Below are 139,507 nucleotides of genomic sequence, written 5' to 3'. Positions count from 1 at the left end.
GGATGTGTTTCTCTCCTCTGCGGAGTCCTGAGGGAAAGAGGCATCTTCTCTTGAACTGTCTCACAGGACATGAGGAGGTTTGGTCTGGGAGGACAAAAAGTAGCTGCCTCTCTCCAGTCCCTCCTCATTTCTCTCCAAGAGGAGGGGCTGCTACTCCAAATGAATCTGATTCCAGAATAGTGACTGAGTTGAGTTTATTGGTGGTCAGTCATTTTTAGAAGATACTTCTCGCACGCACCTCTCTCTGTCTCTCCACATAGATACATACCACATGCATGCATACAACCACACATGCATAAGCCTGTGCACACACTGTCATACGCACGTGCATACCACACAGTGCATGTGTGTGTCACATGCACGAACATGTCACATACATGAACGCACACCACACACTCTCCTTTTAGGCTTTCTGCCCCTGAGCGAACACATGATTCATTTTTTTCTTTTTTTTTAATATTTATTTATTTTTGAGAGAGGGAGGAGCGGCAGAGAGAGAAAGAGACAGAGGATTGAATCAGGCTCTGTGTTGACAGTAGAGAGCCTGATGTGGGGCTTGAACTCATGAACCGTGAGATCATGACCTGAGCTGAAATTGGACACTTAACCGACTGGGCCACCCAGCCACCCCCACTTTTTTTCCATAAATATTTATTGAGCACGTATTTTATGCCTGGCATGGTGCTGGGTTCAAGGGATAAGGGATATGGCATTAAAAACAGACATGGTTTCTCCTAATGCAATGGGACAAGAAAGAAAGTAAAAGGTATACAGAGTGGGAGGGAAGAAATAAGACTCTCTTTGTTTACTGATGACATGATCATCTATGTAAAAAATTTTTTAAACTTGACCAAAAAAACAAAAACCTCCCAGAAATAATAAGTGATTATAGCAAGGTTGCAGGATATAAGATTAATATACAAAAGTTAATCACTTTTCTATATACCAGAAATGAACAAGTGGAATTTGAAATTTTTAAAAAAATACCATTTGGGGCACTTGGGTGGCTCAGTCAGTTGGGCGTCCGACTTCAGCCCAGGTCATGATCTCACAATTCATGAGTTCAAGCCTCGCATCGGGCTGTCAGCACAGCTCAGAGCCTAGAGCCTGCTTCAGATTCTGGGTCTCCCTCTCTCTCTGCCCCTTCCTCACGCATGCTCTGTCTCTCTCTCTCTCCCCCAAATTAATAAACATTTAAAAAAATTCTGTGAATTGGACAAACTGACTCTTAAGTTTATAGAGTGGCAAAAGACCCAGAATCACCAATACAATATTGAAGAAAGAAGAATGGAGAACTAACACTATCCAATTTCAAGATTTACTATAAAACTACAGTAATCAATACAGTGTGGTATTGGTGAAAGAATAGACAAGTAGATCAATGGAACAGACTAGAGGGCCCAGAAATAGACCCCCATAAATATAGTAAACTGATTTTTGACAGAGGAGCAAATGCAATACAATGGAGCAAAGATGATCTTTTCAACAAATGGTGCTGGAACAACTGGACATCCACATTAAAAAATCTAGACACAGGTCTTACATCCTTCACAAAAATTAACTCAAAATGGATCACAGATCTAAATATAAAGTGAAAAACTATAAAGCTACTAGAAGATAACTTAGGAGAAAATCTATATAACCTTGTGTATGGTGATGATTGTTTTAGATACAACAACAACAAAGACACAATGAAAGAAATCACTGATAAGCTGGACTTCATTAAAATTAAGAACTTCTGGGGCACCTGACTGGCTCAGTTGGTGGAACAAGTAACTCTTGATCTCAGGGTTGTGAATTTGAGTCCCATGTTGGATGTAGAGATTACTTAAAATCTTCAGGGGTCCCTGGGGGGCCCCATCAGTTAAGCTTCTGACTCTTGACTTTGGCTCAGGACATGATCTCACAGTTCGTGAGTTTGAGTCCTGCATTGGGCTCTGTGCTATCAGAACAGAGCCTGCTTGGGATTCTGTCTCCCTCTCTCTCTCCCCCTCCCCCACTTGCTCTCTCTCTCTCAAAATAAATAAAAATAAACTTAAAAATAAAAATAGAATCTTTTAAAAAATTAAAAACTTTTGCTCTGTGGAGCTCCTGAGTGGCTCAGTAGGTTAAGTGTCCAACTCTTGATTTTGGCTCAGGTCATGATCTCACAGTTGGTGAGATTAAGCCCTGCATTGGGTTCTGTGCTGCCAGCACAGAGCCTACTTGGGATTCTCTTTCTCTCTCTGCCCCTCCCCCATTCTCTCTCTCTCTCTCTTTCTCTCTTTCTCTCTCTCTCTTTCTCTTTCTCTCTTTCTCTCTCTCTCAAAATAAATAAGTAAACATTAAAAGAATTTCTGCTCTGCAAAGGTAATGTCAAGAGGATGAGAAGACAAGCTACAGACTAGGAAAAGTATTTGCAAAAGACATATTTGATAAAGGACTGTTATCTAAAATATGAAAACAAACAATCTGATTTTTTAATGGCCCAAAGATCTTAGCATACACCTCACCAAAGATATGCAAATTGCAAATAAGCATTTGAACAGATGCTCCATATCATATGTCCTCAGAGAAATGCAAATTAAAACAACCATGAGAGGGGCGCCTGGGTGGCTCAGTCGGCTAAGCATCCGACTTCAGCTCAGGTCATGATCTCGTGGTCTGTGAGTTTGAGCCCCGCGTCGGGCTCTGGGCTGATGGCTCAGAGCCTGAGGCCTGCTTCCAATTCTGTGTCTCCCTCTCTCTCTGCCCCTCCCCTGTTCATGCTCTGTCTCTGTCTCAAAAATAAATAAACGTTAAAAAAAAATTTATAAAAAAAAAAAAAAAAACAACCATGAGATACCACTACATACCTATTAGAATGACCCAAACCTGGAACACTGACAACACCAAATTCTGGTGAGGATATGGAGCAATAGGAACTCTCTTTCATTGCAGTGGGAATACAAAATAGTACAACCACTTTGAAAGACAGTTCGGTGGTTTCTTACAAAATTAAACATACTCTTACTGTACGATATAGCAATCATTCTTGTTGGTATTTACCAAAAGGAGTTGGTATATATCCACACAAACCTCTGAACACAGATAATTACAGAAGCTTTATTCATAATTGTCAAAATTTGGACACAACCAAGATCCTTCAGTAGATGAACAGATAAATAAACTGTGATACATCCAGACAATGGAATATTATTCAGCACTAAAAACTAATTAGCTATCAAGTCATGAAAAGATGTGGAGGTAACTAAAATGCACATTAATAAGTGAAAGAAACCAATCTGAAAAGGCTACATACTGTACGATTCCAACATTCTGGAAAAGGCAAAACTATGGAGACAGCAAAAAGTTCAGTGGTTGCCAGGGGCCTCGGGGGAGAGAGGAATGAATAGGCAGAGCAGACAGAACAATAAAATACTCTGTATGATACTATGATGATGGATATATGTCATTCTACATTTGCCCAAACCCACAGAATGTACAACACCAAGAGTGAGCCCTAATGTAAACTATGGACTTTGGGTAATAATGATGTGTCAATATAGGTTCATCAGCTGTAACAAATGTCCCACTCTGGTGCAGGATTGTTGATGGGGAAGGCTATGCATGTGTGGGGCAGGGGGTATATGGGAAATCTCTGCATCTTCCTCTTAGTTTGCCATGAACCTAAAACCACACTTTACTGTCATGAAGCCTGTGGTCATGTACCCCAAGTGGAACTGGCCTTCTGGGTGTCCCTGCTCCTCCTATCACATCTGCTGCACTCACTCACCCCTTCCATTCAGCATTGGGTGCAGGCATGGGAAAGGCCGCCCTAGACCTGGAGCCTGAGCCTTGGACTCTGCCCGGTTTTCCAGAGGTCCACAGTATGGAATTGATCATTAGCTTAATTAACGATAACGTGTATTGTAGAACCTGCCAAAGTTATAGATGCACAGCCTCTCTTGACTTTTTGATTCACAGTAAGACGGAACTTTCCAGAAATCAAGAGACCAAGATCAAAGGGTTTTTACTGTTCTTTCCTCTTCTGCCCCAACTGTGCTAAGCAGCTTGTAGATATGACTCGTTTCTGCTTTCTGCCTTTTGCCAGTGGTAGGATTTCTTTGCCCAGGCAATGCAGGACTCTGCAGTGATGAAACTCAGCATGCCCTAGTTCTGTGGGCACAACTGGTGGTAACTTCAAAGGACAGAGAGGACATCTTCATTACCCCTCCTCAGATAGAAACGGTGGGCTCAGCACAACTGTCTGACTTGCTTGAGGCAGGTCACAACTTTCTTAGCTCATATGGGACCCCTGGAGGTGACTCCCCCTTTCCTCTCTCATCAAAACAGCACACAGCAAGCTGCAAATTCTGGGGCGGAAGGAAGGAGTTCCCACAGGAATTCAGCCCTGGTTGCAATATGTTTTATCATCTGGAAGGCCACATAGAGCCTTGTGTGGCTTCCTCAGGATCAGTGGTCACAGTTGTTTAATTCCAAAGAAGAGCTTGTCACCCAGTGATGTCAAAGTGCAGTGCAGGCTTTTCTAAGAGTGTCCCAGAACCAAGTTGCATATTGATTTCCTTTTTGTCAATGTCTTTGTGCATTTAACAAGCGGGGGACCTCCCTGGAAACAGGATTAGAGCATTCCTGGAGCTCCCAGTCAGACACCAGCTCTGAGAACTACAACCACAGGTCTTTGGGCAGTATGAGCTCCCAGCAGAAGACAAGGATGGTGGGCGATGCCAGGTGGAGAGTGCATTTGGTGGGTGAGCCCATAAGTGCATGTGAGAGAGCCTTGGGATCCTCAGCACATTGGGACCACCCCATCTATAGACCAGGCCTACCTAAGTTACCTCTGGTTCCAGATGTAAATGCCAAGGCCAAGTGACTTAAAGTCACAATCCGGAAAGTCTGCCCATCAGAGCTGGAGATCAACTGCAGACACCTCTGAAGCATCTGGGCAAATGGCCCTCTACCCCCGCTTGTACCCTCCTAGGGGGAGAAGCTCATACCTCTCCAGGCAGCTGGTCCTGCATTCAACAGATAGGACACTTGTCTGTCCAGACCTTGGACTCCTGTTGGCTCAGGAATATGGGCTTTGTCCTGACCAGTCTCTCAATCCCATCTATTACCCTTTATCCCTCTGCCACCACTGAGGTCGTGCCATAATCAACCCTTGCTGAGTGACCATAACAGCATCCTCAATGGTCTTTCTCCTCCCACCCATTCTCCACCGTCCCACAGGGGTTCCTTCCTGAACATAGGGCTTACCAGCTCTTTCCTACCTAAAACCTTCCCTGGTTCTGCAGTGCTCCCAGGATAACAGGGCTTCCACGGCTTTCATGAACTGGCCTCAACTGACCACTTCAACCTCAATGATGATGATGATGATGATGATAATAATAATAATATGATGATGATGATAATGATTGTCAACACTTACATGGCACCTATCAAACTCCAGTTTAATAGGAGTTTAAATGTCCTGAATACACCGACTCGCTTCATCTTCTCAACAGCTACAAGGATAGGGTCTCCAGCATCCCTAACTTATGCCCAGCATCAGTCCTTGTACAGTCCATACTCTTTCTCCTCTGGCCCTCAGACACACTTTTCCCTTAGCCCTGAACAAACCTCCATGTCCTCTTTGCCACACTAAGGCCATCCCTCCCTCAGTCCCCAGTAAGGCCACCCCTGGGCATGTATCTATCCCAGTTGGAGCCCCAGGAACAGCTACATAATCTGCAGGGCTAAGTATGAAATGAAAATAAGGGGCCCTTATTCAAAAACCATGGAGAGTTTCAAAACAGTGACAGCAGAGCATTAAACCAGAGCATTAAGCAGGGCCCTTCTGAGCTTGGGGTCCTGTGTGACTATGCAGGTCACACACCTATGACATCTGCCCTGTGGGTCCCTGCAACACTTTGGTAAGAGCCTTGCATTAAATCCTGTGCAGTTAGCCCTTTTGAGTCTGGCTTTGACTGATACCAGCATCCAATCTATGCTACCAAGGTCCCCAGGCTAAGCCCCTGGATGGAGATGTTGCTGGCTTAGCTCTCCAGGAGAGCAAGGTCCCTTGATCCCCAGGCCTGTGCCAATGCTGGGTACACATTAGAGGCACTATGGTACTGGCTGGGGACATGGATGAGTCCACACAGAGACTTCAGGGGTCATGAGCAGACCCACTTTGGGTCCTTGCATGGAGTGTGGTGCGCAATGCCAGTGGCAGGGGCCAGCCCTCCTGAGATACCGCACTACCCCACACCCTGGACTCCTTAAGCCAGCAAGAGAGACTCAAGGCAGGGCTTCAGGGTGGACTGGATGAACTAGGGGATGAGAAGGAGTGGTCTGGCAAGTGTGGAGAGGAACAGGCCAGAAGAGGAGGCCCCTCCCAGAGAGTAGGTAGTGAGGGATGAAGGAGAAAGAGTGGGCATAGGGGTCTGCAGAAATCTCAGAGGTCCAGGCAGCAGAAGCTTTAGAAACAGACATGCATGTGACAGATACATCCAATTTGAGGAGAAATGCCTTCAGTTATCCAAGGAGAACCCTCTGGGGACACCCGGGACCCCAGAGAATATTTTGCTAAGTCCAAAAGGGAGGACATGAGACTGGCTGCAAGAATCCACCCAACCCTGTGGGTGTGTCTCTACATGTGGCCTCCTCAGGGTTGTGTCCCATGGCTGCATCCCCTTGGCTGTATCCCTGTGACCCTGTGACAGACACCCTTCTGGAAATGGAGAAACCAGGACACAAATATACAGTGCCTGTACTCCACCTAAGCAGGCACAGAATCCAGTGTGACTGTCTGTGTGGCCAGAGGTTCTGTAGCAGCCTGGTCACCATGTCAAGACCTGGGACCCTCAGGAGGGTGGGAAATTGAAAGTGGAGCACCAGCCCAGCCCAGTAGAGACAACCTATGAGGGGGGCACTCAGGGAGCAGCCATGGGGGCCACAATATAGACAGGGCCAGGGCCAAGATGACATTGAACCTGTACCTCCCTCCTGGACCTCTCCTTGCCATAGCCACATGTTTGCCCAAGGCCCTGGACAGACCATCCCTGCCCAGACTTAGCCTTCTCCATGGCTGGGAAATACTCCTGCAACTTCTGTAACAATCCCTGACCTTCCCTTCATTGCCTGGAGTGACTCAGGGTTTCTCCACATTCAACCTAATTGGCATTTACATAACTCCCTACCTAACAAAAGCAGAATGCATATCTCTCTAAGTGTGCATGGAACATTTACTAAGATAGACATATTCTGGGCCATAAAACAAGCCTCAGTGAATTTAAAAGAACTGAAGTGAGCTTCCACCTTAAGAAACTAGGGGGAAAAGGAGGAGAAGGAGGAGAAGGAGGAGGAGGAGGGGGAGGAGGGGGGGGGAAACGAAGAGGAAGAGCAAGAAGAAGGAGATGGAGAAGGAAGAGAAAGAGAAGAAGGAGGAGGAGGACAAGGAGGAGGAGATGATTAGTGAGACCCAAAGTAAGTAGAAAAAAATGCATAAAAATCAACGTGGAAATCAAATAAATGGAAAACAGAAAAACAATAGAGAAAAATCACTGAACCAGATCTGGTTCTTGAAGAATAACAATAAAATTGGTTAACCTCTAGCCAGATTGACCAGTAAAAAAAAAGAAAGAAGACACACTACAGAAGTGACATCTCTATGGATTCTATAGATATTTAAAAGACAAAAGGGGAATATTTTGAACAACTTCATGCCAATTAAATTGGCAATTTAGATGAAATGGACAAATTCCTTGGAAGACATGATTTACCAAAGCTCATTCAAGTACCAAGAATAACCAGAATACCTTTCTATATTTTAAAGAGTTGGAATTTATAGTTAGACATCTTCCCACAAACAAAACTTTAGGTCTAGATAGCTTCTGGGCCTGGAACTCTACCAAATGTTTAAGGAAGAAATAATACCAATTCCATATAAACTCTCAGAAAATTGAAAAGGAAGCCATATTTCCCAATTCATTCTATGAGGCCATTATATCCCTGACACCAAACTGGACAAGAGTATTATAAGAATAGAGAAACTATAGTCCAATATCACTCATGAATATAGAAACAAAAACTCTTAACACAATTTTGGCAAACTGAATCCACTAATATATAGCAAATTCTCTCAGTTCTTGTTTTTCTGGGAATGTCTTTATTCTTCCTTCAGTTTTGAAAGATAGTTTTTGTTGAAGATATGATTCTTGGTTGACTTATTTTTTCCCTTCATCACTTTGCCTTCTAGCATTGTTTCTGATGAGAAGTCAGCTGCTAATCTTATTGAGGTTCTCTTGTAGGTGATGACTCGTTTCTCTTTCTGCTTTCAAGAATTTCTCTGTCTTTGAACACTTTTACTCTGATGTATTTGGGTGTGGATCTGTTCATATTTTTCCTACTTGGAGTCCATTAAGCTTTTTGGATATGTACATTTTAGGTTTTCATCAAATTTAGGGAAGTTTTGGGGCGCCTGGGTGGCTCAGTCAGTTGAGCACCTGACTTCGGCTCAGGTCATGATCTCGCAGTCTGTGAGTTCAAGCCCCACGTTGGGCTCTATGCTGACAGCTCAGAGCCTGGAGCCTCCTTCAGATTCTGTGTCTCCTTCTCTCTCTGCCCCCACCCCTCCTCTCTCTCTCTCTCTCTCTCAAAAATAAATAAACATTAAAAAAAAAAAAGAAAACATAACATAACATAAAAAAAATTGGGGGAAGTTTTCAGCCATTATCTCTTCAAAAAGTTTTTCTTCTCCTTTCCCGCTCTCCTCTCCTCTGGGGCTTCCATTATGCGTGTGTTGGTATGCTTAATGGTGTTTCACATTTCTCTAATCTCTGTTTATTTTTCTGCATTCTTTTCTCTCTGTGTCCTTAAAATTGCATAACCTCTACCAGTCTATCCAAAAGTTTGCTGATTCTTTATGAACTGTTGTGGATAGGGGAGGGAGGGAATAGGCCATGGCTCAAATGCTACAGACTCTTGTGTTCTGAGATTTAGTAGATTTTCTTGAATAAATGTTTCTTTGCTGTATGCCCTTAGGGACATTTTCAGAGGCTTTAAATGGTTGGGTTTTTTTTTTCAAACAAATTTTACCAGTTATAGTTGTTTCTCTGGGGAGAGGAACCACAGAGCTCCTCATACCACTATTCCAGAAGCCATCTCTGAATATAATATCTATAAAAAGAGTAATACATCACAACCAAGTGGAATTTTCCTGAAGAATGCAAAGTCACTTTAACATTGGAAAATCAATCAGTGTAATTTACCATACTAACAGACTTAAAAATAAAAACTATATGGGGCGCCTGGGTGGCGCAGTCGGTTGGGCCTCCGACTTCAGCCAGGTCACGATCTCGCGGTCCGTGAGTTCGAGCCCCGCGTCGGGCTCTGGGCTGATGGCTCTGGGCTGATGGCTCGGAGCCTGGAGCCTGTTTCCGATTCTGTGTCTCCCTCTCTCTCTGCCCCTCCCCCGTTCATGCTCTGTCTCTCTCTGTCCCAAAAATAAATAAAAAACATTGAAAAAAAAATTTTTTTTAATAAAAACTATAGATCATTTTAATAAATGCAGAAAAACACCCATTCCTGATTTAAAAAGAATTTTAAGCAAACCAGGAATAGAAGGGAACTTTCTTACCTAATAAAAGACAACTACCAAAACAAAAACAAAAACCAACAAAAAATACAGAGCTAACATCATCTTTGATGGGGAAAAACTGAATGTTTCCCCCTAAGATCATGATCAAGACAGGCCTATCTACTCCTACCTTCTATTCAGCATTGTGCTGGAGGTTCTAGCCGATATAATCAGGCAAGAAAAAGAAATAAAAGGCATCCGTATTTGAGAGAAAGAAGAAAAACTTCCTGTATTTGCAAATAACATGTACATCTCTGTTGGAAATCTGATGGAATTTACAAAAAAGCTACTGGAACTAGTGAGTATTATAAAGATGCAAGATACAAAATCAACATACAAAAATTAATACTATTACTAGCAACAAAAAATTGGAAATTAAAAAAATTTTTTTTTTAATTTTTTTTAACGTTTATTTATTTTTGAGACAGAGAGAGACAGAGCATGAACGGGGGAGGGTCAGAGAGAGGGAGACACAGAATCTGAAACAGGGTCCAGGCTCTGAGCTGTCAGCACAGAGCCCGACGCGGGGCTCGAACTCACGGACCGTGAGATCATGACCTGAGCCGAAGTCAGCCGCTTAACCGACTGAGCCACCCAGGCGCCCCGGAAATTAAAAAAAATTTTAAACACTATTTACAATAGCATAAAAATATGAAATATTTAGGGATAAACACAATACAAAGTATTAAACATTGCACAGAATATTGTTGAGAGAAAATTTAAAAGTCTAAATAAGTGGAGAGGTATACAATGTCCATGGATTGAAAGACTCAATATTGTCAACTTTCCCTAAAACAATCTATAGATTTCAACATAAACCGTAGTCAAAATCCCAGCAGTCTGGTTTTGTTGTTGTTTTTGTTTTAGAAATGGAAAAACTGATTCTAAAATTTATATGGAAATGCAAAGGACTTAGAATGGTCAAAACAACTTTAAAAAAAAAGTTGGAGGACTTAAATACCTGCTTTCAAGACTTGTTTTAGGGGCTCCTGGGTGGCTCAGCTGGTTAAGCGTCCAACTTCAGCTCAGGTCACGATCTCACAGATTGTGAGTTCGAACTCCGCATCAGGCTCTGTGCTAACAGCTCAGAGCCTAGAGCCTCTTCAGATTCTGTGTCTTTCTCTCTCTGCCCCTCCCCTGCTCACACTCTGTCTCTCTCTCTCAAAAATAAATAAACATTAAAAAAAAAGACTTGTTTTAAATTTACAGCAATTAAAACGATGTGGCATTAGTATAAAAATAGACAAGTAGCTTAATGGAAGAGAACAAAAGTCCAGAAAAAGACCCATATATGCATATGGTCAATTGACTTTTTAAAAGTTGCAAAGGTGTTTTTGTAGAGAAAGAGTAATATTTTCAACAATTATAGTGTGCTGAATGGTATCCCCTCTCCAAAAATATGTCCACATCTTAATTCCTGGAACCTATGAATGTTACCTTATTTGGAAAAAAAAATGGTCTTTGCAGATGTAATTAAGTGAAGGAGAAGTGAAGGAGAAGTGAAAGGAGATTATCCTGGATTGTCTGGGTGACAAGTATTTTTTTTAATTTTTTTTTTTATTAAATTTTTTTTAATGTTTTTTATTTATTTTTGAGACAGAGAGAGACAGAGCATGAACAGGGGAGGGGCAGAGAGAGAGGGAGACACAGAATCGGAAGCAGGATCCAGGCTCTGAGCCATCAGCCCAGAGCCCGACGTGGGGCTCAAACTCACGGACCGCGAGATCGTGACCTGAGCCGAAGTCAGACGCTTAACCGACTGAGCCACCCAGGCGCCCCTTAAATTTTTTTTTAATGTTTATTTTTTTGAGATAGAGAGAGACACAGAATGTGAGTGGGGGAGGGGCAAAGAGAGAGGGAGACAAAATCCGAAGTAGGCTCCAGGCTCCGAGCTGTCAGTACAGAGCCTGATATGAGGCTCGAACCCACAAACCATGAGATCATGACCTGAGCCAAAGTCAGCCGCCTAACCGACTGAGGCACCCAGGCACCCCGACAAGTATTTTTTATAAGAGACACACAGAGGAAAGACACATAAGGGGAAGGTGGTGTGAACTCAGAGGCACAGTTGTGATGTGACCACAAGCCAAAGAATGCTGAGCAGCCACCAGTAGCTAGAATACATGAGGAATGGATTTTCCTATAGACTTTCCAGAAGGAACATAGCTCTGCCAACACCTTGATTTCAGACTTCTAACCTCTAGAACTGTTACACAATAAATTTCTATTGTTTTTATTTTTTTTTTAAGATTTTTTCAAGGTTTATTTATTTGAGAGAGAGAGAGAGAGAGTGGGGGAGGGGCAGAGAGGGTGGGGACACAGGATCTGAAGCAGGCTCTGTGCTGACAGCAGAGAGCCCGATGCAGGGCTTGAACTCACAAACCTTGAGATCACGACCTGAGCTGAAGTTGGACGCTTAACTGACTGAGCCACCCAGGTGCCCCAAGCATCCAACTCTTGATTTTGGCTCAGGTCATGATCCCAGGGTGGTAGTATTGAGTCCTGCCTTGGTCTCCAAGCTGAGCATGGAACCTGCTTAAGATTCTCTCTCTCTACCTCTGCCCCCTTCCCCTCTCATGCACGTGCTCTTGTCTCTCTAAAAAAAAAAAAATTTTTTTAATGATCTCCATATCATCGGTTATTAGAAAAATGCAAATTAAAACTACAGTGAGGTTCCTTGCACATATTTTAGAATGGCTAAATTTTTTTTTAAGTAACCTCTACACCCAACATGGGGTTCGAACCCACAACTACGACATCAAGAGTCACGTGCTGTACTGACTGAGCCATCCAAGCGCCCCTACAATGGCTAAAATTAATGACTGACAATACTAGCTGTTGGTGACACTGAGGAGCAAACGTAGCTCTCGTGCACTGTTTTATAACCACTCTGGAAAACAGTTCGGCAGCTTCTTTAAATTTTTTTTTTTTAACATTTATTTATTTTTGAGACAGAGAGAGACACAGCACGAACGGGGGAGGGGGAAAGAGAGAGGGAGACACAGAATCGGAAGCAGACTCCAGGCTCTGAGCCATCAGCCCAGAGGCCGACGCGGGGCTCGAACTCACGGACCGCGAGATCGTGACCTGAGCTGAAGTCGGACGCTTAACCAACTGAGCCACCCAGGCGCCCCTCGGCAGCTTCTTTAAAAGTCATCCTCCTTGCCCATGACCCAGCAATTCTACTCCTGGGTCTCTCTGCCCAAGAGAAATGAAAATATATGTCCACACAAACAGTTGTATGCAAACGTTCATGGCAGCTTTATTCATGAGAGCCCAAAAGTGGAAACCACCATCTATGTCATCAACAGGCTGAGGATAAACAAGCTGTGAACCACTTTAGCAGTAAGAGGGAATGAACTATCGGTACACGTCACAATGGAGAGCACCATAATAACTATGTAGAGTGAAAGATGCCAGACCAAAAAAAAAACAAACAAACATACAAAGACTATGATTCTATGTATATAAAATCCTAGAAAATACAAAATAATCTATAGTGACAGAAAGCTGATCAGTGGTTGCCTGAGGATTGGGGAAGGGGCTGGAGGAAGGGAATACAGCACACAAGGAAAAGCACAAGGAAGCTTTGGGGGCCATGGGTGGATAGGTTCGTTATCTTGATTGCAAAGAGGGTTTTCCAGATATAGACATACGTCAAACCTGATCAAATTGTACCCTCTAAGTGTGTACGTTGATTGTAGTCAATTTTACCCTCATTAAAACTGCTTAAAATAATGTCTTATGGGGGCACCTGGGTGGCTCAGTTGGTTAGACATCCGACTTTGGCTCAGGTCATGATCTCACGGTTTGTGGGTTCGGGCCCCATGTTGGGCTCGCGCTGGTAGCTCAGAGCCTGGAGCCTGCTTCGGGTTCTGTGACTCCCTCTCTCTGTGTCCCTCCCCCACTCACGGTCTCTCTCTTGAAGATAAACATTTTTGAAAAATTAAAAAACAATAATGTCATATGATATATGACATAATATAATGTAATTTTTTAAATAAAGGGGCTTTTGTGCTGAGGGTTGAGGCCTTCTCTTCCTTTTTTTTTCCTTAAGAATGTTTATTTACTTTGAGAGAGAGAGAGAGCACAAGCGGGGAAGGGCAGAAAAAGGGAGAGAGAGAATCCCAAGCAGGCTCTGCACTGTCAGCACAAAGCAGGGCTCGAACCCACAAACCATGAGATCGTGACCTGAGCCAAAACCAAGAGTCAGACACTTAACTGAGCCACCCAGGTGCCTGGCCCTCTCTTCCATCTTAAAAGGGGCATCGGGAAGTAGTCAGGTCATCTGACCCAGAGTCTGTGCCCTCAACTGTCTCCTGCCTCTCGTTATTCACCAAAAATGATCCTTTCTGAGGCCAAAATGGAGATCAGATTCCCCTGAATAGCACAACACCCAGAGCCTATGTGAAGCATTTATGATACTTCACTTTCATCTATGACGATGATGGTGAGGATCATGATTTTGCTTTTCTTGTCCCAGGTGCCTCAGACCTCTTGAAAATAGCTCCTAGCTCCCATAACAGCATATTCCTACCTCAGGGCCTTTGCACAGGGTGTCTCCTCACCCAGTGGCGCCAGTCTCTTTACTCTCCACCAGTTAATTCCCCTCATCCTTCAGCTGTCAACTTACAAAGATTTTCTTTGACCTGCACCCCCACTCCCTAGCCCTGCCATCTAAATTGGGTCCTTGTTACTCTCTTGCACGTGCCTTGCCTCATTCCCTACCATCATTTCCTATCACGATATGCAATCACAGTTATCTGACTATCGGTTTCTCTACGGCCTGTCCTCTCGGCTGGTCGTGCCTGCTCCTGCATGGCCAACACCAAACCTGAGCTTGGGCTCTGAGTGGCGCTCAGCAAACGTGTGTGGGGCTAGTGAGGACATTCCCCGCACAGTGCCTGGTATGCTCGAGCCACAGAGCCGGCATTGAATCTCCCAGGGATCCAGTCCGCCACGTTCCACCCAGCAGGCGAATTTCAGAGCTGACATTAATTCAGACCCCACATACATGATTCTTACTGAGTAAGACATCAGGACAATCTCGCCCTTTGTCGGAACTGTGGGGGTTTCACTTACGCGTAGAGAGAAGCCAGTCTAAAATCAGTCGCTTTTTGAAAATCATCAGCTCAAGAAATTAAGGATTCTGTCAGCGTGCCCTGAATTTCTGGGCCCGGCAATTAATTCCTCCTAGATTAAAGGATTGTTGTGTTGCTGATACATTATTATGCAGAGTGGGCTTGCTGTGAATTTTAAAACTTTAACCAGAATCCTCATTAACTGGGACCTTTTATCTGTGTGCAACTTCTAGAAGAGGCCAGTGGCCAGAAAGTGAACTGACACATCCAAAAAAGAAAAAAAAAGAAAGAAAGAAAGAAAAACATTCCAGGGGGTGTCCCAGTGCACATTCAGTCTGGACAGCTGTCCTCCCTCCTAATGGTCACAGGGCCTTTTACTCACAGTGCGCTGGGCACGGCCTGTACATCACCCCACTGAATCCTCTCCCGCCCTATCAGGTGGCAACACTTATTATCTCCAGTCTATCAGTGAGGAGACTGTGGCTGGTGAAGGGGAGTGAGATGCCCTGCTCAGGCCCGCAAGGGCCTCAAGTCTATTTGACTTCCAGACCCCAGGCTTGGCCCCATCGTCCATCACATCCCTTCTCCCTGGACGCTAAAGATCACTATGCAGAAGGATGACCCCAAGGCCTTTTGAGTACATCAACCATCCAAGGACCATTCCATCTCAGAGTGGTGCCCAGGGCCACTTGTGTGCTGGGAGGAAGGCTCTGCTGAGCAATGGGAGCCGGGGGGCCGGAAGGAGCAGTGGAAGCAGCTAGTCATGTGTGAGGCTGAGGGTGACCCAGGGGCCAGGGGCTCCATCCTGTCGGGGAATTTCGAGGTCCTCTCTGGCAGGGTCCAGCCTGGCTGCACGTATGACAGAACATAAGCTCAGAGGCAGCTCTGGAGGGGAGATTTCCAGGATCCCCATCAGATGCTGGCTGAGACACCCCAAGTTAGACTGGGTCCTCTCAGTATTTGCCACTCCCCTTTTCAGTTGACGTAAATTTATACACATAACCTTGGTGCACACAGCCATTTCTTCACCCCACCCCTGGGCAGGCTAGGAACCAGCACCCCACTCCTGCTCCAGCCCAGTGTGGGTTCCCAGAGGCCTGGGACCTTCTTTTAAAGTTTTTTTTTTCTTTTTTTTTGTTAAATGTTTGTATTTATTTATTTATTTATTTATTTAAAAAAGATTCTTCTAACGTTTTATTTATTTTTGAGACAGTGAGACACAGAGCATGAACAGGGGAGGGAGACACAAAATCTGAAACAGGCTCCAGGCTCTGAGCTGTCAGCACAGAACCCGATGCGGGGCTCCAACTCACGGACCGTGAGATCATGACCTGAGTCGAAATCGGCCGCTTAACCGACTGAGCCACCCAGGCGCCCCTGTTTTTATTTATTTTTGAGACAGAGAGAGGCAGAGCATGAGCAGGGGAGGGAGGGAGGGAGAGGGAGAGAGAGAGAGAGAGAGATAGAGAGAGAGAGAGAGATACAGAATCCAAAGCAGGCTCTAGGCTCTGAGCTATTTGTTAGCACAGAGCCTGACACGGGGCTCGAACTCACAGACTGCAAGATCATGACCTGAGCCGAAGTCAGACGCCCAACCGACAGAGCCACCCAGGTGCCCCAAAAAAGTTTTTTTTTTCTAGAGAGAGAGAGTATGTGAGCGGGGCAGAGGGGCAGAAGGAAAGAGAGAGAGAATCCCAAGCAGGCTCCACACTCAGCATGGAGCATGATGCAGAGCTTGACCCCACGACCCTGGAATCACGACGTGAGCCGAAATCAAGAGTTGGATACTCAACCAACTGGGCCACCCAGGCGCCCCTAGGATCTCCTTTTAGAAACTTTAGAAACTCAAAAGGAAACGGCTCAGGAGCTCCAGCATCCCTAAGAAAACACCCCCTTCTGCCTCCCCAAACAAGAGGTAGACAAGGCAGTCTGCCCTGAGAGCAGACACTGTCCCAGGGCTTGCTTCCTCCAGGACCAGGGCACCTGCTTGTCGCTCAGTCACACAAACGACTTCTCAGCGCCTTCACCCGAGGTGACCAGGAGCCTGCCACAGCACGAAGCACTAATATTTTTCCTCATTAAAAAAACCACACACACACACACAAAATGGGGTGCCTGGATGGCTCAGTCATTTAAACATCCAACTCTTGAACTCAGCTCGGGTCACGATGTCGTGGTTCATGGGTTCAAGCCCCACATCAGACTCTGCACTGATGGTGAGGAGTCTGCTTGGGATTCTGTCTCTCCTTCTCTCTGCTCCTTCCCTGCTTGTGCTTCTCTCTCTCTCAAAAGAAATGAATCAACATAAAAAAATTTGAAAAAAAAAAAAAAACACTAAAGGAAATTCTGACACATGTTACGACGTGGATGAAACTTGCGGACATTCTAAGTGAAATCAGCCACAAAAGGATTGTGTGTTTGCGGTATCCTATATGATTTCACTTATGTGAGATACCTCGAAAGGTCAAATTCATAGGCAGAAAGAAGGATGGGTGCCAGGGGCTGGGGGTGGTGGGGGGAGGGGGAGAATGGGGAGTTCGGGTTTAATGGGGACACAGTTTCAATTCTTGCAAGACGAAGAGTTCCAGACACAGATGGTGGTGGTGGCCGCACCACGGTGGGAACGTCCTTAATGCCATCGAAGCACTTACAAAAGGTTAAAATGGTAAATATTCTATTATGTATATTTACCACATTTTTATTTAAAGAAAAAAAAAATCTGAAGTTTCCCTTCGTCAAGCATCTCGCTGTTCGAATTATCCCATTGAATCCTGGTGGCAACATCTGGAGGTAAAGTCTACTATTGTCCTTATTTTATAAGCGAGAAAACCGAGGCCAGGGCGGTGCCGTCAGTGGCCTGAGGTCACCCGGGGCCTGGGTGGCAGGGCCAGGGTTCGGCCCAGGGCCTGTCTACAAGGCCTGCCGTCTCCCCACCCGGGGCCCTGGCCACAAAGGGAGCCACCCCCTTCCTGACCACGTTCCACAATTCTGCTCAGATTCCCCTGCCAGGGGACAGCAAACAGGATCCAGATGGCAGATCCCCCGCTGACCGGGATGGGGCGAACTTGAAACCCCTTTGCCAGGGTTTCCAAATGCATCCCAGACTTCTGTCCTGGAAGCGTCTGGTGCCCTCCTGCTGGGGTGGTGGGGAGCCGAGAGGCAGGCGAGCCTGACCACAGGCCTCGTCGGTGACCGTTGGGGGGCCGGGGGATGGCACTAGCCCCCCGTATTCCCACAGCCCCTGGAGGGCCCAGTTTCCCCAGACAACGAGACTCATCTTATTCCACTGGCATTAGTTCCCCGGAGCTGCCATGACAAAGTGCCACAAATTGGGTGCTTAAACAACGTAATTCTTTGTCTCGTAGCTCAGGAGGCCGGAAGACTGAATTGACGTGCTGCCCGGTTGGCTCCTTCTGAGGGCCGTGAGGGAGAATCAGTTCCACTGCTCTCTCCTGGCTTCAGGAGGCCTCAGGCGTTCCCTGGCTTGTAGATGGCCTCCCTGGGTCTCCACATCATCTTCCAGCCACGCATGCATGCCTGTCTGTGTCCAAATTTCCCCTTTGATAAGGACACAGTCATGTTGGATTAGGGCCACCCTAGTGACCTCATCTTAACTTGGTCTTCTGCAAAGACGATCTCTACATAAGGTCACATCCACAGCTTCCAACATCTTTGAGGGGGATGCAGTTCAACCCATAACTCTGTCCCAAGATGCCATTACTCCACTCAGCACCCAGGAGGCCAGAGGGGAAGGTTCTGCGGGCCAGAGAAACTGGCCAAGCAAAATGCTATCTCGCCTCCTCTCTGTGGTTTCAGGACTTCAGAACCTTCGCCATCGTGAACTGAATGCTTGTGGTGGGCCGGGCGCTACTGTCTACACGGTCCCCAGGCCTGAGCAGCTGGGTGGCTGTTGCCACCTATCTGATTTTACAGGTGAGCAACACAACTCTCAGCTGGAGAAGTGAGGCTCAAATTATTGCCTCGTTGGAGTAAAAAGCTATGCCTGGGGATTCGGGAGAGGAGCTATGTGAAAAGAGGTCATTTCGACCTCCTAAAAATCTCTCGAGACTCCGGTGACTTTTCTCCATCCCTGCTGTGACCTCCTATACGTATTAGCGTCCAGAGGCTGCCGTAACAAATTACCTCAAACTGGGTAAGACTTAAGACATCAGAAATGTGTTCTCACAGTTCTGGAGGCCAGAAGTCTGAAGTCGAGATGTCGGTAAGGCCTCACTCCCTCCGAAGACTCTGGGCTCGGGGGAGGGGAGGGGGGGAACGGAGCTGGGGGAGGAACCCCCTTCGGGCCTCTTGCAGCTTCTGGTGGCTCCTGGCATTCATCGCCCGGTGGCTGTGTCCCCCTGTCTTCCTGAGGCCTTCTCGTCTTCTCTGCCTCTCTCTCCTCTGGGTGTTTCGCACTAGAACATTTGTTATTGGGTTTCGGGCCCACCCAGGTGACCTAGGATGAGCTGATCTCAAAATCCTTAATTTCATCATAACTGCAAAGACCTTTCGTCTCCCAAAAGGGACACATTCACAGGTTCTAGGATCTGGACAATACATTTTGGGGGCACCATTCAACGCTCGTGTACCGCACTGGACACCATCGTCCGAGCTGGACTGCTGAGCAACAGCCCCCATCTCCCGGCCTGCAGCCCTTGCAGCCGGAGGGATCTTGCAAAATCAGGGAGCAGCCTCGCATCCTTCCCTACTTAAATCTCACAGCGGCTCGAAGGGCCTCAGCAAGCGGCCCAGATCCCAGGCTCGGCCCTGCTGGCCTCTCAGGCGTGGGCTCTCTCTGCTGCCCTCCCCCAACCCTGTTCCCACTGCACTGCCCTGCCTTTGGTTCCCACAGGGGTCTAAGCCTGCTCTGGCCTTCAGGCCTCGCTTCCACCACTTTCCCAGCACCTGGGACTCCTCCCCGGGCTCCACCCGATGACTTGCTCATCTACCACGTCTCTTCTCAGTGTAGACGCCCCTCCCTCGCCAACCCTGGCTGGGTCACGGCCTCCTCTGAGCTCCCACAGTCCCTGGGCTGTCGCCGTCATGAGCTACGACAGTGGGGTATAGCGTGGGTTCACCTGATTCGCTCCCTGGAGGGGGAGCTCGGCGAGGGAAGGCGAAGGTTGCCCACATCCATCTTACTCACCCCGGATGGTCACCACCCACCCCAGGGCAGTGTCCTAAGGTGTTTCTGGGGGCCTGAATGACAGGCATGGCTGGACCATTCCCTCTACCTCCCACCCCTGCCCATCTTCCTTCCTCAGAGTCTTGAGGAACACTTTTCTCTCACTGTTAAAGTCTTAAGTTCTGGGGCGCCTGGATTTCTCCATCGGTTGAACACCCAACTTCGGCTCAGGTCATGATCTCATGGTTCGCGAGTTCGAGCCCCACATCGGGCTCTCTGCTGGCAGTGTGGAGCCCACTTCAGATCCTCTGTCACCCTCTCTCTCTCTGCCCCTCCTCCGTTTGCACTCTCTCCCTCTCTCTCAAAAATAAACATTAAAAACAATTTATAGGGGCGCCTGGCTGGCTCAGTTGGTTAAGCCTTCGACTTCAGCTCAGGTTATGATTTCTTGATCCATGGGCTCAAGCCCCGCGTCGGGCTCTGTGCTGACAGCTCAGAGCCAGGAGGAACCTGCTTTGCAGCTTCCATGTCTCTCTCTCTCAAAAATAAATAAACATTAAAAAATTTTCTTAATTTATAAAATCTGAAGTTATGTTTGAGTGTGTGTTTTATATATAACAGCTGTATTGTGATATACTTCACGTATCATACAATTCACCTATTTAAAGTGTACAAGCCAGTGGTTTTTAGTATATTCAGAGTTGTTCAACCATCACTGCAATCAAATTTAGAACATTTTTATCGTCTCCCAAAGAAATCCTGTGCGTATTAGCGGTCACTCCCCATTTCCCTCCAATTGCTCTCCTTCCCCAGCCCTTGGCAGCTGCTAACCTGCTTTCTGTCTCTATAGATTTCCCTCCTCTGGTCCTCTGGACATTGCATAGCAATGGAATGGTACAATATATTGCCTTTTGTAACTGGCTTCTTTGACTTCGCATAATGTTTTTGAGGTATTGTAAGCCTGTGTCAGTATTCATTCCTTTTTATCGTCTGAATAATATTCCATTGTATGGACACATCACCACCGTTTATCCATTCATCAGCGATGGGCATTGGGTTGTTTCCACTTTTTGATTATGAACAAGGCTGTGTGCAAGTTTTTGTGTGGTTGTATGCTTTCATTTTTCTTGAGTATACACCTAGGAGTGGTGAATGTGGGTTTTTTCTTTTTTTGTTTTGTTTTTTTTTTCATTTGGCTCTGTGACCAACATGGGGCTCGAACTTACAAACCCTGAGATCATGAGCTGCTTGCTGTACTGACTGAGCTAGCCAGGCGCCCCTGGAAATGTTTTTTAAATTAAAAATAGCTTTTATTTAAATTTTTTTTTAATGTTTGGTTTATTTTCAAGAGTGAGAGTGCAAGCAAGGGAGGGACGGGGTGAGGGGGAGAGATCTAAAGTGGGTTCTGCACTGCCAGCAGCAAGCCTGATGTGGGGCTCAAAATCACAAACCGAGAGATCATGACCTGAGTCAATATTGGACGCTCAACCACCTGAGCCACCCAGGCACCCCAGATAACTTCTATTTTAGATTACAAATGTGGGGTGCCTGGGTGGCTCAGTCGGTTAAGCATCCAGCTTCGGCTCAGGTCATGGTCTCGCAGTCCGTGAGTTCAAACCCCGCGTCGGGCTCTGTGCTGACAGCTCAGAGCCTGGAGCCTGTTTCAGATTCTGTGTCTCCCTCTCTCTCTGACCCTCCCCCGTTCATGCTCTGCTTCTCTCTGTCTCAAAAAATAAATAAATGTTTAAAAAAATTTAAATTACAAATGCGATACATTGGAGATCACCCAAATCACAAATTAGAAGAAAATATAGACACAGTCCATAATCCCCCCAAACAAAGATATCTTGTGTCCGGCCCTGCACACAACCCTTTGCTACTGTTTACTTATATGGTGGGTGGACAGGAGGCCGTGTATGTGGAAACTGACTACTTTCCATCCATGGAAAAGACAGCCTACATCTGGCACCCCCTGACTCCTCCTGTGACTATCAATAAAGCGCCATTCAGTGCAGATTAGAAAAGAAACCAGATTTTACTTCAAAGGACAAACAGCTAAGAGAATGGAGAATTTTCAGGTGTCTAGAGACAGATTTTCAAGGGGCTAAAACTTCTCTTTGGAAAAAAAAAAGGGGGGCACTAAGAAAACAAAGGAGGTAACAGCCAAGCAAAAACCTGGGGAATCATTATATCAAGGTGGATGGCTTACAAGTGATTTATTTTCTTTTAAGAAATGTTAATGATACAATATTGTGATTATAATGTTTTACCACTAAAAAAGATTCTAAGAAGCCTTTGAGGGCTTACTGATGAAAAAGAATGATTTTATAAAACTCAGCCATTCTTAAGAAGGGTGCGGCCAAAAAGGCTTTCTTGCTCCTTTATAGTTTCTTCCAAGAACTGGCTCACTGAGACAGAGGCTGAGCAAGCAGACAGCCGCAGACCTGCGGGAAGCTGTGAAGATCTCAGCTCCAAGACAGAGCTGCTTATGAGCATGGAGGAAAAAGCAGGTAAGAAAAGGCATTAAAGCTTTTCCCCTTTAAAACTACTGTGGGGGGAGAAATTGGAGATTCTTAACCATTCACGACCAGTAAGAAAGGCTATGCCTACATATTTGTCTTTGTAAATACCTTCCTGTGTAAGTATCCATTGCCAAACTGTATGTTCTTATTATAATAATAATTTATTTTTTAATTTTTTATTTTTGAGAATATTTTGAGAGAGAACACAAGTGGGGGAGAGGGGCAGAGGGAAAGAGAGAGAGAAAGAGAGAGAGAGAGAGAGAGAGAGAGAGAATCTTAAGCAGGCTCCACACTCCTTGCTGAGTGTGGAGCCTGACACAGGGCTCAATCCTATGACCCTGAGATCACGATATGAGCCGAAATCAAGAGTCGGATGTTCAACATGCTAAGCCACCCGGACGCCCCTATAATAATAATTTTTATAAGCATCCCTTCTTAAACAGTGATGAATGTTTCTAATATTTATGCTCAAGTGTTTTAAAAAGAGTCCCACTTATTCTAAAAAGTACCATTAAATAGAAAAACATGCTTGTCTACTCAACATCACAGTCTAGAGGTGGCAGGATGCCTGGCAGGGAACCGGCTACTTCCCCACCTTCACGCAGGACAGACATTGCTAAATGATAACAGCACTCTTTCCCACCAATCTCAGGACAGTCTCCGTAGCCCTGTCTACTCTTCTCAAAAGGCAGCTTCTAGGAGTGGATAGGTGTGGGTACAAACCCAAGACGCCACCTACTGGCAAAGCTTTCTAATTGCAGGCAGAGTACACAGGACGTGTTCTGAGCCAGCAAAGCCAGACAAAATGATGGCACATGAACTATTCAGCCTAGTCTTGCATAAATACAATAGCTCTCCTAGACAAGAGCTTTGAATTTCAATATGACTTTTCCTTGCTTTAGCCCAACAGATTGGCCAGTAGAAGCATTTCAAGCAACAATTAGTGGTAAAGAGACTTTAGGTAACCCTAGATTCTTCCCCAACATTCTCTTTGCCAAAGGCTGACCCTTCTGTCTGTCCCAGGCCTCAGGTCCCCAGGCTGCCCAGATGTCTTATTTCATAAACTACATGTCACATGCTTCAGATTCAACACGGGTACTTTTTCCTGGGCAGACGTGCCGGTCACTGGGCAAGGAGCTCATTTAAAGGCTCCTCATAGCAGTCTACCCTGAGACACCTGCTGCTATCCCCATTTTCCAAGCAAGAACACTGAGGCTCAGGAAGGGGAAGCAACTTGGCCAAGGTCACACAGTGAGGAAGACAGAGGCAGGATTGAAACATCCTCCTGGTCAACGGGGGCTATAGGCCCCACAACATTAGCCACGTGCTGGGCCCCTTTCTGAAAACAGGCTGCTCTTGTTGGTGGAGGAGTCCAAAGCAGGTCAGCTGTGCTCCCGGGAGCATCCCACTGGGACAGGGCACAAGCAGCCCCAGAGGGGCCAATGGGCCCCTTCCGGCAGGGAGATGTCCACGGGGCAGGGTCCCAGGGCCAATTCTGGACCTGGACAATCCTGACCACGGGCCAGTCCTGACCACTGGCTCCAGGGTTCTGCAGCCAGACGTTGGGTCCCACTCTGCCATTGCCTGCGTGCAGTGTATCGACCTCCCTGGCCTCCCTTTCTTGGGCAAAATACCTCCGCGTGGGCAGCTGTGATAACGCACGCAGTCTGCAGTCACACAGGCCTGGGGCTGACCCAGTAGGAAGCAGGTCAATGCTGGCCCCCTTCTCCCCGCCCCCACACCCCTCTCCACCACCGTGTCCTCCTTCAGACTCTCTGTTCTCTTAGTATCTATCTCTGTCTCTGCCTGTATGACTACTCTGACCTGCCTTCTCTCCACGCCAGGCTCAAGTTCTGCCTTGCTGACATTAGAGTTCAGTCTCTCTCCATCTCTCACATGGCCTCTCTTATCCTTCACCTCTCTGTCTCCCACCCTTCTCTTCTCTGTTTCCATCTTCCCTCCTCCTCTCTTACTCTTCCTCCCTCCATGGGATCAGGGGATGACACCCAATTTCAGCTTCTGGTGGCTCCAGCCTGCAGACATGGAGGCTGTCTGTCAGCTCAATTCCTGGGACAGGCCCTTCCCACTTCTCTGTCACCTCCCTGAACAGCCTCCATGCAGGTGTGTCATGAGCCCAGGAAGCCCTGGGCCAGGCCTGCTCAGGCCAGGAGCTTGGGGTCCTCCCGGGGAGAGCAGGTTCAGAGGTACGGTTCCTGATGCGGCCTTGGTACTAGCCGATCTCTGCCTGCCCAGTGGCGGAAATCTGTGTTGCTACCTCACCCCAGCACCCAGGGGCCCTCCCAAGCTGCAGGCAATGGCCACCAGAGCTGGAGGCGTAAGAACTGCCATCTTATACATGTATACACACACATAGTTAATTCTTAGAGCAAAGAGTGACTGTGCGTGTGTACTTTTGGGTATTCATTTTTTTCAAATTACGTAAAAGGATTCACAATGAAAACAAACACCCTCAGTCTAGCGGTTCACCTTCCCAAAGGCAATTACCAATTGCCTGGTTACCAATTTCTTGTGAATCCTTCTAGAGACAGTGATTGCACGATGCACGTATGGGTATATATCCATCCCTGCAATTTCCCCCCTAAATGGCGGCAGCCTTTATACACAGAGGTACTTACTTTTTTCACTTAACATCCAATCTTGGAAATTGTTCCATAATCTGCCTCATTTCACGTTCCACAAAATTCATCTTTGAACGTGCACGATTCAGTGGCTTTTAGTGTATTCAGGGCTGTGCAACCATTATTATCTAATTTTAGAACATTTTCATCACCTTAAAAAGAAACCCCGTACCCATGAGCGGTCCCTCCCCATCCCCCATCCCCAGCTCCTGGCAAACATTAATCTGTTTTCTGTCTCTGTGGATTTGTCTGCTCTGGACATTTCATATGAATACAATATGTGGCCCTTGGTGTCTGGCTTCTTTCATTCGGTGTAATGTTTTCAAGGTTTATCCATGTAGTAGCGGGTGTCATATTAATGGCTCATATTCCACTGTAAGAGTATACCATAGTTTGTTTATCTCCTTTTTAAAAAATGTTTATTTTTGAGAGAGAGAGAGAGAGAGAGAGAGAGACAGAGAGACAGAGGCAGAGAGAGAGGAAGAGAACCCCAAGCAGGCTCTGAACTGTCGGCGCAGAGCCCAACACGGGACTCAAACTCACGAACTGTGAGATCATGACCTGAGCTAAAATCAAGAGTTGGACCCTCAGTCAACTGAGCTCTAGGTGCCCCAACCCCCTCATTCTTTTTAACAGCAACGTAGCATTCCACTGATGCGTGCACCTTAATTTACCCGTCTCCTGCAATGGGCACTTAAGTTGTTTCTAGTCTCTTACTTCCACAAATGGTGCTGCAGCTGATTTCCTTGTGTTCTTTGCAAACGTATGTGTAAGAGACTTGCTCGGTGTGGAATTGCTAGGTCAAAGGAGTATACGTTTTACCTTTCATTACGTATTACAAACGGCACTTCAAAGCGGGCGTATGTGAAGTGACATTTTTCCCACACCCTTGCCAACCCATTTTATCAAAAATGGTTTAAATCCTTAGCATTCGTTTTGGAGGGTGCTATCTTATTGTAGTTTTCATTTGCATTGCTTCTCTTTTGAGTGAAGGTGAATGCCTTTTCATTCCACGTTGTCTGTTCATACCTTTTGTTCATTTCTCTATTGGGCCATTGGTGTCATTGATTTGTAAGGGCTCTTTATATATGGAGGGAATCAACCTTTTTATCTGACTGATACTTTGCACATTTTCCCATAGCTAACCACGTTACTTTTTTCTATGCAGAAATTTTAAAGTACCCAAATGTATCTTTGATGATGCCTGGGGTATGTATCTTTCCTAGAATTCTTAGAAAAAATTACAGAACAGTCCCAGCATCTATGCCTATTTACGATCTACCAAGAGAACCAGACAAATCAACAGGTGGCTCCAATACAGAATGCTGTGAGTGGGGAAGCCCAGTGGACACATGACCCAGTCTTGGGGGGTATCTTTCTAGGACATCTTCCAAGAGGCAAAGGGGGTGATAGCTGAGCTAGACTGAAGGATGAGTGAGCATTGGCAGGCAGAGGGGACAGGATAGGAAAGCTATATGGCCAGCTGCAGAGCACAGAGTGGTCAGGAGAACTGAGACACATTTGATGTCCCAGGGTCAGGGGCAGAGGGAAGATGAGCAGGCTGGACCATATTCAGTTCTCGACCTGAGGGCCACAGAGAGGCTAACGTATTCCTCACAGGGTGAATTGGCTTCATTTGCCTTTGGAAAGATCCCGAAGAACTGGAAGGGTCAGAGAGGATGTAAGGCCACCAAGGAGACTGAGGCCATATCCTGTGAAGGGGGGAGGCTAGAGGGGACAAAGCCAAGGGGTGGGCAGATGGAGATGGGATCCAGGCTCAGTGCCACAGGGCCAGACCAGAGGGCAGGGCGAGAAGAGCCTGGAGTCCAGGTGCTGAAGGAACACACATTCCCCCATATGGCTGTCCATCCACTTAAGACTCTCCAGGCCAAGCAGGAAGCTAGGGATCCAATCCTTTTAGGCTCAGAGACTCTGTTACACAATTTATACCAGCCCAGGTCAGCCAGTGCCAGGCATGGGTGGGAGACTGGCTCCCCACGCTTGAGGCATAGGGGTGCGGTTCTGAGGGAGGCCAGAGCCTGTAGGGTGCAGAGAAAGGGGCGAGGCTCAGGAGTGGTGCTGGGCTGGCACCCTGGTCCTGCCCGCTCTGCCCGGCTCCGGAAGGACCTGAGGTCCTCTGCCCAAAGGACCCTTCTCCCTGTCTTTTCTTCTGTCTCTCCATCCATTTACTTTCTCCATCTCTCTAGTTTATTTGTCTTCCTCTGTCTTGGCTTGCTGGCCCTCTTTCTCTCTCTGAGTACCTCTCTCTGGCTCTTTCCCCTTCCTCTTGTTCTTCTCTTCCCCCTCAGAATCACTTCCTCAGAGGTAGAAACGATTCATCTTAAGGGTGTCACGTGCTCATGGCCAGCAGGCACCACCTGGGACTGGCAGGGGCCCAGGGTCTCTGCTCTGAGTCACTCCTCTTGCTTGCCCTTCTTGCCTGCCAGATCCATATAACCACAGGGACTTATGGCGAGCACCCCAAATGCATCCAGCAGAGGGTGGGCTTCATTTCACTGGAGCTGGGAGATAGACACCTTAGCACACAGAAGGCCCTCTCACTTGGCAGACCTTTGTTCCTAGACCATTGGTCACCAAATATCCCCCTTATCAGCCTCGAGGTTCCACTACCAGTGATTCAGGGCTTAAATGAGGAAGAATCTCTGTTAACCGCCCTCCAACATTTAACATTCAACATATTAGTCATTGACATGCTAGTGCAAATGAGCCAACAGTTCCTCTCTCTGACCCCCAGCTAGGCGGACGCTGCCTAAGGAGACCCCATTAACCCATTTTTGCAGGAGGACAGGTGTAAAAAGAGAAGCAGAATAAAGGACCCCACAGAAGGCAGATGGGACAGAGGTGGAAGGCAGAAAGGAGGGGATTTGGGGGAAGGTAACAGAGGATGGGAGGTGGAACAAAAAGTTGTTAAGCAGAAGGCCTCTTATTTGTCTATCCCTTCATAGTTCACAAAGCACAGTCACAGGAAAGCCCCCAAGTCTTGTCATCACCCCCACTTTCCAGATGGGAAACTGAGGCCCACAGAGAAGGGACCCGCTGTAGATCACACAGAACATCCAGGACTCCTGACTCCAAATCCAAGTACCTTGTCCTGCCTGCCATGCTAGTTTGTGCCCTGTCTTATCACTCTGTTGTCTTCCTCCTACTCCCTAAGGTGCAGGCCTCTCCTCCCAAGGATTCCTGAGGAGGGCAGAAGTCCCTCTTGCAGCCCTAATTTATGATTTTCTGACAGCTTCCTTCCTACCTTTCTCTTCCAGACTCAGACCCAGCTCTGTGAGGAAGGAATGAGCTGGGTAGAAGGCAGCTCCATGGAGCATAAATAATTTGTCCAGGCAGCTGCAGGCTCTCGGGAGGCCCCCAGCACCCCCGCCCTGGCCCAGCAGGGTGTCCCCTGCTCTGGGACTGAGGGGCAACAGGGCCAGGCCTCCAGATCAAAGGCACAGAAAGCGGGCATTGTTCCCCAACCTGGAAACGCTTGGGGAAGGCCTAGTCCTCCGGCCTGCCCTTTGTCTGGGCAGAAGCTTTGAAGGCCACTGACATTTACTCAGCCCCCTCCCTTTTATAACATCCAGGCACTGCCTGGGCCATTAGGCCTGGGGCCCTGGGGGCTGCTGCCATGGTTCTGTGGGAAACCCTGGGCCCCCAGCCCACTTGAGCTGCTTCCTCACCGATAGAATCGGGGTGATATGGACAGATGAGGTGGGGCTCCTGGGCTCACACAAGCTGGTATGCAAACAAGGCCGATAATGACAGCACCCCTGAGCCAGGGAGGCTGTCCTGTGGGACATAGGCAGGGGAAAGGCCCTTAGCACAGGCTCCAGTGGGAGTTCATAAGGAAGGGAGGCTGTGACCCAGATTTGTTTGCTATGAGAACACTATTTCCTGTTTGGACTAGGCCTGGTGGACATGTCAGTGAATCCACAGCAGAAGGGTTGTTTCCCCAGACCCCACGGCCTGCTCCAGGAGGATGTGTGTGTGTGTGTGTGTGTGTGGACATGTGTGTCTGAGTCCGTGTGCCTGTGTGGCCGACACACACGTGCGTGTGCCCGTGTGTTTTCTCTCACCTCATCGGCTCCCAGACGGGAGCCTAAATCTGAGCCAAGTTCTCTTTTTCCCTAAAGCAGCCCCACTGCGGGGCTCGGCCAAAGGGCGCCAGTGTGGCCTGGTGGGTATGTCGGCACCCATCACTCACCAGCCGGGCCTCGGGCGAGCCCCACACCTGGGGGGATGATAAAGCGGCCTCCCTGGGGACGGAGAGGAGGGCAGGAGACAATGCAAGCAAAATGCTTAGCACAGCACCTGGCACAGGGTCAGCTCTGGGGAACGGAAGCTGCTGTCTTACTGGCCGTTGTGGTCTCGGGTCTTGGCAGTAGATAGGACCAGGCCCCGAGGGAGGAGGCCCCGCCCACAGGGACAGCCCCCAATCCCTGAGAGCTGGAGCCAGCGGCCCCTCTCCTCTCTGCCTCAGCAAACACTGAAACCTCAGATGACCAAGACCCAGGTCCCCGCAGCATTTCCTGCCCTTCCTGCTTAGGGAGGAAAGAGGACCAGAAAACAGGATGACATTTACCAGGAAAGTGTGTGCTTAAAAGGGGGCTTCAGGCTGTGCGCCAGGACCACCACACGGAGACTCAGAGCTTTCACACTTCCCCAGAAGCACACTCCTGAGCCAGAGGGATCTTTAAAAGGTCCTACGGCTTGTTCTTTCGGGCAAGGAGATGAGACTCAGAGAGGGGAGGTGACTTGTCCTAGGTCACACAGCTCCCAGCGCTTGCTCCGGAATTGACACCTAGGTTTTTGGGAAACTGAGACCATGCAGTAACCAGCAGGCTGCACTACCAGAAGGTGTGGCTGTAGTTATAGGAGATCCCAGGAGATCCCAGTCTCCGCAAGGACAAGGACCCCTTCTGATGTCCAAATGTCGATAACACCTATTACTGAGAGTGTCCCTGGCTGAGAGGTCCCTTTTTTGACAGGGTTCGCTGCCTGGAAAAATTCCGCAGTAGCCTGAAGCTCCCACAAGTTTGGTGGCATTGACAAAGGAATGTGTGTGCCAGTAATCACAGGAGCATCTTGGACACGTTGCACATGGACCTGGCAGTGTCTCCTCTTTTCTGTGGCCCCAGAGGGGGTCTAGGACATCTTGCAGCCCCTTCCAGGCACTCTGCAGGACAGAAGCCACTGCCTGGCACTTCTCCTTCCTCAAGAGATGCATGCCCTTCAAAGTGCCCTTTGTGGGGGTGCCTGGGTGGCTGAGTCGGTTGAGTGTCCGACTCCTGATTTCGGCTCAGGTCATGATCCCAAGATCATGGGATCGAGTCCCTCATCAGGCTCCATGCTGTTTAAGATTTTCTCTCTCTCCCCTTCTGCCCCTGCCCCCAGCTCACTCTCTCTCTCTCTCTCTCTCTCTCTCTCTCTCTCTCAACCTGATAGATAGATAGATAGATAGATAGATAGATAGATAAAATGAAGTGCCCTTTGGGGAGACGGTTTTTTATCCCAGCCGTTTAACCAGGATTTGATGGGTCTGGGATCCTTTCATGAGATGGCCCCTTGGAAGTGACCAGTCATCCAGGGGATGAAGTCACTGATCTAGTTGTGTCAAAACAAGGGCTAACCACAGAGGTGCAAAGCTGCATTTTGGGAGGTCAGACAGATGGCATAAAGTAGGTGGCCCAAAATGGCACATGGAAGGGAGGGAGGCAGCTCCCCAAGGGGGCAAAGTTGGCACTATGACGATGTCTTTGGAGGAAGTGGTGCATGCTTGGGGGACCATATGAAGCAAGGGACGGTGGATGCCAGGGCAGGGCCAGACATCTCATGGTCACACCCACATAGTGAACGTGCAGATGTCCTTACACAGAGAAACTGAGGCTGGAGAGGGGCAGGACTTGCCCAAGCTAACTTGGGCAAAGGCAGCAGAGGCAAGGTTTGAACCTGGCTCTCACTACTTGCCCCCTCGCAGGTATTGGCATACCCTCCCCCATCCTGACTTAGGCCCAGGACCCGGTGCTGGCCCAGCCCTGGTGAGTCCAGGAGAGACAGTCCCTGGGAATCAGAGTTAGGGGCTGGCAGATCCTTCCTGCTGGAATGTTTCTAGCAGAGATCCTGGGTTTGGGTCTGGACAAGCCACAGCAGGATCCTGAGAAGCAGGCCCCTGGTGCACTGCCAAGCTGGGCAGGGGGCTCCCCAGCCCAGGACTGCCTGCCGCATGTCAATCCAGGCAGAAGAGGGAGTTGAGGCTGTCCTGAGGTTCTGGAGGGGTCCCCTCTGATGACAGCTGTGGTTCCTCCTCATAAACACACACACCCATCACACCTGCACACACACATATCACACACATGCATCACAAGCATCATCATACACATACACATTCATCCATCGTGCACACACACACACAAACACACACTTGCATACACCTTTGAGGGATTCACAGCTCTCTCCCCAGAAGTTTATCCACGTACTTCAGATACTCTAAGCCAATCCTTACCTTGTTACAGATGAGAAAACTGAGGTCCAGACCAATATGCTGTCTGCTCTCTTCCCTAATTGTGCTTAAGAGGTAATCCCTTCCTTGGGTGGCTCAGCCCATCAAGCATCGGACTTAGGATTTTGGCTCAGGTCATGATCTCACGGTACCTGGGATTGGGCCCTGTATCACGCTCCCTGTGCAAACAAGTGTGGAGCCTGCTTGGGATTCTCTCTCTCTCTCTGCCTCTCCCTGCTTGCACGTCCTCTCTCTCAAAATAAACGAATAAACATTAAAAAAAAGGGGGGGGGTGGAGCTGACCCCTCTGAAGTCAGAAGATATGGGTTCAAATCCTGGCTCTTCCAACCACTGACAGACAGCCCCTCTCTGTGCCTCAGTTTCTTGATCTGTAAGATGACAGCAAAGGAAGACACTGATCTTATGACCAGCTCAGGTCTTCTCCTTGCAGGAGCGGCTACAAGGACCTGGGCCTCAGGCTTCTTCTCTGTATAATAGGAATAATCATGCCCACCTTGCCCAGAGTGGTTGGAGGAATAAACAGAGACAGGATGTGAAGTGGAGGCCAGGTGCCCTGCACACAGTGGTGCTCACTGCTCAGGAAGCCTTTGTTGCATGGATGGATGGATCCCGCGTGCCTTGGGAACTAGATCTCTCACAAATGTTGGGAAGGGATGAGGGCCCTGGCATCGCTAGTCCAGGCGTGGCGGCTCTGGTTGGGTCCGGGCTGCGTCTGAGATGGTGGCCCCGGCCACAGGTCCCGGGTCTGCAGCACGTGAGAGTGCACCTCCGAACTGGCAGCCTGGTCCCAAAAGGGCCACGCGGCGAAAGGCGCCAGGCTCAGGTGGGCACCTGGCGGGCCTCCCGGCGGGGGCGCCCGACCCCCCGGGGCTCCTTCCGGGTTGGCAACGGCTGCGCAGGGGGCGGGGGGCCGCGCCGAGGGGCCGGGCGAGGCCGGGAACGCGCGCCCCCGCCCCGCGCCCGCCTCCCGCCCGCCCTCCGGTCGCTGCGCTGGGAACCGGGAGCCGCGCGTCCGGGGAGGCTGGCGGCGCGGGCGGGCGGGGACTGCAGGCTGGGGGCGGCGACGGCGAGGGGCCGCGCGCGGAGGGCGCCGGGCGCAGCATGGGCGGCCCGCGGGCCTGGGCGCTGCTCTGCCTCGGGCTCCTGCTCCCGGGAGGCAGCGCCGCGTGGAACGTCGGGGGAGCCCAGTTCTCCGGACGCAGGTAAGGGCTGCCTCCCACCACCTCTGTGCCCTGCCAGCCCTGGGGCCAGGACTCCAGGCACCCCCCCTTCCCTCCCCCAACCTCCGTGCAAGCCAGGGATTGGGGAGGGGACCTGGTCCCCCACCTTAGTGCCGGCCGGGATGGGAGTAAGGGACCCGGGCAGCCCAGCTATCTGGCCCAAGCTCCCGGCAGTACGGGGGTCTCCTACTGCAAGTGTCCTGAGCCGGCGTTCCCCTACAGCCTCCTCCACCCCTCCACCACCGCTTCACCTCCAGAGCCCCAAAGGAGGGGGAAGGGGAACAGCCAGGGAGAAGCCCGCCTCTCAGCACTTCCGTGGCCCTAGCTCAAGGGACCCCCTCCCTGCACACAGGAAAAGCCCAGCACATCCCCTAGCTGACCCCCCTTCGGGAACCTCCACCCTTTCCCCTCTGCTCTTGGCTTTTTTTAGTACCCTGGCTATTTATTTCCCTCCGAGGGAGAAGACAGGGGTGGAATTTCACAGTCCGTGGGTCAGTGGTCACCCCCAGGGACCTGGCATTTTGAACAGAGATGGGAGAGAGTATTCTGTGTTCCTGCTGCTTTTCTGGAGCTGGGACCATTCTCTCTGTTGGTGTTTGTGGAGCATCTCCCCAGTGGGGAGTTGAGCCCCTTTATTTGCCGTGTGGTCATTAATCCTTCAAATGAGGGATTTGAATGAGGTAGGAAGCACTATCCCCATTTAGCAGATGAGCAAACTGAGGTCCCAGAGAATTAACATAATGTTCTAGGCTCTTGGGCCATTAGTAGAAGTGCTGGGATTTGAATCTGTCTTTCTGGCTTTGATAAGTGTTTGAACCTGTCCTGGCCCCTGTCCCGGCTGCAGCCCCCACCCCTGCTGGGGTCCTCTCTCCCGAGGGCCAGCCCTTGTCTGAGGCAGACAACACAGAGTAGCCAGGCCTCTTCAGGCCTTTTCATCCCATTCAAAGGCCTTCCCCGGCCCCCACCCCCTAGGGCCTCAATTCTTTAATTCTTTTCAGAGATTCCCTTTCTCAGTGGTCAGGGGCCAGCATGCCCCTGCTGGGCTAGCAAGAGCAGGTGACATGGCTGGGGCTGGAGGGCAGAGGTGGTCAAGGCATCATAGGCCAGAATAGCAGTTATCTGAGACAGGGACAGGCAGGTGGCAGATATCACAGCCGCCACCACCTATTACATGCTGAACACAGCTGACTTGGGCTGGGCATTTTACCCGCATCTACCACCTCCAGAATCTTCCCAACTGCCATGGAAGGCATCCATTTTGATGGTTCCCATTCCATAGAGGAGGAAGCTGAGGCTCTAAGGGAGGATAACACCTACCCAGGGCATGAATGTGAACCCCCAGGATCCTAGGTGCTAAGGTGACCAAGACCCTAAACTCGAATTCCCAGTGTCAGGCTCAGGATGATGGTTGAGGGGACTGAAGGTCCAGACTGCCCTCCGGCCAGTCCAGGGCAGGGCCTTCCAGCCTGGGCTTCTCACCTCCTCACAGCTTCCTGCGTGGGAGCAGGATAGTGGCTCTGGGCAGGTATCTGTTGTCACTGGGGACTGTCACCCCATCTGTTCTCAGAAGGCTCCCAGTGGCCTGAGCATCACAAAAGCCCTGTGGGGGGTGCTGTTGCTCCCATTTTACAGATAAGACTGGGGCCCAAAGAGGAAAAGTGGCACCTGGATCCAGGCCAGCCAGTTTCCCAATCCAGTGTCCTTTGCGTTGTAGCAGTGGTCAGCTGTGGGTCTGAGAAAGGTGTGCAGCTTATGGTTAGGAGGTGGGGGCTCTGGCCCTGGCTCTGGCACTCACTCAGTGTGTGACCTCAGGCAGGTCACTTCATAGCTCCGGGTCTCTGTTTCCTCAATGTTTCCCTCTTTCCTCCCCTTGTCCCCTGCCTGTTCTGAGGGTGGATGGTTCCCCATAAGAAGAATGAACAGTGGTTCCTCCTATCACTGACATTAGGTGGAGGAAGGGACCCCTAACTCGAGGAATCTGTGGTCCTCGGCTGCCAGGACCTCCCCTTGTGGCCACGTCCCAGCATTGTTGGAGACAGCATGGGGACGTCACACCCCATCAGCGCTCCCTCCACCCCCAGCCCAGCACCCCAGGCGCCCCTTGGCAGCCAAAGGATCAGAGGCAGAAAAGAGGCTTTGTGCTTGGGGAGGGGGAGGCCCCGGGAAGGCATCCAAGGGGCCGCCCCAGCCCCAGGAATGTGGCAAGACTTTGAGACCCCCAGAACCAGGGTGCCCGGGGGCTGTGCAGAGCTGCCTTGGCTCACCCCTGCCCCTGTCTACCCCCCCCCGCCAATCCCTGCTGGGGCTGCTTCCTGGCCCCCATGAGATCCCTTCCCACCTGAATCCTTATTTCCTTTAACAACCCATCTCAGCACTATGGCTCTAGAGTAGAAGCCATCACCGCGGCCTGGCCTAGGCCACTTCCCTCTGCAAGATGGGCTTCCTTGGGCAAATCCTAGAATCAAGAGGAGTGGAGAATTTTCCTCCCCAGCCCCTCCCTGGGGAGTTCAAATCCCAGCTCTCTGCCCACATGGGTGACCTGGCCAGGTGACTTCTCTCAGAACCTCAGTGTCCCCCTCTTTAAAATGAAGAGCCTGAGGCGCCTGGGTGGCTTGGTCGGTGAAGCATCCGACTCTGGATTTTGGCTCAGGTCATGATCTCAGAGTCCTGAGATTGAGCTCAACCAGGAGCTCCATGCTCAGCGTGGAGCCTGCTTAGGATTCTCTTTCTCTCTCTCTCTCCCTCTGCCCCTCTCCCCTGCTCACATGCACATGCTCTCTCTCAAAAACAAAACAAAACAAAACAAAACAAAATAAAATAAAATAAAATAAAATAAAATAAAATAAAATAAAATAAAAAATAAAATGCAGAGCCTGGCAATTCCTATCCCAAAGTCAAAGGAAGGACCTGTGGAAGGTACTGTGCTGGTGTCTCTCAGCGAAGCCACTCTACCACAGCAGTGGGGTGTGGAGCCAGTGTCACAGTTCGAGAACAATAGCTATTAGCACCGTGCTTTACAGTTTGCGTGAGAGGAGATTCTGCTGTCCCCATTTGCAGATGGACAAAGTGAGGCGCAGAGAGGGTCAGGGTCCAAGGTCACTGAGTTAGGAAGCAGCAGGGCCAGGACTGGAACTTCGCCTCCAGAGCGGGGCTCTGGCTCTGATCACCCTGCCCCCACCGTGTACATCTCCTTTCTTTCCTCTCCTTTTCATAACGGCCCTTGGCCCCTGGCCCGCTTGGCTGCCTCCTGCAATTAGCCCTATCACTGTTCCGGATCGCAGCCCTGGGCCCTGCAGAGACAAAGTCCCCTGGGCCCACATGGCAGGGGGTGGAGGGCAAGTGGGGGGACCCTGGTAGGGGCAGCTGGTGCCACACCGAGCTGGTCTGGCCTGTTTTCTCTCCTCCAGCAGCCTCTGGGGGCCCAGGAAGTGCTGAGTGGGCAGCAGTGGCAAGCCCGGAAGAGAAGGGCTGCCCCCTCCCAGCTCCTGCCCTCGCCCCATCCCACAGGCTCAGCCTCACTGGGTTCTTGGGCAACTTATCACTGACCCGCATCTCAGAAAAGAACCCCCCCGCCCAGAGGTGCCTGGGTGGCTCAGTCGGTTAAGTGGCCGACTTCGGCTCCGGTCATGATCTCGCAGTCCGTGAGTTCGAGCCCCGCGTCGGGCTCTGTGCCTGGATCCTGTTTCAGATTCTGTGTCTCCCTCTCTCTGACCCTCCCCTGTTCATGCTCTGTCTCTCCCTGTCTCAAAAATAAATAAAATGTTAAAAAAATTAAAAAAAAAAAAAAAAAGAAAGAAAAGAAAACCCCCAGGGACAGTGGGATGTAGGCAGTCTTCCAAGTACAGCGCCTATCTCTGGGAACCTGGGTCCTGGCTCCTCTGCCCAGGGCCATTGCCTGTTCTTGGTCATTCAGTCATTCAGCAAACCTCCCTGGGCACCCTCAGGCTGAGCCCCATTCTAGTGTGGCCCCTGCCAGTGCCTTCCCTCAGCATCTGCAAGGAAGGGAAAAGCTCAAGGCTGCCTTGAGTGGCTGAAGGTGACCCCTGGAGGTGCCCCACCTCTCCTGGGATCTTAGGACTGAGACCTAAAGGACAAATAGGAGTTTGCTGGAGCAGGGGAGAGTGGGTGCTTTCCAGGCAGAGGGAATTCGAATGCAAGGACAGGGCTGGCAGGGCTCACAGGGCGATGGGGAGCCTTGGTGGCTGTGGACTCACAGCAGGCAGTGGCAACATTAGGTCTGTGCTTTAGAAGGAGGTCCTGCTGCCCCTGGAAAGTAGACAGAGGGGCCAGGCCAGGACTCTTCAGAGGAACTTGGGTTTATCCTGGGAGCAGTGGGGCTGGCGTCGTCAAGGCCGGGGGCGGGGGGGGGGGGGGGAAGGGTGGGCGTGGTTATTGGTGACTCCCCGCCCCATCCCAGGGGAGTGGCCAGGGGCTGACCTTGAACCCCACATGGCCTAAGTATCCCCTCCTGTTTAGTCAGCCATCAGCTCCACATCTTTTAAGCAGGGGATTCAAGCAAACTCCAGCTCGTGGGAAATAAACCAGGGACCCACATGGGGGCAATTTTAATTAAGGAAGAAGAAAATTGTTTTCTTTCGCTGCCCCCTGGTATAAAGAAAAAGGGGCAGGTCAAGCAATTGTGGGCAGTCACAGGCCCACCTCCCCCAGCCCGGTCCAGGGCCTGGGCATGGAGGGAGGCGTGTGTGCACAGGGCCATTTGCCTGACAGGATGGTCATTCTGTGGCTGTGTGTCCTGTTGGATTTGCCTAGGTCTGATTGTGTGCTTGAGTGTGTATGTGTGTGTGTGTGTGTGCTTATGTGGGTCTGTGTGTGTGCACATGGGTACACGTGTGTCCAGGAGTTGTAGGCACTCATAAATACGTGCGTGTGTGTCCGTGTGTGTGTGTGTGTTTGTGTGTGTGCTCACTGCATTGATGGATGTGCATGCCTTTGCGTGTGTGTATACATCCATACACTGGGACGGAGTCTTCATTCCTGGCGCAGGAGCCCCTCCAGTATCTGGAGCTTCTGACTGTCCTCTGCCCGGGTTGCTCCCTCCCTCCCTCCCTCCTTCCTTCACTCCCAGAGCCCTAGGGCCAGCCTGAGGAACATCACACAGGCTGTAGGGAATCCCCAGCACCCCTCAGGAAGTGCCTTCCAAAACTTGCACCCCAAGTTTTATGCATTTTTCTGGATAGGAACCACAACTGACATCACTTTCTCAAAGGGGCTTATGCCCCCCCCCCCCACACCAAACAAAACTCAAAGAGCTCTAGGGACCCAGAGGATCTAAAGAGTGGGGCCTTTTTGAAGAGGTGTATTTTTTTTTTTTAACTTCTAAAATCACCCACCTGCTCATTGGGAGAAAATTTCCAGCCTGAGGTTAAGAGTGCCAACTCTAGGGTCAGATGGACCTGAATCCCAACCTTTACTGTGTTGTTCATCTTGGGTGCCTGGGGCTCATCCCAGACCTGAGAGCCTCAGTCTTCCCATCTGTAAAGTGGCACTCATAGTTGGTATGTGAAAGGCTTTGGACCCAAGCTCCTGGTGTGCAGCATGCATGATTATTGGAGGCTGCTGTTAGTGCAGGAGACAGAGCAGATGGAAAGCTCCTCCCTGCCCCCATGGGTGGCAATTTGATGTGAGCGTGTGATTTTTCCTAACTTTGCACACATAGCTATATATGTGCATATACATATAAATAGTCTTTGAGCTTTCTCTTTTTTAAATTTCTTTAAGTTTATCTATGTTGAAAGAGAGCATGAGCTTGAGCCCAGGAGAGTCAGAGAGAAAGGCAGAGAGAGAATCCCAAGCAGGCTCCCCCACTGTCAGCACAGAGCCCAATGTGGAGCTTGAACCCATAAACAGTGAGATCATGACCTGAGCAGAAATCAAGAGTTGGACAGTTAACCAACTGAGCCACCCAGGCACCCCTGAGCTTTTTTTTTTTCATGTAATGTTTATTTATTTTTGAGAGAGAGAGACAGAGGGTGAGCAAGGGAGGAGCAGAGAGAGAGGGAGACACAGAACCCACAGGCTGAGATGTCAGCACAGAGCCTGACACACTGTGAGATCATGACCTGAGCCAAAGTCAGACACTTAACCACTTAACTGACAGAGCCACCCAGGGCCCCCCACCCCCACCCTGAGCTTTCTTATTTTAATAGAAATCCAATCCTTCTCTATCAGTTGGTCTGCACTTGCATTTCTCAATTAGCCAGACGTGGTGGTCTACACGTGGAGAACTTGGGCTCTATCTCGCATCTGGTTTTCCACGTCCAGTGGTCCTGTAGCTGTTTAGGCTGTTCCCAGTGTCGCGTGGTTCCCAGCAGTGCTGCCACAAGCCCCTGTCACCTCTTCCATGTGGTGTCTGGCCAAGGGCTATGTTGAGCCTCTGCCAGGTCATTGGTCTAAACAGAGCCATCCCTTCTCCCCACTTTGCCTTTGGCTAAGGCTGTTTCTTCCTCCTGGACTTATCCCAGGGTGACAAAAGAGCGAAGGGACTTCCCCAGCGTCCCACAGTGAGATAGCCGGCAGGTCCCAGCCAAGGACATTCTCTGATGGGTGACCAGGGTCGGGGGTGGGACGGCAGCTGGGAGACTGGATGTCGGTGGTGGCAGACATCTCTGTGATGGCTGAGACATTCCAGCGGCTCAGCAGCCCTCAGCCCTGCACAGGGTCACAGGCCCTGCATTTTTTGCTGGGATTGGGAAAGGAGGGACTGTTTCAGGTGACCCTTTTCAGCCAGAGCCTGTCACCCCACCAGACTTTCCTTTGTGGTCTTGAGCCTGGGGTCAGCAGGTTCCCAGGCTAGGGCCTTCACAGAACCATGGACCGTGGCTCAGGAGATGGGGAGGAGACAGGAGTTGAGATCTCTGGGATGAAGTCAGGGGCCAGGCTGGGCCATCCACATTCCTGGGTGCAAATCTGACTCTACCATACACCAACTCTGGTACATGAGCAGTTGTCCTCCCCTCCCCAAGCCTCAGTTTACACCTTTGTAAAATGTAGGGAGGTGCCTTCCTGACTTACTAGGAAGATAATGTAAATACCCTTAGCATACAGTGGGTGCTCAATAAATGCAATGCAATATGTTTTTTGTTTTGTTTTTTGTTTTTTTAGAGAGAGAACACACGAGCAGGGGAGAGAGGGACAGAGGGAGAGACAGAGAGAATCCTCTCTGCTGAGTGTGGAGCCCAATGTAGGGCTCGATCCCACAACCTTGGGATCATGACCTGAGCTGAAATCAAGAGTCAGCTGCTGAAATGACTGAGCTACCCAGGCGCCCCGCAAAGCAATATGATTATTAATGGGCATTTGAAGAATCCAGTCCCCCATGCTTGGGACGTCTGGCTATCACACAGAGGGGACACAAGGATAAGTGAGACAGGGCCTCTCTTCTGTCATGCCAGGGGAGGGAGAGGGCAGACATGAGCCCTCAGCCTAATTCAGCGAGACAGGTATACAAAGTGCTGCAGGGGATCCCTGGCAGGGAACCATCAATTCTGTTCAGGTAGGGGTGGAGGTGGGAAAGGACTCGGGGAGAGGTGACAGCACAGTAGGGCTTTGAAGGTCGGAGGTGCCAAGTGGAGAAGTGGGGGCAGGGTGGGCCCAGCGTGTGGCAGTGGGCCCAGGCAGTGGGCCCAGCGTGAGTGTGTGTGAAGGCCTGGAGGTGAGGGTTCACAGCAGATGTGAGCACAGGAGATCTGGAGGGCTCCGAATGAGGATGAGCACGGGAAGAACATGGCTAGGTTTCCATTTTATGACACTCTCCCTAGGGAGCGACTGAGGGGCAAGACGGGGGCTGCTGCTGTTGTCCGGGTGGGAGGTAGGAGGCCCTGGTGACCCGGATGGGTAAGGGTTGGAGAGAAGTAATATCGAGAAAGGAGAGCGCAGGCAAGGATGCCTTGCTCCCGTCTTGTCCCCCGCAGCTCAGTCCCCACGACCTTCCGAGAGCCCCCAGCACAGCTGCCCCTCCAGAGCTATGGGAGTCACTCCTCAGCCACAGTAGCCCAGAGACTCCTGACTGGGGCCCAAAGGACTCAGAGCTCAGGGGTCTCTCTCCCTAGAGACTCAGGGCTCCTGGAGAGAACCCGGACCTCCTCACTCATCCTCCCCGGGGTCCTGGGCAGAGGCTGCGCATGGCACCTGAGCTTCCTCACTGTGGGTCTGTTTCAGGAACTGGTGCTCCTATGTGGTGACCCGTACCATCTCATGCCACGTGCAAAATGGCACCTACCTTCAGCGAGTGCTGCAGAATTGCCCCTGGCCCATGAGCTGCCCAGGGAACAGGTAAGTGAGACCATGCTGGTGGCATTCTAAGTGGAGGCCAGCAGGAGCAAAGGCCTGGTTGTGACACTGCATCGAAAGTGCAGGGAAATGCAGGGGCCCCGAGGGTGGGAAGAGCAAAGGGAATATTGGCCCCCTCCCCATCCTCAGCACCTCCCCTTAGGCTCCTGGGGCACTTGGAGGGCCTCCTGGGGGAAGGATTCCACCATTTACCCACACGCATTCACTTGGTGAGGCTTCACTGCTTGGCAGGACAGGCCAACCCAGCTTGCAGGGACTTCCTGTCCACTTAATATCTAGATCCCCCCACCTGGGGAGTTACAAGGGATTAGAAGGGCTGAATCCCTGTATAGAGGAGGAGAGAGGCTCCAGAGGGGCTCAGAGGTAGCAGAGGACCCTGGAGCTTGTCCCCACGGACATCCAGGTCGGTGGGAAAGGTGGCAGAAAACTCTGTCTGAGTTCGGCCCCCTGGACACTCTTTCAGCTACAGAACCGTGGTGAGACCCACATACAAGGTGATGTACAAGACAGTGACCACGCGTGAGTGGAGGTGCTGCCCCGGGCACTCAGGGGTGAACTGCGAGGAAGGTAGGACTACCCCGAGGTACAGGCCAGGTGCCTTCCCTCGGGCGCGTGGGTGGGAGTAGTCAACCCTTGCTAAGTCGGTAGATGCTACAGTGGCCAGCACTGGGCACACCCGGGCCCACTAGTGAGGCTTGGCTGGTATGCACACAGTCAAGGCCTGCTGTCCCATGGATGTTGACCGCCTAACTCTCAGGACCCCTGAAAGAATGTCATACATGCTGCATAGCTCATGTCTTGAGGCACACCATCCCAAGCCTTTCCTCCAAACTTGGGGAGAACCCGTGTGGACATTTCCATTGGATATGGTAACAGCACACGGAAACAAAGCACCCCTTAAGTCTGTGAATCGGCCCGGTTGGGATGGTTGTATCCATCTTGTGGGTGAAGAAACTGAGGCTCAGGAAAGTGATGGGTATACAGCTCCTGAGTGGCGGTCAGGATTTGAAGCCTGGTCTGCCTGGCCTCTCCCAGGGCCTTAGAGATGGGCCACCACATGTGGAGTGTGTCGCAGGCAGAGGGAGCCCTTTCACCCCACCCCCCTTATCTGCGTGCAACACGGGTGGCTCAGGGCCCAACACCCACCAGTGGTACAGAGGACACAGCCCAGGCCTCCCTGCACCCTGGACACATGGTTACCTGGAGAGCCCTCTCTCAAGGGCACCTGCCTCTCTGCTAAGCAGTCTGGGTGGCTCCCACCCTCACTACCTATCTGAACTCAGCAAGAGAAGCTGTCAGAACCAGCCCAAGAAGCACGCCTGTAGGCACATCAGTGGAAAGAGGCATTCAGGGACCCCAGAGCAGCACGTTAATGTGAGCATCAGTCACAAGACATACTCTGATTCCAGAAACACAAACGTGTGAGACATGGCCTCTGAATCAAGAGAGCGTGATGCTAACAGAAGTCACCATTCATAGGTGCTTCTTGAAAGATTTACATGCTTCGCCTCCCTGGGACCCCACAAGAGTCCTGCTTCATAGGATGGGCAACAGAGACCCAGAGAGGTGGAGTCACATGCCCAGAATCACACAGCGTGGGGGGTAGAGCTCACGACAGAGTGGGGCAGGGAGGGGCCTGGCAGATTTCCCTGTGGGGTTGGGGAGTCTCCAGTTCCGGTAGGGGTGGCCAGAGGGAGTGGAGGAGCTGCCTGATACCCAGCAGGGGTCCTGTACAGAGAGGCAGCTGCCGGTGCCGGTGTGGGAGGGCAGACATCAAGGGGAACCAGGAGTGGGACCCTCCCCTCCCTGGTGGGAGGAAGAGGGGCCCAGGGGGCAGAAGGAGAGCCAACAAGGAGGGGCTGCTGCCAAAGAGGACACAGAGTAGCTGGTCGGGGGGAAGTAAGTCCCCAGAGTGTGGGGGCCACGTGGGCCTAGCGGGCCTGAGCCAGGCAGGGCCTGCCCAGACAAAGGCCACTCTGTCAGTGGCTTCCCTCCCAAGGGCAGACCTTCTCAGGTCTGTGGGGCCATCATGGAGCCAGTGAGGGCGGAGGACAGGTGGGGGCAGCTCCCATGCCCTTGAGTCCCACAGCTGGAGGCTGTGTGTCCAGAAACCAGGATCAAGGCTAAGGTCTCTGCCAATGGCAAGGTTGGCGTGCAAGACGGGGGCTGGGCTAGGCCAACCCTGACATCTGCCATCTCCTGTTTCAGGGCCTCCAGGTCCCAGCCTGGGATGGACGTCTCCAGGGCTTCATGGGCCAGGCCAGATCTGCCACACACCAGCTGTGTGGCCTTGGGCCAGGGACTCCCCATACATTGTGCAAGTCATTGTTCAAGGGCACCGGGCAGAGGGGGCAGGGTGGGGACTGCAGTGCAGGTGGCCCGTATCTCGTGCCCATTCAGAGGGAGGAATACCTTCTCTAAAGAGCACCAAGCTGCTGTGTGCTCTTGCAGAGCCTGGGCTCTCCCACACTAAACTTCTGTGTTCTCACTTGTGAAATGGGCAGGGTACTAGAGTCTGCTTCCCAGGGATGTTTCAAGGATGAAATGAAGCCGTAAAGACCCTGCAGTGGCACGGCAGCCTGTGGTGGGCACTATGTGATAACCAGAGACAGGAAGGGCCTCTCCCACACACAGGCAGAGCAGACTAAAGAGATGCCCAGGCCTGGATGTTCTGGAACACTGCTCTTCTGGGGTCCTGGGAATGAGGGTGGGGAAGCATGAGGACATTGCAAGCCCAACCCAGGCCGTGCCCTTCCTCTGACAGCTTGGTTGAGGCTGAGCCCCACCCCCCCAGCAGTTTCCCCGGCTGGTAACTGCCCTCATAGTCTGCCCAGCCCTGTGACATGGCCCTGGGGCCACAGAGCAGTGTCACCAGAGCAGTGTGGGGTGACATGAAGGAGGAGAGGGAGCACCCATCATTCCAGAATTCAGATCTAGATCAGCTGTGCTCTGCTGTGTGATCTGGGGCAGGTCACCCTACCTCTCTGAATCTTGTCTCTATCTGGAAGTCACCTGGGATTGAAAAGTGCCCACCTTGTACTTTATTATGAGCGTCTGAGACTCATGCCTCAAACACAGTGGATATTCATAAATTTATATCTTCCTCTCCCCCTTGGCCCCTGTGCTGGGGATTCTGCGATGGCTCTCTGGGACTGTCCTGCCTCCCACTTCTGAGATTAGTTTCTCAGTCAGCTCCTCAGCAAACAGGCCTCAAGCCTGCAGGTTCTTCGTTCACTCGTAGCTCTTAGCCCTGGCTTTCTCATCTTCAGAATGGCAATGTTCACTCTGTGATGATGAGTGAGGATGTTCCCTGATGTTTATGACAACCTATGAGGAAAAGACTGGAATAGGCCCCGTTTTACAGATGGGGTAACTGAGGCTCAGAAGGGTATTCACCTGGACCTGGAGTCACTCAGCACGGGACCTGTCTGATCAAGCCTCTACTAATGCCTCTCGGCCTTGGGAGGTGGGACTAGACGGAGGAAGGGAGCCTGGCTGAGTCTCACCTGGCTGCCCACTCCCACTGGAAAACGTTGAGGAAGGGCCAAGGCCGGATGCACTGTGTCTGCTGGTCCTGAGCCCCTGGTGGGCTCTGCTGAGGGCAGGGCTGCTGTGGCCTCCGTGTTATTCTGCCTCTGGGAGGAGGGAGTCCTTGCGGACAGATTGTTCACCCATCAGCCCCATTGTTCAGGCGATGTAAGTGAGGCTCAGAGAGGGTGTAGATCTCATCCAGAGTCACACAGCAAATAAGCTTTATAGCTGGGATTCTCAGAGCTAGGGCTCTGACCTGGGGTCTGCAGCTTCCCCCTGGCTCAGACCCTCCCGTAATAATAATGATGAGGGGAAGGAAAGCGTCCGCTGTCTTCCATGCCGGGTACCATGACTCACACCCACCGGTGTCATGCTACCTATCATGCCATGATGCAGAAGGTCCAGGTGTGGAAATTGAGGCTGGGAGAGGGAAATGCCTTGTTCAAGGTCACATCCCGATTCAAAGTCCATCAGTATGACCTGGGGCCAGGATTTTTCCTCTCCAGCAGCATCAGCTGAGGATTTCCAGTAGGGGAGTATTCAGACAGTTGGGGCACCATGAGACTGGTGGAAGCCAATCTCAGCCCCAATTGCTCCCTGATAGAAAAATCGAGAAGCTCCCTCACCCTTCTCTCCCATGAGATCCCCTGCAGCTAGGTGACCTCTGTTTGCCCCTCACTGTTCCACTGTCCTTAGCACACATGTCCCTTCCCCATCTGTGGACTCCCACAGCCCTTCTATGATGGGGTACCAGAGAGGGAAGAAGTTTGCCCCAGGTCACACAGCAAAAAAGCTTAAGAACAGACCAGAGGTTCTGCCCCAGGTGTCGCCTGGGCCCTGGGCTTCTCCACCATCCAGGGTCAGGCCCTTCCTGCACCTATCTTTCCAGCCCTAACTAGATGCCAGTTACAGTGCCAAGTTTGTGCTTTACTCTGAAGATTCAGGATCCTGTGGGCTCAGTGCTGCCCGAGTCTGCCACCTGTCTACTCCACTCCTGTCTGGAAGGTCCAGCAGCCCCTATCTCCTGACTCCCTGCCTGTCCGTCCTTCACCCCTAGCTGGGTGGTTCCCCTCTCCACCCTCCTGGCCACCCCAGTGATGTGCTCCAGCCTTGCCCTCACTCCATCTTACCCTTGGCCTACACTGGCCTTCTCTCCCACCCCACAGCCTGGGCAGCAGCTGTCCCCTCTGCCTGTGACCCTCCTGGAGCTGCCACCTGGCTATGGTGGCCCCCGCCTTCCCATCACTACTCATGTCTCTCCAGTGCCTGACATACAGTGGGTACATGGGAAATGAATGGGAACCTCCTTTTACCCTAAAGAGAGGGCCAGGCTGGACACAGACTGAGGCTTCCCAGAAGCCAGCTGGAAGGTTCTTGGAGCTCCTGGCCCCATCCCTGACCCCATCTTTGGTTCAGGCCAACAGCAGCAAATATTTACATTTGCAAAGTAAATTCCCAGGACGACACCTGGACTGAGGCTGGGGAGACTGCATCTCTGTGGCTGTGGTCACTGGACCCAGCAGACCTGTGGGTGGCTCATGAATGAGGAAGCCCCTCTGCTGGCCCCTGTCCTGAAAGAGAAAGCCAGAGATGAAGCCCAGGGACACTCGCAACTTCTCACACCCACATTCCCACTGTAGGGTGGCATCTGAATCCCCACATCCCTACCTCTCTGTGTGGGCAGGCAGCCTCTCCTTTCTGGGCCTCATGTTCTCATGAAGACCCAATGAGAATGGGCTTCTTAGCTTAGCCCTAGTGGTGGGCAGGGGGAAGGGGAGCTGCTTACGGGGACACAGGGCTTGAAACTGTACCTGATGCTGTCCTTGTGCAGATCAAGGCAGGGAGTGATGAGAGTGTCATGGGGGGAGCTTTGGTGGGTACCCTGGTCTGTCTGGGAAGGCTTCCTGGAGGAGGTGATATAGGACTGGCAGCTGTGGGGAAGAGGGTAGGGAGGCAGTGTGTGTGGTACTGGTAGAGACCTCCCAGGTGGTGGGAAGTAGCCCACAGTCAGGTTTCCCAAAGTGAAGCTGGGGTTTGTGGTCCTGGAACCCAGCCTGGAGCCCCTGAGAGGGCAAGGTTAGGGCTGAGGGGTGGAACTTTAGGACAGACCACCAGGCTGGGGTCTGGGGGACTTTCAGCCCGCTGGGGTCTGCTCCAGAGGTCCTGGCCCAACACCAGTGGGAAGGATATGATATTTTTGGATGACAGGGGACCTTGTCCCAACCCTGGGCTTTTTCCCTACTGGGATTTGCTGTGCTAAAGGGCCATTTTACAACCTGATTTGCCCCTTAAAGTAGTTCTGTCCACTTACCAGCATTTGAAGTTTTAGGGATTGTTTTTGTGAATCCTGAAACCAAACCAATATTTTCTGGGGTTTTTTTTTTTTAGCAGTTTTGTTATTTCTTTAACTATCTTCCTTCTTTCCTTCCTTCCTTGCTTCCATCTTTCTTTCTTTTAAAATTTTCACTTGCCATCACTTTGAACCAGTTACATCTATGCTGATGGTCAGACCATGTTTTCATTAGTTTTTCTAGTTCTCTCTGGCGTCCAGTGAAATGTACGAAAGCAAATTGGTTGAAAAAGAATTTCCAACCACAAGTGCATAGATTAGCAACTCAGGGAAGCCCTCGTGTGACGTTAGAACATTTATGCTCATTTTCAAGACCATTGTGTCTGCCGTCCACATTATTTTGCCTTTTGTTTTGTTTGTTTTACGTTCATTTTGGGCCGGTGATTCATGCATTTGTTAACAGAAGGTCTGTTGAGGCCACTGAGGCCCTACTATGCAACAGGCACTTTTCCAGGCCATTCATGGGACAGACTAGGTCCCTGCCCTGGTGGGGCTCATGTTCCAGCCAGTGGGGTGGGTGACTGGCCGTGAACTGGGGAACTGACACAGTACATGTTAGAGGGTGGGAATGCCATGAAAAAAGGGGGAAACAGCAGGGTAAGTGAGGAGGCCGGGCCGGGCAGATGCTCTGCCAGACTTCATCCCAGAGAAAACCCAAACTTCCATGAGGTTGGAGAGACAGCAGCTTCCTTTGGTTGACTTCCTGCAAAGAGTAATAAAATGGCCTTTTACATCTTCACCTGGGAGCAAAGAGGACGAGGAAGGCTTGGCGAGCCCATTCTCCTCCAGAGCCAGCATTCCTACAGGTGCCAGGCCTCCCTGCCTCCACCCAGTGGGCTGACTCGAGGTGCCAGGTGGCCCAGAGGTCGAGCCCTGGAGTTAGGCTAACCTGAGTTCAAGTCCAGGCTCCAGCCGTCTTGGTTTCCCCCCAGAGAGATACTCATATTCACTCGTCCATTCATCTGAGCACAGGAGACAGAGGAGCTCTGTGCCTCAGTTTCCCATCTGTAAAGTGGAGGTGGTACTAGCTACCCATTTATAGGGTTCCGTGAGGATAATGAGTTAAAAATCTGTATGTGAAGTGCTTACTAGAATGTGCCAGGCCCAGAGTAAGTGCTAGCTGTTAAGTGTTAGCTGTTACAACCTACCATGTGAGATTGAGCTGGGATGTGTAGAACACTTAGCATTGGCCTTGGCTCACGTGGCATTCCCCCCACCTTGCCCTGATCCCTTGCCCCCGGTCCTGGGCTGCCACCCCACCTTCCTCTGTCCTGGGCCGGATTTATTCCCTGCGATGGGGCAAGTCCCAGGTCCCCAGGGAGGGTGAGCGGGAGATGCAAGGCCAGTCTAAGCAGAGGCCCCATAGTGGAGCAGGGTCTGGCCGCCTCCCTGCTGGGGGCTGGCCAGAGACACCCGTCTGGTTTGAGTTCCCGGCGCCGCACTCCCTGCACCAACCCGCAGCCTGGCTCAGAGCTGCCAGGTCTGTGCCTTATTTGGGTCTTTTCTCCCCGCCCCCCCCCCCACCAGATGGCACTCTGTGGCCTTAAAAGGCAGGCCTGGGGGGCGGCCGGGGGGGGGTGCAGAGAAGGGCAGTTGCTACTGCTGGCTCCAGAGCCCCTCCAGCTGTACCCCTGCCCCTGGCTCAGCCAGCCCATCCCTCTGGCTGTGGGGAAAACCAGGCCCCCAGAGCCAGACCAGCCAGGGTGGCCACTCTTCATAGGGGTGGTGGCAGAGTAGAGCACAGCCCCCCTTGCCCTCCCCAGGCAGCCAGCCTCCCTCTGGTTTTCATTTAAAACCAGGGCGGGTTCCACTTCAGTGTCTTCTTACCAATTGGGGCAGGGAGAAGGGGAACAGCCATGTCCCAGCTGCCTGCTGTGTGCCTATGTGTGCCCAGGGGGCCCTTTGTATACATTGCCTTCCTCAGGATCACACCAGCCTGGGGGGCGTAGTAGCCTTATGACTCCACTTTACAGATGGGAATATAGGCGGGTCCAGAGAGGACAAGTCATACAGGTCAGCAAGTAGCAGGGCTGGGACCCAACCTTGCATCTGTTACCTCTAAGCTCTTAACCCATGCAGCTTGCTGGGGTCATTGGCCCCTACCCGCTGCCAGCCCGCTCCCCAGTCCCATCAAGTTGGCAGTCTTGTTCCAGTTCAGCCCAACTCTTGCTGTGTGACCCAGGAAAACTGTCCCACCTCTCTGGGCCTCTGTCTCCCTCTTCACCAGGAGGGGTAGGGATCCTGGCCAGGGCCACAGTGGCACATGGGGAATAGTGCAGGCCAGCGGGGCTCTCATCAGTATCATCCCTCAGTTTCAGGTTCCGCTGGCTTCTTGGAGCCTGGCTGGTCAGGCAACACCATGCGACGGATGGCACTTAGGCCCACAGCCTTCGCAGGTGGGTCCTGGGGCAGCTGCTTGGGGTCCCCCTGGTTTAGGAGAGGCCGGGCGGGGGCACAGGCAATGTGGTGATGATCCTAAAGCCAGCTGAGTCCAGCAATGGAGGGTCAGGGAGAGCACCCACCCTTGCCCACCCCAGCCTGGAAAGAAAAGTGGGGGGTGGAGAGAAAGGGCCTAGAAGGAGTCTGACCTGGGCCCAGCACCCCAAGACCCATGACCCCCAAACTCTTTTGTGTGTGTGTGTGTGATCCCCAGACTCTTGCAGACGTGGGCCCAAGCCGCCAGTCCTCTTTTTATTTAAACTATGCTTTTCTCCGCATCTGCAATGAGTGAGGCACTGCGCCAGGTGCTTTCCATTGTCAACCCATTTCAATCTCACAGCCCCAGGAAGGCATCATTGTCCCCATTCTAAAGAGGAGGAAGCTGAGGGTCAGAGAGGAGACGCGCCCTTCCCAAGGCCCCATAACCAGGAAGGGGCAGCTCTGGGACTCGACCCCAGACTTTGTGCTTGTCAAGAACTCACTGCACCCTTGCTCTGAACTCAGTGTCCTCAGATGTGAACTGGGGTGACACTCGTCGTAACACATGGGATCCTGGCGTGGACTGGAGAGATGAGCCCTTAAAGCATTAGTCCCCGTGCACTGCAGCTGGCAGGTTCTGGAATGGGCCAGAGCTGCTACCGATAATTTAGGGGTATCCCTGGGGAGGCCCGAGGAGCTGGACGGTGGTTGCGGAGGCAGAATCAGAGGGTAGCGCCTCTGAGCCAGCTCAGTCCAGATTGTGATGTGTCAGTCCCCAAAGCTGGCAAGCCCAGGCTAGCCCTGCCCAAGGGGAAGCAACAGGATTTCCTGACCTGGCTTCCAGGGAAGGAGTCATCTTGGATGTAAAGGTTGCAGGAGGTGGGTCCCTGATTCTGCTCTGGAGGATCTGGAGCCAAAGGAAACCCTCAGGACATGGCCTACCTTGAACAGGCTGTAGCCCCTTCTCCTACACTGGGCTATCTCATGGTTTGGGGTCATCAGGTGTCCCATTGCCTCCATCCTGCCCCCAGGCGTTGAGGGGCTCCATGGGGAACGTGTGGCGCCTTGCCCCAGCCCCAGCCTCGTCCCTCCCTGCAGGTTGCCTCAACTGCAGCAAAGTATCAGAGCTGACCGAGCGGCTGAAGGTGCTGGAAGCCAAGGTGGGTGAGCAGCTGCCCCTCCCCTGGCCTCCCCACCCCCTCCCTGCACCCCTACGCCCCATCCACTCATGATTCCCATTGCATCTCTGAGCTGAGCTTCAACACCCAAGAGCATGTGACCTCCCTACCAGACACCCACCATCCTCCAGAACAAGCTGGCTTCCCCTCTGTGCCCTTCCCCAGGAAGCCTGCTCACAGTCAGATCGCCTGGCCTGCTCTTCCTCCGGGAGGCCTATGAAGCTCCCTGTGCACCCCCATCTCCATGCCAGCCAGATATTTGTAGACACCACGCCCCCAGAGCCCGTGGCTGAGTCTCTTATTTGCCCTGTCGCCTTTGCCTTTTATTCCCCTCCACCACCATAATACTATCTTCCCAGTTTCCAAAGCAAAACATCTGCACATCCCAAATTATCTCAAGATACAAAGGTTTCAGCAATTAAAAAGCAAGATATTCTAAGTTTAGAAACATGAATAGCTCAGAACTGTGAAAAACCTACCAGAAAACCATCTGCAGCAGTCACCTATACCCCGAGAGAGAACAACGGTCAATATTTAAGCATCTTTTCTTCCAGATTTTCTTTTCTTTTTTTTAAGTTTACTTATTTATTTTGAGAGAGAAAGAGAGAGAGCGTGCACAAGCATGAGGGGGCAGAGAGAGAGAATCCTAAGCAGGCTCTGCACTGTCAGCAGGGCTCAGTCCCACGGACCATGAGATCATGACCTGAGCAGAAATCGAGAGTCAGACGCTTAACCAACTGAGCCATCCAGGAGCCCCCCCCCCCCCCCAGATTTTCTAAGCACACATAAAGACATACATGTTTTGTCTGCATATCCTTTCCTCCATCATTCTCTCCTTTGGGAATTTATCTTAAGGAGAGTAAATAGTTGCAAAGGTGGTTACCAAAATGTTAATGATTAATAGGGAAGGGGCGCCTGGGTGGCTCAGTTGGTTAAGCATCCGACTTCGGCTCCGGTCATGATCTCATAGTTTGTGAATTCGAGCCCCCGCAGTGGGCTTTGTGCGGACAGCTCAGAACCTGGAGCCTGCTTCAGATTCTGTGTCTCCCTTTCTCTCTGCCCCTCCCCGACTTGCACTCTGTCTCTCAAAAAAATAAATAAATATTTTAAAAATAATAATTAATAGGGAAAATTGAAAACCAGATGGCAGAGGGAGTGGTTGCATAATTAGCATAATACCAGACAGCCGTTCACAACACCTCCGTTTTGTAACATGAAAAGATGCCCCTGAGGTATCAAGGGGGAAAAGGAAGTTTCTGAACAGCATGTGCTAGAACCCCCGCTAGGAAGTGTGGGAGCTCCAGGAACCCCACACTGCTCCCCAGGCTTCCTCCCAGGAGGAGCCAGCATGAGGGGCTCAGTCTCAGGTCTGGGGTGTGGTTCTTAGTTCTGTGTCTGTCCGGGAGTTTCAGCTTTTCTCTGGACAGGACCACACGACCCCTGCCCCCTGGTCAGTGGGCATTCTGGCCCCTCTTTAATCCCAGGTCAGCGGCTCAGCGGACACCACTGACTTTCAGAGGCTCCCCACACTGGGTCCCAAAGTGGTTTTGTATATACCTCGGGGCCTCTATTTCATGTCAGACCTTCCCAAACTTCCCTCAAAATTTAGTAAAAACCCTCCCAGCCTGTAGTACTTGAATAGACCAAGAGGAGTTTCATGTTATTTATGCAGCTCAGCACAGGAAAGACCCTGTGGCCCAGCAAACATGGCGACACAGAACTCCACTTGGGTGGCAGTGACGGTGTATGATGGCTTTTTTACGGTGACGAATTGTGTAGTTTGAAAACCACAGTCACTTCTGATGAAGTTCTGAGCCTCTGGGAGGTGGGTCTCTACTCCAAGCTGGGCTATGCTGGCTGCATGGGCCTCCTGCCCCCAACACGGGGGCCCCTCGGCTGACCTGCCCCTGTTGAGACCCTGGTACCTACCTTTTTCTTCCTCCGCAGGTGGCGGTGCTAACTGTCACTGAGCGGGCAGTGTTCCCGACCCCAGCGGCACCCGGGGACCCTGTCCCACTCTGGGGCTCCCCAGCTGCCCGGGGTAGCCCGGGAGATGGAAGCCTCCAAGGTGAGTGGGTTAGTAGGGGCAGTGTGTTGGGAATGAATCAGGGGAGTGAGACTCCAGTCCCCGCCCTGCTGCTGACTCCCAGCTTGACCCCTTTCTGGGCCTGAGGGGATGGGGCGCAGCACCCCAGTAGCCCCTGTCGTACACACTGGAGCTGGAGGCAGGGAGCCTGGATGACACTGACCCCTGTCTACCCCCTGCCTCAGGGCTACCAGGAGCCAGAGAGAACGTGAGGGCCCCGCTGCTCCCTCAAGAGGGTAGGTGCTGACTGGGGGACGAGGGCCAGTGTCAGGGCAAGAGCAAAGTTGGAGCTGCCAAGCTGATGAACTTTCTCCCCCAGATCGAGTTGGTGGCCAGGGGCTTCCTGGGCCCACTGGCCCCAAGGGAGACACTGGCAGTCGGGGCCCAACGGGGATGAGAGGCCCACCAGGTGAGTGCCCACAGCACTGCCCCTACCCCCAGCTTCCCAGGTCAGCCCTGTCAGGTGAACCCTTACTTGGCCAGAGGTAGCCTGGGCCCCTTCCACCCACGTGTCTCTCAGCTTATCACCCCTCCACTCACACCTGGGCTCCCCAAAACCCTCTTTTGCATTCTCTGGACCCATGCTTCCTGGGCACCTACCACAGCAGGCTCTGAGCTGGGTACTTGGTGGGGTCAGACCTGTCCATACCCTTCTGATGCTTCCAGACCAGCTGGGAGGAGGAGAGGCAGGCAGAGGAGAAATAGCAGTGTCCCCCACCATGTGACCAAGGTTGTTCTGGGGGAAGTTGTAGGTATGGAAACCCCAAGGAAGGAAGCCTAGACCCAGCCTGGATGGGGTGGGGCATGGGAAGGGCTTCCTGGGGAGTGACATCATAGCTGAGGCCTAAAGGATGACTTGGAGGGGACACCAGGCAGAGCAAAGGGAGGACTGATGGAGGGAACAACTCATTCAAAAGTCTGGAAGGGAGAGAAGAGAACATTCTGGAAATCAACATTTCCTAAGAACCTGCTGTATACCAAGTGTCCATTGTCCTAAAGCCCCTGAAGAGGGCTGTGTTCATCCCCTTAATAGATGGCCAGGGAGGTCAGGGCCAGGACCGGCCTGGGCCTGTGGCCTCCGCAGCCATCGTGTACCCACTCCCCCGGGCTGCCTTGTTCTGCCCCCTTGCAGCCACCCTGGACCTCCCTGCCTCTTATACACCCATCAACTCCCTGGTTCCATTGTAGGTCCTCAGGGCCCCCCAGGAAGCCCTGGCCAGGCTGGAGCTGTGGGCACTCCTGGAGAGAGGGGACCTCCAGGTCCACCAGGGCCTCCTGGCCCCCCTGGGCCCCCTGGCCCCCCAGCCCCTGTTGGACCACCCCATGCCTGGAACCCCCAATATGGTAAGTCCCTTGGGGTCATGACAGATAATGATGGGAGTGGGGGCAGGGCTGGCATAATGATCATCCCATTGTCACTGCCATCTACCAGGTACCTTCTGTATACTAGGCTTGCCCTTGGTCAGCTATGTGTCACCCAGTCCTCCAATAGTGCCATTGTCCTCTTCTGTTCTCCGATGAGGAAGACTGAGGGCCAGAGAGGAGCGATTACATAGCCAGAACATGAGAGACCAGCTTCAAACCCAGGCGTCCTCCGGAGTCTGTGCTTAGAATTACCAGCATCCGGCCCTCCTGCCAAGCCTTGGAACTGGCGGTGATCCAGCCCTCAGAGCGCTGGAGAGCCCCAGGCCTGATGGCAGGAAATGAGTTCTGTGCTCCCTGACCCTGTGCTCAGAGAGCCTCCTCCACCCATCTGGACCCAGACGTGTATCCTTGACCTCCTCCCCAGGCTGGCCTACGTGTGTGCCGCCAGTGGTCGGGAGCTAGGAGTGCCAGGTTCAATCATACCTGTGCCATATATTTGGTGTATGACTGGGTGCCATTCATTCCATCTCACCACTCCTCCCTCTCCAAGCCTCAGTTTTCTCATCTGTACAATGGGGAGAGTGACTGCACAGTTCTCCCAGAGCTCCATGACCCCCATGCACAGAAGCCCGGCACAAAGTAGATGGTCAATAAATGGTAGCTGTTATTACTATTCCCATTTGACGTGTGGCAGTATAGGCTCAGCAAGGTGGAGGGTCTTGCTGAATGTCACTAGCCAGAGTGCGGTAAGGTTAGAACCCAGGCCTCCCTGCTTCCTGGTCCCATATGACCAGCACTCTCCACACTCCCCACCCTTGGAGCAGGTGTCCAATGGCCCCGCCCACACTATAGGTTGTCCCACAGGGTAGTCAAAGCTGGCTTGGCAGAGGTATGGCAGGTAAAGACTGACTGCCCTATCCCAGCCCAGTCCTGCTCACTCACCATCTTTCCTCCCCCAGGGGACCCATTACTGTCCAACACCTTCACTGAGACCAGCAGCCACTGGCCCCAGGGACCAGCCGGACTCCCAGGCCCCCCAGGGCCAGTGGGTAAGTTGAGTCCAGGCCCAATGTAAGGGGTGGGGTCAGATGATGGCAGAGTGGCTAGGGCTGTGGCCATCAGGAGGGAGTGGATAGTAGACTTACTGGTATTGTACTCTGTTTGAGTCCTGAGGATGTCGTGTCTTACTCCAGGTCCCCCTGGACTTCCTGGTCCCATGGGCATTCCTGGGAGTCCTGGACACATGGTGAGTAATTCTCCAAGTGGTCCCACTCATCTGTCCATCCATCCACCCACCCACTATCAGTCCACATATTCATCCATTCACCCGTCTACCATTCATTTGTTCATTCATTCGAGCATTTATTGAGCACTTAATATGCAAACTACTTTCAGTAAATCTTTTTATTCAGTCATTCAGTCCATGTAAGGAAGAGCAGCACATACAGCCAAGAATGATAGAGGTTCTTTTTTTTTTTTTTTTTTTTTTTTTTTTTTTAAAGGGCTGCCACCAGCACATGGCAACTTGCAGATCAGGGGTAGGGACTCTCTGACTCCAGGGCCATAACTCTAAACCCTGAGATGTATAAACTGCCAGCTGTATGCCAGGCACTGGGAGTGTGGTAAAGAACTCAGAGGTCCAGGCCAAACTGGGACTCCCTCCTCGACCCCTGTGCCCCCCAAGTCCTTGCCCACCCCACCCTGCCTCAGTACAAAGCTGAGGCCCTGTCTTGTTGCTCAGGGACCCCCAGGCCCCACTGGACCCAAAGGAATCTCCGGCCACCCAGGAGAGAAGGGAGAGAGAGTGAGTACTGAGGCAGCCCCTGTTGGAGGATTCTGGGGAATCCTGGGATCCCTGGGTCACACCCACTCCAATAGCTGACTCTATACCTCTCCTCCCTCCCACACAGGGACTGCGTGGAGAACCTGGCCCCCAAGGCTCCACGGGGCAGCGGGTGAGTGATGCTGCCCACCCTGCAGCACCCCCTCCAGGATCCCACAGGCTCAGACCCCTGCTCTGGCTCCACACACTGAGACCAGAGCTCCTGACCCCCTTCCTCTCCGGGGCATGATCCATCCCTCTCTTTCCTTGTCTCTGGGTCCTGTCAGCCTCTTAGTATCAGGCCATATACCTCTCCTTCACTCGGGCTCTGTGTCCCTGTATCTGTTTCTCTATCTCTTTCTTTCCTCTGTGTCTCTGACACTCTATATTTCTTTCACTCTCCATCTTTCCAACTACGATTGTTGATTTGTCTGTTTCTCCCTTTAGTTTGGTCAACTTTTGCTTTGTGTGCTTTGAAGTTTTGTTATTAGGTGCATACATGTTCAGGATTTTAATGTCTATGAAATGAATATTTTTCTCTCTGGGGATACTCCTTGTTCTACATTCTACTTTTTTTAATTAAAAAAAATTCTTTCGACTGTTTATTTATTTTTGAAGAAGAGAGAGAGACAGAGTGTGAACAGGGGAGGAGCAGAGAGAAAGGGGAACACAGAATCCAGGTTCTGAGCTGTCAGTACAGAGCCCGATGCGGGGCTCAAACTCACAAACCATGAGATCATGACCTGAGCCAAAGTCAGACATTTAACTGACAGCCACCCAGTCACCCCAATTCTACCTTTTTTTAAATAAAGTTTTTTTATTGACTTTTTTGTAGAGAGAGAGCGCATGTACACATTGGGGGGAGAGGTAGAGGGACGGAGAGAGAGAAAGAGAGAAAAAAAAAGTCTTAAGCAGGCTCCTGGCTTAGTGCAGAGCCCAACAGAGGGCTTAATCTCATAACCCTGAGATCATGACCTGAGCCAAAATCAAGTTGGATGCTTAACTGACTGAGCCACCTAGGTGCCCCAATAAAGTTTCTTATTTATTTAAGTAATCTCTGCACTCAAAGTAGGGCTCAGACTCACAACCCCAAGATCAGGAGCCTCATGCTCTTCAGACTGAGCCAACAAGGGTATCTTCTGCATTCTACTTTGATACTAAAACACACCAGCTTTCTTACACTTAGTGTTTGAATGGTATATCTTTTTCAATACTTTTGCTTTCAACTCTTTCTATTTAAAGTATACCTCCAATGGGGCGCCTGGGTGGCGCAGTCGGTTAAGCGTCCGACTTCAGCCAGGTCATGATCTCGCGGTCCGTGAGTTCGAGCCCCGCGTCAGGCTCTGGGCTGACGGCTCAGAGCCTGGAGCCTGTTTCCGATTCTGTGTCTCCCTCTCTCTCTGCCCCTCCCCCGTTCATGCTCTGTCTCTCTCTGTCCCAAAAATAAATTAAAAAAAAAAAAAAAAAGTTGAAAAAAAAATTAAAAAAAAAAATAAATAAATAAAAAAATAAAGTATACCTCCAGTAAACGGCATATAGTTAGGTCTCTCTTTTTTCTTAACTGCCTTGACTGTGGAGTTCATTTACACTTATTAATACGGTACCATTTACGTCAACCAGCTTGCTATTTGTGTTCTATTTACTCTATCTCTTCTTTATTTTTTCCCCCTTTATTCTGCTTTCTTTTGGATTGAGTACGGTTTACTCCATTTTATCTCTACCAAAGACTTTGTGTTATTTTTTCACAGTCGTTTTAAGGATAAAAAATACATCCTTGACTTACCGCAATTAACTTGAATTAATATTATACCACTCCACGTCTGAATAGGAATGTTACAACTGTATAATTTGCCTCCTTCTGACCTTGTGCTATGACTGCCATATATTTCACTTCTGCATTTGTTATAAACCCCACGATACATTGTTGTTATTGCTTTAAACAGTTGACTTTGAAAGAAGTTAAGAAAACAAAGAAAAATTGTCTTTTACATCTATTGATATATTTATCATTTCTAATGATTTCCTGTAGCTCCAGATTCCATCTGGTATCGTTTGTCTTCAGCCTAAAGAAAGAATGCCCTTTAGCTCTGCTTGTATGAGTCTGCTGGCAACAAATCCTCACCGCTTCTGTCCAAAACTGTCTTTATTTTACCTTGATTTTTGAAAGATATTTTAAATTGGATATAAAATGATAGCTTGGCAGTTTTCCTTCCTTTTAGCACTTTAAAGATGTTGTTCCATGGTCTTCTGGCTGAGAAAATGAGCATTTCTCATGAGAAATTGGCGGTGGTTCTCGTTGTTTTCCTTGTACGTATCTTTTTGCTCTGGCTTTTAAGATTTTCTCTTTAGGGGTGCCTGGGTGGCTCAGTTGGTTGAGCGTCCGACTTCAGCTCAGGTCATGATCTCACGGTTCGTGAGTTCAAGCCCAGCGTCGGGCTCTGTGCTAACAGCTCGGAGCCTGGAGCCTGCTTTGGAGTCTGTGTCTCCCTGTCTGTCTCTGCCCCTCCCCCACTCGTGGTTTGTCCCTCTCTGTCTCTCAAAAATGAATAAACGTTAAAAAAATTTTTAATAAAAATTTTTTAAAAATAAGATTTTCTCTTTACCCTTGGTTTTCAACAGGTTGATAATGATGTGGTTGGGATGATTTTATGTTTATCCTGCTTTGGGTTTGCTAAGATTCCTAGATCTGTAAGGATTTTTATTTTTGTTAGTTTTTTTGTTGTTGTTTAATTAATGAAATTATTTCTTAGAGCATTTGGGGGGGGTTCACAGCAAAATTGAGCAGAAAGTACAGAGAATTCTTATATACTCCCTGTCCTCACATATACACAGCCTCCCCCCACTATCAACATTTCGAATATAGTGGGACATTTGGTACAATCGAACCCACACTGACACATTATTATCATCCTGAGTCCACAGTTTACATTAAGGCTCCCTCATGGTGTTGTACATTCTACAGTATCGATGGATGTATACTGTTATGTATCTACCATTGTAGTATCATATAGAATAGTTCACTGACCTAAAAATCCTTGGTGCTCTGCCCATTCGTCCCTTTTTCCTCACTAATATGCACTTAAGTTTCCTCCATATATCGCTTCTCGGCCTTTTGGCTAAGATCAAGTGTAGTTTCCTCCATATCTTTTCATGGTTTGATAACTCATTTCTTTTTAGCTGTAAATAATTTTCCATTGTATATACCACAGTTTATTTATCCATTCACCTACTGAAAGACACCTTTCCGAGTTTGGGCAATTATGAATAAACATCCACAAGCGGGTTTTTGTGTGGACGTAAGTTTCCAGTTCATTTGGGTAAATGACATTGAGTGCAATCACTGGATCATATAGTATGTTTGGTTTTGTAAGAAACTTTTTTGTAAGGGGCATCTGGGTGGCTCAATCGGTTAAACGTCCAACATCGGTCAGGTCATGATCTCATGGATCGTGAGTTCAAGCCCTGTGTCAGGCCCTTTGCTGCCAGTGCGGAGCCCACTTCGGATCCTCTGTCCCCCTCTCTCTCTGCCCCTCCCCTACTGATTCTCTTTCTCTTTCTCTCTCTCTCTCAAAATAAATAAACTTTTAAAAAAAGCTTTTTAAATAAGAAACACACCTTTTGTGTGTGTGTGTATGTGTGGCGAGAACACTGAAGATCTCTCTTAACAAATTGCAGTTATACAATGTAGTATTATTAACTCTAGTCACCATACTAAATATTAGATCCAAAGAATTCGGCCATGCTATAACTGAAAACTGATATTCTTTTATCAACCTTCCCCATTTCCCATCCCCTGCCCCAGGCCCTGGGATCCACCATTCTACTCTGTTTCTCTGAGTTCAACTTTTTTTTTCTTAAAATCCACATATCCTTCTTATCATTAAGATTCCATCTTTTTTAAGGATGAATAATGTTCCATTATATATACACACACACATATACATACATACCACATTGTGCTTATCCATTCATCCATATCTTGGCTTTTGTGAATGATGCTGCAGTGAATATGAGAATGCAGATATTTCTTCAAGATAGTGATTTTTGTTTTCTTTGGATAAATACCCGGAAGTGGGACTGCTGGATTGTATGACAATTCTATTCTTAATTTCTTGAGGAACCTCCATTCTGTTTTCCATAATGGCTGTATTAATTTACATTCCCACCAACAATGCACAAGGGTTCCCTTTTTTTTTCACATCCACACCATTTTTTTATCTTTTTCTCTCTCTCTCTCTCTTTGATAATAGACATCCTAACAGGTGTGAGGTAATATCTAAAATTGTGGTTATGATTTGCATGTCCCTAATAATTAGTAATCTTGAACATCTTACATACCTATTTGCCATTTGTATATCTTCTTTGGGAAGATGTCTGTTCAGGTCCTTGCCTGTTTTTAATTGAGTTATTTGTTGGGTTGGGTTTTTTCCACTTGAGTTGTATAAATTCCTTATATATTTTGGATATCAACTCTTGTTGGATAGGTGGTTTGCAAATATTTTCCCCCGTTCCATAGATTGCCTTTTTTTTTCCTTCCCTTTTCTTTCTTTTTTTTTTTTTTTTGAAAGAAAGTGAGCAAGCAAGTGGGAGAGAGAGGGAGAGGGCGCCCAATGATGCATGGCTCCATCCCATGACCCTGCATCATGACGTGAGCCAAAATCAAGAGTCCAACGCTCAGTTCACTGAGCCAGCCAGGCACCTCTGTGCAAAAACTTGTTAAATTAGTTTTCTTATTGTTGAGCTTTAAGAGTTCTTTGTGTATTTTGGATAATAGTCCTTTATCAGGTGTGTCTTTTGCAAATATTTTCTCCCAGTGTGTAACTTCTCTTATTCTCTTGACATTATCTTTTGCAGAGCAGAAGTTTTTAATTTCAATGAATTCCACCTTATCAGTGATTTCTTTCACGGATTGTGCTTTTGGTATTGTTTCAAAAAGTCATCATGAAACCCAAAGTCATCTAAGTTTTCTCCTACATTATCTTCTAGAAATTCTATGGTTTTGCTTTTTGCACTTAGATCTGTGATCCATTTTGAGTTAATTTCTGTGAAGGGTATGAGGCCTGTGTCTAGATTAATTTTTTTTAATTTTTTAAAAATTTTTAAATTTTTTTAAAATTTTGGAAACCAATTTGACAATAAATTTCATATATTGAAAAATAAAAAAAATAAAAATAAAAAAATTTTAAAAATTTTATTATGAGAGAGAGAGAGCATGCATGCATGGGAGGGGCAGAGAGAGAGGGAGGGAGAGAGAATCCCAAGCTGACACACTGACAGTGTGGAGCCTGATGCGGGACTTGAACTCACAAACCATGAGAGTTCAACCATGACCTGAGCTGAAATCACGAGTCAAGCACTTAACGGACTGAGCCACCCAGGCATCCCTAGATTATTACTTTTTTTTTTTACATGTTAAGTGTCCAGTTGTTCCAGCATCATTTTTGAAAAAGATTATCTTTGCTCCACTGCATTGTCTTCATTTCTTTGTTGAGGATCAGTTAACTATATTTATATATCTGGGCTCTCTGTTCTATTCCATTTATCTGTTTGTCTATTCTTTAGCAAATTGCACAATGTCTTGATTACTGTAGCTTTATAGTAAGTCTTGAAGTAGGGTAGTGTTAGTCCTCGGACTTTGTTCTTCTCCTTCAATATTGAGTTGGCTATTCTGACTCTTTTTCTTCTCCATATAAACTTTAGAGTCAGCTGATCAATATCCACAAAATAACTTGCTAGAATTTTTATTGGAATTCCATTAAATCTATAGATAGAGTTGGGATGAATGACATCTCGAAGATATTGAGTCTACCCATCCATACATATTTATTTAGTTCTTTGCTATCTTTCATCAGAGTTTGGTGATTCTCTTCATATAGATCTTGTATATATTTTGTTAGATTTATACCTAAGTATTTCATTCTGGGGAGCGCTAATGTAAATGATAATGTGTTTTTAATTTCAGGGGCACCTGAGTGGCTCAGTTGGTTAAGCGTCTGACTTTGGCTCAGGTCATGATCTCACAGTTCGTGGGTTCAAGCCCCACGTCCAGCTCTGTGCTGATGGCTCAGAGCCTAGAGCCACTTAGATTCTCTGTCTCCCTCTCTCTCTGCCCCTCCCCTGCTTGCCCTCTGTCTCCCTCTCTCTCTCTCTCAAAAATAAATAAACATTAAAAAAATGTTTAATTAAAAAAAAACAGATCTAGGCCTACTCAGATTCTGTGTTTCTTCTTCTTTTGGCAGATTGTGCTTTTCAAGGAATTGGTCTAGTTTGTCTAAATTATCAGATTCGTTGGCATAAAGTTGTTGATAATATTTCATTTTATCCGTTTAATGTCCAGGGGATCTGTAGTGATGTACCCCCTTTCATTTCTGGTGTTAGTCATTTGTGTCTTTCTTTTTTCTCTTTTAATTATCCTGGCTAGGGGATTGTCAGTTTTATTGATATTTTCAAAGAACCAGCATTTGGCTTTGTTGATTTTCTCTATTGATTTTCTGTTTTCAATTTCATTGATTTCTGCTCTAATTTTTATTATTTCTTTTATGTTGCTTACTTTGGATTTAATTTACTCTCCTTTTTTCTACTTTTCTAAAGTCAAAGTTTAGTTTATTGATTTTAGATTTTTTTAAGCTTGTTTTTTTTTTGAGAGAGAGAGAGAGGGAGGGAGGTCATGAGCAGGGGAGGGGCAGAGAGAGAGGGAGAGAGAGAATCCCAAGCAGTTTCCATGATGTTAGCATGGAGCCCAATGCAGGGCTTGATACCACAAACTGCAAGATCGTGACCTGAGCTGAAATCAAGAGTCAAAGGCTTAACCAACTGAGCCACCCTGATGTCCCAGATCTTTCTTCTTTTCTAATATATGCATTCAGTGCAATACATTTCCACCTAAGCATTGTTTTTGATACATCCCATAAATTTTGCTAAGTTGCAATTTTATTTTTATGTAGTTCAAAATATTTTTAAATATCTCTTGAGATTTCTTATTTGCCCCATGTGTTATTTAGAAATCTGTTGGTTAATTTCCAAGTATTTGGGGAGTTTCCAGTTATCTTTCTATTATTAATTTCTAGTTTAATTCCATTTTGACTTAAGAACATGCATGGTATGATTTCTATTCTTTAAAATTTGTTGAGGTATATTTTATGGCCCCAAATGTTCCACGTGAGCTTGAGAAGAATGTGTAATCTGTTGTTGGATGAAATGGTCTATAGATGTCAATGATATCCAGTTGATTGATGGTATTGTTGATTTCAACTATGTTCTTTCTTTTTTTTAAATTTTTTTAATGTTTATTCATTTTTTTGAGAGATAGATAGAGCATGAGTGGGGGAGGGACAGAGGGAGAGAGAGGCACAGAATCCAAAGCAGGCTTCAGGCTCTGAGCTGTGAGCACAGAGCCCAACGCTCTGTGGGTTCGAACCCATGAACTGTGAGATCATGACATCATGACCTGACCTGAAACAGGACTCTGAAACTGACTGAGCCACCCAGGCGCCCGTCAACTATGCTCTTTCTGATTTTCTGCCTGACTACATTTGTCTGTTCCTAGCCAAGGATGTTAGAGTTTCCAACTCTAATAGTGGATTCATCTATTTCTCCTTGCAATTCTATCAGTTTTGGCCTCGTGTATTTTTAAATTTTTTTAATAATTTTTTAAGTGTTTATTTATTTATTTTGAAGAGAGAGCACAAGTTGGGAGGGGCAGAGAGAGAGGGAGAGAGAATCCCAAGCAGGCTCCATGCTGTCAGCACAGAGGTCAATTCGGGGCTCGATCTCACAAACCATGAGATCATAACCTAGGCTGAAATCAAGAGTTGGACACTTAACTAACTGAGCTACCCAGGCACCCCTTCACCTCTTATATTTTGATGCTCTGTTGTTAGGCACCTACACGTTAAGGATTGTTGTGCCTTCATTGATCACTTTATCATCATTATGTATTGCCCCTCTTTATCCATGAAAGTTCTCCTTGCTCTGAAGTCTGTTCTGTCTCAAATTAATATAGTTACTCTCATTTTCATTTGGTTAGTGCTAGAATGGTCTATCTTTTTCTATCCCTTGGCTTTTTGTGTGTCTTTATATTTAAAGTGGGCTTCTTCTGGACAACTTACAGTTGGGTCTTGTTTTTTTATCCACTCTGACAATCCTGTCTTTTAACTGGGATATTTAAACCATTGGCATTTAAAGTGGTTTTTAGGTTAATTTTCACCGTATTTTTTACTGTCTTCTATTTGTTGCCCTTATTCTTTGTTCCTATTTTTGTCTTCTACAGTTTTTCTGCATTTTATGGTTTTAAGTCATCATTTCACATGATTCCATTTTCTCTCCTTTCTTAGTACATTGATTGCACTTCCTTTTTTTTTTTTTTTTACTTCTTGTAGTGGTTTCCCCAGAGTCTGTAATATACATTTACAACTAATCCAACTCTACTTGCAAATAACACATTACTGCTTCATGGTTAGTGCAAATACCTTATAATAAAATATTCCAATTCTTCCCTCCTGTTCCTTGTATCATTGCTGTCATTCATTTCACTCATATATAATCATATGTAAATCTATCTATCTATACATACACACAGATATACATAGACTCACATGCATAAGCATATATGATCAAATATATTGTTGGTATTATTATGTTGAACAAAGTGTTTTCTGTTAGGTCAGTTAAGAATAAGAGAGATAAAAGTTTCATTGGGTTTTTACCTTCATTTATTCCTTCTCTGATGCCCTTCCTTTCCTTATATAGATCCTGAGTTTCTGAGTTGTCACTTCTTTCTCTTTGAAGAAACTCTTTTAACATTTCTTACAAGGCAGATCTACTGGCAACAAATTCCCTCAGTTTTTGTTTTTCTGAGAGTCTTTCTCCTTCACTTTTGAAGGATAATTTCACAGGGTACAGAATTCTAGGTTAGTGGTTTTATTCTTTTAACACTTAAAATATTTCACTATGCTCTCTTCTTGCTTGAATGGTTTCTAAGAAGTTGGATGGAATTCTTATCTTTGCTCCTCTAGATAAGGTGACATTTTTCCTCTGGCTTCTTTCAAAATACTTTTTTTGGCAGGAGGTGGGGGGCACCTGGGTGGCTTAGTCAGTTAAACATGTGACTCTTGATAATCAGCTTAGGTCATGATCTCATGGTTGAGATCGCGCCCCACATCAGGCTCTGCACTGAGCATGGGACCTGCCTGGGATTCCCTATCTTTCCCTTGCTCTCTCTCCTCCTCCCCTGCTCTTACTCTCTATCTCTCTCAAAATAAATAAATAAACATTTATTAGGTATAAAAATACACTTTCTTAAACTTTTTAAAAAAAGAATCTCTACAATCATTGTGGTGTTCAAACTCACAACCCCCAAGATCAAGAGTCGCATGCTGTACCGACTGAGCCAACCAAAGCGCCCCTTTCAAGATATTTTTTATCTTTGATTTTCTGAAGTTTAAAGATGATATGCCCAGGGTGTAGTATTTTGGGGTGGGGGGGGGCAGACATTTATCCTGCTTCGTGTTCTCTGAATTTCCTGATCTGTGCCTTTGAGAAAATTCTCAATCATTATTGCTTTAAATACTGCTTCTGTTCCTTTCTTTTTCTTTCCCTTCCCATCTTCTCATTACATGTATGTTATACTTTTTTTGTGATCATCCTATCATTCTTGGATATTCTATTCTTTTTTTCAGTCTCTTTTCTTACTGCTTTTCAGTTTGGGAAGTTTCTAATTGTCATAATTTCAAGTTTAGAGATTCTTTCCTCCACCATGTCCAGTCCACTACTGAGCCCATCAAAGGCATTCTTCATTTCTGTTACAAGTTTCCAATCTCTAGTATTTTCTTAAACATATATGCACGTTTTTAACCTGAAAAATCTAAATATTTATATTAAGTCATATATTCATGTGCCCAACACCAAGCTCAAGAAAAAGAACCTTATTGGGGCGCCTGGGTGGCTCAGTCAGTTGAGCGTCCAGCTTCAGCTCGGGTCATGATCTCACAGTCTGTGAGTTCGAGCCCCACGTCGGGCTCTGTGCTGACAGCTCAGAGCCTGGGGCCTGTTTCAGATTCTGTGTCTCCCTCTCTCTCTGCCCCTCCCCCGTTCATGCTCTGTCTCTCTCTGTCTCAAAAATAAATAAACGTTAAAAAAATTAAAAAAAAAAAAAGAAATAGAACCTTATCAGTACCTTTGAAGCCCCCCGTGTGCCCCTTTTGAGTCTTTCTCCTTGAAAGGTATCTTTATTTTTATATTTTTAATTATTATTTAAAAACTTTTTAAAAATTTTTGACATTTATTTTTGAGAGAGAGAGAGACACAGAACATGAGCAAAGGAAGGGCAGAGAGAGAGAGGGAGGCACATAATTCAAAGCAGACTCCAGGATCTGAGCTGTCAGCACAGAGCCCAACACAGGGAAACCCATGAACCACGAGATCATGACCTGAGCCAAAGTCAGATGCTCAACCAACTGAGCGCCCCAGGCACCCATGAAAGGTATCTTTAAAGGGAATGTGAAGGGCGCCTGGGTGGCTCAGTCAGTTAAGCATCCAAGTCTTGGTTTCAGTTCAAATCATGATCTCACAGTTCATGAGTTTGAGCCCTGTATCAGGCTCCGTGTTGACAGTGCAGAACCTGCTTGGGATTCTCTCTCCCTCTCTCTCTCTCTCTGTCTCTCCCCTCCCCTCCCACGTGCTCTCTCTCCCTCTCTCAAAATAAATAAATAAACTTAAAAAATAAATAAATAAAGGAAATGTGAAATCTTGACCAGGAAACTGAAGGACTTATGACTACAGGTAGTGTTTTGTTATTTTTCTTGCTGTAGGTAGAACTTTAGGGAGGGGACAGTCTGGGATGAAATTCTGTTGAATTTGTATTTCTGGAGCATGGCTCCTGATACTAGAAAGAAAGGCCTTTGTTAGTCCTGAAGTATTTCTTTTTTTCTTTTCTTTTTTTTTTTTTTTCTTTTTCTTTTAGAGAGAGAGTGTGCATGAGCAGGGAAGAGGGGCAGAAGAAGAGAGGAAGACAATCTTTTTTTTTTTCTTGGAGAGAGACAAAGCATGTGCATGTGTGTGTGTGCAAGCCAGGGAGGGGCAAAGGGAAAGAGAAAGAGAAAGAGAGAGAGAGAGAGAGAGAGAGAGAGAGAGAGAGAGAGAGGATCTTAAGCAGTTTCCAAATTCAGTGCCGAGCCTGACACAGGGCTCGATCCCACAACTCTGGGATCATGACCTGAGCCGAAATCAAGAGTCAAACACTCAAATGACTGAGCCACATAGGTGCCCTGTGGATTTAAGTATTTCTTAAGAGGCCTGGGAAAAATGTGATTACCCTTAGCTAACAGACTTTATGAAGAGGACCTTCGACTGAAATCTAGCATTTCTTTTTGATTTTTAGAATTTTCATCTCTCTGCTCACATTATCCGTGTTGTCAATTTTCTACATTAAAATTAATGGAAATTTAATTTAGAATATTAATCATAGTGTTTTATTTGCTAATTCCTGGTCTGATAATTCCAACATCCATGCTATATCTGACTCTAGTTCTAATATTTACTCACTCTTTTAAAACTGTGTTTTTTGCCTTTTAGTATGCCTTGTAATTTTTGGTTAGAAGGTAAACATGAGGTACTGGGTGAAAGGCGTCTTTACTCCAGTAAAGAGTAATGTAGTGGTAAGGTGTGCAGTGTGAGGAAGCATTCTGTAGTCTCATGGTTAGGTCTCAGTCTTTGGGTAAGCCTATCTCCCTACATTGTTAACTTCACCAGTGCCTCTTAATTTTGTTTTGTTTGTTTTGTTTCCCCTCAGGTGGGACAAGGTGGCTAGAGGTGGGATGTTTCTCTTCCCCCCATGTGGAAGGCTAAAGCTAGCTATAGTTGGGTATTTCCCTCCCCCTCCAGATCAGGTAGGCTCTGGTAAGACCCCAGCAGGTTAAACTCTGATAAAATAGTTTCTCCTGAGGGCAGGCCTTGCTGAGAGCAGAATGCTCTGGTGTGTTTCAAGATGGTACCTTTCCCCCTTCCTGCTGCTGAAAACAAGAGGAGATTTTTCTACAGCATTCACTATAAGGACCTGACAGAGCTCTTGAGTAAAACTAGCAAAGATGTGAATATTCTCCAAAATCTGGGTCCCCCTGGAATGGTTAACTCTCAGAGTTGTCCACACTGAGCCTTTGGCAATTTGTCAATACATTTGGGTTTTCCTACCCTGGCGCTGGTTCCCAAGGAGGCTTATGTTCAGTAAATTATAATCCACCTCCCTTTCTCTCTCTCTCTCTCTCTCTCTCTCTCTCTCTCTCCACAATTTGGGGGGCAGTGCTTTGTCCTGTGACCTCACATCTTTGATGGTTCTAAGAAGAGTTGTTGATTTTTTACTTTGTTCAGTGTTTTATTTGTTATTAGGAAAAAATGGTGACTTCTGAATTCCTCATGTGCTATACCAGACACAAAAAATCTGTTTTGTTTCATTGTTTTTTTTTAAGTCAAATTTAGGGGAAAATTGGTTAATATTTCTCCACATTTTTTCTGTTCTGTACTCTCTTCTCTCCTTTTGTGATCCTAATTATACTTAATACTCTCTCATGAGTCATTGAGTCTCTGTTAACTTTTCTAAAAATCTTTTTTCTCTTTGTGCTTCACTTTGAGTTATTGTCTTGACCTGTCTTCAGGTTAACTAATTCTTTCTTCTGTTATGGCCAATCTTCTGTTAATCTCAGCTACTGAATTTTTTCTTTCAGGTATTGTCCTTTTCATCTCCAGGATTTCCATCTGATGCTTTTTCACAGTATTCACAGATCTCCTGAAATTCCCTGTCTCACCACCATTATATCAATTCCACTACATTCTTTAACATGTTTATCGCAGATACTTTGTTTGTATTTAAATTCCAGTTAATTAGCATCCAGTGTAGTATTAGTTTCAGGTGTGATTCAACACTTAAAAAACAACACCTGGTGCTCATCCAGACAAGTGCCCTCCTTAATCCCCATCACCTATTTCACCCATCCCTCCACTCCCCTCTGGCAACCATCAGTCTGTTCCCTATAATTGAGTCTGTTTCTTACTTTGCCCCCTCCGCCTCTCTTTCGCTCTCTTTTTTTTTCCCTTTTGCTCATTTGTTTTGTTTCCTAAATTCTACATATGAGTGAAATCATAAGACATTTGTCTTTCTCTGACTTAGCATTAGAGTCTCTAGCTCCATTCATGTCATTGCAAATGGCAAGATTTCATTCTTTTTATGGCTGAATAATATTCCATTGTATGCATATACCACACCTTCTTTATCCACTCATCAATCAGTGGACACTCGGGCTATTTCCATAATTTGGCTATTGTAGATAATGCTGCTGTAAATATCAGAGTATATATATATCCCTTTGAATTAGCATTTTTGTATTCTTTGGGTAAATACTCAGTAGTGCAATTGCTGGATCATAGGGTAGTTCTATTTTTAAGTTTCTGAGGAAGCTCCATACTGTTTTCCACAGTGGCTGCCCCAGTTTGCATTCCCACCAATAGTGTGAGGAGGTTCCCCTTTCTCTGCATCCTCACCAACACCTGTTGTTTCTTGTGTTGCTGATTTTAGCCATTCTGATAGGCATGAGGTGGATATCATTGTAGTTTTTATTTGGATTTCCCTGATGATAAATATCAGAGATATTTTATTTTTTATTTATTTTTTTGAGAAGATGCCTGTTTTTTTTTTTAATGTTTATTTATTTTTGAGAGAGAAAGAGCACAAGCAGGGGTGGGTCAGGAAGAGAGACCCAGAATGTGACACAGGCTTCAGGCTCTGAACTGTCAGCACAGAGCCCAACAGGGGGGCTCAAACCCACAAACCACAAGATGATGACCAGAGCTGAAGTCAGATGCTCAAGCGACTAAGCCACCCAGGTGCCCCCATTTTTAAAATTTTTTTTAATGTTCATTTATTTATTTTGAGAGAGAGAGTGCAAGTGGTGGGAGGGGCAGAGAGAGAGGAGAGAGAGAAAGAGAGAGAGAGAGGGAGAGAGAGAGAAAGAGAAAATCCCAAGCAAGTTTCATGCTTGTCAGCACAGAGCCTGATGTGGGGCTCCATCCCATGAACCATGAGATCATGACCTGAGCCAAGATCAAGAGTCAGATGCTTACCCGACTGAGCCACCCAGGTGTCCCTGGATTTCCCTGATAACAAATATCACAGATATTTAAAAAATTTTTAATGCTTTTATTTATTTTTGAGAGAGAGAGAGAGAGAGACTGAGCACAAGCAGGGGAGGAGCAGAGAAAGAGGCAGACACAGAATCTGAAGCAGGCTCCGGGCTCTGAGCTGTCAGCACAGAGCCCGACACGGGGCTCAAACTCGTGAACCACGAGATCATGACCTGAGCTGAAGTTGGTTGCTTAACCGACTGAGCCACCCAGGTGCCCCAATATCATAGATATTTGAAACTTTGTGTCTACTAAACCCAAAATCTGGGTTGGCTATGGATCTGTTTCTACTGACTTATTTTTCTCTTGATATTGGGTCACATTTTCCTGTTTCTTCACATATCTAGTAATTATTATTGCATACTGGACAATATAGATAACAGAGTAAAGAGAATCTGGGATCTATTATCTTCCTCTGAAGAGTGTTGATATTTGGTCCAGCGTGTGGGTTGGACTCAGCTTGTGACTTTAGGATGGGTAGTTCATGGACCATCTGAGCATTAGAGGGGGGTATTTATGTAGATTTCACTCCCCTACTGTAGCTCCCTGCTTTCCAGTATTTCCTTTCAATTTCCCTCTCCTGTGGCCATCTCAACTCCAGCCTGTGATTCTTCAGCCCAGTAAGATGGTAAAGCTTTCTGCTTGAGCTATTTGCCAGGCTGAGGGGGCTGCAGTGTGCCCTCAGAGGAAACGCCATAAGTATTTATTTTTTACCCAGCGTAGTTCCCTTCTTTCAAAAGTCAAATAGCCTCCAGTTTCTGGCTGCTCTTTACCACGTTCCATTGTCTTCAAGTCATTGTTTTTTGGGTTTTTTTTTTTTTTTGCATTTAATCTAGTGTTAGTCCCATACAAGCCACTCTCTGTCTCTCTCAGCCTTCTAGCTTCTTCCAGTCTCTCCTTCCCTCTTTCCCCCTCTCCTCCCCTCCTTCCTTTTCCCACTCTCCCTCCCTCCTTCCCTCTCTCATTGCTTCTACCTCTATCTCTCCTTGCAGGGAGAACCTGGCCCCAAAGGAGACCCTGGTGAGAAGAGCCACTGGGTAAGCTCCAGCCGAGCACTGACCTCCCACTGCCCTTCCTGCCCTGGGCTCTCAGGAGATCATTAGCAGTGGGGACACCTCATCCAAATCCCACTGTAACCTGGTCTCCTAGGAAGGAGGCTTGACAGATCTCAGCTCTAGCCCCCTCCCAATCCTGTCCTTCCCAACCGGACAGGGCCAGCCTTATCAGCAGACCCCATGCTCTCTGTCTCTGTCTTTGTCCCTGTCTCCGCCTTCCCTCTGTGGCCTTTCTAAGCCAGGGTGACCCTGCCTGTTCCGCCTGGGTGGTTTGGGCTGACCCAGTCCAGACTGCATCCTCTGCCTCATAGTCCCTTCCCAGCAAGGGCTTTGGCTTCTGCTCCTTTGTCTGCAGAAGAAAGGGAGGTGTGAAGACAATATCCACACAAAAGAATGGGATGGGGGCCTTGAGAAATCTGTGAAGCATAGGAAGGGAGGCATAGGAATGGTGAAGGCCCTATGGTAAAAGGGACAGGGGACCTAGATACCACCGTATACATAGGAAATCCATGGAGCACAGGAAGGGAGGCCTAGAAGCCATTATGTATACATGGTACATGGTAAATGAGGTCAGGGGACCTAGACTTCACTATTCTCAAAAGACCTGTAATTAACACGAGGTCCTAGACACCATCACATACATAGGAGACTCAGGGGGAGTGCAAGGACGGGGGAGTGCAATGACAGGACTATCATGCATGGGAGAAACATGGAAAATGAGATGGGGTGATCTAAAAATCACTCTGCACAAAGGAAGCCCAGGAAGATTGAGAAGGAAGGCCTAGAAACTGTCACATACACAGGAGACATAGCATGTATGAGAAAGGAGACTTGGAAACCACAGGTGGGGTCCTAGAGACCTTTACAATCATTGGTGATGGTTGCAGTGAATGAATTCCCAGGCCTAGAAATTGACCCACCCAAGATACATGGGGAGAGGACCAAAAGCCCACAATGCAAGAACCTGGAAACCACTGTGACATAGACATTTGGAAAATGGACAGGGTGGAGGCAGACACCCCTACAGGAGAGAAAACTGGGAAGCTCTTTAGGAGACTGGTATCGTGCCTCCCTTTCCCCCAACCCCGTCTGGATGCAGTCTGGCTGGGGTGCCCTACTTTCCAGCAGGCACTAGTTAACGAAGACATGGGATGCACCCAGCGCCTGCCTTGCCCTCTCTGCTCCTGATTGTGGGGTCAGTGATGGATACAGCCGTGGGAGCCCCTCACCCCGCACGAGCCCTTCCCCATGTCTTCCCATGACTTCTGGGGCCCTGCTACCTCTCCGGCAAACCTCCCCCAGCCCCTTGCTTGTCACTCCACTCCCCATACCCCCCTTCATCCCCCAGTGGCTCTAGAGTCTCTTAAGCATACTACCAATAGGTGCATGAGCCAGGCCGGGGATCAGGTAGACCCATATAAGCCCAGCCCTCTGCCTCCCCTGGGCCCGTCACTGGCCACCTCCACTCTAGGAACATGTTTTCTACTCAGCCCAGGAGAGGTAGGAGAGGTGAAGTGAAGCTGAATTAGGTTATGCAGCTTTATCCATACATGGAGATTCTGGGAGGAGAATGGATGCCTGAACTATCCCAAACCAGGCCTTGAACTCAGGACCACCTGTAGGAGGGGCTGCCCAAAAGGTAGCAGGGCCCCTGCCCATCCTCCTTCCTCCCTGACTCCCACCTGTACTTCTGCCCCTGCTTGCTGCCTGCCTGAGGGGGACCTGCTGGGCTGGGGTCAGCATGAGGCTTTGGGGACTTGGGGACCAGCTCTGTGGGGGGTAGGTGGGGATGAGGCCCAGTGTGGGGAAGGGCCCTGAGGGGCCACTCTCCACCTACCACCCCCAGGTAGACCTGAGCCAACAGTCCGATTGCGGCTCGGCAGTGACACCCAGTGGTCATGAGCATAAAGTGCAGGCACTGCCCCAGAGTAGGCTGAGCCATCCCATCTAGCCAAAGCTCATACCCCTTATTCAGACAAGAAAAACTGAGGCCTAACTCCACAGAGCAAATTGTTGGCAGAGCTGGAAATGAAACCCAGGATTTTCATCTTCCAGGACCTGGAAACCAGCCCTTCCTTGGTGGGTGCCAGGCCCCAGGCTGGGTTCTGTGGACATAGATGTGATTTGGGAAGGGGGGGGAGGGGGATACAGACCAGTAACCAGCAGCAACAGGATAGAGGGAGCTCAACTGTGATGGGGGAGGATTTAGCCTCCTGAAGGAGGAGATGGGAGCTGAGGCCCGAAAGGTGCATTAATCAAGCAAAGGGTATTCAGGTAGAGGAGTGGGAACATCATGACCTAAGGCCTTGGGGCTGGAGTGAGCCTGGGGTAGCCAAGGAGCTGCAAATACTTTGCATGGTACAGTGTGACAGTCAAGGGGTGAGACGGAGGTTAAATAGCCTTGCAGGACTTAGGCCATGTTGAGGAATTTGAACTTCGTTCTGTGGACAGTGGGGAGTCACTGAAGTATTGAACAGCAGGAAAGAGACACAGTCAGATTTCTGTTTGCAAACCGTTCCTCTGACTGCCCTGCGGATAATGGATGGGAGAAGCAGAAAGAGAGACGGCAGGCAGGAGTCTGTTGTGGCCATCCTGGCAAGAGACCCTGGGAGCTGGAACTGGAAGGAGGACAGTGAGGATGGATGGATGGATGTCAATGGACTAACAGAGACTTGGTGCTGGTGTTTGGCTGTGATGGGGAGCAAAAAGTTAAGGCAGCTTTCACAGAAAAGAACAAGAAGAAGAAGCCCCCCGCCCGGGGTTCTGCCCATGCCAAATGGGAGGTATCTGTCGTAAAGCTGAGTACGGGGTGTCCGGCAGACCCTGGACGCTCAGTCTGGGTTTGGAGGCGACTGGGGTGTTATCAGTACAAACAACAGGCCTCTCATCTTGGAAGGGATCCAAATAGCAGGAATGTTGCTTTAGTGTTTTCCTCCAATTTTCATTTAGAAGATTTTCAAATGTTCAGGAAAATCCAGAATGAATATCCGCCTGCCTTCCACTAGCCAGACCAACTATTAGTATTTTGCCACGTTTGCTCTTTCTCTCTTTACTTATATTTACAGACTTTAAAAAATCTATTTGAAAGTAAATTGCAAACCTCATCTGTATTTTCCCTAACACATCAGTGTGTATCTCAAAAGAGTGTGGACATTCTCCCAAAAAGCTCCAATACCACCATCACACCTAAGAAAGCTGAAATTGATTCAGTGGAATGATGCTCTAAAGTGATGTATCATTTAACCTACATACAAATTTTACCAGTTGTCCCCAAAATGCCTTTTTTTTTTTTTTGCTTTTTTTTTTAATCTAAGCTCATCAAGATTCATGCATTGCATTTGGTTGTTACAACTCTAGTGTCTTTTCATCTAGAACAGTCCCTGTCCTTTTCTTCTTTCTCTTGACTTTGTCTTTTTGTGAGTGTCCCACCATCTATCTAGATTTGCCTGATTGTTTCCTTGCGATGAGATGCAGTTAAATGCTCTTGGCAGGAGCACTGGTGGGGGCTGCAGTACCCTTTATTACATCTTATCAGGAGGTTCATGAGGTCAGCTTGTCCCACTGTCCATGCTGGGAGTGGCTTAACATAATTTTTGAAGGTCATCCATTTTTAGATCCTGCTCTTGTAATACTTGAAAGGGATTACTTTGGTGTGCGGCCCACAGTGACTCTGACCGTTAGGCTGCAATGTCCAGTCAGTGGCCTGAGAGTTTCCAAATCCTTGTGATGTGGACAGGACAGCTGGGTTATAACAGACAGCCCCAGCAAGGCCACAGCAGGCTCACAGACACGTTGGGAGGTCTCTCGGTTGTTAGATGTTGGATTTCAGTCGTGGCAATATGCATATACTACCCCATCCCTTCACTTAATCTGAACCAAGTAAAGGACACTGAGAGAGACTCCCAGATATGTGAGGGCTGGAATAGTTCTATTTGCTGTCCTGGGGTGCTCCTTTGGAATTAAGATATCGACGTTCCGGAAATAGCTTTAGTCTGGATTAGGAAAGAGGAAGGAGTGAGGGAGTGTGGAGTTTCAGCCAGATCGTGGACCTCATGCTGGGGAAGGAAAGGACAGACAGACAAACTGGAAGTGAACGTGAGGGCTGGCTTGAGCCTGCCCTAGCAGCCGACAATATCTTGGGGTAGGGAGCCCTGGGGCAGGGGCTTTGGGGGCCCGCTGCCACATCCCTGGGCCTGGGGGCTACAGACCTAGGGATGCTACTTCGAAGGGAGGGTGGGGCTGGGGGCCTGATTCCAGGACATGCAGAATGCGGACTTAGAACAGTCAGAGCCTGGGAAGGGATTGAGCCCAAAGTGAGAAGGGCTGAGGAGTGGACACCTGGGCCTGAGCCTTAGCTTCTCCAACACGTTAAGCACAAGTTCCCAAAAGTGATGCCACTCAAACATTTTCTAATTTTACTTGCCTATATTCATTTTGATGTTAATGGAAAGAAGATCAGTGGGAGCCTGAGTGGAATTGATGGAATTCATTAGAGTGAGGTTAATGTAGTATGTTAATGTAGGCAAAAAGTGAGTCAGTTTAAAGAATATTAAGTAAACAAGAGTGCAGGTGGCCCAGGGATGTGGCAGGAATCATGCAGGTGTCAGGCAACAGAGATTTGGGGGTGCCCCATGACAACCTCCAGGGCAGGCCCCGAGGCAGGTTCTGGGACAGCAGTGAGGCCCCTGTGGCCTGGCACTGCCCTGCCCCCAGTGCAGCAGATGTACAGGGGTGTGGGCAGAGAGCAGCCAGCTGGGACCCATCAGGACTTACTGAGGGGGCCGCTTCCACCTGTCTTGCCCCTCCCTGCCCCATCCTCTCCCGGCCTTATCCTGGCTGTCCGCGGACCCTGGGTTGTGGCAGGTGGTGCGGGGCCACAGGTGCATGTCCAGGGTGGGGCATGGGCCACCAACGAGCTTTGCAGGACCTCCTCCCTTGCCCCCTTCACGGCTGCATCTGTCTCTTTCCTCCGCAGGGGGAGGGGTTGCACCAACTACGCGAGGCTTTGAAGATTTTAGCTGAGAGGGTTTTAATCTTGGAAACAATGATTGGGCTCTATGGTGAGTAGAGACAGACAGACGGACAGACAGCCCAGCCCCCACCCACCAGCCTTCCCCAGGCCCTCCAGGGGTGGAGCTGCCTGGACCCAGTCATGAGGCTGGAGAAGGTGCCTGCCCCAGGCAGGTGAGGACGTGAGAGAACAAGGCCACCCATCCCTCAGTGGCTGGTTCCTCCTCCACAGGTGAAAGGGAGCCCTAGAAACCTGGGCCCCCACCTCTGTGGTCAGACTGGGCCTCCAGGCATTGTGAGTAATGCGGTTTCCAGGCCTGCAGGGGAAGCAGAGATGACAGATTTTGAGTTTCAAAGAAATTAGGGGCAGTGGAGCCAAACTCCAGACCAGAAAGGGATTGTGGGTAACAGAGCCAGATGGCAGAAGAGCAGGGGATCATGGGTAATAAAGTCAGAGCCCAGGCCCACAGGAGGGTTATGGGTAAGAAATCCAGACTCCAACCAGGCTTCATTCAGCTCTAGAGAAGTCATGGGTAAGAGAGCCAGTCCCCAAGCCCACAGGACAATAGGTCATGGAACTAGACTCCAGAAGTGCAGGGGACTGCGGGTGACGAAGCCAGGCTCAGTCCCCGGGGTACTCCAGGTAATATACCACCCACCAGTTCTGATCTCCCCTCCCCCAGGAGCCCCCAGAGGCTCTCATAGGGCAGGCCTCCTGGCCCCAAGTATCTCCCTTACAGTTCCTCCTCTGGTCCTCCTAACGTGTCCTGCAGGTCCCTTTGGGGGCTGGAGGGAGCCAGATCGTCACCCCAGGCTCTCACCCACCAATTTCTCCACCCATCTGGTCACTTGAGGAGCCAGGCAAGCCCCGTCCCCAGTTAGAAGGGGAGACCGAGGTCTCGATAGAGACTCACACCCAGGCTCCTTCTTCGAAGCTGGCAGGGGCCTGGCCCCTACACCCCACCCTCAGCTCCCCGGCCCAGCCCTTGGAGGCCCGACTTGCACCGTCTGCTTTTCTTGATCTCCCATCAGGCTCCTAGCTTACAGAGCTTCCTGCAGCAGCAGGCTCAGCTGGAGCTCCTGGCCAGACGAGTCACCCTGCTGGAAGCCATCATCTGGCCAGGTAATGGCAGGGCGGGCAGGTAGGGGCAGTCCCTTCCAGGAAGGGCCTAGGGACACAGAAGTTACCTCCCACTGCTGGATCCAGGCCAGCAGACACTCCTCCTTTAGTCCTTCCAGCCAGCCAGCAGATGGTGCCCGACACCCTGCTGGCACAGGCTCCCAGATAAGACAGACATAGTCCTGCTCTCATGGAGTACAGGGTGCAAGGACACGGGGGTTGCCCTGGTATGGGCTGCTAGACCCAGGGCAAGGAATACCACGGTGGAGTGAGTACTGTGACAGCACAGAAGTGCCCCTGACCCAGGCTGGGGAGTGGGGAAGGGCATCTCAGGGAGGGCTTCCTGGAGGAAGTGTCATCTAAGTGGAGACCTGAAGGGCAAGGATTGGGGCAAGTAAATGGGCACAGGAACAGCATGAGCAAAAGCCAAGAGGCCGGTTCTGTGAGGTTGCTAAAGAGCAATAGGTGAAGCTAGAGAATCTGGCAGGGCCCAGTTTGAGAAGGCTCTTGAAGGGAGGTAGAAGGCAAGGAAGGAGGTTAGACACCAAGTGGGCAGCACCCCTCCCTGCACCTGGCTTGTCATGGTGGGGCTAAGGAGGGCCCTCCCCGTGAAACGGAGCTTGTGGGTGGCCCTCAAGAGAGGCAGGGATTGGCCACCCTCGGGGCTGAGCTCTGGTCTTCACCTAACCACTAAGAGGCCCCCATAAGCCATCCTCCCACCTCCAGCCACCCCATATCACAGCCTGGTCCTAGTACATCAGTGCACATGGCCTCAGACATCATGTCCAAGTTCGCATCTGTTTTATAGATGAGGAAACAGAGGCTCCAAGCAGGAAGGAGGGCTAAGGATACAGTCAAGCCTCCCTCATTCAGCAAAACTGTAGGGCACATCTACTGAGTGCCAGGTCTGGGTGGACGCTCTGCGCCCATCAAGTGATGGGGGATCCTCAGTGTCTACAGAGATGAGGGCCAAGGGGTACAGGGGCACCAAAGGATGTGAGTGAGTGGCAGTCACTTCTGGCTATGGGTTGGAGAAGCCTTCCTGGAATGGGGACACTTGCACTGAGTAATGGAAAATCCCTACGAGAAGGTAGAAAGGGCAGCCTTGACAGAGTCCTGCATGGACAAAGACCTGGAGGCTGCAAGGGGCGTGTGGTCTGCTTCCCAAGCTCCTCTCACCTTGCCACATGGCTTCTCTAACTTTTAGAAACATCAGTGACCGTCTCCCAGACCTCCTCCCCTCTCACAGATTTGGGACCAAGGACCAAATCCCAGGCTCTCAGCACCTTTTTCAGGTGTCTCTGCACCTCCTCTCTCAGGAGGATAGGGACAGGAACCAGAAGGGACATACTAGCCTTGGAGCCATACCTGCACTTTAGTCCACTGTATCCAGCAGCCCAGGGAGGGAGTTCTGGTCACCTTAGAAAGCCCACGCCCACTCTCTGTGGCCACAAGCCTGGGGGAGTGACCCCATAAGCAAGCTTGGGTGATGGGCCTGAAGAGGGGGTGAGGGAGGAGGGGAGCATTGAAGAAGGAACTTTCCCCTCATCCATCGTACACAGCAGGTGCTAACTAAAGACCCAGATAGGACTCATGTTTAGGCTATAATCAATAATAATGAGATAGTAACAGCTGTCACACATCCAGCCCCCCAGGCTGGGGGATTTATATCCAGTCCCTAATACAAGCTTGCCAAGTGGGCAATGCCACGCCCATTTCACAGATGAAGAAACAGAGGTTCAGAGAGCTCACATGATTTCCGCAGGGTCATAGCGATAGTAGTGGTAAGGCCAGGGGTCCACCGTAGGTCTGTCCTTTAAAGCTCTGGCTCTTTTCGCTCCATCAACAAAAGTTCACTGACACCTCTGTTCTGCCAGGCACTGAATGGGGCCAGGGGAAACCAAGGACCCTGAACTTGATTGTGTCAAAATAGCATCTCATGAGCAACTCAAACAGTAACCAGGCCTGCAGGAGACCTGGGTCAAAAACACATTTAGTGACGATAATAATCCAACATTTATTATGAAAACCACTCCTGGGTACCTTAAACACTTACCACAAGGGTGGGACACAGTATTATCCCCATGTTCCAGATGAGGCTCAGAGGTTCTATACTTGGTTTAGGACTTGGCCCTAGCTGATATTAGAGGCTGGGCTCTGTGCTACTCTCCTCCTATGCTCCCTGATTTAGGGCATCAAATCTCCCTTGACTGTGAGCACACACAAATCGGTCTGTCCCAGAGGCCCCAAATTTTGGCCCAGAGGTGCATGGGAGGCTGGGGCACACAGAGTCAGGGTGCTAGACAGTTATTATTATGAAGGTATAGCCCATTCCCCTGGCAGTGGCCCAATGGGACGCTGGTGCTCACCAGAGTCCGAGTGTCCATCCCTTTGACCAGGACTTTGGAGGCTCAGCCAAGTCCCCCAGCCTAGGGCTCTGCTCCTTGGATGTTCCTCTTCCCCTGGGAAAATAGCCCAACCTGACCTACCTGACCTGTTTGTTTAACTTAGAGAGGGACTAAAGTTAGTGGCAGAAGGCTTCCTGGAGAAGATAGGCCTTCCTCTGGGTTTTGAAGGATGAGTTTTCCAGGTGGCAAAAATGCCAATTATTGTTTCACTCTTGGGGGATACCTTATTTCCAGTTGGGGCATATTTCACCATAGTCAAATTAGAACTGATTTCAATATTATTGAAGCTGGTCAGGACCTCAGTGTATCTGGAACTATCCTCCCGGGTTTTAGAAATGAGACAACTGAGCCTCTGACAGAGGTTAGACTTGCCCAAAGCTGCACAGTAGGTCAGTGGCAGAGCCTGGCCTTCCTAAACTCTTCCCCATCACAGGTGGCCTGAGTCTGTTCCCTGACCTTAGTTTACCCAACTACAAAATGAGGATGATTCACCTATATTCCAAAGTGTGGAAAAGAACTATACGTGTATGGATCATTCATTCACTACGTGCTAAACGTTTCAGAAACATGGCAGGTTCATTTATCCCCCCTTGACAGAGAAAATCAGAGACCCTTGAGTGCTCTCATTGGGCTGGGAGCTACTAATTCCAGGGGGTAAGGGGAGACACTAATCAGCTTGCAAACTACCCTTTCTCACAGCTCTGCCTCCCAGATGCCAGGGCAGAGTGCCCAGCACCCCAGCCCCCAGAGGGCCGAAGGGAGATGGGCACCTCATACAGACCTCACTAACCCTGACTCTCTCCTTCCCTCCGGCAGAACCAGAGGGGTCGGGGGCAGGCCCTGCCGGCACAGGCACCCCCAGCCTCCTGCGGGGCAAGAGGGGAGGACACACGGCCAACTACCGGATCGTGGCCCCCAGGAGCCGCAACGAGAGAGGCTGAGAGCAGGGGCGGCCCTAGGGGCAGACCTGGCCTGGCTTCCCTTCCTAGCCTGGACTTGGCCAACTGCCTCCAGAGACCGCCCATGCATATTTATTAATGTCCTCAGGGTCCCTTCTGCCACCTAGGCCTTTGGGATAGGCAAGTCTTGGTCCTGACACCCCGTGCAAGTCTGCCTACTATGAAGCTGAGAAGGGACTGTGGCCTGAGAGGGAGGGGCAGCCCAGGCAAGAGGTGAGATCTTGCTCAGGGCCTTGGGCTTCCATTTCCCTCTGTGAAATAGGATGGTGCAACCCTGCAGGGAAGGGGTGGCAGGTTCAAGCCTTCGGTTTTCTCACTGGCTGCCCGGGCATCCAGGCCTGTGGGCACTGATGGGTGGCTGGAGCTAGGGTTCTTCTGGGCCCTTAGCACACACGGGCTGGTGGGGAAAGGCAGGCTTGCCTCTTCCTCCTCCCCAGCCAAACCTCGGGGAGCCCACCGCAGCCCTCCGCTCCTTGATTTCTGGTGCTGGGTCCCCACCCTGAGCTCAACAGGCAGGACATTGCATAGGTCCTGCCTCCTGAGCCCCCAGCCCCTCCCATGTCCCAGTGGGGGCGGAGGCATGGAGAGGGAGGGGCACCCTGGAGGAAGAGGTCTCCAGCCAATAAAGGCACCCAACCTGATGTCCCACTGGCCTGGTCTCAGTGTGTGCTTAGATGGGGTGCAGCTGGGCAGGGCCAGGAGCCTCTTCTCTCTTCTTGGTGGCCTTCCCTGCCCACATGCAAAGCAGGACTGTGAGGGCCGTCAAGGTGCTGCTGGGCAGGGGGGCACACAGGGGTAGGTGAGCAGAGCAGAGGCTCACACCATCCCCATCCCCTGGCCAGGTGTTCGGCAATGGCTGCAGCTTCTGAGAAGCCCAAGGAGCAAGAAACTGCCAGACCTTGGGGCAGCTTCCAGATTGGGTGACCCGCAGCATCCCCCCCAAAGACTGTTTCCTCACCCATAAAAGGACGGCATGACCTTCAGGCTGTCCAGTCTGTTTCTGGCCCCTTGCCTGTGGCCAACGGCAGGGCCGGTCTCTACAGCCCCTTTACTCTGGCCCCAGCGTGGGGTACAGCCCCCTCAGGCGACTAGTCTGTAGGCTGCTCCAGGACACACAGTTCCCTGCACCACCCCTCAAAGTCCAGCTTCCCAGGCGCCCCTGGCCTTACCTCTCCCCATAGCCCATCAGCCTCACACCCAGGCCCCACCCTCCACCCTCTGGCTCAGTCTGCCCCTCCCCTTCCTGGGAAGGGGTCAAGGACTGAGGAGGGCCAAAAGGGAGGACCTGCCTCTTCCAAGCTGAGGAAGCTTCTCCCTCATGGCACCCCCACATTGCTTCCTGTGCAGGGAGCCCAGCAGGGCACAGCCACCAGCTCCAGAGCCTCAGGAGACTGACTGAACTGGCCCCTGTCCAGCAGGGACACTGTCAGGGTGCAGGCAGCGAAGGGATGATATTCCTGGGGAATCGGGGGAGGTTTCCTGAAGGAAGGTCTCTGTGTAGGCTGAGACCCAAGGCTGGGTAGAAATCAGCTGGGAAACAAGATGGCTCCTCAGCAGAGGGTCTTCTATGCCCCGAGGTGGAGGGTGTAGCTTCCCCAGGAAGAGGCTGCAGTTCAGCCTTGGTCTCTGCACATCAAGGAGCTGTTCGCCTGAAATCGGTCAGTCCCTCCCCGCTCATTCATTCATTCATCCCCCTTGCTGCCAACATAGAAGAGTCAGACACAACTGCTGCCCCCGAGGAGGTCTAGGTTAAAAAGTGCACTGTTTTTATTCTGAACGGTACCAGGGTGGGGTGCCAGAGGTGCCTCTCCTGCACCACACTGTGACTCTCAGCAGACAGGGCTGGGGCTCCGACTCCCCAACCACAGGCCAAGCCCCTCGTCACCCAAGGGCCTGCATGTGCTAGGGGGGACCAGGACCCTCAGGGTGGGCGGGTCCGCCCCTCCCCTGAATCACTAAGGCCTCAGTGCCCACCTCCCCCTCAACCAGCAGGGACACGGCACCCTCCACTCGGCCCGTGGCTGCCAGTGCCACCACTGCCTGCTCTGTGGGGAAGCCCATGCGCTCCAGCTGCTGCAACCTGTGGGATGGGGGGACAGGGAGGGAATGTCAGGGCCACCTCCAGCCCCTGCACCAGGGGACCCCACCTCCACCCAACCGCCTTACCGCAGAGAGGAGACAGAGGATTTAGGCAGCCGTAGTGGGCTCTCAGGACACTGGGCTGGCCCCTCAAGGAGTGAGGCCTGGATCCCCTCCTGCAGCATCTGCTCATCCAGGGCTGCCCACAGCGGGGTCCCTGGGGGGAAGACGGGCCCGGTCCAGGCCAGGCCCACCTCAGAGGAGCCCTCCCAGGTCAGCTGCACAGGCCCTAGGCCTGGCGGGAGGTGGGCTGAGCCTTCGCTGCGGGACCAGAGGCTAGGGGAGGCTGTGTAAAGAGGTCCGGGGGCGGGAGGCCTGGAGAAGCAGAAGCAGAAGAGGGCCTGACTGCCAGCACTGCCGCGGATTACACCGGCGGGGCCGCCGTCTTTGGCATCACTCTCACCTGACTCCGGCAGGATGGGTGACCGGCAGCTCGGCCAGGCTGCCTGGGGTAGGAAGGAGTCTGACCGGCCAGCACTCTGCCAGGGCCCTGCACAAGATGCCCTCCTGCAGTGCTTGCAGCCGCCGCTCAGAGAGCTCCAGCCACCGGAAGGCCCCGGCTGCATCTGTCTGCCCAGGGCAGGGCGGCCGGTCAAGGAAAACCAAAACCAGCAGGGGTGAGCCCACACTGCACGCCAGGCCCTGGGCCAAGTGGTGACAGGCATTCCCTCACATCCATCTCCTCACTATGGCCCAGCAAGGGGTGTGTTGTCATCCTAGTCAGCAGCTCTAGGAAAAGGAACCTGCCCGAAGCTACTCAGCCAGTAAGAGGGGGAGGCAGGTGTATCTCCCCACAAAAGCTCTATCCCCTCGTCTCCAGCATCCCCTGCCTGCTCTGTTCCCAGAGCTCTCCGGTCTGACTCAAGGCCCACCCTTGTGCCCAGTGGCACCCCCCTCATTGCCCTCAGCCAGGGCAACGTACTCCCCACTGCAGGATACAGCCAGGCCTGGGCAACTGGTGTCCCCAGTCCTAAAAAGCCACAGCGGGTAAGCCTGTGCCCACTGTTCTCTCCAAAGGCACGGCTTCCCCAATAGGCACGGAGCATCTTTGGAGCAAAAGCCTGTGTTCAATGCACCTGCACCGCCAGCCACACGTGTTCCACCTTTCAGCGCTGAGCCCCGGGGCTCACTCTCACCCTGGCCTTGCACTTCCTGCACCCTCTGCCTGGCCTGCTCTTTTTCACTTGCCCTGAACCCTTCATCCTGCACATCTCAGCTCAGATGCCACCTCCGTAGGGGAGGGCTCCCCTTTATATTATAGTTGGTGCCTCTACCTGGCCATTAGCCCTCAGCCCCACCCCCGCCCAGTCTGGCCAGAGGAAGACTCACAGATGCTCCCGGAATGTGTTTGCACAGCTGACCTGCAAGGACCTGACCTCCTTGTGCCGCTTCCCTCCCCCTCTGGGGGCCCAGCCACAGAACCCACATGTCCACGTGGGCCCTGGACCCAGGCAAAGGATACAGGCGAGGCCAGCAAGGAGGCCGCACAATAGCTGCAGGAAGGGTGGCTCAGAGCTGAGCACTGGTGTCACAGCAAGCAGCAGCCACGGCAGCAGCCACGGTGGCAGTACCCCCTGGGGCTGTCTAGGGTGGTAACCCTGCCCCGCCAGCATGGCCAGGTGGACAGGCATGTAGCCACAGCCACCAGCTGCGCTGGGCACCCCGAGGCCTGCCAGCAGCACACCCATTAGCCCAGCAGCCAGGGCGAGCAGGGCAGAGGCATGCAGGAACCGCAGCGTGCCCAGGTGGCACTCCTGCCACCAGCCCAGTGTGGGCAGGAGCAGCAGGCTCAGGAGGAGGCCAGGTAGGGCCGTGTGGCCCAGGACGTGGGTCAGCAGACGGTGTGCTGGGAGAGAAAAGGATCTTATGTGCCAGGTTAGTGGCCCTAACCCCCAAGGCTGTCCCAGGGTGGTAGTTACCCTCTACAGAATACCCACTAAGCCAGCCTCCTCTCCCCAGGAGCCAAAGTCTGCCCACTGCCAGCACTGTAATTACTCATGAAAGGGACCAAGGGCTTCTAAATGCTGCGGCTGCTCCCCTACTGTGTTAACCGAACATGCTGGAGACACCACTCAGTCTTCTCAAGAGCAACCCAACTATGGATGAGTCACTTAACGTCTGCTGGGAAACACTCAGCTGGGGTCACTCCTCAAACTCCCAGGACCTCCTGAACATTCCTGTACTAAGCTGAAAGCCTTAGTTCTTATTTTAAGAGAAAACCACCAAAAAAGGAAGCCATCTGAAAAGAATACCTACTCACAGGCTACCACAGCTCTGCTGGCCCCTCTGCCTAGGTGCTCCGCCCTCCCTTCTTGGCTGTGGATGAGCTGGGCATGCTCCTGTCCAAGGCCAACCTCCCCCTGGGCACTGGGTCCTCTCTCTGCTTGACCAGTGTATGATGCATGCCGCTCCTATGAACTGGTCTTAGGCCCTACCTAAGTCTCCTGCCTCTTCCAAGGTCCATATGGGGCTGGCTCTCACCCTGCCAAGGGTCCAGCAGCAGCTCTGGGGCCAGGGCAAGGCTGGGGCCAGCCCCCACCAGCCACAGGCAGCTCAGCAGCAGCATCAGGACAGAGGAGGCAAGAGGCAGCGCCGGGGACAGTGGGCCAGGGGGACCTCTGGCATGCATAGCACGGCTGAAGGCGTCAAGAGTGGTCTTGGGGCTGTGTGCTAGGAGTAAAGGAAAACAATAACAATAGTTATTACTGCAATTTTTACCCAACTTCCTTTCAACTACCCTCCCAATGGCTCCATTTTACAGAAGTAGAAACTGAAGCTGGAGAGGCAGGTCCAGCAACTCAACCATAGAGGAGCTCGGACCCTAACCATGTGCTTAGCCATCCTGCCATCCCCTCTGCCTGTGTGAGGATGGTGAGGAGCCAGACCAAAAGGGCTGAGTTGATCTGGGGCTCTGGACTCCCAAAAAAAGGGGTGCAGCACCCCAGGACAAACTAAGGGTCATCTCCAGCTTTCCTCTGCCTCCCTCTTCCCTCGGGTTGCAGACCAGCCACCTTTCTCCCTTCTCCCCTCCACTGTGCCCAGCCTTAGAGCTCTAGAGGGGCTCAGCTGCCCTTGACACGGGGTGAGGCCAACCAATCGGCAGGCAGATTCGGAAGGGGCTAAGGCAGAAGGGCTGGAGGAGGGGCAAGAGTCCCACACCCTAAGTGCAGAGAGACAGAGACATTCCCTTTCTTCAGCTATGAGTACAGCCCTTCTGGCCTTAGCCCCCCTTCCTGCAGGAAGGTTCCAGTGTCCCCTCCACTCCTTCCTGCTGTGCATCCCTGGACAAGTTTTCCATCCTCTGAGCCTCTCCTTCCTCATCTGTAAAATGGGGATTAAGAAAAATCCTTTCCTCATACAGTAAGAAAAAGAAATGGACTAAGGCAGGGCCCAGCCCACAGCTCCTGCTCAATAAACTGTAGCCATCCCAGCTAATTGTGGGAGGAGGCAGAGATAACTAGCCACCAGTGAGGTGGGGGGCAGGAGGGGGGGGGGGGTGGCTCCTCAACATGGAAGCAGCTGCTCCAGCCTGGCTGGTTCAGTCTGGCCCTCACAAAAGCCAACTCCCAGCCCACAAGGCACAGGCCTTGCTGAAACCTTCTCACCCCCAGCCAGGCCTGTGTCAAGACTCCCAGTGAGCTGATCTCATGAGGCAGAAAGCAAAAGCCCAGAGACAAGAAGACTGCTTCATCTGCTCCTTTCCCAAGGGCAACCTCAGCATCAAAACCCACCTGCCAGTTTCCTGCAGGAAGAATGTAGAAAGTTCCTCTGCCTGCAATGTCCCTCCCTTCAGCTCTCCAATAGGCAAACTCCTATACACCCCTTGAAGCCCAGTTCAAATGTCCCTGTCTCTTGCCCTGGCCCGCCATGTCATGGGTCATAGATCTTATCCTATCTAGTGAGTACAGCTTGGCCTGTCTTTTTTCCTGAGCAGATGGTCTGGACAGGGAGCAGGTGGGAGTGCCCTCCTCTTACTCATCCCCAAGTTTCCCATATGTGTTCACTGAAAGAGAGACACTGGCTTGGTTCCAGGTCCGGCTGAAAGATTTGGGTGAGCCCTGCGCTTCCTTGGGCCTGAGCACTTTTGAGGAGACTAGACTGAGTCCAGAAAGGCAGACAGGTGCCAGCCTTGCCCAGAGCCAAGACAACCACTGCAAGCCTCCCTCCTTCTGCACCTTCACAACCATTGTACCCATGGGCACCTTACAAGGGTGAAAGACTTGCACACGGACAAACAGAACTGGGACTGGAACCCTCTGGGCCTCAGTCTCTTCATCGATAAAATGGGGCTGTGCACCATCAGACCCTGCCTACCTTACTAGGAAGACTGGAGGACACAATGAGAAGACAAGAACCGGGCAGATTCTTCCGAGCGATAAAGTGGGAGTCCCAGAGCGTGGGTCGGACTCAGCTTTGTGACTTAGGAAAAGCACACAAATTCCTTGGGCCTCAGTTTCCCCTTCTGTAAAAACAAGGGTATTGGATGGGGGGGGTACTAAAAGGGCACTCTCAACGTTGACCGTTACTGGGGGGGGAGGGGGGCTCTTAGGATCTGGCGCGCTACGTTCGGGGGGCGTCCCATCTAGCCCACCCGCCTCGGCCCCCTCCCCCCTCCGGCCCAGGCCACGTGTCCGGGGTACTCACTGCAGAGCGCGTTCCCCCCCTCCCCCGCCCCCGGAATGCCAGGTGGGGCCCCGGCTGGGAGTCGGGACTCTAGCTTCCCGGAGAGGTCTGAGAGCCCCGAGCCCATTCTGCTTGCGCTCGGGCGCGTGACCCCGGCCGGGCTGGCTCGCCACCTCTTCCCCCGCCCTCCCGTCCCCCGCCGTCCGCCGATTAGTCAGCAGTTGTTCTAGGCCCGGGTCCCTTCCCCCAGCCCTCCCGCCGGCCTCCGTGTCCCTCCAAGGCAGACTCTTCAGAGACGGTCCCTAGAGCCAGCGGACGTAACCATTCCGAACAGCTTAGCTTTGCACGGAGAATCACTCCGGGTTGATACCAAGACCCGCTCACCCTCCGCTTCGGACCCTTCGGCGCTAGTTTGGCTCGCATGTCACGCCCAGCGCCTTTGAGAGAACATTAGGACAAGAGCTGCAGGCGAGAAGGACGAGAAGGCTGTGGTTCATCCCTCCTTCCCTCACCCCTGCGGCCTGGCCCGATGGTAGCGCCCGAGGTTGCGGGTTTCGCGCCTGCGCAGTGCGGCGCCTAGAGGGAAAGCGAGAGGGAGACGGACGTTGAGAGAACGAGAAGGAAGGAGAGAAAATGGCGTCCACGGGTGAGTGTGGTGAAACCACGGTCGCGCCGGCGACGGTCGGGACACCCAAATGTGAGGCCGCTTGTCTCAGGGAGTGGCCGAGACGACTAAATAGAGTTGCGGAGAAGGGTGTGAGGTACCTTCCGGGGCCCGACGAGCTCGAGGGCCCGAGTTCTCCTCCCCTCCCCCCACAGGGAAGGCCGGTTCTGGAATCTTCCGGCGCCCCCGGCGCGCGGGGTGCATGCGGCGGCGGGGGCGCGCGGGGCCTGCCGTGGGCTCCATTGTATGGCGGCCGTCGGGTCCCGCGCTCCGGGCTGCTCGCCACGTGGGCGGGGCCTTAGGCCTCCGGGCCCCCGCGTGGGGATGGGGGTAGGGCTCGGCAAGGCCTCGAGTCCGGCGCCCTTAAACCGGAGCGCGGGCGGGGGGGAGGTCTCGACGGCTGCTCAAGAAGTCGCAGCACTGCCGCTTCTGTGATTCTTCACCCCACCCCCATTTTTAGGGAGGCGGCCCAAGCTTGAGGGCGACTCTGCTTCCCCGAGGAGCCCGGGGGGAAAAGCAAATAAACAAACAAAAAAGGCATCGCGGGTTTGTGAGCCGAGGGGTGCCGACCTATGAGCGGGCGCCCCGTCATGGCCTGGTCGGCAGGGGCGTCCGGTGTGGCCGAGCTGCCCTCTCGGCGGGTTCTAGCCCCAAACCGAACTTCTGCCCGACTGGGCTTTGGGCGGAATGTGCTTCCCCCTCCAGAACACCCCCCCCCCCCCGCTTCGTTCTTACTGTTATTAATCCCACTATCTTTTCTCGTCAAAAAGCAATTCAGCGGCTTGGGGCCATTTTTCAGCAAATGCCGAGGGGAGATCCGTTGTATAATAAGACCAGCCTGGATCGCGAGGCCAGAAATCCCTACCGAAAGGAAATTCTGGCCTCTTTGACCTAGGAGAAACAAAAGGCCCAAGTCGGCATTTGAATTATTCTTAAGCAGTTGCCTCGCACGTTTATTCGACTAGGTTAAGCTGGCGGGCTTGTTTATCTCTTGGACTGATACGAGAGAGGGAAGGGAGACGCAGGCTGGACTTTGAAAGAAAGCCCGGGGTGGGGGTGGGGAGCTCGAATGTGAAAATCTAGGGTGGTCTTTGATGCGTGAGTTGTTTAACCTTGTAGCCTAAACATCACCGGCAGTTTGCAGCCTGTTTGTGCACTAACCTGCGGTTTTTGGTAGGGCGGGGCATTTTTGCCTCTGGGGGGTATTCTTAAGCCATCTAACACCAGGCCTTAGAAGCAGTGGTGGAAGTCGAGGGAAGACCGGAAAAGCTCTGGTTCCTTCCGAGATTTAATTTGAAAGGGGTTCAGAATCCAGCAGCTTAAGGACAATTTTAAGTTTTCCCCTGCTGTGTGATCAGTAAACAGGCAGGTAAATGCTGGCTATGGGTTCAGAGTGCCCATAGATGAGAGGACTCTGAAATACCACAGCCCAAGGCACATCCTGGTGGAAAGTGGTTTCTGCAGAGCCCTTTCCACCTTCCTCTTCCTTGGCGGTGTTTGAATTTTGTGAGGGGAGAGTGCTATTCTCCCTTCCCTCTTTAAGCATGGGCAGTCAAAATGTGTATGGTCAAATTTTTGCGAGGCTGGACATGCCAGTTTCTTGGTCTACTTTGCTGAAAATGTTTTTTGGAAACCTCCATGTACTGTATTAGAATTAAAATTGCGTTTTATGTTAGACACACAGTATTAGGCTAGCGGGAGGATCTTAAATCGTGGACTTTGGTTTCCTTACGTTCAAAATGAAGGAGTGAGGCTAGATCTTTTCAGTGCTTTTTGAGCCCTGAATTTCTTGACCTTATAGAAGAATATTTGGTTCCCACAAATTACTCCATATTGACTTTAACTCATTATGTAGTCTGAAGCTCTAAATCTCTACTGTTTGCATAGTGAGTACCCTAAAGTATCTGAAAGTCACTACTTCGGGTAAAGTAAGATGTGGGTTTTTTCCCTCATGTATGTTATAGGTAGAAAAGTGAAGTCGATGTCCACTTTAACAAAGAATTACAGTGCAAACTCCCAGGTAACCACCATTCAGACCAAGAAATAGAACATTGCCAGCACTCCGGAGGCCCCCTTCTCCTCAACTTGTCCTGTATTTTTAGTGGAGTCTTCAGCTGCGCATGTGAGGGTTAAAAACAAAGTATAACTGACTGCTAAAAAAAATCTGACCATTGTGTAACTAACATTTTTGAGTCCATAAAATGTTTGTGTGCTGTAGGTAAATAAAATAAGTTCTCAGGAAACAAATTTGCTACCTCCCTTAGCCCACCCGTGTGGGACTAAATGGGCTGGTTTCACGCTGATCTGGGATCATTCGTTGTTGCATATCAGCTTTGACAGTTTTCTGTTTTTTACATAACTGTTCTTGTGTAAAAGTCCTCTTGCAAAGTTGAACTTATATGTCAGCAATTTAGAATAATTTCTCATACAAGACACCTCAACAAAACGTAGACTGAAATATTTTAATTTTGATGCTTCGTTTGTTTTGTGAATACCACATGGAAGAAGTGATTTGCATTTATTTTTTATGCACTACATAGGAAGCATGACTTGTGCTTTTGAAAATGCCTTAAGATTGTCTTGAACAAATCAATTTGTTCATTATACAAAGCCTTTGGGCATTTGATTTGATCATGTTGATTATTTGGGATTCTGTGTTAAGGCTGTACAGAGGAAGGAAAGTGGTTACAGGTAGAGAGGTAGAAAGGTGACTCTACTTAAAGAGAGATTCAGCAAAATGCTTTGGGGTCAGGTGGACTGTAAGGCAGGCTTTGGATGGAGTGGGGGTAGATAGAAACTCATCCGTGAAGAGCTGAGATAGATGTCCACTGTTGCTTTCAAATGAGGGGCTACTTTCTGATTGGAAAATAAAGGACCCTTTTGTTTAGCACTAATGGCAGTACTGTCTTCTGGCATAGAAGAAGATAAGTATTTCTTGTGGAAAGTAAAGCATTGGGCAGAATTTTCAAAAATAATTAACTTTAAAAATATATGTCAAGTTCAGTAGTGCTGTGAAAACTTCTTAATCATTTTATTTTCTATTTTCACTACTTGTAGACACCTCAGTGAACCAGAGTTCCTTTCTGTGCATGTTGTAAATTTCATATGAAAAGGAAAATTATGGGAAGGATTATGTAGAAAGAGAAAGGAAGAAAAGTTGTGGGTTCGTTTGTTTTCTTTAGAATTGAAATCATTTTGAGTTTTTAAAAGATATTACCTAAAACCAAATTACTCCTGTGCTTTCTTCTCTGCCACATTTCAGATTCTGAAACTTTTAACTGCTGGGATTTATGTCGTGTCTAGCTTCTGACTTAACTGTACACATGTAACCCTGATATACTTAGGAAGGCCTTTAAAACACTGGATTGAGATGGCTCTCCTTTTCGCCATTCCATGTCACAGTCCTGCTAGGGAATTTTGGTTGGTCTAACTTGCTAAAGTGAGGGAGTGATAGAAAAACTAGTTTTTGAGGAGATTAGTGACTGATGTAACCAGTCTGATGTTAAACATTGTGATATTGTGGCATGCTTCATTTTTATATGAAGGTAAAACTTCTGATCCTGTTGGTTCATCTTGTTTTTTTTTTTTGTTAGTCTTAGGATGATGATCCATGTATTTGAAATGACAGCCTGCAGTTAAGGGGGGTTTGTGGTCATGGGAACCTTCAAAGTAGCTCTGCCAAATCAGCTGATCTTGACCTCATTAGCTGGCACTGTATTCAGACTTTGAATTTAACTGGCTTAGACTTATTTTTTGGTTTGATGTTGAGAGGAAAGAGGTACTTATTGGAACCTGTATTGGCCTGTACTTCCTCTCAACAATTTAAAGAATTTATCTCTGCCACCTGAATTCCTTCACCCCTTTTTTTCTTTTTCCTTGCCTCTGCTGACTTGACACTATTTTCTCTCCTTGTTTCCTCTAGATTACAGTACCTACAGCCAAGCTGCAGCCCAGCAGGGGTAAGTCAGTCTTTTATAACAGGACTTTGGGTGTGATTGATTATAATGTTTTTAGAGTACCAAGTCTCCTAGAGTTATAGAGAATTTTGTGATGGAATCTGAATGTTCTGTATTCAGTTCTTGAATTTAATTTTTCTTACAGCTACAGTGCTTACACCGCCCAGCCCACTCAAGGATATGCACAGACCACCCAGGTAATTTTTAAGATAATTGTATGTGATTGCATCCCCAAGCAAAATGTTTGTCAGCCATTAAAACAATAACAGATAGATATTTTTTAAAAATTCAGTAATAGGAAAGTATAATGTGCTTGTAATCATAAAAATACCCAGGTGTTTTAAACTTTCACAGTGGGAGTGAAATGACACCATTCTCAAACTGGGAATTGCTAGCTCCCCATGCCTTTCTGGTATCATTTCTCAAGTTAAGTGCCTTGTTTTGTGCTAGGTCTATCTACATACTATATTCTGTTTAAATTTATTTAACTTTATTATACAGCAATTCTGCCAATAAAAAAAATTGCAGTGCATAGATATGTCATTTGCCAGTGTTCACACAGTAAATGGCAGGATCAGCTCTGCTAAGTATGGCTGCTTAGCTACAGAGCCTCTGAGCCCTTTCCAGTACAGGAGCTTGTGTTTAAAAGCCTAGGCCAGGGTCAGTTGGTCATTTAAGTGCCTGACTTTGCCTCAGGTCATGATCTCATGGTTTGTGAGTTTGAGCCCCAACTCAAGCTCTGCACTGACAGCTTGGAGCCCGCTTTAGATTCTGTGTCTCCCTTTCTCTCTACCCCCCCCTTCCCCCCCACCACTTGTATTCTCTTTCTCTCAAAAATAAATAAAAATTAAAAAAAAAAACCCAAGTGGGGGCACCTGGGGGGCTCACTCGGTTAAGCGTCCGACTTCAGCTCAGGTCATGATCTCACGGTTTGTTGGTTTGAGCCCCACATTGGGCTCTGTGCTGACAGCTCAAAGCCTGGAGTCTGCTTCAGATTCTGTGTTTCCCCTCTCTCTGCCCCTCCCCCACTTGAGCACGGTCTCTCTCTCTCTCTCTCTCAAAAATAAATATTTAAAAAAAATGTTTTAATGATAAATAAAAACTCAAGTGAGTATAAAGTTAAAAAAAAGAAAAAGCCTAGGCCAACAGGTGTTAGAAAACTATCATCCTAGAATTCTTAAGATCACTTCAGATTCTGAAATGATCCATACATTAAATGGATGCTAATAATTCTTCCATGGAAACATCCTAGGAAAGACAGATTGTGAAGTGTCTGGCAGATCTTACATAATTGGTCATTCAAATCTCAAATGTAATCTTGCTAATAACCTGGAAGAATACCTCATTCCTTGCCAGGTTTTAAGTATTAACTAAAGTCCAGGTTCAAAAGACTGCCCTTGATATGTTAACCTTAAGGAGACACTTGGTGTTCTGGTTTGGTTTTTGTTTTTTTGTTTTTGAAGTGATGTAATAGTTTTTAAATCTGTATGTCAGGCTGAAAATCTGGTTATCAAATCAACAGATTTTAATCCCATTTTCCTTTTCTTTCCTTTGGCTCATTTTGCCTTCCTAACATTTGTTTCCAGCTGCTAAAACTGCTACACTAAGTGTTGGCAATTATGCACCTGTTCCCTTATTGCCCATCCCTTGAGAGTCTCTTGTTAATCTCTTGTATGTTAACTGAGATTTCGCCTAATTATCTCAGGAACTTTTTGTAGTTAAGTTTACGAAAATATGAGTGAATTAGATAAGGGAAAACAAGCATTTGTGATAATGTAATCACTTGTCTGTTTTTTCCAGTCTTTTTACTAGAAAGCAATATTTTTGGCTTTGGTCTCCCAATTTGGAAACTCAGAAATAAGTCGATCTATTTTATTGCTACAATACAAGGTTTACGTATGAACTTCCTGCATGCGTTTTCTTTGAGCAGGCATATGGGCAGCAAAGTTATGGAACCTATGGACAGCCCACTGATGTCAGCTATACCCAGGCTCAGACCACTGCGACCTATGGGCAGACTGCCTATGCAACTTCTTATGGACAGCCTCCTGCTGGTAAGGCCTGCCTTGGAGAGACTTTTGGGTCACAGCCACTGGGAGTTTACTAAGAATCTTGTTATTTATGCTGTATATTCTGGTCCATACTTTGGCATCTGGGGATCCTTTATTTTTAGGAGGAGCACTTTTTTTGGTCTCTTTTTTCTTTCCTTAGTTCTCCTAAAGGATCTGTAATAGAATGTGGGTGGGATAATTTTCTATTAACTATTTCATACAGTGTATTGAATAATTTCATAACAAAATGGAGAATATATAAAAGATTGTGCTAATGGTAATACTGGGTAAGAATGAGCCTTCTTAAAATGAGCTGCTTAAAATCAAACTGATTTTCACATCTGTTTGCTTCATCTGATAGTGTACCCTCTACTTTTTGTTTTGTGCTTTCCACAGTAGAAGGGACCAGTACAGGTTTGACTATCCTGCTCATTCTTGCATGGGAAATGCTTTCCATCTTGTCTAACCCTGTAATGTTGACCCTTTAGGTGTTTCCATCTGTTTAACCCTCAAACTTTCTAACATCACACACAACAAGGTGCTAATGGGAAATTGCTTCAGGTGCCATTCACAGATCCATGTCCTTTTCTTTTTGTGATTTTGGGAAAGGTTATGCTTTATTTTACATTATTTTCTGTCAGGCCCTAATAACAGTTCACTTTCCCAAAGGTATTTCAGAAAACTATTCCCCAGCTGACTTCCTCCTATTCCCTGAAGAATAGATTGCATGAGTAGATTTATTTAGAGGAACAGACTGCCACCCTGCATGTAATGTTTGTCTCTTGGTTGGTTTCCAGTCCAGACACATTTTATTTTCTGTTTTAAATGTTAATTATTTTAATTCATAGTATGTCGTACCAGCATTCCAAGGAGCTAAAAAAATAAACTACTCTGAGAATTAGAACAAAGTATACCCTAATACTAGGATTGAGTGGAATATGTGAAAAGTTTATAAGAATTTTATGTTTAGTGCTTGTGCATAACATTTTAGAATCCCTACCTTCTCCTCACCCACCCACTCCCGTCTTTATTATTATAAGAGAATATTGAATATACAGTAGTCTTAAAGATGTAAAAACTCTAATTTTCCAACTATTTTTAGTTCCCTGTTCTATTAATCAAGAGTCTTTAGTAGGGGGAAACCTATATATGTAATTTATGTCATTGAGTGACAATGTCCTGGATTTGATGGGAAGAATTCCCTAATCTGTGTAATTAATGCATATCTCATATAGCATGAGAAATGTTTGCACTTCCTGTTGGTGTTAGTACTGGAAGAAAAGCTGGAATTAGAACCATGCAATTTGAATTGTGAGATTCAATTTTGAAATCGTGAGGTGAACTTTACATATCAAGCTACTAGAGTTTTTTATTGATCATAATGAGCATACAATATTAGTTTCAGGTATACAACATAATGATTCCATATTTGTATATGTCGTGAAATGATTGCCACAGTAATTCTAGTTAACATCTGTTGGTACACATGGTTAACAAATTTTTTTTTTTTTGCGTTGAGAACATTTAAGATACAGTGTCTTACCAACTTTAAAATATACAAGACAGTTTATTAACTATAGTCAAGGTGCTGTACATTACATCCTTGGGATTTATTTATTTTGTAAACAGAAGTTTTTGACTACCTTCACTTGATTTTAAAAGCAAGTATCATTTGAAAATAAATAATACAGCTTAGATCTAGCCTTTGGAGTCTAGATCATTTTATAGGGGCATGATAAAGTCATTTATAGGAAATGCAGGAGTCTTCTAGGTTCTTTAGAGTCATGTGTTCTCATTGTCATTAAATGGACAAGTTCTATCATGAGTACAAAAACATAGGACATTCTGATACAGAAACCAGTGGCTTTAATGAGCAAGAGATTGCACTTAATAAGGACTGTTTATATGGATTTTGTAGTTTATGGAGAACCATTTATACCTCCCTTAGTGCTCCCATTGATCTTTGAAGTGTAGACATCAAAATTAAACCTGATGGGCAAAACTGAGGCCAAACCAAACTAAGTTAGGACCCTTCACAGGCAGTGAATGGGTTCAGACACACTTTTGTCCTTACATCGTGCTGTGTTTACACATAAAAGTCATCAGATAGTTACTGGAAGGAATGTCTGAAAAGACCCTTTTCTCTTAATAGAGTTTTTCTGTATTAAACTTTAAGAGAAAGTGGCCATATAAATCTCGTCTCATTACTTAGAATAAAAATCCGAAACTTCAATTTTTACCATTCAAATCGAATAAAAATTTTGGTTGATTTGTGTAATGTTTCCTTTTTCCTTAAAGTCATCAGCACAGAGGAGATGTGTTGTCTTTTTGCTGTCAGTTGTTTTTATTGTCATTAAATCATTTTGCTCTGTTAATTTTTGCTCATTTGCCTGGCTGTTTGTGTGGGTACTACAGATTATTTTAAAGATTATTAATTAACCCAGTGTCTATTACCTTAATCTTTAGCACTACAAGGCTCTTACAGTTACTGCGTAGTTTTATGACATCAGTTGTTGGCCTGATCAGTCATAGTTTGTTGTTTTTACTTGCCCTTGTGAATCTTATAGATGGCCCTGTCATCTGTAGGGGGAAAAAAAATCTGTGTAGGAGTAATAGGGTAGGTGGAATTAGATTCCAGTTAAATTTAAATAAATGAGTGCTTTATATGTTTGACATTAGGACTCTGCAGAGAACTTTTAAATTAAATAAGCAGACGAACGACATGCCAGCTCAAAAAACTTCCATTGCTTGGGGCTTTCTGTTTTGTGCATTATGCTTTCATATACATTTCAGCCCAGCAGTTTTGAGAAGGAAATAACTGTCTTTGTGTATAATTAACTTTAGAATTTACCTAAAATGTTTGGGATGGAGAAGAAAGTATTACAGTCTGTCCAACAAGAGGTGATAACTTTAGATTGTACAGAGGGAAGTTGGTATTGGCTAATAAGTTGTGTGTATAGTGAGGACACTTTACTAAAGGTTAAGGCCCTAAACCCTAACTAAAATGAGCAGTCTTAATTCAAGATTTGTTTTTAAGTGCTGAAACTTTTTTTTTACTTTAGTTGAGATATAGACTATTTTTTGGTGGATATAAATGCTGAGAACTAGACCCAACTTTTTGTTGCGTGGCTTACTTGTGCTCATTGACCATGAGGAGTCAGAGAAGAGCCCAGCACCAGGGAAGTTTATAAGACGTCTCACAGGAGGAGGATTCAAGTTAGAAGCTGCAGATTTGGGGGCCTTTTGTCACACTGCAAGCCCAAGTTGCAGATGAAAGGGTTTGCATCCTGCCTGGTCTGGTAGAGACACAAACTAGGGAGAGAGCCTACCTTGGTCTGCCTTCTCCCAGTGAGAGCAGGTCTTTGTGATGCTAACTCTAGGGTCTACTTCCAATATTGCCAAATGGGAAAAAGACCTTTTTGCTTGTGGTGGGTGAAGAAAGGAAGGGATGTATGGGTAGTTTGATGACAAGCCTAGAATCTCAGGTGGTTTTATTATGTGAAAAATATGTATCTTTTAAAGGTTTATTTGGGGAGTATTAAGTTTAGTTAAAATCATTTATCAGAAAGGTCAAATAGGATAACCTTCATTGGTTATACTTAAGTAATATAATTTGTAGTGTCTTATTACTTGAGTGCCATTTCAAAACTTGGTGCTGGTAACAAACATCTTATTAGTTGTTACCTGAAACAAGTAGCAATTGTTGGAGTGTTCATTTGTTCTTAATATCTCCCACTGAAGATTAAACACGTGTTCTCTGTGATTCAGTTTCCTTAAACCCGAACTGTCCGTTTTGGAGTAATTGGGATTGAAAGTAAAGTAATTCCAAATTACAGGTTTTATTTGCTGAAACTAGTACCTGGATCATTACTTTTAGCTATTTTAGCAATGTGTCTATTGGCTTTTCCCTTTCTGGGATGTTTTATTCTTGCTTGAGAGTTTTTTGGGGTACTTAACTAGTTAGTCAATAAAATTGTTAAGAAGGCCTGCTAGCAAAACCAGAGTAGATGTAGCAAAAGCCAACTTTTCTCCTATTCATTCGGGGTGGGGGGGGGGGGTGCTGCAGCAGGAACCTTGTTTTCTGTAACATACCCTATTTCCTCCTTTCTGTTAGGTGTGGTTGTAGAGCAAAGGAGAGTGCTTTGCTGAAAAGTGGGCGACTTTCAGAGAACTTAGGCTTTAAATACTGGTTTGTCGCTGAACGGGAAATATTTAAGGGGCTAACTGTTGCGGTTGAAAGTAGGTGGTTTGTTTACAAAATGTTCTGTTAATGAGTGTATAGGCAGATCTCTGAAGAGCCAGGAATCTGATATAGCTGTCCTTTGTTCTAGGTTATACTACTCCAACTGCCCCCCAGGCGTACAGCCAGCCTGTCCAGGGGTACGGCTCTGGTGCTTATGATACCACCACTGCTACGGTCACTACCACCCAGGCCTCCTATGCAGCCCAGTCTGCATATGGCACTCAGCCTGCTTACCCAGCCTATGGGCAGCAGCCGGCAGCCACCGCACCTGCAAGGTAAGGCCATGCTCACCTAGTTCTGATTTTGCAGGGCATCAACCTATTTTCGGGAAAGAGAGCAACTATGCACACTTAAGAGTGTCCAGGATTTCATTCCTTTTTGATGGTTACTCTTAACATACTTTTAAGTGTTGACTGTGTGCTTACAGTCATCACGCTAATGTGCTAGGACACACCACAAATACATTGTTCTCCATTTAGTAGAGAAGTGGTGCCATCCAGGGGCCAAGATGAGGAATGTCACTGGCCAGATGGTCTAGTTTCAGAAGAGTGATCTTTTAGGATAGGAGGCTATTACCAAACCCAGAAAAAAATCGGGTGTGTGTTTTCCCTCACAACAAAGCTGATAGAGTTGTACTATTGGTGCTTTTATCTTTGGTTTTGTTGGCCTTGTAAATGGGTAACACCTTTCTCTTTGGGAAAAACATGGCAGTTCACAGTAAAGGGGAGGTGGGAAGTCTTACAGTGGTGTCTTAGCTGACGGAATTGACATGATTTTTTCTGTATTATGTAGTTTGGTTATCTAAATACCACAGGCAAGTATACATTCTTAACTGGATATCCTGTTATGGGGTGAATATTTGGGCAAACACATTTCATACTCCATGACTAATTAGCAGGTAAACAATATTGTTACTTAACAGAAGATTTCAGGTCTTTGCTTTAGGCAATGCACATAGGTGGCATCTGCATACAGTCTTGAAGGAACATTGAATTCTGATTTGAAAGAAGACTTTAGGGAATAAACAAGATCAACTTGTAACCTAGACTTTTTGCCTACTGTAGAGGTAAGAAATTAGCTCTGGCAAACACTCATGAAATTACTTCTAATGTGCACAGTGAGTAATCAGAGCTACTTGGTAGTCTCCATCTGCTAGACGGCCTGTGCAGTAGTTAGGTGAAACTCACTGATTCCTATAGGGCTCCATTTCAGTTGACCTAGGCATTGCAGAGTGTTATCAAATGTTAAAAGGCCCGTTAGGTGATCCGTTGCAACAGTATATCCAAGCCGTGGGGTGGGGGTGGGGGGCAGATCTATTAATTGGTTTTTATAAATTACTCTTTTTGGTTCCTTTTTTTCCCTCGAGTTTCAATCCTTACCACTTTAAAACTGTCTCGTGACCAGTGACAGCTACTCCTCTTTTCCACTGGAAAGAGGGGGCTTGTGACCTATTTCAGCTCTGGAGAAAGCAGTACTTCCACATCCTGTCTGGTCTGCCTACCGATTCTTGGGGGTTTGCTTAAAATAGCTCAAGCTCACTTTGCTACTGTCTTGTTGCACAGTTAGGACTGAGAGGTAATAGAAAACCCTGGATTTTTTTGTTTGTTTTCCTTCGGGATTGGGATTGGTTTTTATCACTTAAGAATATTTCCCAGTTCATCCGAGCATTGGTGAGAGGCATGTCCCTCCCCTACTCTGGTATTTCCATTATGGAGATTTTCAAGCAAAGTTAGAGTTATTAGTGGCAGTCGGAGTTAGGAAAATGTGTTTTCAGGTTTGGTCCTAACAAATGAGAAACATAAAGTAACCCACAGTTACTAAACAGTACTAAAACTTCTGCATTACTGTTAAAAGTTTCTTGTCTGTCTGCAACATCCTTTTAGAGAGAAAGCCATTTTCTTACCTAACAAACCACCTCCCCTCCCAGATCACTTAAATTGGCAGCAGAAAATCTTGTAACTGCCTTTCATAGCTGTTAATGTGGAACAAGTGGAACATGTTGGTATCTCTTCGGTGGGTGTGATGAATTCTCCCTCTTTTTTCATGTCCTCTTCCAGCAAATACAGTTGGACCAACACTGGGTTTTGATGTAGGTCACTTCACAATTGTATTTACTTCCGAGCTCAGTCCTACCATTGCACATTGCTCCGAGGTTGTAGAGTTCTTATTCCCGGGAGTTTTATGGTTGAGGGAAAAAGTCTTACTTTTTTATTTCTCCTTTTAGACCGCAGGATGGTAACAAACCCGCTGAGACTAGTCAACCTCAATCTAGCACAGGGGGTTACAACCAGCCCAGCCTAGGATATGGACAGAGTAACTACAGTTATCCCCAGGTACCTGGGAGCTACCCCATGCAGCCAGTCACGGCACCACCATCTTATCCTCCTACCAGGTCAGTATCCTCCTGGCCAGTGAGCTAGTAGAATAACAAAATCGTTTTTGTCAGGCTGTTGACGTGCTTCTTCCTTAGGTGAAATGGGTTATCTGACTCTCTCAGTGTTTAAGCCTGGCCATGCAGTGTTACATTAATCAGTCTTAGGTCCCTGTAGTAGTACCTGGCAGCCAGTAACTCTTTTCTCTTGAATACAAATGAAAACATTGTTACCACTCCACGTTCTTCCTTTTAATTTTGCTCTTTTAGCTAATTCAGATGCATGAAAACAGGTAAACCCAACCATGGGAGCCACCTTCTCCAATGCAGTTTGGATGGATAAAGTGCAGGACATAAAAAAGAAAAGAAACTTCACTGTAATCATTTCATATTTGACTTAATTCAGAGGTCCGTTCATGCACAAGTCTTTTAATGATCGGGCCAGGGCCTTTACTTTTGTCTTCAGGCTTATTCAACATTTTTTGTCTTCGGTTAACCACACCAGCAGCTATAATGTCTAGTTTGGGTTTCTTTTAATAGTAGAGGAAAGAACTGCAAGTTTTCTCGCTCACGGTTTAATTAGAAGCAAATTTTCAAATGAATTGTCTGAATTGTGTCCTGAAGTGTTGACTTAGTTCTGCTAGAGGTGGCAGTTCCCTGTTTTGTACTCAATTTCATTGGTTTACACAGTAGAGCACAGCAGATGTGAACAGGTTTAGAAGCAGATACAGCTGACCCGGTAAGTGCACAACTTGGAGCAGCAATGGGCAGGCTTACAGCAGAGTTCTTCACAGAGCCCAGTGCATCTATTCTGCTGCGAGTAGTTAATGTGGCCCATTGAATAGGTGCACCTAGTGAAGAGAGGCTGTTGGGTCTGTATAGCCATGCTGTTGGGTGTGGTGGTAGAGGCTTAGTTTAACTGTACTTCTAATATGATGGGGTTGTTTTGTTTTCTTCATTATCATAGTTCATCTGAAGTTTAATAGTTCTTTTCAAGGTTTATTTCTATGCAAGAAGGTATCTTGGTTTAGTTTCCCTGACATGTGGTTGCCATGTCAGCAGATGAAGAACTTCTGATGCTTCTTGTATAGTGTCTTAATTCTGAAGTTTCCTTCTCCATCTTTCCTCCATTAATGCCCAGATTTCATAGATGATCGATCAGACATGTCTAAAAGTTTAAAACTATATACCGTACATAGAAAAATAGTTTGAAACTTGGGACAAATTGTCAAGAGAAAATTGCCATATTTGTGTGACCACACACACACACCGAGCAGTCTTGTACCTTCTGAAAAATCAGTCATGACTGAAGGGAATTGTTGGAGCCAGGCTTAGAGCTGCCATACTTAACTACCTCCTTTTCCTTGGTGGCTTTTTCACTGGGTCAGCGTGCCCTATGTATTCTTCCCTTAATCCAGGAAGCACCTAAACTCACAAATTGGCCTTGAATTTAATTAAAAATAACTCTGGTTTTAATGGGATGCAAAGTAGAAGAGGAGACTCTTAGGGTCGTATGTTGTATACTAGATAGGTTTTCGGTATTTTCCCCTTACGCATTTAAAGCTTTATTGTTCCGAATACAAAAATATTTGCTTATTTTGAATTCAAACTGTTGATATGTAGAAAGTAAGTGCATTTTTGAGTGTTTCTATGTCACATGTTTTGAATGTCTCTTGATTAAAGGGGGCTTGAAGAAATAACAAGCCTCTCTAAAAAGCTTTTTTTTTTCTTTCAGCTATTCCTCTACACAGCCGACTAGTTATGATCAGAGCAGTTACTCTCAGCAGAACACCTATGGGCAGCCGAGCAGCTATGGACAGCAGAGTAGCTATGGTCAACAAAGCAGCTATGGGCAGCAGCCGCCCACTAGTTATCCCCCCCAAACTGGATCCTACAGCCAGGCTCCAAGTCAATATAGCCAACAGAGCAGCAGCTACGGGCAGCAGAGTGAGTTGCTAAGAGAGAAAACCAAATAAGAATGATTATGTTTGGAGTTGCTGAACGTGGGGAAATGCTCTTTACAGTTGTTTACTTTCAGACTCCAGGATGCATCTTTAGGACGTAGCATCCTGGCTAACCACTTGGATGTCCCACTAAAGACATGAGTGCTTTTCTCCAGTTTAGTTGTTGTTAGTATGCCTTGCAAAAGAGAGAGAAAAGAGAGTTTGTAACTGACCAGAGCACACATGTTAAGACTGCCAGCTTTGCTCTCTTTGACGAGGTTACACATAGTGAGTGAAGCTGGCATTCCTGTGGCCTGCCCACCACAACTCATTAGAAGGACATGAGCAGGTAGCTGTTGAAGACTACTGCAATTTTGATAGTCTAAAAAATGCTAGGTTTTGTTTTTGGTTTTTGTTTACATCTGTAAAGAAAAAAAAAGTCCTTCTCACAGAACACTTAGTTTGACGTGGAGAAGTAACCAAAAATTCAAAACTGCTGTTTCACAATTTAATTTTTACCCGGATTGTTGGGGGATTTTTGTTTTGAGGTTTTGGGGTGTTTTGTTGTTGTTGTTGCTTTTTTTTTTTTTTTTTTTTTTTTTTTAAAGTGTTTTTTTAACTAAAGTCTATCCATGGGCATGTTTCATTATGGCTATGAAATGAGTAGTGCTGCTTGATGGGGATTATTCTAAAGCCCTAAGAAACCTAGCTCTGTTTTTGTTTTTGAGAGTAGTTTAAAGCAGCAGCTTTTGGAGATATCTTAGGATACAAAACCTTACAAACTGTTGGCCAGGGGGCTTTTGTTTGTTTGGGTGGTTTATTCTAGGGTAACTATGTAAGGTTATTTCACTTGATGAATTAGCAGTTTTGGTTAAACTTATAAGAGCCTACTGATAGAGGTGCCTTGTCAGGTGTGAAGAAGATAGTGCCTTGGTTAGTGCCTTGCAATTGAGAATTCTGTGATTCCAGGAGAAAGTACAACAGGCAGTGGTTCAAATGCTGGTCCATGGCTTACAGATGTGACTCTTTCCTCAGGTTCATTCCGACAGGACCACCCCAGTAGCATGGGTGTTTATGGGCAGGAGTCTGGAGGATTTTCCGGACCAGGAGAGAACCGGAGCATGAGTGGCCCTGATAACCGGGGCAGGGGAAGAGGGGGATTTGATCGTGGAGGCATGAGCAGAGGTGGGCGGGGAGGAGGACGCGGTGGAATGGGGTAAGAGCAAACCTTTTATCCTTTTACTTAATTTTGTTTCATCCATAGGATTTTCAATGGAAAGAAGGGACTGAAAGACATAAGAAATTTATTTCTACATTTCCATGGACAATCTGTTGAGCCCAGGCCATCTTCTAAAACATGGAAATGTCATCTTTGTGGCATAGATTAAGTGGCAGTTTGCTTTTTTCCCTGCCAATCTACTTAGTTGGGTTGGGGAGAATAAAGAATGGTTTTGAAACTAGAGCTTTCAGTTCCCTTCATGGTTTCCAGAGGTCAAAAGCCTCTGTGGGTAATAGACTCGGGATGGAACACACACAACCTTCTAACACCCCTAGGTTTTTAACTAATGGCCTCTGAATGGTTGTCTTGAAACACCTGGTATATATATATATATATACTGCAGAAAAGGAGAGCAGCTGTTTTCCAGTGTTTGTCCCCAACTTCTGTTTGTACTCGCAACTGTTGAACATAATGATGAAGATATTGGTCCTGTAACCCTGAGGTGCACCTGGTACACAGAAAAGTCCAATAGCTTTTTGCAGAGTAATGTATATAATTACAGGATCACTCCCCATTGGAGATCTCAAGAAGTCTAAATCGGTTTGACCATTTTGATTAATGGCACAATCTGGTTTAGAAAACTTTGTTTAGATCAATAATATAACCCTGCTACCTGTGCCTGCCCCTCCCCTCCCTTCTCCCGTCCCTTCTCCCCTTTCTGGTGTCTGTACTTTGATGAAGGTGAGGTATAATGTTGGTGGTTAACATAATCCAGAAGGTTTAGTTCTGTGTGTGTTCTGTCCCTATATAAATTAGTAAAAAAAAGTTATGCAGAATGTTACATATTATGTATATTGGAATCGGTGCCACTGTTGGTTCAAGGAAAAATTGGATAGGATTTTTTTATATATATATAGAAGTGGACTTCAAAATTAGAATAAAAGTTGATCTCTAATTTTTATATTAGCAAATCTGTTTACTGTTGAAAGATACTGATTGAAAATACCACTTTGCATATTCTGCATAACTTAAAGTCTTTGGTGAAATCTTTATTGGAAGAAACCGTTACTTGACAAAATACAAAAATTTATAACAATTTGGTAAAAAGTAAAAGTCTGATTTGGAGAAAATCATTCCATTATAAAGGTTTCACTTCTTTATATGGATGTTTTAAAATAGATGTAGACACTTGAAATTACTATCATCACGTCTCCAATCACCTAGAATTCTTAGAATTTTTCAATTGCAAAACCAATTTCAAGTTCGCTCATTTTAATACTCCAGAAGTAATAATTCTACTAATTTTGCTAGACTTTGCTAATAGAGGGATCCCCTCTTTCTGGATGAGAAGTCTCTCCTGGAGCCATAGAAAAAATCGTGGCTTTCCCACAGGTTTTTCAACTGACTGTGAAGCAGTCAGTTGGATTCCTTGGGGACAGGACAGGGGCATTCTCCCCTCCCCTCTTTTTTACTGTGGTGTGGTGATGGTTTTCAGTGTCTTCAGCAGGTAAGGCACTCAATGTTGTTAACATGCCCTTTTTCATTGCCTCAGTATTTTGATATTTTCATTGGCTGTTAAACGTGGAAACTTTTTAACATGCTTTGTCGCATTTATATGCTACAGGTTACAAAGTGAGAGCCTTGTATACACTTCAATACTTAAAAAGTACCCGTACTCAGTACTCAGCCGGCAGCATAATGAAAAGTGGGACTAGACACGGTGTCCATATGGAGAGGAAAAATATACATAGAATATTTTTAACAAAATGTATTCATTGTATAAATGGAATCCTTCTGTAACTTTGGTAACTGCATACTTGTTATTTGGTAATGAACCAGAGGAGGTATAATACTCTAGAATTGTGTAACATTAAAGTGTAAACTTTTGTGTTTAAAGAGAGAGAACATTTTATGGTGTGTACTTTTAAAAAGGAAAGAAAGCTGCATGCAACAGCTTGAAATTGTATATTCAGGTATTAAAGGTGCAATACTGGTTAGGAAAAGCTCAAGGCCTCCCACTGGGGAGCTGCCTTTATTTAATTTTAAAGAAAAAACAAAAGGCCCAGCATATTCCCTCCCCCTGTTTACAGTATGTGAGGCAGTAATATTATACTGCTGTCATCTCTGTTCTCAACTGATATGTCTATAAAGTTGCACCCCCAGTCTGTTGAGCCTTGGTATTTGTTGTAAATTCTCCTTTCACAGCAATTGTTAAACCCATTAGTGCCCTGAAATGTATGGCTTTATGCTGAAGATTGGCTGGATGCGTCCTCTGATGTGTGTTGTAGGCGTTTAATGTGGTTGTCTCCTGCTTGATTATACTGTGACTTGTTAGGAAGCCTCCCTGGGCTCTCCCCTAGGAGAGGTTGAGGGTGCACCTTTATGAACATGGAAAGCAGTTGCCCCAGCTTTGCTGCTCCACTCTCCGACCAAGCTCTCCCTGTTTTTCAGCCGATGGGGTGGGTGTTGGGATCTGTTTTCTTCCCCTAATTTGCCAAGTATTGCACTATTAATACCAGCCCCCGAAATGAAAGGAACCAACCACACTGGTGTGTACAATCAGACAAGCAAGGTTGTATATAAAGAAAATTTGAGCAAGCTGCCCTGAAGAAAGGCATAGTGACGAGATGAGAGAGATGCATTGTTTGGAGATGTGTTTAGCCAGTGCCCTTCTTCCCCACGAGCCCCCCCAAGGCTCAGAGCGGTACTGGCTTTTAAAGGGAAAGGCCTTCATTTCTTCGTTTATCCCCCCAGCAGCGCTGGAGAGCGAGGTGGCTTCAATAAGCCTGGTGGTAAGTTTTTGAGTATTACCATGGATAGTGTTTAAAAAAAAAAATACAGTCAGTTTTTAGAAAACTATAATTTTTTATTAGTTTCATAAGCGGTTTAAAAGTGATCTATACAAAGAGACTAATGGGTACTGCCGGCATTGTCTTAGGGGTAATAAGGTTAACCTATGGTTACAAAACAAAGGGTAACTTGAAGTATTGAGCAACTGCTTCTGTAATATGGGGGAGAATCCATTTTTTAAATTTGGTTTGTTTGGAGGAAAATTTTTGACTTAAATTTAACACTAATTTGGCACATAAGCATTGAGAGTGTATTTGGTTAATGGTTTAAAAGCAAACCAGCAAAGAAAAAGCAAAACCCTAGCAAATCTTTCACAAATGTTTAAAGGGGCACTGCTCCATTTTAGCAGTGCGGGTCTTTTTGAATTTAATGAAGCCCCATCAAATGGTGGTATAGTAGATAGCTATGTGTGTTTGTAAGGTTTGTAGCTTGCAAGACGTGCACTAATAGTATCTTATGTGATCTTTCCTGGTTGGCAGGACCCATGGACGAAGGACCAGATCTTGATCTAGGTAATTTTGAACTCTTGAATTTTGTATCTTGCTTTATAAACAAACAGCACAGAAGTTAAGTGTGTGTTGGAGCTCAGCAGCCTGACAGATCGGTGTGGTATTTTTGCTGTCGGGAGCAGTTTGGGCTCCCTTTCTCACGAGCGTCTACTCATAATAGCCTTAGACAAAGGAAACCACAAGTTCCAAGGCATTCTTGTTAGTGTGGCTGGTAGTTCTCTTAGCTTTGTGATAATTACCAGTGAGTAGTAGTAACTAGTGGCTTAATTAGTCCATGTAGATACAGGACAATAACTCCCTTCTGTCTTTTTTCTGGAAGGCCCACCTGTAGATCCAGATGAAGACTCTGACAACAGTGCAATTTATGTGCAAGGCTTAAATGACAATGTGACTCTGGATGATCTGGCAGACTTCTTTAAGCAGTGTGGAGTTGTTAAGGTGAGTGGAAGCATAACCATGTGAGCTGACAGATCTTCCAGTCACTAGGCATTTACTTCATAGAGACACAGTTGATGTTGAATGTTTCTGAAGATCTGACTGCTTCTGAAGTTGCCTGGCTTTTCTTAGTGTGTTGTAGTTTGCTCCTTAAAATACAAACAAAAAAAACTTTATGTGGAAAAGAAATGCTAAACATGGTTTGGGTATACTTAACAACTCAGTCCTTTCTTTAATTTGTTTTTAATATTTACTTATTTTTGAGAGAGAGAGAGCGTGAGCAGAGGAGGGGCAGAGAGAGGGAGGGAGGGAGACACAGAATCCGAAGCAGGCTCAAACCCTTGAACTGAGCGATTGTGACCTGAGCCGAAGTCGGACGCTTAACTGACTGAACCACCCGGGCGCCGCAACAACTCAGTCCTTTATTATTGTCAGTTACTTGTAAGAATACTTACATGGACACTACTTTTTGTGAAATACAGAATATAACATAACAGTTTTAAAATAGCGAACATTTATATTTCTTCTTCCCAGTATAAGTAGTAGAGCTTTAAGTGTATGTGGCATGTTTCTTTTCCACTTTTATCCCTTGTCAGCACTCCCATCCCAAATCTTACCTCTCCCTTTTTTTTCGTAGACGTATGCTTAGTATTGGAGAATGTTTATTAGATGGTACTGTAAGGCAGCGGTATTCTGGGAATACAGCAGGAATGGGCAGATAGAAACCCTTGGAGTTTATGTATAGTGGGGAACATAGTAAAAAGAAATACAGTATGTTAGATGATGTTATGGAGGAAAAGTAAATACAGCAAGGAGGGCTGGGGTAAAACGAATAGAGCTGTATAGTTCAGAGTTGGGAAGGCTTTTCAGAAAAATGGAGGGAGTAGCAAGGCAGAAGGTCCGAGGAGCTCAACAAAACTGGTGTGACTAGAAAGTTTTGATCTAAGCTATTGCAGTGGTGGTTGGGTTATTCCTTACATGGGGAAAACTAAGAGACACTAGGGTTTTGAGAAGGGACTGGGGGTCCCCAGGTCAGAAATCCCAAAGTTTGGGAAGGGGCATGTGGTTTGCTCAGTCAGTTAAGCATCAGATGCTTGATTTCAGCTCACGTCACAATCTCCGAGTTCATGGGATCAAGCCCCACATCAGGCTCTGCTGGGGGTGGAGCCTGCTTGCGATTCATATTCTCTCTCTCTCTCTCTCTCTCTCCCTCTCCCTCTCCCTCTCCCTCTCCCTCTCCCTCTCTCCCTCTCTCCCTCTCCCCCTCTCTCCCCCTCTCTCCCCCTCTCTCTCCCCCTCTCTCCCCCTCTCTCCCTCTCTCTCTCCCTCTCTCTCTCCCTCTCTCTCTCCCCCTCTCTCTCCCCCTCTCTCTCCCCCTCTCTCTCCCCCTCTCTCTCCCCCTCTCTCTCCCCCTCTCTCTCCCCCTCTCTCTCCCCCTCTCTCTCCCCCTCTCTCTCCCCCTCTCTCTCCCCCTCTCTCTCCCCCTCTCTCTCCCCCTCTCTCTCCCCCTCTCTCTCCCCCTCTCTCTCCCCCTCTCTCTCCCCCTCTCTCTCCCCCTCTCTCTCCCCCTCTCTCTCCCCCTCTCTCTCCCCCTCTCTCTCCCCCTCTCTCTCCCCCTCTCTCTCTCCCTCTCTCTCTCCCTCTCTCCCTCCCTCTCTCCCTCTCCCTCCCCCTCCCTTTCTCTCTCTCTCTCTCTCTCTCTCAAAATAAATAAACTTCAAAAAAAATACTAATCTAAGATTTAAAAAATTTTGGGGGGGAGTCTTGTTCGTTTGTAAATACTTCACAAGTTATTCATATATTCTCTAATAGACAGTTGGGTTATTTCTAAGTTTTTAGTCTACAGCCCATGATGCAGTGAACATTCTTGTACACTACTGGGGCACAGTGCACTTACTTGCAGTAGTTAAGTTCTGTAAAGTCACTACAAAATGCTGAATTAATGAATGCTGAACCACTGCTCCTAGGGAAAGTATGTACACAGCTGTATACACACATCTCACATAGATTATAATCATAAATTCTAAAAACAATTCACCCTGAGATTCTGTTTACTCTTACAAAGAGAAAGTGAGGTTCTGAAGTGTTAAAATGACTTGCCTGAGTTGACATTCAAATTCATCTAACCGGCCCCAGGGCCAGAACTTCTTGCACTACACTGCCCTGTCCCCTACAGTCTCCATCCCCTGGTCTTATCTAGAGAGAGCTGGAATGAGGAGGCAGTGTGTCTCTGGAGCTCAGCTGGAACACGTGCATCAGACAGCATAAATTTTTGTCCCTCTGTGCATGTGTACAGATAACCACAAAAGTGCTACAAGTATTGGGTTTGGAGTTCTAAATTTTAGCAAGTAGGCAAATCTGCAAATATTGAATCCATGAATAATGAGGATCGACTGTACCCAGGCATAGAATTGCTGGTTCTTAAGGTGTGCATGTTTAACTTCACAAGATAATAGTACAGCTGAGCAACTTCGATTCCGCCAGCATTCCTGATACCACATTCACCACATCCTCACTGCTACTGGGAATCTCCCGAATCTTTAGTTTAAGCCAATCTACTTTAAGAAAATGGAAACGTGGTTTTAATTTGACTTGCCCTGGTTGCTAATCATGTTCTAATTGCATGCTATCTTTTGTGAAATGCCTGTTAGTCTTATGCTCATTTTTCATTGGATTGTTATTTGTTGTTCTGCATATGGTTCTTTATATTCTCTGAAGGCTGATCCTTGTCTAATACTGCAGATGTATTCTCCCAGCCTTTAACTCCTTTTCTTGGGATGAATGGAAGCTCTTTGTGTAGTTGAACTTACCAGTCTTGTCCTTACTGGTTTGTGTCTTTCTTTTCGTAAGACCTTGTGTTCTGGCAACATTTATTGAAAGATCTGTCCTTTCCTGGGTGGTATAGACTGTATCAGTCACATAACATATCTTGTATACTTTGGGTTCATTTGTATGCGCCTGTGCTAATGATAGCAGAGCTCATTATTTTTATGCCAAGTCTTGAGATCTGCAAATATCGAGCAAATTCTTCAGTTTTGTTCTTTTTCCTCAGGAATGCTTTGCTATTTACTGCCTGCTCTTCTGTGTACATTTCCATTTAGGAAGTTCTTTGAAAACCCCAGTTGGGTATTTATTGAACCTGTAAGACAGTTTGAGGAGAATTGACATTTTTATAATACTGAGTAGTTTTTTCCATGAATATCCTATGCCCATTTATTTAGGTCTTTAATAAAGACTGTCTCCTTAATAAGGTTTTTGCAAGTCTTTGTTAGTTTTATTTTTAGATTTTTTTTTAGTTAATGGTCATTTTCAAATGATATTTTGTGGTGGTTGTAACTGCATAGAAATAGGGTTGATTCTGGTAGATCTTAACACATAATGAAGATTTCTCTCTACTTGTGATGCATTTGGCATGTTGTTTATTTGGGTACATGGGGTTTTTTCCTAGTTTAGAAAGTAGTGTATACTGTGGATTTTGTAAAATAAAGGAGATTTTAAAAATACATAGCCCAAGGGGCGTCTGGGTGGCTCAGTCACTTGAGCATCTGACTCTTGATGTCAGCTCAGGTGATCTTGCCTTCATGAGATTGAGCCTCACGTCAGCTGGCTCCATGCTGAGTGTGAGCTTGCTTGGGATTCTCTCTCCCTCTCTCTTTGCCCCTCCCCCACTTGTACACCCGTGCTGTCTCTCTCAAAATAAATAACCCTTTAAAAAAAACCACACATAGCCCATCATTCATACCGCTATTTCCATGTTTCTTTTCAATCTGTATATGTTATTTATAAAAATATAGGTATCCGTACATAATCTTAAAAAAGTTATCTTTCTTTTAAAAAAAAGAAAGCCTTCTATGTCAATACTCTTAGGTATCACTAGGTGTATAAACAAACGTATAGATTAGACTTTGATCATACGCACATTTAATGTGGAAAACACATGAAGCCATATTCTTGTACAGCGTGGCTCCCGAATACAATCTCATTGCATCTGGTGTTCACCTGAAAAGCTAGTGATGTGTTCTAGCTCTGGAGGAAAAATTGGCTGTGTTAGACGTAATCAAGAATGCTTCTAGCACACTCAGTCCTGTACTGATTTAAGGATGATTTTTCCTTAAGTGAGACATGGCTTATGTGATGGCATCAAAGCCTGACTGTCACATTATAAGAGGTGGCTGCTCTGACCAGGTGCCTGTTAGTATGGACACACAAAATGTCGGGCAGGTGCAAGGACACCAGCAGAATGACAACTAGGGAAGGAACGGAACCTATATTATTCACTGACACACTTCAGAACTTAAGGCATGTTTTGGTTTTCATGATCCCTACACCTAAGGGGAAAAAAATCACCTAAGTGTATATGTTATGGCAATTTAGATCAGTCACCCATAATTGCACTACTCAGGAGATAAACTAACATCCTACTAAATGTGCATGTGTGTGGAAAAATTACTGCTTTGGGCGATCCAAGGGCTTATCTAAATTTTGCATGGGCTTTATTTCCCCCAAAAGAAGCCTAACTGTGCTATTTTGTGCCTAGATGAACAAGAGAACCGGACAACCCATGATCCATATCTACTTGGACAAGGAAACAGGAAAGCCCAAAGGCGATGCTACAGTGTCCTATGAAGACCCACCAACTGCCAAGGCGGCCGTCGAGTGGTTTGATGGTAGGAGCCCTAGAGTCAACAGGGGGTGCTCACTGGCATTCTTAACTCCACCTGCCCTGGGGCACACTGAAGGTCTTAGAGTAGATGTGTGTATCAGCCTGCAGGTGAAGCAAGGGTCTTGCTGATGTATGTTAGAATATTGTTCTCTGAAGTAATTTTAGGGACAAGGATCCGTTCTCCCTCTGCGTGACTAGAAGGCATGGCGGGAAGGAGGAACTAGAGAGCCGTAGGAGCCAGAAGACCCTCTGTGCTAGAGGAGCACTGGATGGCTGTTGGGAAGCTACATGCCTGGCTCCCTTCTGCCATGGGAGGGCCCAGTTGCTGGCCCTGGATTAGGAGATTCTTTATTTTGAGTCGTCATTACTACAAATCCACCTTGCTTAAAGTTGTAGATGCTTCTCTAAGCACGGGTATCAGGAGGTACAGACAACCACACAGAAATCCAGTATACATTTCAATATATACATTTGGCCTTTGGCATTGGTTCTGGAGTTTTCACTGCAGACAAAAACAACTTGAAAGTGCCAGAGGACAGCTCCTGGGTCTTCTTTCTTCGCCACTTTCATGCACTTGTCCCTACTTCTCACCCTTTTCTGGGCACAGGTGCCAGTGCACTTCGTTTTCCCCTGGCTTAGGGTACAGAGGTTTATGAGGTCGCTTTTGAAGGTGTTTATGGCCTTGCCAGTGACGATCTTAGGGCAGAGTGTGGGTGGAGCACGTGTGCTGTGCTGGGGTTGAGGGGATGAGTGTGGTGGTGGTGGATTGTGAGCAAGGAGTGCTTTAGCCTTGCCTAATCCCCCAAGGAGGGAAGAGTTGGGAATAACTGGTATTCTGTTCTCTTATTCCAGGGAAAGATTTTCAAGGGAGCAAACTTAAGGTTTCTCTTGCTCGGAAGAAGCCTCCAATGAACAGCATGCGGGGTGGTATGCCTCCCCGTGAGGGCCGAGGGATGCCGCCACCGCTCCGTGGAGGTATTTACCGGACACCTTCCCTGAGCTGCTTCTGTGTTGCTTTGGGCATTTTATGGCACACTTGTCTTTGAGAAACTTGATTTCTAGAATGTAAACAAGCCCGTTAGAAATAGTAAGAAGGTGTGTAGAATTAATACTGAACCACTAAATGCCAACATCAAAAGTTTGCAGGAATGAAAGGAAGAGAAGAACAGGTTTCTTGGCCGGATGGGTGGGGGGGTGCTGGCGTGCCTGGGAGCCACTGCCTGGCTATCAGCCCAGGGCTGCCATTTATTTATATTTATTTTGCTTGGGTCTCTTCATCTGCATGAAATGCCTGTTCTTGTACAGTTTGTGGGAGCTAACTGAAATAATGCGCGTGGAAGGCACAGGGCTGGGCCCTCATATCTGGGGCCGATGATGGGACAGTTGACAGCTGTGCTCTCTGCGAATGCCTTTAATGCTAGGGTGTTCCCTGCAGCAAATCTAGTGCTGTGGAGAGGTGACTGGCTCTTTTCTTATTGCAGGTCCAGGGGGCCCAGGAGGTCCTGGGGGCCCCATGGGTCGCATGGGAGGCCGTGGAGGAGACAGAGGTGGCTTTCCCCCAAGAGGGCCCCGGGGTTCCCGGGGGAACCCATCCGGAGGAGGAAACGTCCAGCACCGAGCTGGAGACTGGCAGTGCCCCAATCCGTATGTACTTCTCTTAACAAACTAACAGTCTGCACTAGTGAAGTCACATCTTACCCATTCCCACTGTGGAGAGGAGGGCCACTGGATGGTTTTTGTCTAGGTGGTTTTGTAATGAGGACCCAGATTGCTCTGTGGTGGGGTGGATGGGGGGCCTTCTGAAGGAAGTCATGGTTCCAGTGGACCCCTGGGGTCCACGTGTGTGTGGTTTTGCAGACATTTTCTGGATCATACCTCAGTCCTTTGGGTGCCTTGCTGCCTGAGGTGGTGGCTCTAAAGCCAGTTTCTGCCGACAGACCCTCTTAATGGTGTTTGACCCAGACCCCAGTATATTTATGCTGGTGGAAATACAGTGAGTGCCTTTGCTTAACTTCCTTAGTTCAGTTGGTGATTTCTGTTGTGATATAATTTTATGCAGGGGGTGTGGAAACCAGAACTTCGCCTGGAGAACAGAATGCAACCAGTGTAAGGCCCCGAAGCCTGAAGGCTTCCTTCCACCACCCTTTCCACCCCCGGGTAGGTATAGGTTTTGGGAGCATCCCCTCAGCTTCTTCGTACTATAAACCTCTCTTGTTAACTTGGTGGACTTGGTAAAGTCCTGCTGCTGACAGCCAAGCTGATGGTTGCAGTAAGTGCAGTCTTGGCAGTGGGGTCCTCGAGTCCTAAATAAAGTATGGCCCAGATATTCAGATCAAGTAAAGTATCTGCTTTGTTTCTGTTCTGGGAGGAGGTCGCAGATCCTGAGCAGCCTCTGAGGCATGTCCATAGCAGCCTCCGTCCTGTCTTGCTGCTGATCTGTCCTTTTCCTTATTTTAGGTGGTGACCGTGGCAGAGGTGGCCCTGGTGGCATGCGAGGAGGAAGAGGTGGCCTCATGGACCGCGGTGGTCCTGGTGGAATGTTCAGAGGTGGCCGTGGTGGAGACAGAGGTGGCTTCCGTGGTGGCCGGGGCATGGACCGAGGTGGCTTTGGTGGAGGAAGACGAGGTGGCCCCGGTGGGCCCCCTGGGCCTTTGATGGAACAGATGGGAGGCAGAAGAGGCGGGCGTGGAGGCCCCGGGAAAATGGATAAGTATGTGATGGTGAAAACCAGCTGCGGCTACCGGGCGCGTCGGGGCCACAGCCCCTTCCTGTCCGACTAGAGTGGGTCCAGCTCCAGTGGGAGGGGGTGGGAAGCTCCCTCTCATTCCCCCTCCTTTAACTCATCACCCCTTTCCACCTTGCAGAGGCGAGCACCGTCAGGAACGCAGAGACCGGCCCTACTAGACGCAGAGACCCCGCAGAGCTGCATTGACTACCAGATTTATTTTTTAAACCAGAAAATGTTTTAAATTTATAATTCCATATTTATAATGTTGGCCACAACATTATGATTATTCCTTGTCTGTACTTTAGTATTTTTCACCATTTGTGAAGAAACATTAAAACAAGTTAAATGGTAGTGTGCCGAGTTTTTTTTCCTTCTTTTAAAGATGGTTGTTTAACTAAGACTAAACAATGGGAACCCCTTGTGAGCATGCTCAGTATCATTGTGGAGAACCAAGAGGGCCTCTAACTGTAACAATGTTCATGGTTGTGATGTTTTTGTTTTTTGTTTTTTTTTTTTTTTTTAAATAAAATTCCAAATGTTTATAAACAGTCATCCTTCTCGGCCTCTGTTCCACAGTCGCTGCTTTGTCTCCTTGGAGTGCGCCCCGACCCGCCGGATAACCGCTCCTTCAAGTGTCCTGTGAGGGAAAACCTGGTCGGGACGTGAAAACAAAGAACGGTGCCGTGTCAGTCATGGTGCCGCCAGCACGGAGCCAAGGTGTCACTCTGACCCTGAGCTGTATCTGCAGATGGGGACATCTAGCCCGGGTCCGTCTGATTTGTAGGGAGGAGCGCTGTGTCAGGGCCCGGTGCTATGGCTAGGCGTGTCCCCTTTGGTCACACGGACACGGGTGACTGCCGCTTCCAGGCTGTGTCCTGGCTTAGTGGCATTCTGAGTCAGGCTCCACATGCTTCAGAATGAAGGTCTGTTTCAGTGACTGCTAACAGGGGAACCATTTTATTTTTACTTCCTCCTCCATGATGGGACACTTCCTTGATGTTACAGGGTCGGGGTTCGAGAACTTGGTAAATAGAGGCCACTGTTCAGCTCTCCCCGGTTGGTTGTGCAACATCAGAGGCCAGGCCTTTTTCCTGTGGGCGTGCTTCTGAAATTGTTAGGGAGAAGAGCCCCAGACCCTTCGCCTCCATGTCTTTTTGGTCAGCCTTGTCTCTTCTTGGACTTACATGAAGAGAAAGGTCCAGGCCAGATTTAAGTCTGGATTCCTTCCTGCGTGTGGGTGATTTCAGGCATTCGGAGATTGAGGCTCTGATGTGCCTACCTGGGATGAGGTTTTCCAAGTAAGCAACTGTGTGTAATCCAGTCTACGAATAAGTTAATCACCAGATGCACTGGAAAGAAATGCAGGCCTTAACATACCAAGTCAAAAAAGACCAACTAGGGGCGCCTGGATGGCTCAGTCGGCTGAGTGTCCAACTTCGGCTCAGGTCCTGATCTCAAAATTTGTGGGTTTGAGCCTTGCATCGGGCTTTGCGCTGACAGAGTGGAGCCTGCTTTGGATTCTGTCCCTCTTTCTCTGCCCCTGCCTTCCTCCTTGTGCTCTCTCTAAAATAAACATTAAAAAAGACCAGCTAGGGCAGGGCTGCGCACGTAGTCCTGATTGACCTCTGTGTGGGGAGGCCTTCTGGAAATGGGATGTTGAAAACTAGGACTCCTGGCTCTGAAGTACCCTGCATATAATATGCTCAGTGAGCTCGAGTCCTGTGTAACTCCTACTTACTCCCAAGAATAACATCGCCAGCTTTTCTCTTAGCATTTACGTTATTCCGTATCTCAAAAGTTAACATGTATGAAATTTTTACTCTGGTTTTTTGGAGCTAAAAAAAAAAGGGGGGGGGGGGTGTTTGGCCCTGGGTGGCTTGGTCAATTAAGTGCCTGACTTGATTTTGGATAAACTTTAAAAAAATATTTAAAAAACCAGCTAGTGTCTGAAGCATCAAGGAGAGATTGCCACCTTTGCTAGGGGCAGGCATAAGAATTTGGAATAAATTATTTCCCCTCCATCCCCTGCCCAATGAGAGCAAGACCTTGGGAAACCTTTGAGGACCTCATACGCCCCTCACTGCTCACAGGACTCGCCTGTGCTCCTCGGGGGCAGACGGGGACAGGTCCTCTGCACTTTCCCAGCCCACCTGGGCATACATTCAACATCTCTATGGCTTTGTCTTTTAACGTTACCTGGTCATTTCTCATGAATAGGCATTGCTTTTCCCATCTTTGGGAAACCTCTCATCAGCCCCTCTAGATACCAAGCCACTTTTCTATTCCCCTAGTGCCTACCTCCTCTCCCTTTCTAGAACCCACTTCCAATCAGTCGTCTGTTTCTACGGATACCATAGTTCTCAAAGTCCCCAATGACCACAGTAGTTCCAAGTCAATGCTTCTCTCTCAGTCCTCTGATGGCTGCTGCCCCTCTTCTGACCTCTCAACCTCAACCAAGGAAGGCCTTCTCACCGCCTGGCTTATCTCCCAGGCGCCAGCTCCTGGGTGTCTGACGGGCTTATACAGCAGGGCGGGAACCAGCTGCTCCCTCCGCCTCAGCTCATCCGGAACCTCACGGTCCTCCTTGCCTCCTAAGTTGTCTCATGTTGCCCCAGCCCCAGCCGCGACCCAGCCCAGCAGGCTCTCTTCCAAGTACAGGGCAGTATAAACCACCCAGGCCTCCCACCTCGAGTTTGTTGCCTCTCACTGAGCTCCCCGCTTCCCTCGGCCCCTCCAGCCCTTGCCCCACAGAGGCCAGAGTGACTTCCTGACACTTTAAGTCCCTGCAATTCTAGAAACTCTCCAAGGGCTTCCACTGCACTTGCCGTGACCCACAAGGCCCTACTCCATCTGGCCCCAGAGGCCCCTGTGACCTCAGCGGCCCCGCTCAGGCTTGCTCGCTGCGGTCCAGCCACACAGACCAGTGCTCCTCCTCCAAGGGGCTCAGGAGGCTCCCGCCTCAGCCTTGGCAGGTGTCTGAAGCATCAGAGCCAGGGTGCACACCCTGAGGCCCAAACAACCATGACATGCCCGGCCTTGGGCATCGTGCCAAGCACCACCTCACCATGTTTACTTCCTAAGAAGTCTGGGGTAGGAGTCTCCCGGGTGAGGAGACGGGACTTGCCAGCGGCGGTCTACAGAGCCCCACACACAGGCGTCTCGTGTCCGAAAGGCCGGGTGCTCCGGCAGCAACGGATGTGGGTTAGCCACCCCCGTGGCCTGCAGCCGGAGCTAAGGCACAACAAGCAGTCCTCACGGGGACCTGCTGCACAGAAGCCCATCACATGCGACCAGCTCCTGCCTGGAGCTTGAAGCTGCCCCAGGAATCACTCGTGTCCCTGCCTAGAGAGGGGCTTGTCACTAGCACTAAATAGCCCTGTAAGAGGTATTGACGTCCCAGGTGCCTAGGCCTTGGAGCGGAAGTGTTCATGTCAGAAGGGCCGAGATTTCTCTTAGCCAAAAGAAACGTCTGGACTGCACCGGCCCCAGAGGACCTCAGACAGCATGAGTTCCAAGCCCTGTCTCAAAGGGCTGTACAAAGCTGCTCAGTGCCCTTGGAAGTGGAAGAGGATGGAAAGCAGGGGCAGTGGTAGCCAGGAGCAGGAGAGATGGGAGGAAGAAGTCTCAGAAAAAGGTCCTGGTCAGGTTCCACACCCTGCCCCAAACTCTCCAAGAGCTCTTGGTCAGTCACACTTGGAACAAAAATTTCCATCGCAGCCTCATGGTTCCACTAGGCCACACTCCACAGTCCTGGGCAAAGGTTGAGGAGTCAGTGGGGAGACCTGTCTATGCCCCGCACGTGAACAGGCTGCAGGCAGTGGCTCACCTGCTCCACGGGAGGGAACGTCGGGCTCCAGGGCTACAGCTGCTGTGGGGCCAAGGACAGTGCAGTGACCGGAGCCAAGCCCCCAGACACCGGGGCCAAGAGCTGGCTCACTGAGACAGAGCTGCCGGGCACAGGGCAGGCAATGAGCAGCATAATGGAGGCAAGGTTGGAAAGCAGGCCCTCTGGGGCTTTCTGGTTTCTCTCATGGAGGGCACGGGAGGCAGCTCAGGGCCACTTGTCCCACAGCCGGGACAGGAGCAAGCAGTCAATCATGGTTGGATCCACATCAGGACAGAGCAGCCTCAGGACCCCTGAGGGTCACTCACTCAGCCAGGCTGTGCTCACAGGCTCAATCTAGCCTGCAGAGCTTTGAGTAGACCCAACCAGCCCCTGAGCTGCCTGGTACCAGGGCTGAGTCCTGCCAGTGAGGGTTTTGCTTGAATACTCCCTGGCCATCATCTGACCTCCATCTGCAACCAAGGCCAAGAGCACTATCCCCTGGCACCCAGCAGTGAAGGCAAGAAATCTGGCCATGTGCCCACTGGCCACAGGCAAGACCATGCCTGCACTGGGGGCACAGCAATCTATACCCCAGAGTGGCTTCCGGGGTCTGTGGGAATGGGTCCAGGACATAGCCCAAACCATAGCCCAAACCTCCTGTCCCTCCAGCAGTTCCTGTGACTTCCCTTGGTCCTGCAAGGAACAGGAGAGGCCACCACACAACAGAGAGGGTTAAAGCCAAGGTCCTTCATGGCCTGGGCCAGGAGTCTGGCCATGCCAGTCAGCCCTACACTTGCTGCCTGTCCTGTAATCAGACTGTTGGAGCCTGTGGTCTGGAGTGGGCCTCTGGGCTCAGGGTATGGGAGACAGGGAGAAGCAAGCCCCCGCCCCCATCCCCTCCTCCTCAGAGGAGTAGCAGACATATGCCCTGACTGCTAACTAATGATACCATTTTCACAACTCTATGATCTGACTACTACTGTTGTCCCATTTTACAGATAGTATCACTGAGGCTCAGAGAGCTTAACTATCTCACCCAGTGACCAAGAGCAGGGCCCAGGTTCAATCTAACCTCTCTTATGTCCAGATCCCTGTAGTTCAGCAAGGTAGATAATAAGCAGGAATCAAATTCCTACACAGCTACCTACTGACCACACACATCCCTTGTCCTCTCTGGGCCTCAGTTTCCTCAAATTATAAGATGAGAACACATAAAAGCATCATACCACATAGGATGATTTTGAGGACCAAATTACTTAGTTTCTATACCTTGATCTTCCACCCTGATCCCTGAGTTCCCCTGCCCCATCTCCAGCAGCCTCTCCTCCCCAGGTATCAGCAGTCCCAGACCGAGGAGCTATTCCTGACTTTGTCCTCACATTCACACCCAACTCACCAGCACATCCCACCGGCTTTCCCCTCAAACACAGCCAGGAGGCACCATACTCCACCACCCTCACTGGCACCACCTGGTCTCCTCTGGGGTTCCTGCCTGCCCACTACAGCAACCACAGAGTACCTGTTAAGACCTAAGTCAGGTCACACCCCTCCCCTGCTCTAAATCCCTCCATGGCTCCCATGTCCTTGCCGAGAGGCATGGCCCACAAAGCCCCAATCAATCTACCCCCAATCTCTTTATCTTCATCCCTACCTTCACCCTAGCCTCACAGGCCTCCTAACTCTTTCTTGAACACACCAATCACACGCCCACCTCAGGACCTTTACGCTGGCCATTCCCTCTGTCTGAAACACTCTCCTTCCAGCCATCCCCACAGCTCCTTCTCTTAGCTCCTTCCCTGACCACTGATTTAAAACTTCAGGCTCATCCCACCCCGCACTCCCAGTCCCCTCACCTGGTCCCTGTGCTCTGTCCTCCCTAGTGCCTCATCCCTGTTTCAGCCCAGGGGCTCCCTTCCTACCACACTGGGAACCCTGAGAACTGGCTGTTTCCTTCCCCACTTTTTGCTCTCAGTTCCCAGTGCCAGATGAGACCCATCACACAGTAGGTGCCAAGTAAGTGTTAGCTATTACTATTACTAGTTACCCGCCTTCCTCATTCTTCGTAGGTGGGGGTGCTGGAGGAGAGGGTTGATTGGAACCACCTGGGTATCTGGGACACTGGGGTGTGAGCCCACTCAGTCATGAGGACTCAGTGAGATGATGCATGTGAGCAGCCTAGCACCAGAAGGTCTGGCACACAGTAAGTACTCAACAAATGCCCCTGATCCTTGCATGAGAGTATTCCCATAATAGCCATGTTCAAACCCTGAGCTACTCTCCTGAGACCTAGTCTGGGGAAAAGAGAGTCCCTCATAGAGGGGACCTGACCAGTCCAGGTCAAGGGCACAGAGCAGCCCTGGCACACAGTAGGCACTTTATTAAAGCTCTGAGACTTGGCTATTGTTGGTGGCACTTCCCCCAAGGATGGCCCCGCCTGGCCAGCAAGGCTGCAGCCCAGCCAGGCCAGCTGTCCCCGCCCAGCCAGCAGCAGGGGGGGGGGGGGGGGGCGGGGGGGGGGGCAGGATTTCCCGCAGATCCCAGCCAGGTCCCTCCTCTGCAGTTTGAAAAGAAACTAGCAGCGATTAACCCTCCCAAGCCAAACCTACCCAGGCTCCTTCTTAACCTCCCGTCCCCTTAATTCTGTGCCTGACCTGGGCAACCAGACGTGGTAGGGGACTGGCCTCCCAGGGAAGGGCAGGGGCCAAGGTGTCAGACCCACAGGCTTTAGCCACCAGCCTACCCCTCTGAGCCTCAGTGTTCTCATCGGGGAAACAGGTTTCCCTAACCTCCACATAAAAGATGAGGATTTGGTGAGAGTGGAACGCCGGGTGGGCACAACAGGCCATCTTCCCCTCCACGAGGCCCCCACTGCCGGTAGGAAGCTCACACCCCAGTCGCTCAGGCCTCATTTATCTGACATAGGGAGGTTCACTCCAGACGGAGGTGACTTTGCAGCCCTGGTCCCTATCGCTTCCTGAGCTCCTCTTGGGAACAGGCCGTGCAGCCCGCCCAAGGAGGCCGCTATCTGGGGAGGAGGCAGCCCAAACCTCTCTCCAAGACACCAAGGAGGGTTGGAAGGGACTCTAGGGACTAGCTTGGGCAGGGATGGCGAGTCTGGGCTGGTAGGGCCCTGGTCCCGCTCCTCCCACCCCCCAGTCAGGAGACTCCAGCTCCTCCCTCTCTCCGTCCACCCGGGAACTGCGCTGCCCCTTTAAGAGCGCGCGGCCCCGCCCGCCCCCTCGGGCCGGAGCCGAATTCCAGGGAGGCGGGGCGGAGACAGCGGGCGGGTGCGGAGGCCTCAGCCGCGGGACCGGATTGCTGTGGCTCGGGCGGCGCCTCCCTGCGGCGGCCCGGCCCGCTCGGCCCCGCCGGGGCGATGCTCCCCGAGGCCGCAGGATGAGCCAGGTGAGCGCGGGGACCCCCAGCACCCCCTGCCTGGCGCGCACTCCCGGGGACCTGGAGGCTGCGGCCTCTGTTCCCCCGAGCTGTGTGACCTTGGGCAGCCCCGCACCCTCTCTGGGCCGAAGCCCGGAGGACAGCCGGGGCTGTCGGAGGCCATTCTGAGTCCCGACCCGCACGCACCCGGCCTGCGGCGCTAGGGAGGCTCCTCGGAGGAGGCGGGGCCTCGCTCCGTCCACCCGGCAGCCCGCGGCGCTGGGGATCAGCAGCGCGGCTCAGGTCGGCCTGGCTTTGCCATCCTCTACTCTGCGACCTTGAGTGAGCTCTTACCCTCTCTGCACCTCAGTTTCCTCATCTGTAAAATGGAGATAATATCACTGGCACTCAGCCCTGGGCAGGGACATTGAGTTTACTGTTACTATTACTGCTGTTACGTCGTTGTTATAATGGCACAGTCCTCACGGAAGGGGAGCTGAGGGAGGACCCTGCACCTTCCCAGAGGAGGTGGGAGGGGCATCAGCCTTGAGCGATGGAGCTAACCATTGCTGCGGTTGGGACCTGGATTCCTGTCCTGCCTGTCCATTGAGTGCAGGTCTGTGGGCTTCATCTCTCTAGGGCTCCGCTTTTCACCCACCGTATTGGGCAACAAGGATGCATTGCAATAAGGGCAATAAGGATCCCACAAATGTGTCCCTTTGTGGGAGGGAGGACACAGCCAATTCCCCCATTGCCCCCACCCCCAAAGAGCAAAATAGCAAACATTTATAGATACTAAATCTTTCACACAAATTATCCCATTAGGTCTTGCAAGGAAGGTAATATTGTACCCATTTCATAGACGAGGAAACTGAGGTACAGTGAACTTTCTCACAGCCAGCACACGCAACCAGGCATTTGGTCTGAGATGACAGGCTAGTGCGGATGGTCTGGGGCTTAGTCTGTGCTGAGTCCTTACAGCATTCCTGTGTCCCTGCCCACCCACAGTGACTCGGCCGGCCCGGCCATGGCGGACCCGGTGGCGGGCATCGCGGGCTCGGCAGCCAAGAGTGTGCGGCCATTCCGCTCAAGTGAGGCCTACGTGGAGGCCATGAAAGAGGACCTGGCTGAGTGGCTCAACGCCTTGTATGGCCTGGGTCTGCCCAGTGGTGGCGAGGGCTTCCTGACGGGGCTGGCCACAGGCACCACCCTGTGCCAACATGCCAACGCCGTCACTGAGGCCGCCCGCGCTTTGGCCGCTGCCCGCCCGGCCCGCGGCGTGGCCTTCCAGGCACACAGCGTGGTGCCCGGCTCTTTCATGGCCCGAGACAACGTGGCCACTTTCATCGGCTGGTGCCGAACAGAGTTGGGTGTGCCTGAAGTGCTCATGTTTGAGACTGAGGACCTGGTGTTGCGGAAGAACGAGAAAAGCGTGGTGCTGTGCCTGCTGGAGGTGGCGCGGCGTGGGGCCCGCCTCGGCCTGCTCGCCCCTCGCCTTGTGCAGTTTGAGCAGGAGATTGAGCGGGAGCTCCGCGCCGCGCCCCCGGCCCCCAGTGCACCTGCTGCTGAGGAGGATGCCACCGAAACTGCCACCGTGGCAGGGGCTCCTGCCCGTGGGCCCCGCATGACTCCCAGCGACCTGCGCAACCTGGACGAGCTGGTGAGTCCACCAGTGAGTGTGCGTGCTCATGGCCCTGCTCGTGCCCCCACCGTGCGCCAGCGATGGGACAGCCTGCCCCATGGAGTGGGTGCACATATTGAGCACCAAGTGTATACCTGGCCCCAAGGAGATAAGCAGACCCAGAGAGGTGCTGGTTGAGGTCACGAGACCCAGTAGGGCCTGGGATAAAATGTGAGCTCCCCACCTTATGCGCTTCCTGTGTGCCAGATCAGTTCCTTCATCCGGGGGGCCTCATGATTTGAACCCCTCTGTACGCACTTGAGTGGACAGTTGCATCCACAACATCACAGAGCTTGAGGTTGAGTGGGTACCTGTCATGCTTGGCCCTGAGCAAGGTGCCTGGCACACAGTAGGCTCTCAGTGAGTGCCTAGGGCAGGTCCCGGGGGGGGGGGGGGGCTCTACAGGCCCACCCACTCCCCAGGGGCTTATCTGGGAAGCCAGGCCCAGAGCTGCCACTGCTGCTAGGAGCCAGAGGTCCTCTTAGGAGGACAGGATTAGCTCTACTGTGAGCACAGGAGGTGCTGGACCCCGCCCCCAGCTCCCTCCTCCTTTTCCCAGGACCTAGGTATCCCTGACACCCCCGCAGCCTGGCCAAGAGTTGCCTTCTTATCAGAAGGGCAGGACTGTGATGTGCCTGTCCCAGAGTGGGTAGCCGGAATCCGTGGGCAGAGGCTGTCACCCCTCCCCTGTCTTGGGGACAGGGTCACCCGAGGCTCCACCTGCTCATTTCCTCTGGCTCCACTGTGGGCTGGGAGGCGGGCAGGGCCGCCCACATAGCCAGCCTGGCAGCTCCTGGCTTAGGGGCGGGGGTGGGGCATGTGGGCAGATGTGTGCCTGTGTGTGCATGCTGGGTGGTGTACTCTACGTGTCTTTGACACTGATGTGGTGTGGGTTCCCTGCACTCGTGTCCCATGGCCTGCGTCCTCCCAGAACCTGGCCTCCCTGTGGGCCTCAGCCTGTCTGTGAAGTAGGTGAAGGGGGCAGGGAGTGAGGATGGGTTCCAGGGCTTCCCCAGGCTCAGGGGCCACAGGGTTGTGCCTCACTGGGGTCCCAAGCCCTGGCCTGACCACAGACCCTGACCTCCGATAGCCAGAGGGGAAGGAGAGCTGGTGAAAGGTCAAATGTAGAGGCTGCAACCAAGTCTGGGGCAACACGATCTATGTCCCCTTTCCCCGGAAGGACCTGCTTCCTCCTGACCCTGGAGCTGCTGACATCAGGCCCAGGAGGAGGGACTTGATCCCTGACCTCCAGCCTCTCCTCTCTGGCCTCAGGTGAGGGAGATCTTAGGCTACTGCACCTGCCCAGACCAGTTTCCCATGATCAAGGTCTCAGAGGGGAAGTACCGCGTGGGAGACTCCAGTCTCCTCATCTTCGTGCGGGTAAGAGTTTGGGACTGCCCGGCAGATGGCAGTCCACAGTGGGCTGCCAGGCCCACCAGACAGGCCGTGACCTGTCCACGCTGGACTCCCACAGGTGCTGAGGAGCCACGTGATGGTGCGCGTGGGTGGCGGCTGGGACACTCTGGAGCACTATCTGGACAAGCATGACCCTTGCCGCTGCTCCTCCTCGGGTCAGTGCCCCTGGCAGGGATGGGGGGATGGGGGATCGGGCCAGCAGAGGGCTTGTCTCTGTGGCTCCACCCTTCAAATGCCACCTGTCCTCTCACCTTGCAGCCCACCGCCCGCCCCAGTCCCGGGCCCGCACCTTCTCCCCACAGAGGGTGTCTCCCACCCCCAGTCCCCGTGCCGGCAGCCCAGCCCCTGGGGCTGAGCGGCGGAGCTCCCGGCCAGAGGTGACGCCCATTAGCTTACGCAGCTCAAAGGAGGGAACTGAGACCCCACTCAGGTGAGAGGCACTAGGACAAAGGGGTGAGGGGTCCAGAGGGGGCGGGCATCCGCCCTGGCCTGGATGACGAAGGAGCCTGTGCTCCAGAGTGACTCACCCTGGGAAAAGTTCCCGTGGGTGGGGGCAGGCCTGGCTTCCTATCTCCATGGCAACCCAAGCAACCCAACAACACAGCTGGGGCGGGCCCTGGGGGCTGGGCGTCGGCCAGTCCTACCGCTTCCCTCTGGCCTACCCAGGAAGCTGGAGGCCTGGGGAGGGGGAGCTCAGAGCCTGGCTTTTTCTGCTGCCTGGGGGTGGGGGTGGGGGTGGGGGTGGGGGTGGGGGGTGGGGGTGGGTGGTGGCTGCCGGAAGCTGCTGCCCAGTGGCTCACTTCTCTCTGGAAGTCCCCAGGACAGAAGCCCTTGATTGCCCCCACCCCCACCCCCACCCCAGGTGTCTTCCCCAGCCCCAACCCCTCAGCTGCTTGTTCCTTCCTCTGCCTGCTCTTCCTACACGCCAGTCCTCTCTTGAGATGCCCCATCTCTCTCTTGTTCCCCTGCCCCAGGGTCCGGGACCAGCTGCCCCCCCATCCCCGCTCCCGCCGCTGCTCTGGGGACAGTGACTCCTCAGCCTCCTCAGCCCAGAGCGGCCCCCTTGGTGCCTGCAGTGAAGAATCAGGCACTGGCTCCCGGAGGGAACGACCCAGCCGGAGGCTGACCACAGGCACCCCGGCCTCTCCAAGACGGCCTCCAGCTCCGCGCAGCCAGTCCCGAGACCGGCTGGATCGAGGGAGGCCGCGTGGGGCCCCAGGAGGCAGGGGAACCCAGCTGTTGGCCCCCAGCCCTGCCCGACGGGCCCGGAGCCAGAGCCGTGAGGAGCAGACCACGCTGCTCGTGCGCAGGGACCGAGATGGGCAGCACTCATGGGTGCCCCGGGGCAGGGTCAGCGGGGGCTCAGGCAGAAGCAGCCCCCAGACTCCCCGGGCTCGCAGCCCTGCAGCCCCCCGGCCTCTGCGGGTCTCCAGCCCCAGTCCAGAGCTGGGCACTACACCGGCCAGTGTCTTCCGCACCCCCCTGCAACTTGACCCGAAGCAGGAGCAGCAACTGTTCCGGCGCTTGGAAGAGGAGTTCCTGGCCAATGCCCGAGCCCTTGAGGCTGCTGCTGGCGGGACCCCCCCTGGACCAGCCTCTGACCCAGCTCGGCCCCCAGACCCTCCAGCTTCTGACTCGGCCTACTGTTCCTCCAGCTCCTCCTCTTCATCCCTCAGTGTCCTGGGTAGCAAGTGTGGCCAACCTGGGGACTCTAGTCGGATGGCCAATGGGCTGCCCGGACCCCGAGGCCCAGTCCTGTCCAGCTCTTCTGATGAAGGCAGCCCCTGCCCTGGTGTAGGGGGCCCACCAGATGCACCTGGGAGCCCCTTGGCTGGCCTGGAGCTCCCAAGGACCTGGGCACGGGGCCGGGTGGACACACAGCCAGACCGAAAACCTTCACGCATCCCAACGCCACGGGGCCCTCGTCGCCCATCTGGATCCACAGAGCCTGGGTCCTGGCATGCCCTGCACTCAGTGAGCCCAAGGGGAGAGCCAGATTCCTGGATGTGATGAACCAGCCCAGCTGCCCCTGGACCCCATTCCTTTCTTTCCTTTTCCTTTGTGGCCTTAACCCCTCTGCATCAGGGAGCCCCCCCACCCCCACCCCTGCCTCTTGGGTACCAGACCTCATGGGACCAGACCCCTTGGGACCACATGGCACAATGGGACCTCTGTTGTACATTCCGGTTGGGGGATGAGCGTTGCTATTTAATTACTAATATTATTGAATGCCTTAGAGGAGGCCAGTGAGGACCCTTCCTGAGGTCCTCTGGCCTGCAGAGCCTGACAGTAAAGTATTTGTTCCAGCCGCTTGTGTCTGCTTCCTGGGGTACCTTTGGGGGCCCCTTAATCCATGTCGGGATTCTGGCATTAACTGCCAGGGAGCAATGCCTGGCAACTCTGGCCTCTAAGGTTAAGATCATGCTACCCACCCAAGAAATGCTAGGTACACTTGTATGCTTGCATTGGTTCCCCCTTTATTACCTCCTGAGAGGTGTGATTTAAGATTGTCCACTGAAACCCCAGAAGCTACCTGAGAACTTCCAATCAGGTTCATAGCAAGTCCCTTTCATCCAGTGGGATTGTAACCCAATGAGGTCCCAGAAAGGATTTATCTTGCCCAATGTAGCTTGGGGCCTGGTTGGGTCCAATGAGGCACAAAGAGTCCTGTCGCCCAGGAGACTGGGTGGGAGGTTTCCAAATCCAATCAAGGAGGAGACTTTGCCTAGTCCAATCCGAGAGAAGTTGGGCAATTGCGTCCAATCCAGGTACCCGGTTCATCAAACTGGGACCCTCCCCCCACCATCGGCGTTGTCGTCCAATTCGGTCACATGAGGCTGCAGCGCGCCGGGTGCAGCGCCCCCTGCAGGCGCAAGGCCGGGTGCGCGGGACGCGCGCGTACCAGAGCGCAACGCAGCAGTTCGCGGAAGAGACGGAGCACGTGCCAGTTGTACTTGGCGGAACACTCGAGGTAGCCGCAGCGCCAGCCCCTGCGCACCAGGGCGGCCAGCGCGCGCCGGGGCCCGAAACGCAGCCGCTGCCGGTCCCGCTTGTTGCCTACTACGAGGATGGGCGCCTCGGGTGCGCCCGCCGGCCTGGGGGCCAGATGGGAATGAGGGCTGCGGTGCCGGACACGGACAGCCCACGGCCGGAGAACCCCCCACCCCCACCCCAAGGGGGTATGTACACTCCTGTGGCCGGAGAGCCGCCCCGGGAAACACGAGACCCATGTGGCCCAAAGACCGCACAGCTGGCAGGCCCGACACGCGGCCAGGACTGGGGAAGAACCTACCCACTACCCTCTGGCAAAGGCCCAACAAGACTGGCAAAAACTCCCCTCCTCCGCCCACAGACACCTGTGGCCGCGTCCCTACCTGGTCTCTGAGATGCGCTGCCGCAGCGCCTTCACGTAGTCGAAACTGTCCGGGCTGCAGATGTCGTAGACCAGCACGAAGGCGTCTGTGTCCTGCAAGCTCCAGTCCTTGGGGTCCGGCCACTCCTGGGGCGGGAGGCCGGAGTTTGCCAGAGACCTATTCTCACTGTCCCACACCCAGACCCTCTGAAGGGACTTGACACTAAACCCACAGTTCATCCTCAGGCCTCAGCCGTCGCCATCTCCCCCGAACTCTCTAGGCCCCACTGTCCTCACAGTCGCCAGGGTAAAAATGCCTACCCGTGCCTGAAGCCCCTCAGCTACCAGCCCTCCTTCACTCTCGGCCTCCTCTCAGCCCACCCCTCATCCTCCTACCAGCTTTCCGAAGCTCAACGTGGGTCACGCCCCTTCACTCCCTCCCTGGTTACTACAGCTGCCTCTAGGACTAATTCCAAAGCACCAGGCTCCGTGTTCCCCAGGCCCTCAGAGATCACTGATGATGGGCAGCTGTGCACATTCAGGCCTCCCCGCCTAAACACATGCTGTTCTTTGCACGTGGAAGGCTTCTGCCACTTCCTTTAATCGAGACTTCACTCATTAGGGGCGCCTGGGTGGCTCTGTTGGTTAGGCCTCTCACTTTGGCTCAGGTCATGATCTCATGGTTCGTGGGTTCAAGCCCCACATCGGGCTCTGTGCTGACAGCTCAGAGCCTAGAGCCTGGTTCGGATTCTCCCTCTCCCTCTCTCAAAGATAATTTAAAAACAAAACAAACAAACAAATAAAAACCCAAAAAACTTCACTCATCATTCCAGGGTCAGCCCAATTGTCACCCCCCTCTTCCCCCCCCCCCGCCCCCCCCCAGGAAGCCCTGCTTAATCCCACTTGCTCTTTCCTCTTCACCTCTCCCAGGCATCCAGCTCCAAGAATTCAAAGTCTGTCCTGGACTTTGCATAAATTAAGGAAATGAGGCTCTGCTCCAATCAAGTCACAGGAATAAGGGAGCAGAGAATGACAACTCCCTCCACCCCTGACAGTGCACCCCTGTGTCTGGCCCCTTTCTCCCCCACCGAGGCTCTGCTTAAGGTCCCAAACATACAATGCTCACCCTCAGGAAGGCACAACCATGCTCCGCCATGCACTGATCCAGACCCACCAGTGGAGGCAGACAAATATACAGGCACTTACGTGTGTTTCAAAATCCCCTGGCCTGTTCTTGGGCAACTCCAGGCCGGCAAGAAGGAGAGACACACAAACCACCAGGACACATTCATCGTTCAATCCATGAACACAGTTGGGCACTCCTGGGCTGTCCAGGCGGACATGCACGTGTGCACCAAGCACATCCCCACCCCCCACACGCTGTCACACGCCCCTGCCCGCCCTTCGAGCCGCTACCTCTGGACCCCCGGGGTTCTGACTCGGGGGAGCGCCGTCGCCGTCCCGGATGCTCAGGTCGTAGACCGCGCCGTCGAGCAGCACCGCGGGCCGGTAGAGGCGTGGCCCGTCCGTGGGCCTGTGGCGCTCCGGGTAGTCACCGAACAGGAACTGGCGGATGATGGCCGTCTTGCCCACGCCAGGGGCGCCCAGCACGGCCACCCGCAGGCTGCCCCCCATGGCCCGCGCGCGCTGCCGCGCCCTGCGCTGGAAAGCCTCATGGGCCAGCGCCGCGCCGTGCGCTCCGCGTGCCCAGCCCCGTGCGCCCCGACCCCACGCTCCTCATCGCCCCCTGGAACACCCGGGACCCGGAGAGGCCAGGCCAGAGGACGGAGCAGGCGGCGGGAGGGCAGACAGATAGTCGAGCAGGCCGACGGAGGACGCACGAGCAGCTCCGGCAGGTGCCGGAGCTCGGGAGAGAACAGACCCCGCCGTGCGCCGCGCAGACACCGCCGCCTCCGATCCGCAGCGAGACTGGGGGCTCCGCCCGCAGTCGGAGCACCGAGGTCCGACCTCCTGGCCGCGCGGGTCCTGCAGCGGAGCGGGGCGCGAGGACAGCGCTGCCTCTCGGAGCCTCCGTCCCTCTGTCCTTCTGTCGCTCCGGCGCCCTGAATCGCCTCCCCAGCCAGCGGCGCGAGCGAGCGGGCGCGCGGAGCCTCCCGGAGGCGGAGATGAGGTAACCGTCTGCCCGCCCCTCCTACCTCCCCCTCTACCCACCCGGGACGCCCCTCCCGGGAAGGGTCGCGGGAAGGTGACTGGGGCGCAGGGAGCCCGGGGAGGGACCCAGCCCCCTCCGCGTCCCGCGCTCCTCTCACCAGCTCCAAAATAGAAGTCCCTTCCCGCCCACGTCCGCGTCCGCTCCTCCAAGCACCGCTCCCCCAAGCTGGCTCCAGACAAACCCAGCCCGCTGGAGTCAGGCCTCCAGGGGTCGGATCTGGCCCCAGCTGCGTGACCTTGGGCAAGTCAGCGCACTGCGCTGGCTCTCTGCTCCATATTCATCACAGGCAAACATCTTTCTTGAGAACCTACTACATGCGGGGGCCCTTTACTAAGCTGTTGCTTAGTGATCACTGAATCTACAGCCTTATTCTGCTTATCTCCGTTTGAGAGAAGAAAACAGGCTGGAGAGGGGACTCTTCAAGGTTGGGGGACAGTGGGTGGCCCCTGACCCACAGCCTTGTGGTCTCCTCTAGGGAACCCTCCCGCCTTTGTCCTACACACAAGGGTAAATGGCCAGCATTAAACAATGTATCAAATGGCCATCATCCAGGTGGGGCTGAACAGAGTGTGCTGAGCTCAGTACACACTGGGTCACAGCAGCTCAGCCCCAAATCCCTGTCCCAACAAGGCTGAAAGATCCAGAAATTGGTCAACACCACCTCTGTCACTGCTAAGGCCAAGTTTTCTGCCTGAGCCTCCACCTGTAGCTTCACTCAAAACCCAAATTCCCACCTCCCTGGAGCTGGTGAGAAGCTCCTTAACCAACACAGCCTGGAAAGTTTGGGTTGGTCCAGCCCCCCATCCTCTGCCTCTGCTTGCCTCCTCCCTGCAGAGGAGGGGCTCCCACTTCTCTGACCAGATAGATGCCCAGGCACTGGGTGAAATGTACAGACATCAGTGTTTCTGCACTGGCCAAGAGTTTTCACTTACCCATCTTTTCAACAAATATTCCCAGTCTTACTGCTTGCTGGCACTGGAGGGGGGGAGGAGAGGAAGAGGGAAGGGGAAAATCCTACCTTAGTAGAGTAGGTTCTAGAACACATGGGATCCAGGAATTGTAGGAGCAGAGACAATAAGCCCACTCCAGCCTGAAGGAACTGGAGGAGAGAGGAGCTCAGCCCCGAAATGAGGAGAGGGTGCATCCTCCAGGAAGCAGGTGATGGCAACAGAAGATGTTTCTCCAGAGCACTGGTTGTGTTTTCATCCTCCCACGTCAGATAGGGAAACTGGGTCTGCTTTCACTCTTCTCCTCAGCCTCTAGGGAGCTCAGAGTGACTTGTGGCTACCTCTGGCAGGTGTTCTAGGTCTTCAAGCCCAGTGAGTGGGGACTCCTGGCTTCATCTTCCTTTCCTGCCATGATTCTTTCCCTTCACCCAACTATCCCACTCATTTTCTGACATTTCAAGCTTCTGGGTTTTGTGAGCTGCCTCAATTCCTTGTGGGGAACAAGGCTGAGCATTAATAAACTAAGCCCCACTTCCCTTTTGGCATTCAGCAGGGTGTGTGGCTGACATCAGGATGGTCTTCCTTAAAGCCCTGGTGGGACCCACACCTCTGACTGGAGCACCCTCTCTTCTTGCTCTTTGGGAGCAAGCCCACTCTTGGGAGCCAGTTCTGGGTATCCTTCCTCTAGAAAATCTTCATTGCTTCACTCTCTGTCAGAGTGCCTTCCTGGGCAAGGCTTCTTCAGGACCAGCAAACAGGGCTGTGTGTGTGTGTGTGTGTGTGTGTGTGTGTGTGTGTGTGTGTGTTTTGTGGGGGTGGATTTCTGGGTCCCAGTGTGGTTTTTCAGTGCATGGTTTGGGAATGATGAGCATGTCCTAAAGCTCCTACAAAGCCCTGCAGACTGCACAGGGGTGACCCATTCCCTAGGAAACTCCTGCATCAGCACCCCTAAGCAGGAGTCCCCATTTAGCACAGGCCTGTGATATGCCACACCTGCCCCAGAGCCATGTGCTCACTGAGGCCCAGCAATGGGATGCAGTGGTTTGTCTGGGACTGCCTGGCAGGAAAGTGACAGCACAGCCACTGGAACCAAGGACGTTTGGGCCGTTGAACCAGACTTTCTGAGCAGCCCAATTTTATCTGGGCCCAGGGACCAGAGGGCCTTCAGGAGACGATCAGCTGTCATCGGTGGCCACTGAGCTATGACGGGAGTGGGTAGCCCAGGTGCCAGGCTTCCCAAAGACTAGCAAGCCAGAGAACTCTGGCTGGGGTGTGAATGTCAAAGTTTCCATCATCGGTCCCTTCACTCCTTCCCCGAAGGAGAGGCAGCCAGGGTGCTGTCTGCTGTACCACGTCTCCCAGGCTCCTCCCAGTCTTCCATGTGGTGCTCCAGAGAGCAGTCACCAAGCATCCATACATCTTTTCCTTCAGGACTTGGTGCTGGGCCCGAGGTGGCCGAGCTGGTTCCTGCCTGCCCTCTGTGGCTTGTGAAAGAGCCACACATGCAGCCAGGTACTGACAGGTAGAAACAGGAGCACTGTGCTGGTTCAGGCCTGGGGGCTGAGAGGACCGAGGGGAGACACTGGCCCTATGGAGGTTGGGGGCTCAGGAAGGGCTTCATGCCACACCTGAGCTGAGCCCTGAAGGGTAAGCTGCAGAAAGTTGGGTGGGCTGGGAGGCTGTTGAGAGGCCCTGGGCAGGGGCAAGCACCAGATGGAGAATTCTGAGCCCACAGCCTCCCAGTGCCAGCCCGCTGGGCAACCCCCTTCCCTACCACCTGTGCCCACATGGCTTCTTCCCAACTGGCCTGATACCAGCTCTTCCCTGGGGTCGAGCACCCTGGACTGCATCCAGCTCCCAGGGGCATTTGCTCTGGACCATGCCCCTGACCACGAATGTGGTCTGTCTTGTTAATGACAGCACGATTCCATTTGTCCCAACAGTGACTCACTTCCGGAGCCCTGGATGGCGGGGGGTGGGAGGGAGTACCCCTGTCTCTCAGATGCTTGGTGTGTAGTGGGTCCTTGGTCATCATTATAATGCCACCCATTGAGTGTAGCGGTCAGCCTCTTGAAGGCCATCAGGACACAAGGGGGCAGCACAGAGCAGGGCTTCCGGGCCTCTTGAGTTCGAGGCTTCTTTCCAGGAGTGTGTTATCTGTGCAAGTTACTTAAACTCTCTAAGCCTCAGTTTCCCTCTCTGTAATGGGATAACAACGGTCATGACTTCACACAAGTTGTGGGATGAGAGGAGATAAAACGGACAATTTTAATTTGTCTAAAAGCAAGACAATTTTAGTAAGGTTGGGGAGGGACAAGACTTGTAAATATAAAACAATTTCATTTTTATATGAAAATAGCTATTAGTTACAACACGGTGGAGGGACATGGGTGTCTACACGGGTAAGTACACACAGATATTTCCTAGCTCCGCTGCTGACAGGGCCTAGAAGTGTCACCCCAGGAGAAATAAGCACACCCAGCACCTAGATCTTGGTTTCTAAGGCCACTCACCAATGAAAGAAACCATGCTCCTTGGAGAAGTGGCTGATGCTAGGGTTGGGACAGGACTGATACGAGATGAGCCTGGAGCATCACGTAATGCTGGAAAGTAAGGAAGTTGCAAAGAAACAAAGGGATGGGTGCATATCAAAAGAACAGAGGGTACCCAAAAGAGCTCCCAGTGGCCAAATTGGACCAATTTAAACAACAAAATAAATAATGTACTTTTAGATTGATTCCAAATTGGAAAATAAATATCCACGAATCCAAACTGACATAAATGACTGAATTAATACATAAATACAAGAGAAGAAACAAATTCTTTCCTACAGAAGAATTTCAAATAATGATGTACTACTCCCTGCCCCCACGATCCTTCCAGAGTGTAGGCTGCACTTGGTGACTTTGCTTCTAAAGAACAGAATAGGGAAAGAGGATGAGAGTAACTCCACAATGGAGAAAGCTGGAAATACCACCTTGGCCAAGTGATCCAGCCTAATGTGACAGTGATAGAGTCTTATCAATGGTGTGTGCCCTTGATCCGATGTGATGAGAAGGCCAACTCTCTGGCCTTCTTCCTAAAAACCCACAACCCCAATCTAACCACAAGACAGACATCAAACAAACCCAAACTGAGGGGTAGTCTACACTATACCCAACTAAGTACTCCTTGAAATTGTCAAGGTGATAAAAAACAAAGTCTGAGAAACTGTCACAGACCAGAGGAGCCTGAGGAGACACAGCAATCACATGGAATGTGGGACCCAGGATCAGAACAAGGAACATGAGTGGGGAAGCTGGTCAAATCTGAATAAAGTCTGGAGTTTAGCTTAAAAATTGTATATTCACATCACACACACACACACACACACACACACACACAGAAAGAAAGAGAGAGAATGGATGGGGTGCCTGGGTGGCTCAGTCAGTTGAGTGCCTGACTTCAGCTCAGGTCATATCCACAGTTCATGGGATCAAGCCCCGTGTTGGGCTCTGTGCTGGCAGGTGTGGAGCCTGCTTGGGATCCTTCACCGCTTGCGCTCTCTCTCAAAATAAATAAACTTTAAAAAAAAAAAAAAAAAGGAATGGAAAAGAGCCCATTTACAAAAAGGAACCAAAAAAAAAATACTCATGAATCTTTGTAAGAATAAAATAAATGTACATACAAGAACTTTTAAAATGAATAAAACTTAAAATATTAGAGATGGGGCCCCTGGCTGGCTCAGTCAGTGGAACGTGCAACACTTGATCTCGGGATTGTGGGTTCAGGACCCACACTGGGTATAGAGATTACTTAAAAATAAAAATATTCCGGGGCACCTGAGTGGCTCAGTTGGTTAAGCGTCTGACTTTGGCTTAGGTCATGATCTCACGGTTCATGAGTTCAAGCCTGTGTCGGGCTCTGTGCTCACAGCTCAAGGCCTAGAGCCTGCTTCGGATTCTGTGTCTCCCTCTCTCTCTGCCCCTCCCCCACTCGTGCTCTGTCTCTCTCTGTCTCTCTCTCTCTCAGAAATAAACATTGAAAAAAAATTTTTAGTAAAAAATAAAAATGTTCTCTGTGCTGACAATGTGGAGCCTGCTTGGGATTCTCTCTCTCTTCCTCTCTCTGTTTCTTCCCCACTTGTGCTCTCTCGTTCTCAAAATACATTTTTAAAAGTCTTTAAAAATAAAAATATTAAACAAAATATTACAGAGACATAAAGCATGAACTGATGGAGAAGCATCAACTTCTCTATTTGAATATAAAGATTAATGTTATTATTGACATCATTATAAGAACATCAGTTCTTTGTTCTCTTAGGTAATGTAAACATTTGGTGTGATCCAAATAAAAATAATACCACCAATTTTTTTAATAATGTGTATTTATTTTTGAGACAAAGAGAGACAGAGCATGAACATGGGAGGGGCAGAGAGAGAGGGAGACACAGAATCCAGAGCAGGCTCCAGGCTGAGCTTTCAGCACAGAACCCGATGCAGGGCTCGAACTCATGAACCATGAGCCAAACCATGAGCTCGAACTCACGAACCTGAGCCAAAGTTGGATGCTCAACCGACGGAGCCACCCAGGAGCCCCAATACCATTGATTTTTTTATTTTTATTTTTTATTTTATTTTTTTTAACGTTTATTTATTTTTGAGACAGAGAGAGACAGAGCATGAACGGGGGAGGGGCAGAGAGAGAGGGAGACACAGAATCGGAAGCAGGCTCCAGGCTCTGAGCCGTCAGCCCAGAGCCCGACGCGGGGCTCGAACTCACGGACCGCGAGATCGTGACCTGAGCCGAAGTCGGACGCTCAACCGACTGAGCCACCTAGGCGCCCCACCATTGATTTTTTTAAAGACAAACTAGTTCTAAAGTTCAATTGGGACAAAGAGGGGGAATATAAAATGGTACTGTGAATTATGGAAATACAAAGGTATGATACTTTATTTAGTTATTTTAATGTTTTTGGGTTTTGTTTGTTTTTTTTGTTTGTTTGTTTTTTTGAGAGAGAGAGACAGCACATGAGCAGAGGAGGGGCAGAGAGAGAGGGAGACACAAAATCTGAAGCAGGCTCCAGGCTCTGAGCTGTCAGCACAGAGCCCAACAGGGGACTCGAACCCATGAACCACGAGTTCATGACCTGAGCCGAAGTCGGACGCTTAACCAACTGAGCCAACCAGGCGACCCAAAGTTACGATACTTTAACAAAAAAACAAAAAAACACAGTAGCCAATGAATAGACAAATTCTCTGGTAGAGAACAGAGTCCAGAAAAGCACTCATATACATATGGAAATGTAGTCCATGTTACAAATGACATTTCAGCTCTGTGGGGAAAAGATGAATTGCTCAGTGAATGGCATACAGGCAACTGGGTAACCATCTGGGAAAAGAGAGAGTTGGATCCCTACCTCGTCCCAAACATAAAGCCCAGATGGAGCAAGATTGAAATACACAAAACGAAGATCAGACGAATAGTAGATCAAGGAAGTATAGAAGAAATTAAAGGAAGATAGCATAGGAAAACCATTTCGGAATGGAAAAGTAAAAAGGCAATAACAAGATGGGAAGAAATAATGACATATCAGTAAGAGGACAACTCTACAGAAAAAGATGGGCAAGAAATAGGATGAAGCAGCTCACAGAAGAGGACATACAAATGGCTTGAAAGCACACAGAGGCACATTGAAAACACAGTAAGGGAGCACTTTTCACCATCAGTGTGGGGGTCATTTGTGCAGGGGTGGGGGACGCAGGCATGTCACTCCTGGCTGGCAGGAGTGGAAGTTGGAGAATTTTTGGCAACAGCTACCAAAATTATGAGCGCACCTACCTCTGACCCAGAAACTCGTGCCTGAGGAATTTATCCATGTGTAAAAGTCAATATCCTTTGCAGTATCACTTGTATTAGCAATACCCTAGAAACAATTCAATGGGCATTGCTGGGCTATTGGTTCAGGATGGTACCTCCGTTCAATGGAAATGCATACAGCCCTCAGAAAAAGGCTTGAGGACCCTCTCTGTAATGGGCTGATAATGGAAAAGTCTCCAAAATCTAAGTATGGTGCAGACTGGGGTGTACTCCATGCTACCCATTGTGTAAAAAAAGCGGGGGTGGGGGCTGTATTTGACATCTTTGAGTTTCTCTTATTTCTTAAAAAAAATTTTTTTTAACGTTTACTCATTTTTAAGAGACAGAGTGTGAGCAGGGGAGGAGCAGAGATAGAGAGGGAGACACAGAATCTGAAGCAGGGTCCAGACTCCTAGCTGTCAGCACAGAGCCCGAGGCGGGGCACGAACCCACGGCCCATAAGGTCGTGACCCAGGCTGAAGTCAGACGCTTAACCAACTGAGCCACCCAGGCGCCCCTCTTTGAGTCTCTTTGGAAGGTAACACTGCATTCCTTTGGGAAGAGGATTGAGGAGTAGGATTTTTCACTTCTTTTTTTGCCTTTTGGATTTTGAGTCATGTGAATACATTGCCTTCTCAAAACAAGAAGTACACTTTAAAATATAAAATGCTACACCCTCTGGTCCAGCAATTCTGGAGCTAGATCCTACAGCTACATTTGTGCCCACGAGCGAGGACGTATGTAGGCAGATATTTACCACACTGTTGCTTGGACTCACAGAGGATGGAAACTGCCTGAATGTCCAGCAGCAGACCCCAGCTAATGGCAGCCCGTTCACCTGTGAAATTCTGAGGTGTGCCTGTTTGCACTGATAGGTAAGGAAAGCAAAGGGCTGGTAGCGTCTGGAAGGTGCTGCCGTTTGTTTAGTAAATATCTCCACGGATTTGCTTGTATACGTGCACAGAATATTCCTGGAAGAAAACCCCAATCTAGCAACAAAGTTTGCATTGAGGGAGAAAAACTAAAAACTGAGGAAGATGGGAGGGATATTTTGTATGGCTTATCTTTTCCCATGGTCCAGAAGCTAGCCCTCTCCATAGGGAAAAACAAAAAACAAAAAACAAAAAACAAAACCCAAAACAAAAAACAAAACTAAAAACAAAGCAAACCACTAGCTGAAGAGAAAAAAAAAAAAAAAAGTAAAATGAGGTCCCCCCACAGGCCTTACTTAGCACAGTGTCTGGCACACAGGGAGCCCATCTGGCCCCTGGGCATTTGTTGGGCCCTCCAGAAATACCTGGTTGTAGACAAACTCCTCAACTGGCTGGGAAGGCCCAGAACACTTGAGAATCTTCTATAGGACACTAAGGCTCCCGAAAGGTGTCAGGCCCTGAGAGGGGGCAGGCCTGAGCATATCAGGACCAGGGAGTGCCACGTGAGGAGGGTGAAAAGGCACGTGATGAGCCCTCACTCAGATGAGGGGAAACAGGGAGGCTTCTGAAGGACAGAACTGGGGCTGACCGGCCATCCCCTAAAGCACTTCTCCTAAAGGCCTGGGCCCCAGTGGTGGCCCTGGCTGCTTGTTTTTTGGATGCAGTGATGTGGTAAGGCCCAGGCTTGGGGAACTGGGGGTGAAGATGCTCTCCCTGCCTCAGTTTTTCCCTGCAAATGTGGACTCTGCTGGGCCCCATCATGCCAGGTGCCATGTGACTGGGGGAAAGGCACAATCATGGTAAGGTCCCGTCCACAGCTTTATACAGGACCCAAGGTGTCCAGTGACAGTCCAAGGTGCTCCGTCCCAGCAGGCCAGTCTTTCTCATCAGCTCTGCCTCCTCACCCCAGTACTCAGTCCTGGGCCTCCTCATCCATCATCACCCCGCTGCAGACAGCTACCCTACACTTCTAGTCTGCCCTCCGTGGCAGAGAGGTGTGGAGCCATGACCTCAGCCAATCAGGGGTGGCAGGCGACGTAGCAAGCCAGGGTAAGCCTCATCAAGGGCTCAAAACCCT

The 139,507-nt window shown here is 49.6% G+C and overlaps 5 protein-coding genes and 1 pseudogene across 21 annotated transcripts; 4 read left to right on the top strand and 2 right to left on the bottom strand.

The window, feature by feature from the left end:
- The first annotated feature begins 32,392 nt into the window (after positions 1-32,392).
- Positions 32,393-82,134, top strand: EMID1 (EMI domain containing 1). Of its 10 annotated transcripts, none has more exons than XM_060612807.3 (16): positions 32,393-32,696; positions 40,893-41,006; positions 41,488-41,591; positions 49,218-49,301; positions 50,422-50,483; positions 52,449-52,569; positions 52,773-52,823; positions 52,907-52,996; positions 53,776-53,931; positions 54,912-55,001; positions 55,146-55,198; positions 55,694-55,756; positions 55,863-55,907; positions 70,936-70,980; positions 77,041-77,131; positions 80,353-80,594. In XM_060612807.3, the coding sequence occupies exons 1-16, from the start codon at positions 32,596-32,598 to the stop codon at positions 80,475-80,477; spliced, it is 1,395 nt and encodes a 464-aa protein (XP_060468790.3). In that variant the 5' UTR covers positions 32,393-32,595; the 3' UTR covers positions 80,478-80,594. The 10 variants fall into 10 exon arrangements, 9 of the variants coding, with proteins under 9 accessions (XP_060468790.3, XP_060468795.3, XP_060468793.3 ...); XM_060612812.3 differs by lacking the exon at positions 80,353-80,594 and adding an exon at positions 75,974-76,058; XR_013551327.2 differs by lacking the exon at positions 77,041-77,131 and adding an exon at positions 81,338-82,134 and having other exon boundaries at positions 32,395-32,696; positions 80,353-80,708.
- On the top strand, positions 58,871-59,038 carry LOC132666166 (U2 spliceosomal RNA; annotated as a pseudogene).
- Positions 82,135-82,238: 104 nt separating the features above from the next.
- Positions 82,239-88,135, bottom strand: RHBDD3 (rhomboid domain containing 3). Of its 5 annotated transcripts, XM_060612815.2 has the most exons (8): positions 88,023-88,041; positions 87,642-87,694; positions 86,949-87,096; positions 85,116-85,304; positions 84,097-84,480; positions 83,038-83,200; positions 82,662-82,949; positions 82,239-82,575 (listed from the first exon to the last, which is right to left on the bottom strand). In XM_060612815.2, the coding sequence occupies exons 4-8, from the start codon at positions 85,261-85,263 to the stop codon at positions 82,398-82,400; spliced, it is 1,161 nt and encodes a 386-aa protein (XP_060468798.1). In that variant the 5' UTR covers positions 85,264-85,304; positions 86,949-87,096; positions 87,642-87,694; positions 88,023-88,041; the 3' UTR covers positions 82,239-82,397. The 5 variants fall into 5 exon arrangements, with proteins under 5 accessions (XP_060468798.1, XP_060468799.1, XP_060468796.1 ...); XM_060612816.2 differs by lacking the exon at positions 87,642-87,694 and having other exon boundaries at positions 88,023-88,135; XM_060612813.2 differs by lacking the exon at positions 88,023-88,041 and having other exon boundaries at positions 87,642-87,763.
- Positions 87,784-115,437, top strand: EWSR1 (EWS RNA binding protein 1). 3 transcript variants are annotated; one of them, XM_060612804.2, is made up of 17 exons: positions 87,792-87,903; positions 91,844-91,880; positions 92,023-92,074; positions 93,808-93,931; positions 98,260-98,446; positions 100,396-100,563; positions 102,278-102,489; positions 103,521-103,701; positions 106,462-106,496; positions 107,034-107,066; positions 107,383-107,501; positions 112,036-112,165; positions 113,014-113,136; positions 113,643-113,805; positions 114,221-114,318; positions 114,619-114,871; positions 115,026-115,437. In XM_060612804.2, the coding sequence occupies exons 1-17, from the start codon at positions 87,891-87,893 to the stop codon at positions 115,063-115,065; spliced, it is 1,968 nt and encodes a 655-aa protein (XP_060468787.1). In that variant the 5' UTR covers positions 87,792-87,890; the 3' UTR covers positions 115,066-115,437. The 3 variants fall into 3 exon arrangements, with proteins under 3 accessions (XP_060468788.1, XP_060468787.1, XP_060468786.1); XM_060612803.2 differs by having other exon boundaries at positions 106,459-106,496; XM_060612805.2 differs by lacking the exons at positions 107,034-107,066; positions 107,383-107,501; positions 112,036-112,165; ... (3 more) ...; positions 114,619-114,871; positions 115,026-115,437 and having other exon boundaries at positions 87,784-87,903; positions 105,329-106,496.
- Positions 115,438-121,962: 6,525 nt separating this feature from the next.
- GAS2L1 (growth arrest specific 2 like 1) lies at positions 121,963-127,496 on the top strand. Its single transcript, XM_060612800.3, has 6 exons — positions 121,963-122,120; positions 123,099-123,750; positions 125,044-125,151; positions 125,246-125,342; positions 125,446-125,617; positions 126,162-127,496. Exons 2-6 carry the CDS (start codon positions 123,118-123,120, stop codon positions 127,195-127,197), a joined length of 2,046 nt encoding a protein of 681 aa, XP_060468783.3. The 5' UTR covers positions 121,963-122,120; positions 123,099-123,117; the 3' UTR covers positions 127,198-127,496.
- Positions 127,497-127,623: 127 nt separating this feature from the next.
- Positions 127,624-130,867, bottom strand: RASL10A (RAS like family 10 member A). 2 transcript variants are annotated; one of them, XM_060612801.3, is made up of 4 exons: positions 129,956-130,867; positions 129,746-129,781; positions 128,562-128,686; positions 127,624-128,282 (listed from the first exon to the last, which is right to left on the bottom strand). In XM_060612801.3, the coding sequence occupies exons 1-4, from the start codon at positions 130,172-130,174 to the stop codon at positions 128,015-128,017; spliced, it is 648 nt and encodes a 215-aa protein (XP_060468784.1). In that variant the 5' UTR covers positions 130,175-130,867; the 3' UTR covers positions 127,624-128,014. The 2 variants fall into 2 exon arrangements, with proteins under 2 accessions (XP_060468784.1, XP_060468785.1); XM_060612802.3 differs by lacking the exon at positions 129,746-129,781 and having other exon boundaries at positions 127,625-128,282; positions 129,956-130,850.
- Positions 130,868-139,507: the final 8,640 nt, after the last annotated feature.

Source organism: Panthera onca, chromosome D3 (assembly GCF_046562875.1).
Source record: "Panthera onca isolate mPanOnc1 chromosome D3, mPanOnc1 haplotype 2, whole genome shotgun sequence".
Lineage (NCBI taxonomy): Eukaryota > Metazoa > Chordata > Mammalia > Carnivora > Felidae > Panthera > Panthera onca.
Note: the sequence above shows the minus strand (reverse complement) of the source record. Positions and strands in the feature narration are given on the sequence as shown.

Excerpts from the sequence above, each read along its gene's own strand:
- EMID1 (XM_060612806.3), top strand. The coding sequence starts at position 32,596 with ATGGGCGGCCCGCGGGCCTGGGCGCTGCTCTGCCTCGGGCTCCTGCTC. Across the intron at positions 53,932-54,911 it reads TGCCTGGAACCCCCAATATG|GGGACCCATTACTGTCCAAC; the intron begins GTAAGTCCCTTG and ends TTCCTCCCCCAG. Across the intron at positions 70,981-80,352 it reads CTGGTGAGAAGAGCCACTGG|AACCAGAGGGGTCGGGGGCA; the intron begins GTAAGCTCCAGC and ends TCCCTCCGGCAG.
- RHBDD3 (XM_060612816.2), bottom strand. The coding sequence starts at position 85,263 with ATGCATGCCAGAGGTCCCCCTGGCCCACTGTCCCCGGCGCTGCCTCTT. Across the intron at positions 83,201-84,096 it reads CCTCCTTGCTGGCCTCGCCT|ATGCAGCCGGGGCCTTCCGG; the intron begins GTATCCTTTGCC and ends CTGGGCAGACAG. Across the intron at positions 82,576-82,661 it reads TCCTCTGTCTCCTCTCTGCG|GTTGCAGCAGCTGGAGCGCA; the intron begins GTAAGGCGGTTG and ends CCCATCCCACAG.
- EWSR1 (XM_060612803.2), top strand. Across the intron at positions 93,932-98,259 it reads TTATGGACAGCCTCCTGCTG|GTTATACTACTCCAACTGCC; the intron begins GTAAGGCCTGCC and ends CCTTTGTTCTAG. Across the intron at positions 114,872-115,025 it reads GGCCCCGGGAAAATGGATAA|AGGCGAGCACCGTCAGGAAC; the intron begins GTATGTGATGGT and ends TCCACCTTGCAG.
- GAS2L1 (XM_060612800.3), top strand. The coding sequence starts at position 123,118 with ATGGCGGACCCGGTGGCGGGCATCGCGGGCTCGGCAGCCAAGAGTGTG. Across the intron at positions 125,152-125,245 it reads GTCTCCTCATCTTCGTGCGG|GTGCTGAGGAGCCACGTGAT; the intron begins GTAAGAGTTTGG and ends GGACTCCCACAG. Across the intron at positions 125,343-125,445 it reads TTGCCGCTGCTCCTCCTCGG|CCCACCGCCCGCCCCAGTCC; the intron begins GTCAGTGCCCCT and ends CTCACCTTGCAG.
- RASL10A (XM_060612801.3), bottom strand. The coding sequence starts at position 130,174 with ATGGGGGGCAGCCTGCGGGTGGCCGTGCTGGGCGCCCCTGGCGTGGGC. Across the intron at positions 129,782-129,955 it reads AGAACCCCGGGGGTCCAGAG|TTGCCCAAGAACAGGCCAGG; the intron begins GTAGCGGCTCGA and ends GCCGGCCTGGAG. Across the intron at positions 128,687-129,745 it reads CAGGGGATTTTGAAACACAC|GAGTGGCCGGACCCCAAGGA; the intron begins GTAAGTGCCTGT and ends CTCCCGCCCCAG.